Source organism: Zea mays, chromosome 1, assembly GCF_902167145.1.
Source record: "Zea mays cultivar B73 chromosome 1, Zm-B73-REFERENCE-NAM-5.0, whole genome shotgun sequence".
In the NCBI taxonomy this organism is placed as follows: Eukaryota; Viridiplantae; Streptophyta; class Magnoliopsida; order Poales; family Poaceae; genus Zea; species Zea mays.
The window spans coordinates 189010467-189132749 of NC_050096.1; the positions used below are offsets into that span (position 1 = coordinate 189010467).

General features: G+C 43.2%; 7 protein-coding genes and 2 pseudogenes across 11 annotated transcripts; 5 read left to right on the forward strand and 4 right to left on the reverse strand.

Moving 5' to 3' along the window:
• The first annotated feature begins 16375 nt into the window (after positions 1-16375).
• On the forward strand, positions 16376-17759 carry LOC100284152 (jasmonate-induced protein). Its single transcript, NM_001397562.1, has 3 exons — positions 16376-16817; positions 16934-17130; positions 17392-17759. The coding sequence occupies exons 1-3, from the start codon at positions 16453-16455 to the stop codon at positions 17418-17420; spliced, it is 591 nt and encodes a 196-aa protein (NP_001384491.1). The 5' UTR covers positions 16376-16452; the 3' UTR covers positions 17421-17759.
• Positions 17760-20559: 2800 nt separating this feature from the next.
• LOC100278895 (uncharacterized) lies at positions 20560-23343 on the reverse strand. Its single transcript, NM_001152023.2, has 2 exons — positions 23041-23343; positions 20560-20745 (listed from the first exon to the last, which is right to left on the reverse strand). The coding sequence occupies exons 1-2, from the start codon at positions 23173-23175 to the stop codon at positions 20599-20601; spliced, it is 282 nt and encodes a 93-aa protein (NP_001145495.2). The 5' UTR covers positions 23176-23343; the 3' UTR covers positions 20560-20598.
• A 19859-nt stretch (positions 23344-43202) lies between these two features.
• Positions 43203-43716, forward strand: LOC103641586 (60S ribosomal protein L12). The gene has a single exon (XM_008664929.3). It carries the CDS (start codon positions 43211-43213, stop codon positions 43709-43711), a length of 501 nt encoding a protein of 166 aa, XP_008663151.1. The 5' UTR covers positions 43203-43210; the 3' UTR covers positions 43712-43716.
• Positions 43717-45518: 1802 nt separating this feature from the next.
• On the forward strand, positions 45519-58907 carry LOC109943710 (uncharacterized; annotated as a pseudogene). The gene is made up of 5 exons (NR_157118.1): positions 45519-46172; positions 46320-46404; positions 46543-46822; positions 46913-46986; positions 58244-58907. The product of NR_157118.1 is annotated as an uncharacterized protein (transcript).
• Positions 58908-61476: 2569 nt separating this feature from the next.
• On the forward strand, positions 61477-63396 carry LOC100281949 (Serine--glyoxylate aminotransferase). 3 transcript variants are annotated; one of them, XM_008677530.1, is made up of 3 exons: positions 61477-61621; positions 61815-62917; positions 63022-63396. In XM_008677530.1, the coding sequence occupies exons 2-3, from the start codon at positions 61844-61846 to the stop codon at positions 63157-63159; spliced, it is 1212 nt and encodes a 403-aa protein (XP_008675752.1). In that variant the 5' UTR covers positions 61477-61621; positions 61815-61843; the 3' UTR covers positions 63160-63396. The 3 variants fall into 3 exon arrangements, with proteins under 3 accessions (XP_008675752.1, XP_008675758.1, NP_001148339.1); XM_008677536.2 differs by having other exon boundaries at positions 61821-62917; NM_001154867.1 differs by having other exon boundaries at positions 61572-62917; positions 63022-63394.
• Positions 63397-63485: 89 nt separating this feature from the next.
• Positions 63486-64925, reverse strand: LOC103641595 (uncharacterized). Its single transcript, XM_008664937.4, has one exon. The coding sequence runs from the start codon at positions 64072-64074 to the stop codon at positions 63661-63663; it is 414 nt and encodes a 137-aa protein (XP_008663159.1). The 5' UTR covers positions 64075-64925; the 3' UTR covers positions 63486-63660.
• An 84-nt stretch (positions 64926-65009) lies between these two features.
• LOC103641603 (wall-associated receptor kinase 2) lies at positions 65010-69721 on the reverse strand. Of its 2 annotated transcripts, XM_008664952.3 has the most exons (5): positions 68998-69463; positions 68443-68883; positions 67818-68354; positions 66598-66750; positions 65010-66529 (listed from the first exon to the last, which is right to left on the reverse strand). In XM_008664952.3, exons 1-5 carry the CDS (start codon positions 69398-69400, stop codon positions 65283-65285), a joined length of 2781 nt encoding a protein of 926 aa, XP_008663174.1. In that variant the 5' UTR covers positions 69401-69463; the 3' UTR covers positions 65010-65282. The 2 variants fall into 2 exon arrangements, with proteins under 2 accessions (XP_008663174.1, XP_008663167.1); XM_008664945.3 differs by having other exon boundaries at positions 68443-69721.
• An 11097-nt stretch (positions 69722-80818) lies between these two features.
• On the forward strand, positions 80819-81241 carry LOC103641622 (uncharacterized). Its single transcript, XM_008664961.1, has one exon. It carries the CDS (start codon positions 80819-80821, stop codon positions 81239-81241), a length of 423 nt encoding a protein of 140 aa, XP_008663183.1.
• A 20369-nt stretch (positions 81242-101610) lies between these two features.
• Positions 101611-103283, reverse strand: LOC103645120 (uncharacterized; annotated as a pseudogene).
• Positions 103284-122283: the final 19000 nt, after the last annotated feature.

The window sequence follows — 122283 nt, forward strand, 5'->3', positions numbered from 1 at the left end:
TCTTCGCTTGGGAGAACCCCATTTGAGGTATTGTATGGATGTTTCCCTAGGCATCAAGGCCTGGAGATATCAGATGCATCAACTCAGTTGGATCTTCAGACTTGGTTGCAACAACGGGAGTTGATGGTCAAGCTTATCCGGCAGAATATGTTGAGGGCTCAACAACGGATGAAAGCACAAGCCAACAAAGGACGTACAGAAAGAGAATTTAAAGAAGGCGACATGGTATATCTCAAGCTACAACCATATGTGCAATCATTAGTGGCTCGTCATGCTAATCACAAGCTAAGTTTCAAGTTCTTCGATCCATACATGGCGCTTCAGCGTGTCGGCAAAGTAGCTTACAAGCTATAGTTACCATCTACTTCAACTATTCACCCAATGGTTCGTGTCTCCCAACTCAAGCGTTCAGTGGGTGATCGACCTGTCGGTGCAGTTTTACCAAATGATTTGGAACATCTTCAGGTGCCATTGCAGGCAATTGATCACAGGGTGGTGGTCAGGGGAGGTAAATCTGTTCAACAAGTGCTGATCAAATGGTCCAATAATGATGCAGCATTAGCCACATGGGAGGATGAAGAGGCTTTACGGGGCCGATTTCCAGAAGCAGCCGCTTGGGGACAAGCGGCGATTCAAGGGGAGGACAATATCAGGACCTCAACCATGAAGATGCAAGACAAGGACAGTGAGGGGCTGAGTCAAGAAGAAGACGTCGTTCAGAGGCTGGGCCAGCGTGATAGAAGGCCGAATCAGCGTGTGTCTGGAGCTGAATGGGTCCAGTAAGGAATAGCCGTGGGCTGTGGCCATGGGCCGTGTAATGGAAATATAAATACTAGAGTCATTGATAGAGAAGGGGAGAAGAATTTACCAGACTCATTATTCCCCATTTCATGTTCCTCTGTTCTTCTTTTCCGCTGCCTTCTTCCCATGTCCGACGGAAGTCACCGGACGCCCAGTTCACTGACACCTGGGTTCCCAGCAATAAGCAGCACATGGAGGGATGACTCTTTGGACCTTATCTCGAGCAGTTCCGTCGCAAAGCTACAGGGAATTTCCGCAAGCACCTTATAAGCACCCAAATTTAGTAATTCCTTGAAGAACAACCAAATAGGAAGAGGATGGGTGGGAGATGAAAACCTTTATATCGGAGAGGGGGAGATCCGGAGGGTGGTTGGGTCGGGGTGACCAGCAGCATGCATAGAGGTTGTTGGGAGTCCGGCCACACAAGGGTTGCATCTCAGACCAACTGGTGCACAGAGGCATGCACGGAGGTTGTTCAGCGGGGAATGGCGCGAGCGGGTGCGGATCGAGGGGGACGTGCGGATGTCGGGGTCGACGGCGGTTCCGGGGATGCACGCGCGGGTTCGGCGGTGGTTTCCGGGAATGGCGCGCGCGACGGATTGTGCCGCGCCCAGTACCGGCTTGTGCAACGACGGGTGCAGATTTCTATCGCGGTCGTGGTCGAGCTCGGGGATGGGGCGTTGGTGCTCAGGGATGGGGATGGGGATGGCGCGACCGCGAGGTCGAGGCGCGGCGGATTTCTGGGCGCGGCAGATTTCTGGGTGCGGCCGCGAGGTCGAGGCTCGGGGCTCGTCGACGCTCGGGGATGGGGCTTCGACTCTTGGGGACTGAAAGGGAATTAGGCTTACACCTATTTCCTAATTGATTTTGGTGGTTGAATTACCCAACACAAATAATTGGACTAACTAGTTTGCTCCAGTGTATAAGTTATACAGGTGCCAAAGGTTCACAACTTAGCTAATAAAAAGACCAAGAATTGGATTCAACAAAGGAGCAAAGGGATAACCGAAGGCAGCCCTGGTCTGGCACACCGGACTGTCCGGTGTGCCACCGGACAGTGTCCGGTGCACCAGGGGACTTCACGCTGAACTCCTCACCTTCGGGAAAATCCAGAGGCGCTCCGCTATAATTCACCGGACTGTCCGGTGTATACCGGACAGTGTCCGGTGCCCCAAGAAAGAGCGGCTCTGGAACTCGCCAGCCTCGGGAATTCGCTCCGCTATAATTCATCGGACTGTCCGGTGTGCACCGGACTGTCCGGTGAGCCAGCGGAGCAACGGCTACTTCGCGCCAACGGTCACCTGCAGGCGCATTTATTGCGCGCCAGAAGCGCGCAGAAGTCAGGCACGCGCGCGACTGTGCACCGGACAATCTACAGTACTTGTCCGGTGTACACCGGACAGCCAGGCGGGCCCAGAAGTCAGAAGCTCCAACGGTCGAATCCCAACGACCTGGTGACGTGGCTGGCGCACCGGACATGTCCGGTGTGCACCGGACTGTCCGGTGCACCATACGACAGTCAGCCACCACCAAACAGCTAGTTTGGTGGTTGGGGCTATAAATACCCCCAACCACCCCACATTCAAGTCATCCAAGTTTTCCTACTTCAACTACTTACAAGAGCTCTAGCATTCAATTCTAGACACACCCAAGTGATCAAATCCTCTCCAAATTCCACACAAAGCCCTAGTGATTAGTGAGAGAGATTTGCTTGTGTTCTTTCGAGCTCTTGCGCTTGGATTGCTTTCTTCTTTGATTCTTTCTTGCGATCAACTCAATTGTAACCAAGGCAAGAGGCACCAATTGTGTGGTGGCCCTTGCGGGGAAGTTTTGTTCCCGTTTGATTAAGAAGAAGAAGCTCACTCGGTCCGAGGGACCGTTTGAGAGAGGGAAGGGGTTGAAAAAGACCCGGCCTTTGTGGCCTCCTCAACGGGGAGTAGGTTTGCGAGAACCGAACCTCGGTAAAACAAATCCGCGTGTCACACTTCTTATTTGCTTGGATTTGTTTTTCACCCACTCTCGCGGACTCGATTATATTTCTAACGCTAACTCGGCTTGTAGTTGTGATTAACTTTGTAAATTTCAGTTTCGCCCTATTCACCCCCCCCCCTCTAGGCGACTTTCAATTGGTATCAGAACCCGGTGCTTCATTAGAGTCTAACCGCTCGAAGTGATGTCGGGAGAACTCGCCAAGAGGGAGATGGAGACCGGCGAAAAGCCCACTACAAGCAACGAGAAAGCTCTATCGGGAGAGTCCCGCAACAAGGAGAAAAAGAAGGAGAAGAAGAAGGAGAAGAAGACTTCTTCTCATAAATCGCACCGGAGTGGCGACAAAATAAAGAAGATGAGGAAGGTGGTCTACTACGAGACCGACACTTCATCACCTTCTACCTCCGGCTCCGACGCGCCCTCCATAACTTCTAAGCGCCATGAGCGCAAGAAGTTTAGTAAGATCCCCTTACATTATCCTCGTACTTCTAGACATACTCCATTACTTTCGGTTCCATTAGGCAAACCGCCAACCTTTGACGGTGAAGATTATGCTAGGTGGAGTGATTTAATGAAATTTCATCTAACCTCACTCCACAAAAGTATATGGAATGTTGTTGAGTTTGGAGCACAGGTACCATCTGTAGGGGATGAGGATTATGATGAGGACGAGGTGTCCCAAATCGAGCACTTCAACTCCCAAGCCACAACCATACTCCTCGCCTCTCTAAGTAGGGAGGAGTACAACAAGGTGCAAGGAGTAAAAAAGCGCCAAGGAAGTTTGGGACGTGCTCAAAACGGCGCACGAGGGTGATGAACTCACCAAGATCACCAAACGGGAAACGATCGAGGGGGAGCTCGGTCGCTTCTGTCTTCGCCAAGGGGAGGAGCCACAAGATATGTACAACCGGCTCAAGACCTTGGTGAATCAAGTGCGCAACCTCGGGAGCAAAAAGTGGGATGACCACGAGGTGGTTAAGGTTATTCTAAGATCTCTTATTTTCCTTAACCCTACTCAAGTGCAATTAATTCGTGGTAATCCAAGATATACACTAATGACTCCCGAGGAAGTAATCGGGAATTTTGTGAGCTTTGAATTTATGATCAAGGGCTCACGGAAGATCAACGAGCTTGACGGTCCCTCCACGTCCGAAGCTCAACCGGTTGCATTCAAGGCGACAGAGTAGAAGAAGGAGGAATCTACACCAAGTAGACAACCAATCGACGCCTCCAAGCTCGACAATGAGGAAATGGCGCTCGTCATCAAGAGCTTCCGCCAAATCCTTAAGCAAAGGAGGGGGAAAGATTACAAGCCCCGCTCCAAGAAAGTTTGCTACAAATGTGGTAAGCCCGGTCACTTTATAGCTAAATGTCCTATTTCTAGTGACAGTGACAGGGGTGACGACAAGAAGGGGAGAAGAAAGGAGAAGAAGAGGTACTACAAGAAGAAGGGCGGCGATGCCCATGTTTGTCGTGAGTGGGACTCCGACGAAAGCTCTAGCGACTCCTCCGATGACGAGGACGCCGCCAACATTGCCGTCACCAAGGGACTTCTCTTCCCCAACGTCGGCCACAAGTGCCTCATGGCAAAGGACGGCAAAAAGAAGAAGGTTAAATCTAAATCCTCCACTAGATATGAATCCTCTAGTGATGAAAATGCTAGTGATGAGGAAGATAACGTGCACACTCTTTTTGCCAACTTAAACATGCAACAAAAAGAGAAACTAAATGAATTAATTAGTGCCATCCATGAGAAGGATGACCTCTTGGACTCCCAAGAAGACTTCCTAATCAAGGAAAAAAAGAAGCATGTTAAAGTTAAAAATGCTTATTCTCTAGAAGTTGAAAAATGTGAAAAATTATCTAGTGAGCTAAGCACTTGCCATGAGACTATAGACAACCTTAGAAATGCAAATGCTAATTTGTTAGCTAGGGTTGATTCTATTACTTGTAATGATTCAATTCCCAATCTTAGAAATAATAATGATGATTTGCTCGCTAAGATTGAAGAATTGAATATGCCTCTTGCTAGCCTTAGAAATGAAAATGAAAAATTGATTGCTAAGGCTAAAGATTTTGATGTTTGCAATGCTACTATTTCCGACCTTAGAAGTAGAAATGATATATTACATGCTAAGGTTGTAGAATTAAAATCTTGCAAATCCTCTACATCTACCGTTGAGCACACTTCTATTTGTACTAGATGTAGAGATGTTGATATTAATGCTATTCATGATCACATGGCTTTAATTAAACAACAAAATGATCATATAGCAAAATTAGATGCTAAAATTGCCGAGCATGACTTAGAAAATGAAAAATTTAAATTTGCTAGAAGCATTCTCTATAGAGGGAGACGCCCTGGCATTAAGGATGGCATTGGCTTCCAACAGGGAGGCAATGTCAAAATTAATGCCCCTCCTAAGAAGTTATCTAATTTTGTTAAGGGCAAGGCTCCCATGCCTCAGGATAACGAGGGTTACATTTTGTACCCTGCCGGCTACCCTGAGAGCAAAATTAGGAGAATTCATTCTAGGAAGTCTCACTCTGGCCCTAACCATGCTTTTATGTATAAGGGTGAGACATCTAGTTCTAGGCAACCAACCCGTGCTAAGTTGCCTAAGAAGAAAACTCCTAGTGCATAAAATGATCATAACATTTCATTTAAAACTTTTGATGCATCTTATGTTTTGACTAACAAATCCGGCAAAGTAGTTGCCAAATATGTTGGGGGCAAACACAAGGGATCAAAAACTTGTGTTTGGGTACCCAAAGTTCTTGTGTCTAATGCCAAAGGACCCAAAACCATTTGGGTACCTAAAGTCAAGAACTAAACTTGTTTTGTAGGTTTATGCATCCGGGGGCTCAAGTTGGATCATCGACAGCGGGTGCACAAACCACATGACAGGGGAGAAGAAAATGTTCTCCTCCTATGAGAAAAACCAAGATCCCCAAAGAGCTATCACATTCGGGGATGGAAATCAAGGTTTGGTCAAAGGTTTGGGTAAAATTGCTATATCACCTGACCATTCCATTTCCAATGTTTTTCTTGTAGATTCTTTGGATTACAATTTGCTTTCCGTATCTCAATTATGTCAAATGGGCTACAACTGTCTATTTACTGATATAGGTGTCACTGTCTTTAGAAGAAGTGATGATTCAGTAGCATTTAAGGGAGTGTTAGAGGGTCAGCTATACTTAGTAGATTTTGATAGAGCTGAACTCGACACTTGCTTAATTGCTAAGACTAACATGGGTTGGCTCTGGCACCGCCGACTAGCCCATGTTGGGATGAAGAATCTTCATAAACTTCTAAAGGGAGAGCACATTTTAGGATTAACAAATGTTCATTTTGAGAAAGACAGGATTTGTAGCGCATGCCAAGCAGGAAAGCAAGTTGGAACCTATCATCCACACAAGAACAACATGACGACCGACAGGTCACTGGAACTCCTACACATGGATCTATTTGGCCCGATAGCTTACATAAGCATCGACGGGAGTAAGTACTGTCTAGTTATTGTGGATGATTATTCTCGCTTCACTTGGGTATTCTTTTTGCAGGAAAAATCTCATACCCAAGAGACATTAAAGGGATTCTTGAGACGGGCTCAAAACGAGTTCGGCTTAAGGATCAAGAAAATTAGAAGCGACAATGGGACGGAGTTCAAGAACTCTCAAATTGAAGGCTTCCTTGAGGAGGAGGGCATCAAGCATGAGTTCTCTTCTCCCTACACCCACAACAAAATGGTGTAGTGGAGAGGAAGAATAGAACTCTATTGGACATGGCAAGAACCATGCTTGATGAATACAAGACTCCGGATCGGTTTTGGGCCGAAGTGGTCAACACCGCCTGCTACGCCATCAACCGGTTATATCTACACCGAATCCTCAAGAAGACATCATACGAACTCCTAACCGGTAAAAAGCCCAACATTTCATACTTTAGAGTCTTTGGTAGCAAATGCTTTATACTTGTTAAAAGAGGAAGAAAATCTAAATTTGCTCCTAAGACTGTAGAAGGCTTTTTACTAGGATATGATTCAAACACAAGGGCATATAGAGTCTTTAACAAGTCCACTGGACAAGTTGAAGTTTCTTGTGACATTGTGTTTGATGAGACTAATGGCTCTCAAGTAGAGCAAGTTGATCTTGATGAGATAGGTGTTGAAGAGGCTCTGTGCATCGCGCTAAGGAACATGTCCATTGGGGATGTGTGTCCTAAGGAATCCGAAGAGTCTCCAAAAGCACAAGATCAACCATCCTCCTCCACGCAAGCATCTCCACCAACTCAAAATGAGGTTGAGGCTCAAGTTGATGAAGTAGAAGATCAAGCAAATGAGCTACCTCAAGATGACGGCAATGATCAAGGGGGAGATGCAAATGATCAAGACAAGGAGGATGAAGAACAAAGGCCGCCACACCCAAGAGTCCACCAAGCAATCCAACGAGATCACCCCGTCGACACCATCCTCGGCGACATTCATAAGGGGGTAACCACTAGATCTCGTGTTGCACATTTTTGTGAGCATTACTCTTTTGTTTCCTCTATTGAGCCACACAGGGTAGAGGAAGCACTTCAAGATTCGGATTGGGTGGTGGCGATGCAAGAGGAGCTCAACAACTTCACTAGGAATGAGGTATGGCATTTAGTTCCACGTCCTAATCAAAATGTTGTAGGAACCAAATGGGTTTTCCGCAACAAGCAAGACGAGCATGGTGTGGTGACAAGGAACAAAGCTCGACTTGTGGCCAAGGGATACTCCCAAGTCGAAGGTTTGGATTTCGGTGAAACCTATGCACCCGTAGCTAGGCTTGAGTCAATTCGTATATTATTGGCCTATGCTACTTACCATGGCTTTAAGCTTTACCAAATGGACGTGAAAAGTGCCTTCCTCAATGGACCAATCAAGGAAGAGGTCTATGTTGAGCAACCTCCCGGCTTTGAAGATAGTGAGTACCCTAACTATGTGTATAAACTCTCTAAGGCGCTTTATGGGCTTAAGCAAGCCCCAAGAGCATGGTATGAATGCCTTAGAGACTTTCTTATCACTAATGGATTCAAAGTCGGCAAGGCCGATCCTACTTTATTCACTAAAACTCTTGAAAATGACTTGTCTGTATGCCAAATTTATGTTGATGATATTATATTTGGGTCTACTAACGAGTCTACATGTGAAGAGTTTAGTAGGATCATGACACAAAAGTTCGAGATGTCTATGATGGGGGAGTTGAAGTATTTCTTAGGATTTCAAGTGAAGCAACTCCAAGAGGGCACCTTCTTAAGCCAAACGAAGTACACTCAAGATATTCTAAACAAGTTTGGGATGAAGGATGCCAAACCCATCAAGACACCCATGGGAACCAATGGGCATCTCGACCTCGACACGGAAGGTAAGTCCGTGGATCAAAAGGTATACCGGTCGATGATAGGCTCTTTACTCTATTTATGTGCATCTCGACCGGATATTATGCTTTCCGTATGCATGTGTGCAAGATTCCAAGCCGACCCTAAGGAAGCTCACCTTAAGGCCGTAAAACGAATCTTGAGATATCTAGTTTATACTCCTAAGCTTGGGCTTTGGTATCCTAGGGGATCCATATTTGATTTAATTGGTTATTCCGATGCCGATTGGGCGGGGTGTAAAATTAATAGAAAGAGCACATCGGGGACTTGCCAGTTCTTGGGAAGATCCTTGGTGTCTTGGGCTTCAAAGAAGCAAAATTCGGTCGCTCTTTCTACCGCCGAAGCCGAGTACATTGCCGCAGGCCATTGTTGCACGCAACTACTTTGGATGAGGCAAACCCTTAGGGACTACGGTTACAAATTAACCAAAGTTCCTCTTCTATGTGATAATGAGAGTGCAATCCGCATGGCGGACAATCCCGTTGAGCATAGCCGCACTAAACACATAGCCATTCGGTATCACTTTTTAAGGGATCACCAACAAAAGGGAGATATCGAAATTTCTTATATTAACACTAAAGATCAATTAGCCGATATCTTTACCAAGCCACTCGATGAACAAACTTTTAACAAACTTAGGCATGAGCTAAATATTCTTGATTCTAGGAACTTCTTTTGTTGATTTGCACACATAGCTCATTCATATACCTTTGATCATATATCTTTCATGTGCTATGACTAATGTGTTTTCAAGTGAATTTCAAATCAAGTCATAGGTATATTGAAAGGAAATTGGAGTCTTCGGCGAAGACAAAGGCTTCCACTCCGTAACTCATCCTTCGCCGTCACTCCGAGCAACTCTCCATCTTTGGGGGAGAAAAGGACTCCGTCTTTGGTATAATCTTCACTCATTTATTTATGACCAAAGGGGGAGAGAGTATTTCTAAGGGCTCTAATGACTCCGTTTTTGGCGATTCATGCCAAAGGGGGAGAGAGTATTAGCCCAAAGCAAAAGGACCGCACCACCACCTAATTTTTAAAAAAGTTTTTTCAAATGGTATGATTCTCAATTGATATATTTAAAAATTGGTATCTTATTGTGTTCAAAAGGGGGAGAAAAGTAGTATTTCAAAATTGATATATCAAAACCCTCTTGAACACTAAGAGGAGAATTTCATTTAAGGGGGGTTTTGTTTAGTCAAAGGAAAAGCATTTGAAACAGGGGGAGAAAATTTCAAATCTTGAAAATGCTTCGCAAAATCTTATTCATTTACCTTTGACTATTTGCATAAGAACTTTGAAGAGGATTTACAAAAGAATTTGCAAAAACAAAACATGTGGTGCAAGCGTGGTCCAAAATGTTAAAAATGAAGAAACAATCCATACATATCTTATAAGTATGTATATTGGCTCAATTCAAAGAAACTTTTGCACTTACATCTTGCAAGCTAGTTCAATTATGCACTTCTATACTTGCTTTGGTTTGTGTTGGCATCAATCACCAAAAAGGGGGAGATTGAAAGGGAATTAGGCTTACACCTATTTCCTAATTGATTTTGGTGGTTGAATTACCCAACACAAATAATTGGACTAACCCTCTTGAACACTAAGAGGAGAATTTCATTTAGGGGGAGTTTTGTTTAGTCAAAGGAAAAGCATTTGAAACAGGGGGAGAAAATTTCAAATCTTGAAAATGCTTCGCAAAATCTTATTCATTTACCTTTGACTATTTGCATAAGAACTTTGAAGAGGATTTACAAAAGAATTTGCAAAAACACAACATGTGGTGCAAGCGTGGTCCAAAATGTTAAAAATGAAGAAACAATCCATACATATCTTATAAGTATGTATATTGGCTCAATTCAAAGCAACTTTTGCACTTACATCTTGCAAGCTAGTTCAATTATGCACTTCTATACTTGCTTTGGTTTGTGTTGGCATCAATCACCAAAAAGGGGGAGATTGAAAGGGAATTAGGCTTACACCTATTTCCTAATTGATTTTGGTGGTTGAATTACCCAACACAAATAATTGGACTAACTAGTTTGCTCCAGTGTATAAGTTATACAGGTGGCAAAGGTTCACAACTTAGCCAATAAAAAGACCTAGAATTGGATTCAACAAAGGAGCAAAGAGATAACCGAAGGCAGCCCTGGTCTGGCACACCGGACTGTCCGGTGTGCCACCGGACAGTGTCCGGTGCACCAGGGGACTTCACGCTGAACTCCTCACATTCGGGAAAATCCAGAGGCGCTCCGCTATAATTCACCGGACTGTCCGGTGTACACCGGACAGTTTCCGGTGCCCCAAGAAAGAGCGGCTCTGGAACTCGCCAGCCTCGGGAATTCGCTCCGCTATAATTCATCGGACTGTCCGGTGTGCACCGGACTGTCCGGTGAGCCAGCGGAGCAACGGCTACTTCGCGCCAACGGTCACCTGCAGGCGCATTTATTGCGCGCCAGAAGCGCGCAGAAGTCAGGCACGCGCGCGACTGTGCACCGGACAATCTACAGTACTTGTCCGGTGTACACCGGACAGCCAGGCGGGCCCAGAAGTCAGAAGCTCCAACGGTCGAATCCCAACGGTCTGGTGACGTGGCTGGCGCACCGGACATGTCCGGTGTGCACCGGACTGTCCGGTGCACCATACGACAGTCAACCACCACCAAACGACTAGTTTGGTGGTTGGGGCTATAAATACCCCCAACCACCCCACATTCAAGTCATCCAAGTTTTCCTACTTCAACTACTTACAAGAGCTCTAGCATTCAATTCTAGACACACCCAAGTGATCAAATCCTCTCCAAATTCCACACAAAGCCCTAGTGATTAGTGAGAGAGATTTGCTTGTGTTCTTTCGAGCTCTTGCGCTTGGATTGCTTTCTTCTTTGATTCTTTCTTGCGATCAACTCAATTGTAACTAAGGCAAGAGGCACCAATTGTGTGGTGGCCCTTGCGGGGAAGTTTTGTTCCCGTTTGATTGAGAAGAAGAAGCTCACTCGGTCCAAGGGACCGTTTGAGAGAGGGAAGGGGTTGAAAAAGACCCGGCCTTTGTGGCCTCCTCAACGAGGAGTAGGTTTGCGAGAACCGAACCTCGGTAAAACAAATCCGCGTGTCACACTTCTTATTTGCTTGCGATTTGTTTTTCACCTTCTCTCGCGGACTTGATTATATTTCTAACGCTAACCCGGCTTGTAGTTGTGATTAACTTTGTAAATTTCAGTTTCGCCCTATTCACCCCCCCCTCTAGGCGACTTTCAGGGACGGGTGTCGGCGTTCAGGGACGGGGATGGCGGTTGCGGGGTCGGGCTGCGGGGTCGGTGGGGATGGCGGATGCGGGGTCAGGCTGTGGGGTCGGCGGGAATGGCGTGTGGGTTGGCGGGGATGGAGGGGTGTTTTTGTAAAACAGTAATGCAGGCGTGTGAGATGTTCGACGGGTTGATTGTAAGAAGAATAGGGATATTTTTGTAGAAACATGACACAGAACGACCGTTGAAACTGGTGCTTTAAGTATAGTACAGATTAGGACATATGTCTTTTGTTATTAATGTAAAAACTGTCACTTATACACATTATCAGATGTAATAAATCATTATGTGTACGTCAAAATGAACACATTTGTATGATGAGTGGTCTCTTGATAAAGTAATTATTTATTTTTATCATTAGCTATTACATGAAACTATTGTTACATGCAAATTTAATGGGTCACCGCGGGAAATCGAGGCGGAGAATGCTTGTCCATCCCGTTTTCGTTTAACCGTCAAGGGAGAATTTTTCTATTTTGCATCCTCGTGGGAGAAAAAACTTCTCCATCCCTATACCTTAATGAAATAATTCGACAAAGAGATTGGACCCATTGCCATCTCTAGCTCCAAGCAGTGGCGGACCGGCAACCTTGGGCGCCTGCTCTGGCTCCAAAGCCACTATATCCATAGATTTTTATTGTAGAACATACTTCAAATTAGACTTTTTAATTAGCTCAATAAAATTTGCCTAGGCTACAATCAAACACTAGGTCCGTCACTGGCTCCAAGTCATTACATATTTATATATAAGTGACGTTCTCTAAAAAAGTCCGCAGCAGATCGTGTAAATATGGTATTTGTACTGTAGATCACACTGTTTATAGAATGTAGTTTAAAATAAAAGATGTAACAGATGGTACGATATAATAAGATATCCGTTGGAGACTGCCTCATGCAAGAAGAAGACTGCAGTGGCATTCAATCTCTATGATTTTGTCGTACCTAATCTTCCAAGTCAAGGGCATCCCTTATATCAACACCAATCACCGGATTATGGTACCTAATCTTTAGTTGATCACTTTAACCGAACCTTTTTTTTAATCCCTCCACTCCAAAATATAGTTCTTTGTAGCCCGCTTTTTTCTGTCCACATTTATTCAATTATATATATATATATATATATATATATATATATATATATATATATATATATATATATATATATATATATATATATATATATATATATATATAGGGACGAACTAATGGAAGCCCAGGGCTTCCATTAGTATCGGGAAGCCCCAGCCAATTAGACGGAAATATGCAGCCCGCAGGTTTGTTCGGCGGTTTACTGGTCTGGTCGAACCACAACGTAAATCATAATCCAACACAACGTAAACACGTGTGTATTTTAGCGTAAAACGGTATACGCGATAAAATCGCGAACCATAACTGAAGCATCCCGAAAATATCGCATGGCAGGCACGTAAACGGGAGGCGTAAATATGTATATAGAATTGCGTAACTGGGTACATATATTTTTGTAAATACTAAACTGTTTCAACAAAACGAGATAAATTCTCTCAGGTTGTTATCATGTGTCCGACAATATCTCCGGGCATGCAGGGACAAACTTTATAGACCGTAAATGAATGCAAAAAATAGTGTAAACATTGTACACGAGGAGAACCGGGCAGCCCGCAGGTTTGTTCGGCGGTTTACTGGTCTGGTCGAACCACAACGTAAATCATAATCCAACACAACGTAAACGCGTGTGTATTTTAGCGTAAAACGGTATACGCGATAAAATCGCGAACCATAACTGAAGCATCCCGAAAATATCGCATGGCAGGCACGTAAACACGAGGCGTAAATATGTATACAGAATTGCGTAACTCGGTACATATATTTTAGTAAATACTAAACTGTTTCAACAAAACGAGATAAATTCTCTCGGGTTGTTATCACGTGTCCGACAATATCTCCGGGCATGCAGGAACAAACTTTATAGACCGTAAATGAATGCAAAAAATAGCGTAAACATTTACGCTAAATCGCTATTGTGTATAAACGGAAGAATGGAATAGCGTAAATATGTGTTGACTAAGGAAGATATGGTTGACCACGTGGAAAGTGGGCCTAAGCCGCTATTTCTGGAACGAGGGCTCACGACTGTTACTCTGTTTACGCTAAAATGGGTTTCTGTTTACGCTAAATCAGTTCGCTTGCATAAAAAGTGATCGGACGTGGGTTTGCAGATTTGATGACTAGGGCTCTCCACAGTTATATAGAGCGCAGAGCTCTTAATAGATAAACTATATATATATATATATATATATATATATATATATATATATATATATATATATATATATATATATATATATATATATATATATATATATATATATATATATATATATATATGCATAGAAACTATATTCATATGCTATTTAATGAATATATGATTAGTCTAAAACAAATTATATTTTGGAACGGAAAGGGTATATGATCATCATAAAAATCCTGGCATGCAAATTCATATGTTACGTACACTAACGATTAACTCTTTGGTCAGAACGTTGTAAATTCATTTATATATATATATATATATATATATATATATATATATATATATATATATATATATATATATATATATATATATATATATATATATATATATATATATATATATATATATATATATATATATATATCCACAAGTCTGAATGGTAAAACTTTGACTAGTAGAAGAGGATATGCTCAGAGAATTACTATTAACGAATGCTTTCTCTTTTTCCCCCTGTGAATCGATTGATGACCTACGTGCCGCAAGGTTGCTCTTATCTTCTTATTGACTAGAACGGAGCGGCCAATTAAGGCCCGTTTGGGACATGTTTTTATCCCTGAAGGCCTCGTTTGGGAAGCTAGGTAACGCGTCACCCTTGTTAGCCACCACCCCTCAGCCAATACTTGCCATGCCTATCCACGTTTGTTGTAGCCCCGTAGGGCAAAGATTCCTTGTGTCCGTTTGGGTGAACAAAAGCAGAATAAACAGGTTTGAAGCATAACGTTTGGGTGAGGGCGACGGCGGGTGCAGCCCACAGACGACGACGAGAGGGAGGTGCGAGGCACACAAAACCGATCGTATGAGGAGTGGAAGCGAACCCCTGTCGAAACCGGTCCTACACCGGGTCGACAAACCCATACACATGTCCCCCAAACACGCAGACGGAAAGCATGTGTATTTTGTGCCCGTGGGCCGCTCGACTCGTGGAAACCGGCCGGTTGTCGTGTTCCCAAACGAGGCCGAAGTGATTTTCTAAGAACCATATTTCTAGATAATATAACTGTCACGAGAATCTATATATTACGGAGCTTATATATAAAAAAATAAAGAAATTTGCACGATTTAAGATTTAGAATGCGACATACTCCTCTCGTCGTAACGACTCGGCGGATTCTACGTCTATGTTGAATTGATTGATTTTTACATAAACGATTTTCACAGGAACTGACTGAGAGCGAAAATTTTAGCTACCTAAAGTCGATTCTAAGGCTATCTCCAGCAGATCCCTTATCCCATTCCTTATCGCATTCCCTATTTCAAACTACACTATGCAAATAGCAACAAACAGTGTCATCTACAGTTCCGCATCCTCTATTTTATACTACATGTTGGAAAGTCTAACGGCCAAAAACCGAAACAAATAGGTCCTAAGAGTCTATTTGGTTCAGTTGTAGATTCCTAAAAATTTGATCTGGCTATGAGTTGTGAGCTAACGATTATGGAAAAAACTAAATTTTGTTTTGTTGAAGCAGTTATCAACTATAGATTCTATAACATCATGACACTAATATGGATGACAAGAATCTGGAAATTTTAGGGTAGAAGGTGATTCTGAATTGAACTAGAGAAATTTATAGATGATTATTTGCATGAATCTATTCTATTGTACTTGTACATGTTTGGTTGAGATTATAGATCTTTGGAGGTGAATTTGGCTTAGAAAGCTAAACCAAATACACTCTAAATATGGCCACGGAAATTGGCTACTACACAGATCATCTATAGAGAGACGTCAAAAGAAACTCAGAAATCAAGAACCGTACGTGGAAACTGATTTGTAGAGATAGCCTATACATAGTATTGTCTTCATTTTGTTTAAAAAACATTATATACAAATTTAATAAAATAAATAGTAAAAAATGTTTCGTTCAAGTGCTAGGGAGTACAGGACTACACGGCCATTTATCTTGGAAAACGTTATCTCGAAAGAGAAAAATTGTATGAAACGACTTGACTACAATGTGGAAACAAAACATATGGATAGCAGGCAAAGAAGCGTAATATATCATTGGCCCCCTAAACTAATGTGACCATATATTTTATAGTTACAGTCTCGTGGAACGGAACTTATATCCCGAACACTTTCACTATCAGTGTATGCCTGTCTTACATTAAATTACGTAGCAGTTGTCCACGCGGAGTACACCATTAATTAACCGGCACAAATTGGACTAGTCGATCTGCAGAAATTAACCGACCTAACCGAAGTTCTCGATCGAGTTTTGCCCAAAGTTTGTCCACAATAATCCCACGGCTCCACCTCTACCCACTGCACCAAATAAAATCAAGAGATAAACACAGCAAGTTGAGTTTGAAAAACGTTGGGCAAACGACCAGAGATACGAATATACATACATACGATAGGGAGAGAAGAAAAAAAAATTAGCCAAATAACAAAAAAAAACAGAGTTGGTGAAGTGATGTATCGTTCCATGTTTGCAAGAGCAAGACTGGAAAGAAATTGACGAACCTCCCTTCCCTTATCGTCGTGGTCCTTCAACAGTATAAGCAGCACGTCGATCGACGAACCTTATTCCTGGGCCTCTGGCTATAAATACAGCCCATCTTCCCCTCCCCACAGCAGTCACACGAAGACAGCAAGCTAAACACTTGCACTCTGTCGTCTCCTTCCCGAGCCAACAAATCCTTTTGCCAATGGCACATCCTGCTAGCCATGCCCGCCTGACCACCACCATCCTCTTCATGTCGCATCTGCTGGTCTTGGCTACTGCTTCACTGGGATACCCATGCCCATGCCCCTACACCTGCGAGAACGAGCTGAACTGGCGCCTGTATCTGAAGCAAGTTGCCGGTGCTGGACCAGACCACAACCAGGAGGTAATTTTCAGACCCCAGCACGCTAGTCCGTTCGGCGTGACTGCCGTTCAGGACTGGACGTTACTAGACGCGCCTGCTCCAGGCGCAAAGGTGTTAGGGCACGCGCAAGGCGTGCATATCATGTCTGATCTAGCCAGCGTGGGCTGGTTCGTCTCCCTCAACATGGTGTTCCAAGGTGACAGGTAGCATTCTCCCAGCTGCTGTGCCTTCCTTCTGATTCTGTTCATGCATGGCATCCAAGTATGCATGCATGCTATCTAATTAAGAAGCACTGCATGGCTGCTTGTGGCCGGAACAGGTTTAGCGGATCTACACTCCAGGTGATGGGAGTCATTCCACCGGAGGGGGAGTGGGCTGTCGTGGGAGGGACAGGAGAACTGGCTCTGGCACGCGGCACGATCAAGCACAGAATAGTTGGAGGCGCGCCCGAGACCAACTTCCGGCAGCTGGATATCCACGCCTTCTACGCGAACGGCTCAGCCAGCTGCGTCGTAGGTACATCTCTTCACTCCTGTTCCAAACTTCCAGCGGTCTAGGGCTAGGCTTTGCTTGCTGTTGATTTCGTAGTGCAGACTTGAGGATCGGAGTAGTAAACAAAGTCTGTCAAAGCATGAAGAACACAACTTCACTTCACAGTCTTCTCTCTCTCTCTCTCTCTCTCTCTCTCTCTCTCTCTCTCTCTCTCTCTCTCTCTCTTTAAACCTTTAATTAACTGATCTAAGGAACCATTATCTTGGTTTCATTTTCTGTCCACAGGTTCTGCTGCAGTGATAGCCGCCAAGTGATGCCATGCGAAACAGTTGCATGCATCTGTCTCAAGTGCAAACCTACAGGAAAGAAGAAGAAAAAAAACATAAATAATCAGTTGGACGGATGCAAATGAAGTAAATCAAGTGATGGTGCTGCCCTTCATGTCATGAGAAGTAGGCAGAGGATGCACCGTTTGTGTGTGTGTGTTTCCTTACAAATAAATAAGACATGGGTCTCTGGATGGAAGTCATGAAACTACCAATCCAATGTCCATCTATCATGCACACGGTTCGCTGTGGTCGTTGCTGTACGCAACTACTGTTGTCGTTGTAATGTTTGTTGTGTAATATTTTCAGGAAAAAAAAACAGTTAAGTTTGCTTGAGAAAAGGGTTTGTATAGCATCTCTAAGTTTTTGGCTTTTATCCCAGCTTTAAAAATCAACATTACAAGTAGACTACAAATCGATGCGTATTACCGAGATACAGATGCTACTAGAGATGAGTGACCACCTCACTCCTTGAGTACGGACTCTAAATATCAAGGTCAAATCGATGCGTATTGAGGTGGCACAAGAAACAAAATGCGCCACCTCTAAAAATCGAGTGTATGCAGCGTAGATACAGTTCATAAAAACACTCCGCTTCATATGAAAAGTTAGCCAAATGATCTAGATTCACGAAATCCAAATTTACTAGATTTGGAGTTAGCCAAATGATCTAGATTCACGAATTCCAAATTTACTAGATTTGGAGTTAGCCAAATGATCTAGATTCACGAATTCCAGATTTACTATATTTGGAGTTAGCCAAAATGATCTAGATTCACGAATTTCAAATTTACTATATTTGGAGTTAGCCAAAATGATCTAGATTCACGAATTCCAAATTTACTAGATTGATAAATTCAAGGGGACAGATTTAGGCCCCGTTTCAATCTCACGGGATAAACTTTAGCTTCCTGCTAAACTTTAGCTATATGAATTGAAGTGTTAAAGTTTAGCTTCAATTACCACCATTAGCTCTCCTGTTTAGATTACAAATGGCTAAAAGTAGCTAAAAAAGCTGCTAAAGTTTATCTCGCGAGATTGGAACAGGTCTTACTATTTTGATATAGTTGATCAAAATTACCCATCACTGTCACTGACTCAAAAAATTACCCGCTCACATTCAATCGATTTACAACCATATGAACGGTCTTCATTTAGTGAGGTGGACGCATAAAGGTCACTGGTCATATGTTGTGTGCAATCATTACCGATTATCCAATAACTTCTACCAGTTTTTACACGCAAGAGAGATCAAGATAGGTGTAGTTTATTATTTATTGTTTGACTTTTTTTTGACAAGTTTGACCGGCTCGTCTTATTTAAATTTTTGCGAAAAATGAAAAATTCAAAGCCATAGTTGGAGTATATTAAATAGTAGACAATATCACAGTAAAAATTAACAATAAATATGAATTTTTTGAATAAGACGAGTCGGTCAAACTTAGGAAAAAAGTCAAACGAATTATAAATTGAAACGAATGAAGTATACAATTCATTTACATAATCCTTTACCGTTGTAAACTATATAAGTCTCTTTCTCTCCCCCTCCGTCTCGTCTAATAACTGGATAAGCTTCCATGCATGTAATTCAATAAGAACAACAAAAATGAGAGAAATTTCCATGCATATCTCCACTACTCTATAAGAACCTAACGTAGACCGTGGCGCACAGTTCTGCCTCCTCACGGCACATACGATTCACATGTTAGTGTCTCCCTTCTTCCCCGTGCACGCCCTCTCCCTCTACCCCTACATCCGCATGGTCCTCACCGCAATCCCCTCACCGATCAATGCCTCAGCCATGGAAGGAAAAATCCCGTCACTGCCACAGAAGGAAACACATCCCCTCGCCGCTATCCACGCCTCGCAGCAATCCAGCACGCAGGAATCCCATCGCCGACGACTCGCAGGACCACCCCGCCCAATCGTTCTTCCCATGCACCGCAGATGCCCCGCCCATATCCTTCGCGCCCAAATGCAATCCACGCCTCGCCGCCATGGAAGGAATCACAATCCAATCCCCTCGTCGCCATCCAGCGCACAGGACCACCATCGGCCCGCATCCCATCGCAAGTGCAGGACCACCCCCGCCATCTCGTTCTTCCCACTCTATGCGCCAGCCCCGCCCGGATCTTGCGATGCTCGAGTACTTCCCATTCTACGTGCCAGCCCCGCCCAGATCTTGTGATGCTCGAGTATAAGATGGAAGACACCTCTCTGAGCGCTCAAATCTGAACACCACACCTCTCTGAAACACAAACAGACTTGGTTTACAAAATAGAGAACTACTCATGTGGCTGTTCATCTGACAATTTCAGGTTTGTTTTTCTAAGTTTTATATATGTTTCCTTTTCACTAATTGACTGTAGCCTTATTATCCATGCACCCTTTCCGTAAATAAATAGAGTTTTAGTTGTAGTTGAATCAATATTTGTGGGCAATGTGTCCTGCACAACATTTTGTATATTGAGTGTACCACATGAGCTATTTTAGCACTTGTCAGATTTTTTATTTTTTAAAACATCAGTCACTCAAATCTGAACACCACACCTCTCTTCACAGACATTGATATGATATGCAGTATGTTGTCTAGAGTTTTGTCTAAAAATATATCTACCTGAACTCAAAATTCATGGTTTCCCTTTATATGAAACTGTAGTTCCTGTCAGATTATGACATTTATATGAAAATGTATACTTATCCAAAAAATTTGATGGTTCAAACCATGTCCTATATACCAGTTTAATCTGTTCAACGTGTTGCAGTTCTTGTCAGATCACGAAGATTAACATGTTCAAGGTGATCCAATCCCCTTAGCCCTATCCTTTGTCTTATTAATCCATACTTCTATACACTGTGTTGTTTCAGTTCGGTGTCTCTATCCTGAACTTCAGTGTCTATGGTAAAGTACTCCCATCTAATGCCATTCTTAGTCGTGGTAAATTGTTGAATTAGGAAAAAATGTGTTGCGACACAGTTGTCTATCTTCACAATTTTGTGAATTGATTTAAGGGTGTCACTGTTTTTTCCTAATTCATCTATCAGTCTTGTCACACCCAGATTTAAGGGACAAAGTCGGGTGCATCTCATATATGCGCCAAAGAAAACAACACATATAATAACAGAGTGTATAGAGATAAATGTCACAATATAATCAGAGTATTTATTACATAGCGAAAGTCTTACAAAATAAAAGATAAATATAGATCGAACTAAAGTCCATCCTTGGCGCCATAAAGTCAATTGGGAGACGCCATCTAGATCGAATCGAACTCCTCGTTGTGTGGCTCCTCTTGAACCACCTGTTCTTCTCCTGTAGGGGTATGAGACAGCAAGGGTGAGCTCACACATGTTCATCGCTCAACAAGTTGTGGAGAATAATGTGCATGAACTCACAAAAGGTGAAAGTTCATGTGAAGTGTAAGGTTGATCAACAAAATAAAGGTTGAAGCTGAGCATTGCTTTTATAAGTTGGTCAAAATTTTATTAGCAGTTACTAAGTGTAAGTAAATACCAAACCATAATAAATAATATAACAAAATTAATAATAAATCTCATGTAATGCATATGACAAATTGAATTTAAGTTCCATAATTTAATCATGCGAGAGTCCTGAGCTGCTCTTGACCGTGAGCTCGGCTAGTATACCAGTTTTACACTCTGCAGAGGTTGTACCCTGTACCCACAAGTCGTGTATCCCATGTCGCCAGGGTTTGCAAGGCCCTTAGACACTACCGAGGTGAATGGCTAGGGATCCATTACGAGGCATTTACAAAGTTCTACTAGCTTCCGAAAACCCGCTATAGTTTATGGGAAGAGCACTTGCAAGAATCCCCCGTCTGACCGCCATTGCAGCAAAATCAACCCGAGAACCTCCTTGCATGCAACTCCCCTACTGCCCTTGCCCCTTTCAGATAAGGTAGTCTTCCACTTGCTTTCCTAATTAGTCAGCTAAGGGCGTCTCATTCCACCCTTGTGGTGGCACGTGTTTCTCAAGTTAAGCTCCATGTTCCAATTAAAATATAATGATCTTGACATGAACATAAAATAACATAACAGAATAATTGGAACATGAATATAATGAAATATTAACCCAAAACCATATAAAGCAATAGCAAAAACTACTCAAGTGATTCAGGGGTAAACAAGGTAAAAGGATAAACAGACTAGGGTGACCTATTGGGTCCCATCAAAATTTAACGTATGCATTGAATATTGATAATAAATAATATTATTGGGTAACAAAAGTGGATCAAGGGAACAACTTGTCTGGGACTTAAGATTCCAGGTACTAGGATGATCCTCAGGTGACTCAACCTCACGCTAGTCGTAGCAATACAAACAAACAGTGTATAAGAAAAATTAACATCAACCAAACATAAGAACAAACTACATAAGAACATTCTACGTGACGTTACGATATCGTGAGCTCGAGAACTACTAAAATCAGGGTTACGATTGAGAATGTACCACGTTTACGCTAAGTGAGTATTGATTAGAATTCTTAGTTCTCTATAGTCATATTAACATGCATTTATAAAATATAAACTTAAATTATAAATTTGAGTCGATTGAATTGTTATTTTAATAGCTGACAACTAAGTAAGTAATTAATTATCTAACATGAATGATATGGCGAAACAATTTAATATCAGGCTCGGACAGCACGTGATACGTGGGAACGATGCGCGACAACATGCGCGAACAGCGTGATGATGCCGAGCGCAACACACGAGAATCACCAACAGATATCGTGTTTATACTAAATAAGTTTTAACAATAATAATAATAAAAACATTAGAGTAGACATTAACCACATTAACATGTATTTATAAAAGCGCAACTTCAAACTATAACTTAGTTTTAACTAAATCACCATTTTAATAATCATCGGATGAACAATTAATTAATAATTAATCAATCAATCAAAAACGTGTCATGACAAATAATGCTTCTAACACGTAGATGATATTATTACAAACTTAACGCAATTGGAACGGGTTGAAATGGATCTACAACGCAAATATATTGAGTAAATAATATTTCACGGATTATAAGCTACGTGTTGTGATCTCATTGGCTAGCGTCCAGCCACATGATGGGCTACATGACCGCGGGCGTAGAAGAAATGTGGGGGTGAGCGAACCAGGCCATCAGATTCAGATCGACAACCCCCCGATTTAATCATCAGAGGTCGACACAGATCCGCCCGATCTCGATCTCGCGGATAGGGTTGATTTGCGCGAAGAGTTACGAAGTCATCTAATCGGACCCACTGATCTAAACATCAACGGTCTAGATCCAAAAATCGCATAGCACTCGAACTTCTAATCAGATCCGCACATACTCGAACCGACGGCTACCACGACTCCATCATCCTATCGCTGCCCAAACTCGACGGAGCACAGCTCCCATGGCGGCGCGCTGCGCAGACCAGCAGAAGATTCACCGGTACAAGACCCGCGAGCTTTTCCGGACTCCCGACAACGCGACATGGTGACAACGGCCACGACGCTCATCAGCCACAGTGATGCCAGGTGCCCGCCAAAGCACTGGAACCCCACCCGGGATGCTCAGAAGGAACAGAAGCACGGGGAGAGACACTCACCAGCAACGGCAAAAACAAACGCGGCGACCCTGACCCGGCCTTCTCTAGGAACTCCCCGACGACCCCGCGCAGCTTCATGGTGCAGTCAGAGGTGGGATCTAGGTGCAGTCGGGGCACCTCCTCACACATGGCCATGGTGGCGCCCCTCTGCGCTCTCCCCAATGGCTACGCTTGGTGACGACAGCGTGGATCGGGATGGCAAGGGCGGTTTCTGGGCTCCATCTATTTATGGCTGGGCAAGCATCAAGGTGGAGTGGTGGCGGAGTCGGATCTGAGATTCTCGGCGGATGTAACAGTAAGCGTGGAGAAGGGGTAGAGAGGAGGAAGGCAGAAGAAGATAGGAGGCGGCAGGGAATATTATTTAGGTAGGAGTTTGTTCACCAAATTCTTCTTACAAGAACACAGCGACGGCACACTATTTATCTTCCAGGCAGCAACTCACGCTCTCCACTCTGGGCCACACAGGCGAACATTGGGCCTCCGGTTGCGCTTTTCCTTTGTCGGCCCAACCTCAGCTTCCAGCACGGCGTCCTCAATTTCTAGATCAGAAACTCCCTTATCCTTGGTAACATCTTCATCTTGTGTCGATGGTGTGCTTGTGACAATCCCTCGGCGATGAGAGCCTGCTTGCCCCCAAGCAGGTGCCACTGGAAAAACGTTGACGCAGATACAGTTCATCCTCCCAAGTAGCCAACGAAACAGGTAGCCCTGACCACTGAATGAGAAGTTGTTTGGCACCTGCTGCATTCAGACGATGCTGCAACACTTTTCAGGTACCTGAAAACCATCCAGATGGTGAGGCAGCGGGGATACAGGCGTAGAGGACGAAACGACCTTTTTTAAGTTGTGACACATGGAAAATGGGATGAATTTTAGAAGCTGGCGGTAACAACAGCTCATACGCGACCGCCCCAATCTTGGACACCACCTGAAATGGTCCAAAGAAACGGAAAGACAACTTCTGATTGGATCGGGGAGCAAGAGAAGACTGAATGTAAGGTTGGAGGCGAACATAGACCATGTCTCCCACTGCGAATGACCGCTTAGTCCTGTGTTTATCAGCCTGCGATTTCATGCGGAGCTTAGCTCGAGCCAAATGCTGACGAATAAGATTAGTCATCACGATTTTGTCTTGGAGCCAGTCCTCTAACAGAGGCACTGAAGAGTCTGAGACTACCTCCAAACCAAATGGTTTAGGAGTATAGCCGTATAACACCTCAAATGGTGAGAACCCCAGAGCTTCATGCTTACTTGAATTATACCAGAATTCTGCCAGATAGAGCCAATCAAACCATTTGTTAGGACAAGCGTTGACAAAACACCTCAGAAAAGTTTCTAAACACAGATTGACTCGTTCTGTCTGACCATCACTTTGGGGGTGATAAGCTGAACTCATCTGTAATTTCACATTGGCTAGTTTGAAAAGTGTCTTCCATAGTTGACTGGTAAAGACACGATCACGATCAGACACAATGGCGACTGGCATACCATGTAACTTGTACACATTCTGCATAAAGGCTTTGGCCACGGTCATAGCAGTGAACGGGTGCTGAAGTGCAATGAAATGACTAAATTTTGAGAACTTGTCAACCACCACCATGACACAGTTCTTTGCGCCAGACAAGGGCAAACCCTCCACAAAATCCATAGTCACTGTTTGCCACGCGCCGGAAGGAACCAGTAAGGGCTGCAGCAAGCCTGGATACTTGACTCTCTCAGGATTAGCTTGTTGACAGATAGTACACGCTGCTACAAACTGCTTGGTAAATTTTCTCATGCCCGGCCACGCAAATAACTGCTTGAGTTTGTGGTAAGTAACAGGGAAACCAGAATGACCACCCACTGCCGAGCTATGGAGAGCATCCAAAATTGTGTGATGTAATGATGTGTTATTGCCAATCCATATTCTATTGTTAAACTTGATCAAGCCCTCATGCAGAGAAAAACCAGGAACAACAGCCCCCATTCAGCATCAGTTTGGACAGTAACTGCTTAGCCTCCTCATCAAGCATGTACCCATCGATGACCTGCTGACACCACTGTGGAGATGAAGTGGATATGGCAAAAATGTGAGACGGCATATGAGCGCGTCGAGATAGAGCATCAGCCACCCTATTTTCGGTACCTTGCTTATACACAACTTTGTATTGCATTCCCAGAAGTTTGGAAAATACTTTCTGTTGCCAGGGGGTATGTAATCTTTGCTCGTTCAAGTGGATGAGACTCTTCTGGTCAGTGAAGATGATAAATTCAGCATGTAGGAGGTAATGGCGCCATTGTTCAACAGCTACCAAAATTGCTAAATATTCTTTCTCGTAGGTCGATAACCCCTGTGTCTTAATCCCCAACGGCTTGCTAATAAAAGAGAGAGGATGTCCCTCCTGCAACAAGACTGCTCCCACTCCATTCTTACAGGCGTCTGTTTCTATGCAGAAAGGCAGGGAAAAATTAGGGAGAGCAAGAACTGGGGCCGAGCTCAAAGCCTGTTTCAGAGTGCTGAAAGCAGCAGCATGTTCAGACGTCCACACATATAAGACTCCCTTCTTTAATAGCTGATGCAAGGGCTTAGCGATGATGGCAAAATGTTTGACAAATTTCCTATAATAGCCAGCGAGACCGAGGAAACTGTGTAGCTCTTTGACACTAGCAGGGATTGGCCATGAAAGAACTGCTTCCACCTTGGCACTATCAGTAGCAACACCCTTTTCACTGATTATGTGACCCAGGTACTTAATTTCTCGCCGAGCAAAACTGCATTTAGAGAGCTTCACAAACCAAGAATCCTGCTGCAACAGAGATAACACCTGTTGGAGATGAACAAGGTGATCATCCCAAGAAGCACTGTATATTAAAATGTCATCAAAGAAGACAATGACACACTTGCACAATAATGGCGCCAAAGTGGTGTTCATCGCACTTTGAAAAGTTCCTGGAGCTCCACATAATCCAAATGCCATAACCAAGAATTCAAACTGGCCGTGATGAGTCTGAAATGCAGTTTTGTATTCTTCTCCAGTCTTCAGTCTCACTTGGTGATAGCCCGATAGTAAGTCTAAGGTAGAAAACCAAGAAGCACCGGCTAACTCATCCATCGACTGGTCAAAAACTGGTATAGGAAATTTCCACTTCAATGTCAAGGCGTTGAGATATCTGTAATCAACACAGAATCGGAAACTACCATCTTTTTTCCGTACCAATAACACTGGAGAACAAAATTCAGAAGCACTCGGTCTGATAATGCCAGCTTTGAGCATTTCAGTAACCTGTCGCTCAATTTCATCTTTCAATGATGGAGGATAACGATATGGTCGTATGTTAACCAGAGTGGCACCTTGGATCAAAGGAATAGAATGATCACAAGTGCGAACAGGAGGTAGAGTACTGGGAGTGGAAAAGACTGGAGAAAACTGAGATAACAGGTTGGATATAGCAGGGTGCAATATCTCACCCGAGGAACTGGCATCAGAAAGATGGACAGCAGTAATGTGCAGTAAAATATCAGTTGGCTGTCGATCTGAATAACCATATAGAACCACTTGTTTCCCTGAATAAGGAATGCTGATCCACTTGTGCTGCCAATGAATCCTCATAGGGCTAAAATGTTCCAGCCAGTCCATGCCTAGAATGAGATCAAAATTAGGCAGTGTTAACACTTGTAAGTCTTGAAGAAAAGAACAATCCTAAATACTCCAAGAGGCCTGAGGAACCATTGTGGAGCACACCAACATCCCACCATTGGCCACCTGAACCCGAATAGGAACAGAGGCAACTGTGGCTAAACCCAGTTTTAAGACAGTTGTTTGATTGATGAAGGAATTAGTGCTGCCTGAATCCACCAGAATCAGAATATCCTGCTGACACATGTGACCAATAAACTGGATGGATCTCTTAGTAGATGACCCTGACACAGCTTCAGGAGAAAGTGACATAAGAATTGACTCGTTAGTAGAAATTGTGGCACCCGCAGCATCAAACACCGGTGTATCAGACAATAAATCCCACACTTCTTGCAATACGTGCAGCTGTACCGTTGCACTACACGTATGACCACGGTGCCATTTTTCTGCACACTTCTCACACAGTCCACGAGCCCTACGATAGGCCTTGAGAGCCCCCAGTTTACTGTCGGCAGCAGTGGAGTGATCAAAATGCTTCGGAATTGGTTCAGATTTAGGAACTGTTGCTTGAGGTGGAGGAGGTAGTGGTAAGGGATTCGGCGCAGATTGCTTGGACCAGGAGCGAAAGTCCAACTTGCGATGATCTTGACGTCCCACTGGAGGGGCCACCTCTTCCTGCAACAATGCCAAGGAACAAACAGTATCCAAATCCAAAGGCCTTTGAAGCATGACTACAGCACGAATGTCACTACGTAAACCGTCTACAAAACGTGTAGCGAAAAACAGCGGGTCTAGAACTGACTGATATACAGCAAGTTGATCTACCAAAGTCACAAAACGCTCCTGATATTCAGTGACACTATCAGTCTGGTGTATACGGAAGAGATGTCGCAACAATGACTGAAGCTGATCACGCCCAAACCTATCATGCAACATACGACATAGCATAGGCCAGGACATATGTGGATTTTTGAGCTCGACTGCTTGGAACCAGCAAGCCACCTGAGGTGTCATGTACATCGATGCCACACGGATCCACGCCGTAGGTTCAACATCATACATATCAAAGTAGTTTTCACAACGAGAGATCCAAAGCCTTGGGTTAGTGCCATCAAAACTCGGAAACGGCAGTTTCGGCAATTTCCCTAATGAACGACCGAGAGACTCAGAAGGACGCGCACGACTGCCAAACTGATCCAACAATGATCCATGATAGCGTGGGGTGATTGGGGGTGGAGGAGGGATATTGTGCGTACCCTTGACCGGGCCAGGGATAAGGGTCGTGACCGACCCAAAACCCTGCTCCCGGTTGTGTAAATCCTCGCGGTGCCCAACTGGGCCATCAGGGTGGAGCATCGGCGACGACTGATCGGAATGCGGATCAGGACGACGAAGCAGACCCTGATCAGAGCCGGAGTGTTCCAGCAGCGCCTGATCCCACTGCTTGTTCATCTTGCGAAGCTCGAGTTTGACGTCGTTCAGAGCCGCATCCACAGACGACCGCCATTTCTCGACGTCGGAACATGTCTGTTCCAGCACGACGAGACGCTCATCCCTGGAGCGCTTGAAGTCGACGAAGCGCTGATCCCACTTGAGGTCCATCGCCGTCAGCTGCTTCTCGATCTCATCAAGCAAAAGCTTGGAGGACGGATCCATGACACCACGACGCCGCTGGAGCCTGGTGAAGTAGCCGTGGTCGGCTTGCGGTTCCTGATCGGCGTGCCCAAGGAATCGATGACTTCTGATACCAAATGTAACAGTAAGCGTGGAGAAGGGGTAGAGAGGAGGAAGGCAGAAGAAGATAGGAGGCGGCAGGGAATATTATTTAGGTAGGAGTTTGTTCACCAAATTCTTCTTACAAGAACACAGCGACGACACACTATTTATCTTCCAGGCAGCAACTCACGCTCTCCACTCTGGGCCACACAGGCGAACATTGGGCCTCCGGTTGCGCTTTTCCTTTGTCGGCCCAACCTCAACTTCCAGCACGGCGTCCTCAATTTCCAGATCAGAAACTCCCTTATCCTTGGTAACATCTTCATCTTGTGTCGATGGTGTGCTTGTGACAGCGGATTTAGCTGCAACAACCGAGCAGGAAGATGGTTCTGGCGAGAGTCTTGCGTGGGATTTGCTCCTGGTTTGTTGAGCTTTGCCATCGAACGAACGAACTCCAGCGGATGTGGGGAAAGTTGTGGACGCCGCCAGGGGAATACGCTGAGCAGTCTCCGATTGAGAAGGGGGAGAAGAGGAACAGTAGTTCCGGTCCCACCCGCCAGCTTCCTGCGCGTGATCAAGGTCAGGCTGGGCTCCCCATGAATCGCGGTGGAGTTTGTTGTGGCTACAGGGTCGGTTGCATGTGCGTCTGCGGAACGGGCCCACCACGAAGCCACAGCGCGCGTGAGAGCCTCTACCCTAGACATGCATCATATGCTAGCTTTTATAGGCAATAGATAAGTCATGCACACGAATAAATCTCCATGCTCTGTGGTGCGGATAAGTCTCTACGGTGGTGGTACTCGACGCAGTGCACGCGTCTGTTACGCGCGTTTGCGGCCATCTCGGTACAAGATGGTGGATCAAAAACCAGAAAAAGCCGAGATCAGCGGTAGAGACAGTAATGATGGGATTTACCCACGGTGGGTACAACACATCACCTCCAAAAAAATGCCAACGCGTGATGAGCTACTCGCATGTTTTGTTCAATGATATAATTTTGAAGGGAAATAAAATAGATATACTTTCCCTTGGAAACACGTGTTGCATGTTACAAGCTTTCCAACACACGTTTGTTTAATGTGTATATGTAATTGTACAATAATACACGTAGAAGCCTGGGCTTCCATTAGTATGGGAAGCCCCAATCACGTATATCCATGCACGCCTGATCTGGTTCTGGTTCTGGCTCGGGTGGATTCCAGTGTAAAGCGTGAGCTAAAACAACGTAAATGAGTACGAAATTTAGCGTAAATCCTATATCTGTTTTATAACAGCAAACGGAGCCCAAAATTACGGCGTCAAAATCATGTGCAGCTGATCGTGCGTGGGTTCTGGCTCGGGCGGATTCCAGCGTAAAATGTGAGCTAAAACAACGTAAATGAGTATGAAATTTAGCGTAAATCCTATATATGTTTTGTAACAGCAAACAGAGCCCAAAATTACGGCGTGAAAATCACGTGCAGCCGATCGTGCGTGGGTTTTGGCTCGGGCGGATTCTAGCGTAAAACGTGATCTAAAACAACGTAAATGAGTACGAAATTTATCGTAAATTCTATATCTGTTTTGTAACAGCAAACGGGGCCCAAAATTACGGCGTGAAAATCGCGTGCAGCCGATCGTGCACGGTTCTGGCTCGAATGATTTCAGCGTAAAACGTGAGCTAAAACAGCGTAAATAAGTACGAAATTTAGTGTAAAACACGCGCACAATCTCACTTCGCAAGGGATTGTTGTAAAACACATCAAAAAGTGTCATAAATTTGCGTAAAACGCAGTAAGACTGTTTTTTAATGGAAGCATAAAACACAACAAGAAGTGTCGTAAAATTTAATTTGAAATGCATAAATCACGATGGTCTCATAGGGCACTTGTTTTGTTCACAGTATATCAAAATATAAAGTACAACGATATTTTGCCAATATTGTTGCAATCATACACGATTTTTTTGACATGACAAAAAATGAGGAGCTAGCCCTGTCTTCGGTACTTCAGACAATTGGAACTATTAGCCTTTAGCTAGGTCGTGGTCCAAAATGGAAGCATCGCTGCCTGGCTCTTGTTAAAACAGGTCTGTGTAAGCCTGTATAAAGCATAAAGACACGTCAGAACAAGCATAAGCAAATCAAATAGTTTAGACCATGGTGAAACTGAAGTAATTTTCATGACAAAGTGGGAATTCATAACTCAGTAAACCAGGGCATAATCAGTTAACTAGCTGAGAATATTACTTCCACGGTTGATATGCTAGCTTTTTCAACAACTATCATCATCAAGTTTCTGTAATAAACTAGCACAGATTTGCAAGTAGGACATATTTTCAACTGAAAGTTGACATACAGTCTCATCAAATGCAAAATATACAAGGACCAAAAATAGTTGTCGACAACTACACCAAACCCGATGAATATGAAGAAAGGAGGACCTTTCTACCTTGATGTTCATGAGCCTGAAAATGTTCTTCGCATTTATTTAGCGATTGTAATCTATGAAAGTGTATGAAAGACATGGAGTTAACCATGAAAATTCAAAGAAATATGTTATATGAGAAATTATAGTTCCCAAATATTGTGTACCATTGAACCCCTTGCCATGCAACTATAGAAATTCAACCAATCCCACAAAATCGTGCTCACCACCAAACCAATTTTAATCTGGATTTGCCAAATCATACAAGCATAAAAATTGTCCATTTTGCAGCATACACCAAATGCAAATCTACAAAAAAACATTCATATAAACATCTTACAACAAGCGTTACTCATACATTACTTACACCAAGCTAACTCTAGTAAAAGCAACACTACACAAGTAGGGAAAATAAGCATTAGGAGGAAAATCATAATTATCTCCACTAATTAGAAAACTAGTTATTTCGGTGCATTGAGTGCCTGATCATAAATGGGGTTACGATTGTTCCAAAATAAGAAAAACTAGAAATAAAAACTATTCAATAACATATACAAAATGAAGTTGACAAGAGTTATGAGAAGGATAACGGGGTCATCATGAGGGTTGCATCTCACATTAAGCCTCTGTGAGCTCTGCATAAATTGCATTGAAAAAGACTGCATAAATGACTACCGACATATATTAGATTGATATACAAATTTGTGGATGGAATCATAGAAGCCTGATTTTGATAGATGCAAATACAAGGGGATAACAACGTTGACAAACAAGATATTGTTGGATCCAGGATGTCACCGATGTTGTAGCAAATCGTGGTAAATAAGATGAAAACAAAATGTAATCTAAAAACACAAGGCATAAATAGTGACATGGAAAGCATAAATAGTGCAATAGTAGACGTAAATACAATCATAGAAAGGATAACCATTCGGTGCATAAAAGCTCAAAAAGTAAAATGCCAACTCATGAAATCCTTATTGTTTTCTAAGTGGTTTCATGAAAGGGATTTTGGAAACCTAGACTTCTTTTTTTCTTTGGTAATATTTATCATGGGACACAATTGTTCCAAAATAAGAAAACAAAGAAAATAAAGGATGTTCATGGACGTACAAAATGAAGTTTGACAAGAGTTATGAGCATGATAACCAAGATATCATGAGGGTTGCATCTCACATCAAGGCACCCATGGGAACAAATGGGCATCTTGACCTCGACATGGGAGGTAAATCCGTAGATCAAAAGGTAATACCGGTCGATGATAGTATCTTTACTCTATTTATGTGCATCACGACCGGATATTATGCTTTCCGTATCCATGTGTACAAGGTTCCAAGCCGATCCTAAGGAAGTTCACCTTAGGGCCGTGAAGCGAATCATGAGATATTTAGTTTACACTCCTAAGTTTGGGCTTTGGTACCCCAGGGGATCAACCTTTGATTTGATAGGGTATTCCGATGCCGATTGGGCAGGGTGCAAAATTGATAGGAAGAGCACATTAGGGACTTGTCAATTTCTGGGGAGATCCCTGGTGTCTTGGGCTTCAAAGAAACAAAATTCAGTAGCCCTATTGAAAGTCGCCTAGAGGGGGTGGATAGGCAAATTCTGAAAATTATAATTCTAAATCCAAACTAGATCCCTTGATTAGTGGTTAGAACAAGATTCAAAATTATCGGAGTATAAAACTAAGTCCCTTGCTTGCAACGAGTATTGTATTCAAAGGGTGCGGAATTTAATCAATAGCAATACTACTAGAAATGTTGGTGGAGAATAATGCAAGAGGGCTTAGATAAGAAGAAGAGTAACACAAGTTCTTTCTTGCAAGGAGTTGCTTCTCTAAATGAATTTAACTTGAAGCAACACAAAATAATATTAGCAAAGATTAGCGCAAGAGAACTTAGAAAGGAAGACAACAAACAAATCACAAGCAATAAACACAAGAGACACGGGTGATTTGTTTTACCGAGGTTCGGCCCTCGAAGGCCTAGTCCCCATTGAGGAGTCCACTAAGGACGGGTCTCTTTCAACCCTTTCCCTCTCTCCACCGATCACCAAAGACCGACGAGCTCTTCTTCTTCTCAAGGATCACTTATGACCCCGCAAGGATCACCACACTCTTTGGTGTCTCTTGCTAGCTTTACAAGCCTTCAAAACTTTGGAGGAAGTTCAATGGGAGTCAAAACTCCACGCACAAATGGACACAAGATGTAGCACACACTTTCTCTCAATGAATCTCACAAGGCATTAGTGCTAAACTCAACTGAGTAGCTCTCTCTTGCTTGATCTCTCTTTTGTGGCACTTGTGTTGGTTGTAGTGGTCTAAATCTCGTATATAGGATGGATCAATGAATAGAGGTGATTGGGAGGGCTTGAATATGTCAACTATATGACTTGGAATGTTGCTTGGGCTCCCACGCCTTGAAGTGGCTGGTTGGGATGGTATTTATAGCCACCAACCAAATTGTAGCCATTGGAGAAGGCTGCTGGCGATGGGCGCACCGGACAGTCCGGTGCGCCACCGGACAGCGTCCGGTGTGCCGCCACGTCATCCTGCTATTAGGGCTTGGAGCTGGTCGACCGTTGGAGGCTTTGTCCTCATGCGGCACCAGATAGTCCGGTGCTACACCGGATAGTCCAGTGCCCCTCTGACCTTCTGCTCTGACATCTGAATTGCACTGTTCACTTTGCAGAGTTGACCATTGCACACAGATAGTCGTTGCCCCGCTGGCACACCGGACAGTCCGGTGGCACACCTGACAGTCCGGTGAATTATAGCGGAGCTGCGCCTGGGAAACCCAAAGCTGAAAAGTTTGAGGTCGATCCTCCCTGGTGCACTGGACACTGTCCGGTGCGCCAGACCAGGGCACACTTCAGTTTCCTTTGCTCCTTTGTTTTAAACCCTTTCTTTTGACTTTGTATTGGTTTGTTGTGAACCTTTGGCACCTGTGGAACATATAATCTAGAGCAAACTAGTTAGTCCAATTATTTGTGTTCGACAATTCAACCACCAAAATCATATAGGAAAAGGTTTGACCCTATTTCCCTTTTAATCTCCCCCTTTTTGGTGATTGGTGCCAACACAAACCAAAGCAAATATATAAGTGCAGAATTGAACTAGTTTGCATAAGGTAAGTGCAAAGGTTGCTTGGAATGAAACCAATATAATTATTTCTACTAGATATGCATGGATTGTTTGTTTCTTATTAAAATTTTGGACCACGCTTGCACCACTAGTTTTGTTTTTGCAAATTCTTTTGTAAATCCTTTTCAAGGTCTTTTTGCAAATAGTCAAAGGTATATGATTAAGATTGAAAGAAGCATTTTCAAGATTTTAAAATTTTCTCCCCCTGTTTCAAATGCTTTTCCTTTGACTTAAACAAAACTCCCCCTCAATGAAATTCTCCTCTTAGTGTTCAAGAGGGTTTTACAGATTTTTGAAGATACTAGAATTTTCTCCCCCTTTTGAAAATACATTAAGATATACCAATTTGAAAACTTCATTTTTTAAAAAAATTCATTGGTGGTGGTGCGGTCCTTTTGCTTTGGGCTAATACTTTCTCCCCCTTTGGCATGAATCGCCAAAAACGGATACTTGTGAGTGAAATATAGGCCCTTAGTAACTTCTTTCCCACTTTGGCAAACAAAATATGAGTGAAAGATTATACCAATGGAGAGATGGCGGAATATTGGCAAAGAGTAGATAATATCGATGGAGTTGAGTGGAAGCGTCGTCTTTGCCAAATACTCCATTTCCCTTTCAATTCTATGACTAAGCATGAGAATACACTTGAAAACACATTAGTCATAGACATAAAAGAGATATGATCAAAAGATATATCAATTAAGCAAAATCATAGTTATATATAATATAGATTGCTCCCCTTAAATATGTGCATTGAGAGGAACACATATTTTGGCCTTAAATGCCAATTGCACATAATTAGGTTAATGAGAGCATATCTATATCATAGAGAATGTGAAGTGCATTATGTCATAATATAAGTGTGATGCTCATGACCGTTTATGCACTTATGAAAGCATGTTATAAACATCTGAAGCATTTACCCTTAAGGATTTCAAAGAGGCTTAAGGACCATCCACCTTTGGAACAAAGGTAGCTTATCCTCGTTACAAGGTTAAGTTTAAGCTCTTTGACAATAAAATTACTTCACCTAGTTTCAACAAATATGCATTAATGCAGGAATGAAATTTTTGAGAGATTAAACTAGGTATGAAGCAGGGATAATGCATGGACATGCTTTCTCTTCCTTTTATACAAGATATGCAAAGAAAGTATAGAAAAAGAAGATCTAGGTACATGTTTAAATGAAAGGAAGTAGTTTTACCCTTTTGTACCTTCGCATAGAGACACTCTCTTCATTGTGCTTTGTCCTTAGTCTTAGTTGCTTCAGACCTATATTCAAGACAATGTATGGAAATATTTTGCACAAGAGAGAGTTTTACAACTAGTGATCCTTCTCCAAGTCATTGTTAGCATATATCAAATGGATCACAAATTGCATAAATATATCATGAATTCTCCTTTTAACTTAGTGCATATCAAGAAAGATATCGATTGATAGTATATGCGACACTAAGAAACATAAGTGTTAATTGAAGTTATTCAATGATCAAACAAATAACAGATGTGATCAAAAGAACAACATATGCATTAGACAATCTTAAAATAGGAGAATCCAGTAAATATGCTACTTTAGCAGTGAAAGTTACAATCCTTGATTATTCTACCAGGTTGGATTGATTTGAAGTAGCATACTTCATGAGAAACTTATTCTCATGCAAGAGACTATATGAGATTACTAAGATAAAGCGATAGTCTCAACATAGTCAAGATATAGAAATAGACTCCCCCTAAAGATATGCATCAAGAATTTGAATGAGTTGGATAGATGCACCCACTTTTAAAGACAAATAGGGAGAAGCATTATACATCTTGATCAAGGCTTATAACATTTGCAATAAACAACTTAAGCCTGGTATTCTCACAATGAAAAAGATTTAGAATGCTTACAACCACACCATTGATTGTTTTGAAGATCTTACTGTCCAAGTAGGTGTTGTTGTTCTTGATGTCCTTCTCTTTCATGTGAGTATCCTCCCTTTGTAGTTGTCTCTTTTTCCTTTCGAACTTATTGAAAATACTCAAGAAAGATGTTAATAGCACAAGGGAGTATATGATGAAGGATGATTTCTTTAGATAGGAAATAAAAACAATTCGTCATCCATAAGTCACATAGACATGAAGTAAACTCCTTAACATTAGTGCACATCATTAGGAAAAAGGAATATGCACCTTTTAAACATTTTGATCAATCATAGGAAATTTACTTCTTCATATTGAATTTATTAATCATTACTTAGAAGCAAATCAATATGAGAACATATATAGCAAAGGCATGAAATAGATTCTAATGGACTAGTGCATTTATGAGAACGAGATTGAATACACACTTAGCAAAAATCAAGTCCAATAAAGAATCTATTCTTCACATAGGTAGAATAAGATAATTTAGAGTAAATAACTATTGATGGAAAAAGAGTTCCCATACCTTTGCTTTTACCTTTCTTCCTTTGGGTGAAGAGTAACCCTTGAGGCTTGTGGCTTGCACTTACACTCTTGTCAATTTTCATAAGTAAGCTCAAGAGATATGTCATTAGTAGCACAAGCACTAGTTTCCCTTTTAGTAATCATTTTTGAAAGGAATGAAAGATAGAATACTAAAACATGGAAACTTCATAGCATGAACTAGATTATCCATAGATGATGTTATGCTCAATTTAACTCATAAAACAAGCATAAATAATTTCTTAAGATTATGGAACAAATCCAATTCATAACATGGAAAGTGATGAATGTAGAAGAATCATATCCAATTTAAGCAAGAAGCACAACAACATAAGTCATTGGATTGATTTTTCTTTTTATGTTAGATTACGCACTTCCAAAGAGAAACTTATTCTCTACAAGTGAGACTACTTGGGTTACTTAGATAAAAGCATTAGTCTCACTATTCTAGGTATAGAGAGAATTTTCCTTTTAAAAGTGTCCTAAGGATTTGAACTCCTTACATGACACCTTATTCTTTTAAGAACTTGGAATATCTCTCTATATCTAGAATCATGGCAATAATAAGATAATTAGTGTAAAACATGCCATGAGGTACTTACAATAATTTAAAGCATGTAGATTGCCATAGAATAGAAATGATGAATATGCAATCTACCATATGAGAGGAATTTCTTCAAAGAATGGTGACATAATTTGAAAACATTTAAAGTGCTTCCTTTTTCTATGTGACTACACAAGACACATGAGAAATGATAATTTAAGATATTTGCACTTAAAAGCATACATGTTACCATCCTTTGGCTTTCCTCCATGTTGTAGGCCTTGATCTTTCCGCATAGAATAATTCTTAATTTCCTACAACATTAATATCTTCCCCGAGATGATATGAGTTTTAGACACAACAATTTGAAATAACTTTGGGTCAATCTTGGATATATATAGATCATTGAAGATTGATAGCTTGAGTTAATAAGAATTGAATTAACTCTCTCAAGCACCCCAAAGCTTCATATCATCTCCTTCTCCTGCAAAGCTTGTCAAGCATATTTTGGTACCCATCGCTTGATGGGTCCATCAAGGTTAGTTAACAAATATCTAGGAACCCAAAAGTCCTTTGTGTTAGCACTTGGTAAACTCATTACCTTTCTAGCACAAGTTGCAATTTTGGGTTGCCTAGTTACATGAGAAATAATTGACAAGCTAGAGGTGGGGTAGTTACCAATGGGACAATCCTTACATTGATGTCCCTTCTTTCAGCATATTTAGCAAAGGCAATCTTCAAGTCTTGAAGATTTCTTCTTTCCTTGTTTCTTGCTTGCTACATGGTTAGTTAATACTTTCTTTTCCAACACTATCCCTTTTTGTTTCAAATAGGGACAAGACTTAATTAAGTGTCCCTTCTTTGAGCATTTAAAACAAAGTTTATCATCCTTGTTAATAATCAAGTCATTTTTAATATAGGGACATGACCTAATCGAGTGTCCCTTTTCAAAGCATTCACTACACTTCTTACTTCTCTTAGTATGAAGTGTGGCTTGATCATTACCTTGGATGTTACCTTGCATGGAGGCGCGGTTGAGGCTTTTGGTAAAGGTATTGATTTTCTTCTTTTGTTCCTTCCTCTTGGCAATCCTCAAGTCCTTGACATTTTCTTCAAGGGATTTAGTGCATGCCACGGTTGTTCCCGTCTCAAGCTTCTTCACCATGTTATCACGGTTATCTTGAGAAGGTTGAGCAATGCACTTCCTTTTTAGTTGTGTCAAGCTCATCTTTAGCCTCTCATTTTCTTCTTTGAGCTTTTGATATGTATCATCTTTTGTTCCTGCAAATTCTAGCTCAAAGGAAGATTTGCTTGTCGACGGACAACAAGCATTAGCACATGGTAATAAAGTTTCAATTTGAATACATGTGCATGAGTGAGGTTGTTGGGATTTTAAGTTTTCTAACACAACCTCATGAGTAATGTTTAACATGATATGATCATCCATAAGATTTTCATGAGAACATAGAAGCATATCATGTTTTTCTTGAAAAGCTAGATTTTCAATTTTTAGCTTTTCTACTTGGTCCTTAAGCAAGGCATCCTTATTTACTAATTGAGCGATACAATATAAAGAGTTATCTTGCTCAATTGAAATAGTTTCATACCTTTGGACCAAATCAACATGAGAGCACTTTAGCTCCTCATGTTCTTTAGTCAACTCATCAAAGCTTAGCATTTTTATGGAGAGAATATCTTCTAGCCTTTGACGAGCTTCGCTTTGCTCTCTCTCTCTTTTTAGAAGTTTGAGCATGACCGCCTTATCTTCTTGACTTATATGAGCGTAGAGTTGCATGAAGCTTCTTTCATCCTCCTCATCCTCATTTGTACTTCCGCTGTCATTTTCATTAGCCACACAACATATGTGGGAATCGAAATGGGAAGACAAACCTTTTGGAGAGGTGGATTCATCGTTTGGTCTCCATCATTCATTTTCTTCTTCTTCCTTCAAAGGGTTAGTTTCAAAAGGACCAAAGGAAGTAGAATCACAAAATGAACCATCATGTTTGGACTCATCAAATTTATTCTTAATTCTAGTCCAAATATCATGCGCATTACGAATAGATTCATTATAATTCATTATGAAGGCACGATAATCTTCTTTGCTAAGAGAATTACTTAAGATGTCATAAGCTAGGTAGTTTAAGCGTATACATCTTTGATCTTCCTCGGAAATATTTTTCCTATCATAACTAGAGGGTATGATACTCTTGTCTTTAATTTGTTCTAATTGTGGATCTATGGTTCTAAAAGCATTTATCACCCTAGAAGACCATGAATCATAATGAGAACAATCGGAAAGTAATATCTCAAGAGTTACCTCCTTGTTCTCCTTCGGAGTTGTCTTCTTATTCTTTTGGGATCTTCTACGAGCCATTACTTTGAGTTGTTAGACTCAATATGAAGTTCCTAGCTCTGATACCAATTGAAAGTCGCCTAGAGGGGGTGGATAGGCAAATTCTGAAAATTATATTTCTAAATCCAAACTAGATCCCTTGATTAGTGGTTAGAACAAGATTCACAACTATCGGAGTATAAAACTAAGTCCCTTGCTTGCAACGAGTATTGTATTCAAAGGGTGCGGAATTTAATCAATAGCAATACTACTAGAAATGTTGGTGGAGAATAATGCAAGAGGGCTTAGATAAGAAGAAGAGTAACACAAGTTCTTTCTTGCAAGGAGTTGCTTCTCTAAATGAATTTAACTTGAAGCAACACAAAATAATATTAGCAAAGATTAGCGCAAGAGAACTTAGAAAGGAAGAGAACAAACAAATCACAAGCAATAAACACAAGAGACACAGGTGATTTATTTTACCGAGGTTCGGCCCTCGAAGGCCAAGTCCCCGTTGAGGAGTCCACTAAGGACAGGTCTCTTTCAACCCTTTCCCTCTCTCCACCGATCACCAAAGACCAGTGTGCTCTTCTTCTTCTCAAGGATCACTTAAGACCCCGCAAGGATCACCACACTCTTTGGTGTCTCTTGCTAGCTTTACAAGCCTCCAAAACTCTAGAGGAAGTTCAATGGGAGTCAAAACTCCACGCACAAATGGACACAAGATGTAGCACACACTTTCTCTCAATGAATCTCACAAGGCACTAGTGCTAAACTCAACTGAGTAGCTCTCTCTTGCTTGATCTCTCTTTTGTGGCACTTGTGTTGGTTGTAGTGGTCTAAATCTCGTGTATAGGATGGATCAATGAATAAAGGTGGTTGGGAGGGCTTGAATATGTCAACTATATGACTTGGAATGTTGCTTGGGCTCCCACGCCTTGAAGTGGCCGGTTGGGGTGGTATTTATAGCCACCAACCAAATTGTAGCCGTTGGAGAAGGCTGTTGGCGATGGGTGCACCGGACAGTATGGTGCACCACCGGATAGCGTCCGGTGCGCCGCCATGTCATCCTGCTGTTAGGGCTTGGAGCTGGTCGACCGTTGGAGGCTTTGTCCTCATGCGGCACCGGACAGTCCGGTGCTACACCGGACAGTCCGGTGCCCCTCTGACCTTCTGCTCTGACATCTGAAGTGCACTGTTCACTTTGCAGAGTCGACCGTTGCACGCAGATAGCCGTTGCCCCGCTGGCACACCGAACAGTCCGGTGAATTATAGCGGAGCTGCGCCTGGGAAACCCGAAGCTGAAAAGTTTGAGGTTGATCCTCCCTCGTGCACCGGACACTGTCCGATGGCACATCGGACAGTCCGGTGCGCCAGACCAGGGCACAATTCGGTTTCCTTTGCTCCTTTGTTTTGAACCCTTTCTTTTGACTTTGTATTGGTTTGTTGTGAACCTTTGGCACCTGTGGAACATATAATCTAGAGCAAACTAGTTAGTCCAATTATTTATGTTGGACAATTCAACCACCAAAATCATATAGGAAAAGGTTTCACCCTATTTCCCTTTCACCTATCAACCGCTGAAGCCGAGTATATTGCCGCAGGCCATTGTTGTGCGCAATTGCTTTGGATGAGGCAAACCCTCAGGAATTATGGCTACAAATTGAGCAAAGTTCCTCTCCTATGTGACAATGAGAATCCCGTTGAACACAGCCGCACTAAGCACATAGACATTTGGTATCACTTTTTGAGGGATCACCAACAAAGGGGGATATCGAGATAGCCTATATCAACACCAAAGATCAATTATCCGATATCTTCACCAAGCCATTAGATGAGAAGACCTTTTGCAAACTTAGGAATGAGCTAAATATTCTTGATTCTCGGAATTTTGATTGAAACATTGCACACATTGCTCATTTATGTACCTTTGATTGTATCTCTTTCATTTGCTACGACTAATGTGTTTCCATGTATATTTTATGCTAAGTCATAGATTGAAAGGGAAATGGAGTACTCGACGAAGACAAGGCTTCCACTCCACTCTATCGTATTATTTACCCTTCGTCGTAACTCCACCAAACTTCACATTGGTATAGTCTTTCCACTCATATTCACTTGTACCAATGGGGGAGAAAGTAAAGGGCTCACAAAGTCTCCGTTTTTGGCGATTAATGCCAAAAGGGGAGAAATATTAAGCCCAAAGCAAAAGGACCGCACCACCACCTAATTTTTAAATTGTGTTTCGAAATTTTTTTGGTATATTTCAAATTGGTATGTGTTATTTTCAATTGATATCTATCAAAACTCTCTTGAAAACTAAGAGGAGAATTTCTATTCAGGGGGAGTTTTGTTTAGTCAAAGGAAAAGCATTTGAAACAGGGGGAGAAATTTCAAATCTTGAAAATACTTCTTGCAATCTTACTCATATGCCTTTGACTATTTGCAAAAAGACCTTGAAAAGATTTTCCAAAAGAATTTGCAAAAGCAAAACAAGTGGTGCAAAAGTGGTTCGAAATGTTAAATAAAAGAAAGCAATCCATGCATATGTATTGAAATTATAAATTGGTTTAACTCTAAGCAACCTATGCACTTACATTATGAAAACTAGTTCAATTCTGCACTTATACATTTGCTTTGGTTTGTGTTGGCATCAATCACCAAAAAGGGGGAGATTGAAAGGGAAATAGGGTTTAACCTTTTCCTAATTATAATTTTGGTGGTTGAATGCCCAACACAAATATTTGAACTAACTAGTTTGCTCTAGATTATGTGTTCTACAGGTGCTAAAGGTTCAACACAAACCAATAAAAGGTTCAAGTTAGGGTTCAAAAGAATGGAGCAAAAAGAAACGGAAGAGCTCCCTGGTCTAGCGCACCAGACTGATCGGTGTGCCACCGGACAGTGTTCGGTGCACCAGGGGCGAGTGACTCCAAACTCTTCACCTTCGGGTTTCTAAGGCCGCGCTCCGCTATAATTCACCGGACTGTCCGGTGTGTCACCGGACTATCCGGTGTGCCAGCGGAGCAACGACTGGGCAGCGCAACGGTCAACTCCAACGATCGCCTGCAAACGTGAACAGTGCACGGACTGTCCGGTGCACAAAGAAGTCAGAGCTCCAATGGTCGAAACCGTCAGAACCTTAACGATTGGGTAACGTGGCTGGTGCACCGGACAGTGTTCGGTGGCACACCGGACTGTCCGGTGCGCCCATCAACAGCAGCCATCCCCAACGGTTGAATTGGTGGTTGGGGCTATAAATACCCCTCAACCACCTCCACTCCAACCATTCAAGCATTCACTACTCATCATTCAATACAAGAGCAATACACAACACTGCAAGACATAAATCAAAGCCTCCGATCAAATCAAAGTCCACAATTCAACTCTAGTTTTTAGGACTTGTGAGAAGATCGACTTGTGTTCTTTTGTTGCTCTTGTTGCTTGGTTGGCTTTCTTCTTCTCCATTCTTGTTCTCAAGACATTTGTAATCAAAGCAAGAGACAACAAGTTGTGGTGGTCCTTGTAGGGTTCTAAATGACCCGTGTGATTAAGGAGAAAGCTCACTTGGTCTAAGTGACCATTTGAGAGAGGGAAAGGGTTGAAAGAGACCCAGTCTTTGTGACCACCTCAACGGGGAGTAGGTTTTTTAGAACTGAACCTCGGTAAAACAAATCACCGTGTCATCCGCTTCATTTGCTTTTGATTTGTTTTTTTGCCCTCTCTCTCGGACTCGATTTTAATTCTAACGCTAACCATGGCTTGTAGTTTGTCTTTTAAGTTATCAGAGTTATTAAAACTCCACCCCTTTTGGGCGCCCGTCCGCACTCGGCGGCCTCCGCGCCATCCGCCTCTTGACGCGTGGCGGCGCTGCGTCCGCTCCCGAACCTGAAGCTTTTCTTCAATAGAGTTATCTGTTCCGCGTTCCTCTCCCTTCCGAGCTAACCCTCACCCGCTGCAGCAGCCATGTCGCCCAAATTGGACCCCTCTCAGGTGGTGGAGGTCTTCGTCCGCGTGACGGGAGGCGAGGTCAGCGCGGCGTCGTCGCTGGCCCCCAAGATCGGCCCGCTCTGTCTCTCCTCGAGGAAGATTGGTGAGGACATCGCAAAGGAGACCGCCAAGGACTGGAAGGGCCTCCGCGTCACCGTCAAGCTCACCATGCAGAACCGGCAGGCTAAGGTCTCCGTCGTCCCCTCCGCCGCGGCGCTCGTCATCAAGGCGCCCAAGGAACCCGAGAGGGACAGGAAGAAGGTCAAGAACATCAAGCACAACGGCAGCATCAGCCTTGACGACGTCATTGAGATCACCAAGACCATGCGGCATAGGTCCATGGCCAAGGAGTTGGCCGGGACCGTCAAGGAGATCCTGGGGACCTACGTCAGCGTCGGGTGCACCGTCGATGGGAAGGACCCCAAGGACTTGCAGCAGGAGATCGATGATGGTGAGGTCGAGATCCCCTCAGCTTAAAGGTACACACCAGATCTTTCTTCGCACTTTGTTATTTCATTGATTGCTCTGCGGGATTACTAAAGTTTAGATGACCTTAATGCTTGTATTACTGTGTCCTTTTTTCGCTAGATTTGTTTCAGTGACCTGCGTGGATATACCAAATGAAATTTTGAATTCTGTTTATTCTAGGTTCGCGATGAGTATATATAGGTAGCAGCAAAAGTGGTACTTGGATTTATAGCTAGAAGCAAAAGTGGAAATGGCTTTTAAATTACACTTAAAATAAATATATGTAGAGAGAATATACACATCTTAATTATTAATCTTAGTTATCAACTAACAAGTTGCCCTTAGAAAAAAATATTTCATAAATATAAATTTAGATTGATATGCCTAACTAAATGATATTATTAAATATGACTACATAATTTGTTGAACTTCCTTTATTTATTTAGTAGACCCCACCGGTGTATTTGTGGGAGCCTTCGGCACAGGGTCTACTTTTAATTTGTTACTCTAATTTTCAAATGGTTTAGGTTTTAGTGTTTCGGGTTTAGGGTCTTAGGACTAATCTAATAGGTAGGAAAGATGAACATATATGAATAATATGATAAAGAGAAAATGTCTTTGATCATTATATACATTTATGAGATATTTTGTTTTTTTATCCTTGATAATTTAAGGATAAATAGTTCATTAAGGAGAAGATAGAATCATAGCAAATCAAATTCTAATTCAAGTGTTATACTATGATTCTGAATACCCTAAAAAGGAAGGATGCAGGGAGTCGGGAGGTTGGAGTGAGAAAAACTTTTGGATATATCCATTCCGATTGAATTGCAAATATATCAATGACAATATCAATTCAATTCTTTATTTCAATGAGCTCATCGTTTGGGAGGTCTAAATGTTGATTGCTACCTCTCCCAAGGGCGGTTGCGGCAAGGACCGCTGCGCCTTCGGCCACGCCGCCTGGCCGCTCCACCACTTCCACCACGAGGGCGTCTTCCTCCTCCTCTGGTCCTCCTCTACAGTGCCGGCACTGGGAGCCTCCTCCTCCACGCGTGTCCCTTGTGGCATCCTCCCCAAAGCTCAGGGCGCTGGCACCGCAGCGCGCTCCAGTTCTAGCCCCTCCTTCACGGCTCGGCTCGCGGGTGTGTAAGCCCATCTCTCTTAACGTAGGTTGAGAGAGGAGGCTCGCTTCCTTCTCTGGCAAGGCCAATTTGGATGCAGTGTCGTCACCAACACAAAGCAACTCTAGATGAAGTTGAAATGCAGTTGGATCAGTACCGACGAGATGGCATCCTTGACGAGAAAAGATTCAGTTGAAAGAAAGGTTCATTTCTAACCTCAACATGTTGTTTGTGTCTCACTTCTTAGAGTGGTCTGAATGCGCTTTGAGATTCTTCTCTTTTCGTTTTTCCCTTCCTGTCTGTTACATTAGTGAGTCTGGCTTAAACAGGTAGATTAATGAAGTGCTATAGAAGAAAAATGGTCCCCATGTGTAGTAAAGTCAGCATCGTATATCAGTTTCGTATTTGTCGTATCATCAAAACATGTTTATACCAGAGTATTTCTTAAAGCCATCCTATAACAAGACATATGATTAATTGAAAAAACGAAGCTCGAAACTATCCCTAAAAGCTCAAAACTGATCACGTCGCTGAAGATAGCTTTATAGATGATTTGAAGATAGCTGAGATGAATAAGAAAATGTACTTAAGAAGATTATTTTTTGTCTTTTGAGAACTAGGATCCTTTGTTCTTTGGACATCTCTAAATTCTTCCACACATGCTTAGGTACCTAATAAAGTCTAACTTTGTTCCTTCACATTTATGTTTCGACATTTCAAATTGTACAGTGTGTGCCGAGTCATAAATCCATAGTTATTTCTTAAAATAGTTGATTGTTGCTTTTCTTTTGCTCTTTTGTAAATATCGACCACATGATGTTTAGGCCTTTTGTCTTTAAGCTAAGCGGCTGCAGACTGTGTTCTTTAGGTACTTGTGTAACCAGTGCCTTTTGGCGACCTAGAAATGTGTTATATTCCATAACTGACTTCTGACCTAGCACAATGCATATTTCATAGCGATGGATTCTGGCACCGGCATACGTTTGTCATTCTTTTGGTAACAGCGGCTTAATCTATGATCATACTGTCTTTGTTTAGATAAACCTGGTGCTACATCCAAGAAATTGGTCTATTCGCTACCAAATGTGAATTTCATGTTATTTGTGATGTCTAGGCCGACATAGCGTCTGATAGGGCCTAAGGATTTGCTAGACAAGGGAATATACTGGCCCCAGAACTTGCTGACGAAGTTGCAGTCTTTTACAGAGGCTTCTGATTCTAATGGTCGCTAGTTCAGCATGGGAGAGTGCGATTTATTTTTGGAGGAAAAAATAGAATGCTTTAGGGTCTTGAAGTATGACATTGAAGCAGCATGTTTATTAAAGCAAGGTCAAGGACCTGAAAAGGTCTGGACTCTGACATGCTCATCCAGTATTTTTATTTTATCTTATTACCACTTTACCAAAGTTGCGCTGTTTTTCAGTATTTGTAGCTATATTACTTGCTATGATACTTCAACATGTAATTAGACTTCTTTGTTTTCGATGCCACAGTAGAACCGCAGAATTGAATTCTCAGGACGTGCTGGAGCAATTGATAGCACATCAGCAATTGTTATATCGACTTATTGGATGTCGAGTAATTCTCTCTTATCCTTGTAGCAGATAAGCTGGTTTAGTGAAAGAAACTGATTTCTATAAACATATTTAGTTTTTTGGTCCGTATTTTTCTATTTTAACTAAGCCAACATGGCACCTGTTTTCCTTTTGTGTTCAGACAGAAGGGGCTGCAAATAACAATTATCTGGTGCAATATGCTCTAGCCCAGGTAAGCTCTATTTTTCCTGTCGTTTTGTTTGCTTCAACTGGTCATTTGTGAATCTGTCTGGCTATGTCTTGCACTTTATGACCTATTCAATGTTTAATAGAGCAGTTCAATTCCTTCTTTGTAATAGTTTACGCAAATTTGAGCCCATCCTGCTACTGTACATGTTCTTACAGGAAGCTTCAAACTTTATTGTGCAATAAATGATGGGATTATCAACCTTATTGACAGGGTATGTTAATCTTCAGAGAAGTAGGCATTTGTCTATTTTGCACTAATCTATTTCTATTATGTTTACTGTTTCCTGATGTCTATGAAACAGTTGTGCAGTTCTTTGCGATGCCAAAGCATGCAGCACTAAAAGCCCTTGACGCTTACAAGAGGGCTATTCTGCAGGTAACTGCCCTACACGATAGTAATGTGCAATCTGCAATGTATTTTAACTTGAAGAAGATCAAGACATAACAATTATGTGTGCTTAGACGCTTAGCTGCTACTTTTACCCATCAACATCTTTGATGCTTCAGGCTGGGAACCTATCTCACTTCTATGAAAGTTGTCAGGGTTTAGAGCTAGCAAGAAATTTCCAGTTTCCCACTTTGAGGGAGGTGAGGTCATTTGTGCAGAGTTCTCCATGTATTTTTTTACTATGTAAGAGTATGACCAGATACTCAGATTTGATTTATCTTATTATCAGCCCACACAAACATTCCTTTCAATCATGGAGGAATATGTGAATGAGGCTCCTCATATGATGCCAGTTATAGAGCCACTGGTTTTGTATATTTGAAAAATAGTCGAGTAGCCTCAAGGGCTTGCCATGCCAAAAATGTTGATCTCAGTCTGTTGTGCTTGTACTGACATGAGCATTTGATCACTAGGTGTAATACCCAAAGTTGTAAACTATAGAGAGGGGGGATAACGCTCTCATGTACTTTGTCTCCATTTAGTATCACATGTGAATAACCACACGTAAAAGTGACTAATTAACAAATGAAACAAGAACAACTTGTGTATCATGCTGGAGTTTATATATTTGTGTATTCACTTCTAAAGATAGTGATAATAGAAATGTGCAAATGGTGAAATGGACAATTATTTAATTTGGAAAATTAAGAATTGGAGAAAAGGAAGGAAGAGTACTAAACAAAAAAATATAATAAGTGAAAATAAAATTATAAAATAAAAAATATAAAGACATATATATAAATATATTATTTTTACCATAAGATTTTAATTTGTACATTGATATATGTACAAGTCACAACCAAATTTAAATTCAAAATTTGAAATCAAAAAAAATGAGAAAAGAAAAACAGAAAAGATAAAAGCAAAGGGGAACCAGCATCTGGGCCCATTCTTACCTGTCTCGACCCAGTTCAACACTCCACGTTGCACGGTCACTCTCCCACCTTGGGCGCGCTTCTCTGCCACTGCACCGTTGGGCCCACATCTCAGCCTCACACGACCAGTCCATTCGCGCTTGTGCTGTGTCGTTGGCAAGTGGGACCAATCGTCGGATGCCGCGCGTGCGCCTGATGGATGCCTGGCCTCGCTGACTGGTGGGCCATTGGCTACTGTTTATCTGCTCGCGAGTCCACCGAAGCCGTCAAACTGCGCGCACGGATCGGAGCCTGTTACAACGAACTGAGCGCCGCGCGCGGACTGCCACCTCGCCCAGCGATTTAAGTATCGCCTTGTCGCCGCCTCTGTTAGTCCTGCTACCTCGAGAAGAATTACCCTAATCGCCATTGGCGCTCGACGCTGGGGAGAGAGGAAGAAGCGTGCTCCGGTCGCCACCATGATCGCGCAGAGAGAGTGCGCCGGGAGTCACCACTTCGGAGCCGAGCGAGGTGGAGAGGATAGCCCGTGGCTGGGGTGCCCGTGGTGTGTGCCATCAGGCAGACATTGCCGGGCGAGGTCACCACCCAGTGCTTCCTGGCGCACGCACCAGTGCCGGTGATTGACGCCGCGCCGCAGGAACAAACCCGTCAACATCCCCCTTGTTGGTAAGCTCATGACCTCGGTTTGTTTTGACCCTCGCAGAGCGGATCTAGAGAGGCTTAGTGGGTAGAAACCATTACACCTTTGGGCTATGTGCTGCAAATGGCGCCGCCCTGGTGTAGACCGATTGGAGTGGAGGAGAGAGGGTGTCGTGGGATTGAAGACGATCCAGGGACCGTTGGATTCGGAAAGGGCGAGTGAGATTAGATCCAAACAAAATACTCGCGGTTTGATCCCCTGCCGTTGAGCTTGTAACTGATGGCCGGAATCGGTCCTAAATACCGCTTCGGCTGGGGTAGGTTGGCCGTCGATTTTGTAGGTAACGGCTCAGATTAGAAGACAATACCCCCTCGCGCGATCTAGATCAGGACCGTTGAATTTTGATCTGATGGGTTGGATCAGATCATGCCTAAATAAAACCCACGCCGTTGGATCTTTATCCAACGGTGACTACTGCGTACCCGTTCAGTGGAGTCCTGGTCTAATCTGAGCCATCCATTTAAGATCAAACGACCCATGTTAGATCATAACCCTTCGGCCGGGTGATCTTGCAATTGAACCCCTGTGGTCTCCATGAATTAACCCGTTGTCCACGCAGGGGGGCGCTCTGTGTCTTAGGGAATTTTGCTCCAGAGACCCTGCAGTTTCCTGTATTTGAGGCACAGTCCAGTTAATAAGAAAAACAGAGAAATTGAATTAGAAATTGAATTTTTAATATAAAAACAATTCCAGAATTTTGTTAAATCCATAGAAAATTCATATTAAGTCCAAATGAGATCATTCCAATTTCTATAATTCTATAATATTATTGTTCATCACATAGTACCTCTGTTTTGACATGAATATCACATTAAAATTAATATCCTAAGTAATCTTTTATCCAACACTTAAAACTTAATAAATTCATAACTTCTTCATTTTAATTCCGTTTTGATCCATTCAAGTTGTGTTAGTCTCGTAGCAACGTGTAGATTATTATTACACAGTTTTATTCTTATGTTTGGTGTAATGTTAATTTTATCTATACCATGTCTGTTTGTATTGCTACGACTAGCGCGAGGACACGTGTCATATGAACGCAAGTTGGTACCTGGAATCTCAAGTGTCAGGCAAGTTGTGCCCTTGATTCACTTTTGTTACCCAATAATGTTCTTTATAATCATTTACCATGCATAGGTTTAATTTTGATGGGACCCGATAGGTCACCCTAGATTGTTTATCTCATTACCTTGTTTACCCCTGAATCACTTGGGTAGTTTGCTATTGCTTTATATGGTTTTGGGATAATCATTTATTATATCCATGTTCCAATTATTATGTTATTTTATTTATGTTCATGTCAAGATCATTATATTATTGTTAATTGGAACATGGAGCTTAACTTGAGAAACACGTGCCACCACAAGGGAGGAATGGGACCCCTTGGCTGACTAATTAGGAAAGCTAGTGGAAGACTACCTTACCCGAAAGGGGCAAGGGCAGTAGGGGAGTTGCATGCAAGGAGGTTCTCGGGTTGATTTGCTGCGATGGCGGTCAGACGGGGGATTCTTGCAAGTGCTCTTCCCATAAACTGTAGCGGGTTTTCGGAAGCTAGTGGAACTTTGTAAAGGCCTCGTAGTGGATCCCTAGCCATTCACCTTGGTAGTGTCTAAGGGCCTAGCTAACCCTGGTGACATGGGAAACACGACTTGTGGGTAAAGGGTACAACCTCTGCAGAGTGTAAAACTGGTATACTAGCCGAGCTCACGGTCATGAGCGGCTCAGGACTCTCCGATGATTAAATTATGGAACCTAAACTCAATTTGTCATTTGCATTTGCATGGGATTATTATTAATTTTGTTCTATTACTTTATTTAAGGTTTGGTATTTACTTACATGTAGTAACTGCTAATAAAATTTTGACCAACTACTTAAAAGCAATGCTCAGCTTTAACCCCTATTGTTGACAAGACTTACACTTCATGAACTCCCCACCTTTGGTGAGTTCATGTCACATTATTCCCCACAACTTGTTGAGCGATGAACATGTGTGAGCTCACCCTTGCTGTCTCACACCCCCCACAGGTCAAGAGCAGGTACCACTGGAGGAGGCACATGGTGGATGTTGCGCTGTGTTCGTGAGATGTCCAGGGCGTCGTCTCCCAGTTGACTTATGCGCCAAGGACGATCCTTAGTTCGTGTTATATTTATCTTTTATTTTGTAAGTCTTCCGCTATGTAATAAATACTCTGATTATTGTGACATTTATCTCTATACACTCTGTTATTATATATGTTGTCTTCTTTGGCGCATGTATGAGATGCACCTGGCTTTGTCCCTTAAAGCCGGGTGTGACAGAAGTGGTATCAGAGGAAATGTTGACTGTAGGACGAAACCTAGATAGAAATGGACAACTCTACCTACTTACCTTACTCTAACCCATTCTATACTTACCTTATCTTGATCATGTCTCACCTTTTGCTGTCATACTCTGATTTCTCTTATCTTTTCTATTCTAAGACAAGATGGATTTCACACTTTGGAATCCTACATTTATGACCTTTTTAGGAGATAGGAGACGTAAGACAAAATTTAAAACTATTTTCTCTATTAAAAAAATGTTGGTTGATTGTTCTGATGATAAATGCCTGATTTGCTTCTTTGATTGATTGAAATAGTATAGACGGGCATCTTAGCATGTACCACCATAAGGTAATGTATTAGCTTTAGTAGGTGACACACTAATCTACTTAGCTAATAAATCCCCCGCAGTAACATTTCTCGTAATTACTCGCCTTGTCTACAATTCTTCCTTTCTTATCCTGTGTTTCTAACCCAGATGGACTACCCCTATAGTGTTAGAAGAGAGCACTATAGACGTGATCCTTGGTATGTCAAGGTTGAGAAAGGCAAAGGCAGTTTATACGCTATGCTAAAGGAACCAAAGAACTCACCAGTTCCAAAGGAGAAAGATTTGAAGTTGCAGTAACTACCACCATCAGACTAGCGGCATTCTTAGTAGATGAGAAGTTTGTGGGTGACAACATCCGTGCAGTTAGGGATTTTCCGGATGTCTTTATAGAGGAGTTATTAGGGATGCCACCAAATAGGGAAGTTGAGTTCGTAATTGATCTTCTACCTGGAACTGCCCTATTTCTAAACGGCCATATAGGATGTCCTTAGATGAACTAAAGGAACTTAAGAAGCAGTTAACAGAGTTACAAGAGGCTGGGTACATTCATTCGGATTCTTCACCTTGTGGAGCGCCGGTTCTATTTGTACAGAAGAAAGATGGATCACAAGGGATGTGCGTGGATTAAAGGTCCCTTAATGGTGTCACTATGAAGAACAAATATCCGTTACCCCGCATTGAGGATTTATTGATCGGATGAAAGATGCTAGGGTATTCTTGAAGATCGATCTCTGATCGGGTTATCACCAAACGAAGATTAGGCCATCGGATATTCCCAAGATGGATTTCTCGACCCGATATGGTTTATATGAGTTCACCGTTATGTCATTTGGACTAACCAATACACCAGCCTATTTTATGGATCTGAAGAATGAGGTGTTCATGATTTGGACAGATTTGTCGTGGTTTTCATCGACGATACTCTTATTTATTCCAAGAGTGATAGTGATCATGAGAAATATCTGAGATTGGTGCTACAGAAGCTACGAGTAAATGCGAGTTTTGGATTGGTGAGGTGCCATTTCTTGGACATATCATTTCTAATGGAGGAATATCAGTGGATCCTGCTAAGGGTAAGAGATAGTGGCGTGGAGCATACCCACTATAGTTACAGAGATTCGGAGTTCTTGGGACTTGCAGGATAATATTGGAGATTTATTGAAGGATTTTCTAAGATTGCTGAGCCTATGACCTCGCTTCTGGAGAAGGGAAGAGAGTTTAAGTGGGACGAGAAGTGCCAAGATAGCTTCGGTCAATTAAAGAAGAGATTGATGTCACCACCCGTGTTTGTTATGCCAGATCAGTAGAAAGGATTTGACATTTATTGTGATGCATGTGGCCAAGGCTTGGGATGTGTACCTATGTGAGAAGGACATGTGATCGCCTATGCGTCTCGTCAGTTGCGGAAACACGAGTTGAACTACCCCACGCATGTCTTGGAACTGGCATCCGTTGTGCATGCGCTTAAGATTTGGAGACATTATATTATGGGAAACAAGTGTCAAGTATGCACGGATCATAAGAGTTTGAAGTGTATATTCACTCAAAAGGATCTTAACCTTAGGCAACGCCGTTGGTTGGAGCTTATTAAGGATTATGATTTGGATATTCACTATCACCCGGGCAAGGCAATTTGGTTGCAGATGCCTTGAGTCAAAAGGAGCATGTTCATTCGGCTGTTGTTGCCCAGCTACTCGATGAGATTGTTGAGGATTTCAGGAGACTTAACCTGGGGATAATTGCTCACACTGAAGAAGATACTATTGATGTGGAATCTACTTTGGAGCGAGAAATCCGCAAAGGTCAACTTGATGATGCTAAAATAAAAGAGATTAAGGATCTGATTACTGAAGGTCGAGTTCTGGAATTTACAGAAGATGAGAAAGGCACCATATGGTTCAAGGACAGGATATGTGTCCCTAAGATTGAAAGCCTTCGTGAGACTATTTTAAAGGAAGCCCATGACTCGGATTATTCTAGTCATCCTGGTAGTACCAAGATGTATTAGGATTTGAAGCAGAAATACTGGTGGTATGGATTGAAGATAGATGTGGCTGCACATGTGGCTATGTGCGATGTGTGTCAAAGAGTTAAGGCAGAACACCAAAGACCAACTGGACTATTATACCCATTAAAGATACCCGAATGGAAGTGGGAAGAGATTGGTATGGATTTCATTACTGGATTGCCTCGCACCTCGAAAGGATAGGATTCTATATGGGTTATTGTGGATAGACTAACCAAAGTGGCTCATTTCATTCCGATCAAGACTACTTATAAGGTATCTCAATTGGCAGAGTTATATATCGCTCGGATTGTGTCTCTACACGGTGTACCAAAGAAGATCGTTTTGGATAGAGGATCACAATTTACCTCTAGATTTTGGAAAAGTTTTCAAGAGAATGTGGATACAAAGTTGAATTCTAGTTCGGCCTACCATTCTCAGACTGATGGACAGACTGAAAGGACTAATCAAGTATTGGAAGATATGTTGAGAGCTTGTGCCCTTCAGCATGGTAGTAGTTGGGACAAGAGTCTACCTTGTGCTGAGTTCTCATATAATAATAGTTACCAGGCCAGTCTGAAGATGGCATCGTTCGAGGCTCTGTATGGCAGGAAATGCAGGACTCCTCTATTTTGGACCAGACTAGAGAAAAACATATCTTTGGACCTAAACTTATTCGAGGTAGAAGAACAAGTCTGTATAATCAGGGAGAATTTGAGGGTAGCTCAGACTAGGCAAAAGAGCTATGCTGATAATAGAGGGAGACCACTGTAATTTGAGGATGGAGGTTATGTGTACCTCAAGGTGTCACCACTTCGTGGAATGAGGAGATTCAATGTTAAGGGCAAATTGTCCCCTCGCTTCATTGGACTATTCTGAGTTTTTTTAGGCAAGTTGGAGAGATGGCCTATCAACTCGAGCTACCTGATAATCTATCTGATGTGCATAATGTATTTCATGTGTCTCAACTTAAGAAGTGTCTTTGTGTCCCTGAGGAACAGTTACCAATGGAAGAGCTCGGTGTTCAGGGAGATTTGACTTACACGGAGTATCCTATCAAGATTCTTGACATCTTGACTCGAGTTACAAGAAATAAAGTTATAAAGATGTGCAGAGTGCAATAGAGTTACCATGGCGAAGATGAAACAACATGGGAAAGAGAAGAAGAGCTTCGCATAGATTTTCCCCACCTTTTCCCTCGTTCCTCCTAAATCTCGGGGACGAGATTCTTATTAAGGGGGTAGGATTTGTAATACCCAAAGTTGTAAACTATAGAGAGGGGGGATAACGCTCTCATGTACTTTGTCTCCATTTAGTATCACATGTGAATAACCACACGTAAAAGTGACTAATTAACAAATGAAACAAGAACAACTTGTGTATCATGCTGGAGTTTATATATTTGTGTATTCACTTCTAAAGATAGTGATAATAGAAATGTGCAAATGGTGAAATGGACAATTATTTAATTTGGAAAATTAAGAATTGGAGAAAAAGAAGGAAGAGTACTAAACAAAAAAATATAATAAGTGAAAATAAAAATATAAAATAAAAATATAAAGACATATATATAAATATATTATTTTTATCATAAGATTTTAATTTGTACATTGATATATGTACAAGTCACAACCAAATTTAAATTCAAAATTTGAAATCAAAAAAAAATGAGAAAAGAAAAACAGAAAAGATAAAAGCAAAGGGGAACCAGCATCTGGGCCCATTCTTACCTGTCTCGACCCAGTTCCACACTCCACGTTGCACGGTCACTCTCCCACCTTGGGCGCGCTTCTCTGCCACTGCACCGTTGGGCCCACATCTCAGCCTCACACGACCAGTCCATTCGCGCTTGTGCTGTGTCGTTGGCAAGTGGGACCAATCGTCGGATGCCGCGCGTGCGCCTGATGGATGCCTGGCCTCGCTGACTGGTGGGCCATTGGCTACTGTTTATCTGCTCACGAGTCCACCGAAGCCGTCAAACTGCGCGCACGGATCGGAGCCCGTTACAACGAACTGAGCGCCGCGCGCGGACTGCCACCTCGCCCAGCGATTTAAGTATCGCCTTGTCGCCGCCTCTGTTAGTCCTGCTACCTCGAGAAGAATTACCCTAATCGCCATTGGCGCTCGACGCTGGGGAGAGAGGAAGAAGCGTGCTCCGGTCGCCACCATGATCGCGCAGAGAGAGTGCGCCGGGAGTCACCACTTCGGAGCCGAGCGAGGTGGAGAGGATAGCCCGTGGCTGGGGTGCCCGTGGTGTGTGCCATCAGGCAGACATTGCCGGGCGAGGTCACCACCCAGTGCTTCCTAGCGCACGCACCAGTGCCGGTGATTGACGCCGCGCCGCAGGAACGGACCCGTCAACATCCCCCTTGCTGGTAAGCTCATGACCTCGGTTTGTTTTGACCCTCGCAGAGCGGATCTAGAGAGGCTTAGTGGGTAGAAACCATTACACCTTTGGGCTATGTGCTGCAAATGGCGCCGCCCTGGTGTAGACCGATTGGAGTGGAGGAGAGAGGGTGTCGTGGGATTGAAGACGATCCAGGGACCGTTGGATTCGGAAAGGGCGAGTGAGATTAGATCCAAACAAAATATTCGCGGTTTGATCCCCTGCTGTTGAGCTTGTAACTGATGGCCGGAATCGGTCCTGAATACCGCTTCGGCTGGGGTAGGTTGGCCGTCGATTTTGTAGGTAACGGCTCAGATTAGAAGACAATACCCCCTCGCGCGATCTAGATCAAGACCGTTGAATTTTGATCTGATGGGTTGGATCGGATCATGCCTAAATAAAACCCACGCCGTTGGATCTTTATCCAACGGTGACTACTGCGTACCCGTTCAGTGGAGTCCTGGTCTAATCTGAGCCATCCATTTAAGATCAAACGACCCATGTTAGATCATAACCCTTCGGCCGGGTGATCTTGCAATTGAACCACTGTGGTCTCCATGAATTAACCCGCTGTCCGCGCAGGGGGGCGCTCTGTGTCTTAGGGAATTTTGCTCCAGAGACCCTGCAGTTTCCTGTATTTGAGGCACAGTCCAGTTAATAAGAAAAACAGAGAAATTGAATTAGAAATTGAATTTTTAATATAAAAACAATTCCAGAATTTTGTTAAATCCATAGAAAATTCATATTAAGTCCAAATGAGATCATTCCAATTTCTATAATTCTATAATATTATTGTTCATCACATAGTACCTCTGTTTTGACATGAATATCACATTAAAATTAATATCCTAAGTAATCTTTTATCCAACACTTAAAACTTAATAAATTCATAACTTCTTCATTTTAATTCCGTTTTGATCCGTTCAAGTTGTGTTAGTCTCGTAGCAACGTGTAGATTATTATTACACAGTTTTATTCTTATGTTTGGTGTAATGTTAATTTTATCTATATCATGTCTGTTTGTATTGCTACGACTAGCGCGAGGACACGTGTCATATGAACGCAAGTTGGTACCTGGAATCTCAAGTGCCAGGCAAGTTGTGCCCTTGATTCACTTTTGTTACCCAATAATGTTCTTTATAATCATTTACCATGCATAGGTTTAATTTTGATGGGACCCGATAGGTCACCCTAGATTGTTTATCTCATTACCTTGTTTACCCCTGAATCACTTGGGTAGTTTGCTATTGCTTTATATGGTTTTGGGATAATCATTTATTATATCCATGTTCCAATTATTATGTTATTTTATTTATGTTCATGTCAAGATCATTATATTATTGTTAATTGGAACATGGAGCTTAACTTGAGAAACACGTGCCACCACAAGGGAGGAATGGGACCCCTTGGCTGACTAATTAGGAAAGCTAGTGGAAGACTACCTTACCCGAAAGGGGCAAGGGTAGTAGGGGAGTTGCATGCAAGGAGGTTCTCGGGTTGATTTGCTGTGATGGCGGTCAGACGGGGGATTCTTGCAAGTGCTCTTCCCATAAACTGTAGCGGGTTTTCGGAAGCTAGTGGAACTTTGTAAAGGCCTCGTAGTGGATCCCTAGCCATTCACCTTGGTAGTGTCTAAGGGCCTAGCTAACCCTGGCGACATGGGAAACACGACTTGTGGGTAAAGGGTACAACCTCTGCAGAGTGTAAAACTGGTATACTAGCTGAGCTCACGGTCATGAGCGGCTCAGGACTCTCCGATGATTAAATTATGGAACCTAAACTCAATTTGTCATTTGCATTTGCATGGGATTATTATTAATTTTGTTCTATTATTTTATTTAAGGTTTGGTATTTACTTACATGTAGTAACTGCTAATAAAATTTTGACCAACTACTTAAAAGCAATGCTCAGCTTTAACCCCTATTGTTGACAAGACTTACACTTCATGAACTCCCCACCTTTGGTGAGTTCATGTCACATTATTCTCCACAACTTGTTGAGCGATGAACATGTGTGAGCTCACCCTTGCTGTCTCACACCCCCCACAGGTCAAGAGCAGGTACCACTGGAGGAGGCACATGGTGGATGTTGCGCTGTGTTCGTGAGATGTCTAGGGCGTCGTCTCCCAGTTGACTTATGCGCCAAGGACGATCCTTAGTTCGTGTTATATTTATCTTTTATTTTGTAAGTCTTCCGCTATGTAATAAATACTCTGATTATTGTGACATTTATCTCTATACACTCTGTTATTATATATGTTGTCTTCTTTGGCGCATGTATGAGATGCACCTAGCTTTGTCCCTTAAAGCCGGGTGTGACACTAGGACTGCGCAGTCAATAATTTTCGTGAATGTATACAGTAAACACCGATGTGATGATAGGAACATTGTTGTTCATCAGTTATAATCTTGTGCCTTGTTTTTGTGGGTTGAACATTCACTGAGATCTTTACACATAAACTTGATAGGCCACATTTTGCAATTAACCATGAAGATCTGACACTGTTATTTCCAAATATGTACTATGGTCAATAATTTTTTCTACTTCTTTAGAACTGAGTATTCTGTCTTGTGGATTTATTTCAGGGTTATTGTATATTAACAGCCAACAGTAGTGTCCATTTCATGCACAAGATGAGGTGTGAACATAGTAGAACTGTCATTTATGGTAAGATAATTTCCTGAAGCTAATAATGTAATGGCCTGATGCTATTTGGATGGTTCTTATGCACTAAGCATGACTTATTGCTATTATTATTTTAATTGAACACATAGAAGAACCATAAATTTAACCATTTGCTTCAAGAACTAATACACCTTTACAGAGAGACGATTGGTAGGCAATCGAGTAATTTAGACGTGATATGCTTTCATTATGGCACAAATTCTTGAGTCCAAATAAACTACACTTGTTCTCCAATCGGCATGACTTCTATTTGCATTGAATTGAATAACTGAATGTCCAAATAAACTACACTTGTTCTTGAGTCCAAATAAACTGCACGTGTTCTCATCTTGTGTTGCTGCATTTGCTGATACCTTTACTGGATACCCGTTGATATCCTTGCAACATATCTTTTCCAGTGCCACTGCATTTTTATTTCAGTACTCCTTTTTATTATTAGGTACTCAGTTTACACCTTGTGCGACATTGTTATTAGTATTTGGTGAATTTGTATCTGAATAAAGGGTACGAATCTTCGTACATATTGAAATAGGTGGTAGTTTTTTGGCCCTCTATTTGTGCATGGTACACCCGGTCAGCTATTTATCTTTACAGTCGTTTGTTCCCTACGAACTTCTATTCATTTTAAACCAACATACCCAAATATTGTCGATTTTCAGATCTAGAAGTGGCAGAATGTGCGAAAGGCTGACAACTGAGATTGTAAGTGTGCATTTTGAAGCAAGCTCATTATCATGAATGGATCTATGTGATTATTTGTAACGATAATTTGTTCAGGCCACGGGCTGTTCCCAAACAAATGATTGTTGTTAGTACTAATCTTAAGGTACTTCTGGACTTTCTGATTTTGTGTCCGCATCAAAATGTTTGTCTTATACACTATGATATATAGTTTAATTTGTTCCCCTACTTGCGTGAGCTGTCTAGCGCCCGATAGGGCGCTTCCTTTTCTAGTAAATTTTAGATTCCGCCTATTCACCCCCTCTAGGCGACTTTCAAAACTCAATACACTGGTTTTGGATTTTTGAATTTGGATTTGTTTTGTAAATTTTTAAAACATTTGATGCCACTTTTTGTATAAATACTATGAATTATTGAAATCAAAATTAAAAATATGCAACATATTTCAAACTAAAAATCATGGAAGTTTCAGAAAAATATAAAAATAAAAAGCTGATACATCGGCTAGGATTGCTGATTAGCCGCTCCCAGAGCCGATAAATCAATGTGTAGGACTTATTAGCTGGCATCCATGTAGGAGCTAGGGTTTGGGTTTTTTTTCTCCTTTTCACTAGAAATATTTTCAAATTATCATTGCTACATGCAATATATGCTAACATGTAATAATACATCATGTTATTGCTATTTTCAAGAATGTCAGATCGAATCAGTTTAAATCGGACAACGTATATCCATGATTTAGGTGCAAATATTGCAAGAGACACTGGACGATAAATATAGAAAATCATAGATGTGGTGACAGAAATAGGTCCAAAGCATGTGGTTCAGATTGTCACTGATAATGGAGCGAACTACAAAAAGACATGTCGTATGGTAGTCACGTAGCATCCTTCTATTGTGTGGCAGTCATGTGTGGCTCATATGCGGGGGTGGTAATGGGCTCTAAATTTTACTCATTTATGGATTAGATCGGATTAGGACCGGGCTCTATTTCTATTCATTTTTAACTAAAATAAGTTAAATGCTCAAACAAATTGTGAAGAAATATTTGAATTGTGGTCCATTACCACCTCTACTCATACCATAAATTTGAAAACACAATCATAACAAGTTACATTCCATGATGAAGGAGGCAATCAATGGGGAGTTGGTTCGGTGGAATGCCACCAGATTTGGAACAAATTACGCATTCTTAGAGAGTTTTCTTCACCAGAAGGAAAACTTCATGGAATGGATGGGTTCTCGGGGATTCTTACAAAGCAAGTTTAGCAGCATGCCAGATGAAAAGTACACATATGAAACCCTTACGAGCTTGTCATGGTGGGACCAAATGAAGTATGTGGTTGATGTAATAGAGTCATTATTTGGTTTTCTTCATTTCGTTGACCAAGACAGAAAGGGAACACTTAGAACGGTTTTTAATGTTCATGTCATGAATCACTACTGACTACATCTTCGGGTGCTTTGAACCTTCGTACACACTATGCATATGGTTTTCCATGCATTTGAACTGTTAAATGTTGCTATTTGACTTGTGATAAAATTTGTACTATCTTTTGTTCAAAATTTGGGACCTCAATGTGCGTTATTTGCAAAAAAAAAAACAATTGGTTTGGTTTCTGCACCTGTGCTGCCGGTTTATCAGGTCTTATCAGTCGATTAATCGATGTCGAGCCGTTTTAATTCGAAAGATGGTTTGGATTTGAATAGCGGTTTCTCCTAATTTATCGCGATTAATCAGATATGGACCCTGACCATTTTTTTTTTGTTAAGTAACCGGTTTGGTGAACCTTGCTCGTCCTATACTCTTCTCAGTTCTCACAGATGTCAGCGCCAACCTTGCCGTCGATCGCGGCCCAGAGCGAGCAGTAACAGACCCGTCGAATAATTAGTGTGTCGTCACACCAACATAGAAGGAGACGCAGAAGAAGAAAAAATCGTCCTGTAGTTCCACGGACAGCGGAGAGCCAAGCGGAAGGGATAACACACATCTTCCCCGGGCGGGGGCGTGACGTGGCCGCGTCGGCGCCCCAGGCCTGCAGATTGGCACCCACTGGACTGGAGCCGAGTTGCTGCTGCTCTGTCACTTTATCCGGCGTCGCCGGCTGCATTCCTCCCATTCTGGAGATGACACACATCCGACGAGTCTGAACTGAATCTTTCTTCATGCGAGAACCGCCACTAAAAACAGGATCGATCTGAATTGAAGGACACTGAGCTCTGTCGATAGTATCTCTGTGCACCTGTAGGCGTCAGTCAGTGTTGTTTGGATGTGCAGTGCAGCAGCGCCGTCGTCCACACAAGCTGGAGGAGCGCTGCAAAGCCAGCCAGCCACTCCAGGACAGGCCGGACGGCTTATCTGCCACGCCGGACGACGGCTGGGCCCGCGAAAGGATCGCCCTTTGGAGTTTGGACGCCATGGCTCCTATCCTATCCTATATAGCCGTCGTCATCCTATGCCTATCCTATCGCCCCCGCCAGGCGCCAGCCTCCCGTATTTGATGTTTCACAAACGCGTGAGCGGCTCGCCCTCCTCTCCAGTCCCTCCTCCCTCCGGTCCGCACAGGGGAGCAGCCGGCAGCAGCTAGCTACCACAGGTACGCCTGTCTCCGGTCCAGTGCAATCTTGTCTTCTTTTTGGATTTGTGATCGACGATGATGTAGTATGTAGCAAAGTGTTTGCTTGGCATGTGGGCTCAAGGCGTAAGTAAGGATCAGTCTAGAGGTTTGGTTGCCAAGTTCAGTGCACTACGCTGACACTCCCTCCTCTCCCTGCGTGCACTGCTGCTAGTACCAGCAGCAATAAGCTAATCAGCTACGATGGCGGACTACGTGTATGGCCCCGGGCGGACCCACCTGTTCGTGCCGGGCCCCGTGAACATCCCGGACCCCGTGATCCGCGCCATGAACCGGCAGAACGAGGACTACCGCTCGCCGGCGGTGCCGGCGCTGACCAAGGTCCTGCTGGAGGACGTTAAGAAGATCTTCAAGACCACGACGGGCACGCCCTTCATGATCCCGACGACGGGGACGGGCGCGTGGGAGAGCGCGCTGACCAACACGCTGTCCCCGGGCGACAGGGTCGTGTCCTTCCTCATCGGGCAGTTCAGCCTGCTGTGGATCGACCAGCAGCGGCGCCTGGGCTTCGACGTGGACGCGGTGGAGAGCGAGTGGGGCCAGGGCGCCGACCTGGCCGCGCTGGAGCGCAGGCTCCGCGAGGACGCGCCGCGGCACGCCATCAAGGCCGTGGCCATCGTGCACAACGAGACGGCCACGGGCGTCACCAACGACCTGGCCGCCGTGCGCGCGCTGCTGGACAAGCACGCGCACCCGGCGCTGCTGCTGGTGGACGGCGTGTCGTCCATCTGCGCGCTGGACTTCCGCATGGACGAGTGGGGCGTGGACGTGGCGCTCACGGGCTCGCAGAAGGCGCTGTCGATGCCGACGGGGATGGGCATCGTGTGCGCCAGCCCCAGGGCGCTGGAGGCCAGCAAGACGGCCAGGTCCGTGCGCGTCTTCTTCGACTGGAAGGACTACCTCAGGTTCTACGACATGGGCACGTACTGGCCCTACACGCCCTCCATCCAGCTCCTCTACGGCCTCCGCACCGCGCTCGACCTCATCTTCGAGGAAGGGCTGGACAACGTCGTGAGGAGGCACAACCGCCTTGGGACAGCCACCAGGCTCGCCGTCGAGGCGTGGGGGCTCAGCAACTGCTGCCAGAAGGAGGAGTGGTTCAGCGACACCGTCACCGCCGCCGTCGTGCCGCCCAACATCGACAGCGCCGAGGTCGTCAGGCACGCGTGGAAGCGGTACAACCTCAGTCTCGGCCTCGGCCTCAACAAGGTCGCCGGGAAGGTCTTCAGGATCGGCCATCTCGGCAACCTCAACGAGGTAGCGCACTGCAGAGTTTGGCAATTCGTTTAATTAATTAATCAGTGCAACGTACTATATCTTGATGCTCCCAAACATTATTTTTTTTTCTTCTTCTTTGTCAGCTGCAACTTCTGGGATGTCTGAGCGGTGTGGAGATGGTGCTCAAGGATGTGGGGTACCCAGTGAAACTAGGTAGCGGCGTGGCAGCCGCGGCGGCGTACCTGTCAAACTCCACGCCGCTCATCCCATCTAGGATCTGAGAACAATGTAAGGGGAGGATATCGCAAACAAGGCCAGCGACAACGAGTGGGCAGACGAACGAACAAAGCGTTGCTACATAGTACTCTCTCAGAATGTAAAGTTAAATTTCACACCCAGCTGTTGCTACATAGTAGTATAGTTTTATGAATTACAGGTTTGATTAAACTTCAAATTAATCTACATGTATAGCCCTGCCCAGATTTAACTATATTGGGACCGTATTACTTACCGATCAACTCTGCTTTACAGTAGTAGTCTTTTTGTTTCTGAAATCAGATCATAAGACATGCCATTCTCACAAACAGAAAAAAAACACTCTCACAAGTCACAAATCACCAGTATGTATTGCTGGTATCAAGTCAAGTCTTTGCGCGATCATAGAATAAAACTGTTTCGAAAAACGAAGTACATATACTGTAACTCAATGTAAAAACGGCGAAAAATTCAGTAACAAAACCGAAAAACTTCAAGCGAAGTACTGGCTGTTGCGCTGAAGAACATCAGGCAGCTTTGGCAAGCTCCCTGTCGACGGCGACCTTGAGGAAGCTGCCTTCGTCTAGGACCATCTGCACGGGGAGGAAGCCGAGGCCGTTGGCCACGGCGAGCATCACCTCCTTCATCTCCGCGCGGAACTCGTGCCGGTCCACCATGCCGCTGCCGTCCCTGTCGAACCGCGCAAACAGGCCGCGGTACAGCGCCCCGAGGTCCTCCGGCGCCACCGCGGCCTCGTCCACGCCGAAGTGCCTCTCCAGCACCCGCAGGCTCATGAGCTCCCCGGCCATCTCGGCGTAGGTGAGCAGGCCGTCGTGGTCGGCGTCCAGCGCGGCGAAGCGGCCGTCCACCGAGGAGTTGAAGGCGCGCTCGTCCTCCACGAAGCTCCGCACCGTTCTCCCGTCCATGATCTCCACGCTCATCGTCGGATTCCTCTCGCTGTTCGTGTTCCTTGGATGTGTTGGTGTGTGAGTTTGCTCTGGGCTCTCTGCTCTGCCTTTTTTTATAGAGTCGCGACTGGACGTACCTGGAAAGGGCGCCTGGGCCGACGGTTTCTGCAGACAGGTTGTGCTGTGGGCCGGTGGGTTTTGACGCCGGTCAGATGCCGTGGGCGCGAGTTGTGTGGCGGGTGCTTCGGAACTACGCGAAGTGGCCCGTTCAGCTGTCGTTTCATCGTACCATTACTGGGTCTATTCTACGGAGAAAACGTGTGCCAGGTCGGTTGTTAGTTGACGGCCAGTAGTAAACTGGCGGCGTGACAATAAATAGAACTGACGTGGTTCAAAAAGTGATACGATCATCGCAAACTAATTTTCTACATTAATTGTCAGGTACGTATATTCCGAGCAATGGAAACGATACATAAACTACATCTACATAACAAAAAAAACTAAGCGAAGCCATTTTAAAAGTTAAATTTAGAAAGAAAAAAATAAGATTAAAGGGCATCTCTTCAACGAGCCATTAAAATAAAATAACAGGTTTTACACCTCGGTGGCGACATAAACTTGTTCCTGAGGTTCTACGATGATACTAATGTTAATAATGTAGGTCGTTAATAATGAAGTTTCTCTTTTGCCATTGTGTTTACGCCAAAACTTTCCTTGAAGGACAGAATGAACTCCAGATGTGTGCTTGGACCATAGCGAATGAATACATGTCACCAAAACAAAGAATCAGCATCGAGTTCTTAAAAAAGAGCATGAATTAGTGTAATCCCATGCTTGTAATATTCATATTTACCTAATATAGAATTTCTTTTGATTTTTTAAGTGATAAAAATATAAAAATTCTACTTTTCAATGCTATTACATTGTCCAAATCTCAAGTTTATTTCAATACTAATACAAATTCCAAATCTCAAGTGTATTATAACTATATATTATGATTGGTTTTAGAAACTATTACAATTAGAGTACCAAATTTGTAATCAAAACAAAACTAAAACGCATTACAGTTTGAAATACGGAAATTACATTATATGTAAACATAGCAATGTCATATATATTATATACATATACACACCATATATACCATAGTCTTATGCGAAAGGAACAAAATATACCATATAGTTCCTCTCTAAAAATAGATGGTTACTATAGATGTGTCCAACATCCAAGCAAATACCAAGTTAGCGAATCATACTAGATGCTGCCGCAAGTTCTTGCTCCAAACTGTAACACCCAGACATCATTGGAATTGTTAAACGTTCCTCATTATAAATTGGATTGATACGTTCATGTGGGTGCTGAGCTTCTGCGCATAACAAAGGTTCCATTTCTCCACCCTTTTCAATCAAAAGATGTGTTTTATTCCGTAGCCTCTTTGTTCTTAGACATTGCAATCTCATATCTACTTCTTTCATGCTTGGTCTATGTCCTCCTTTGGATCTTAAGCACGCTTCTATAAGTGAGGAGATTTCATTAATCTCTTCTTGGTCTGCCTCTTCCACAACTTGAGAATCTATTATTTCCATGAGAGTCCCTTCCTGTAGTCCTTCAATGAAGTAATGAGATAAGTTTTGTTTGGCACCCGATTCATTGATAAAAATTGGTTTCTTTCTTGTCAAAAGTTCCACAAGTATCACTCCAAAACTATACACATCACTCTTCTCAGTTAGAGAACCAGTATGATAATACTCTGGATCTAAATAACCGAATGTTCCTTGGACAATTGTCACCACATGTGTTTCATCAAGGGATAGAGATCTTGAAGCACCAAAATCTGAAACCTTTACAGTGAAGTTGTCGTCCAAGAGTATATTAGAAGACTTCACATCTCTATGGAAAATTGGTATTGCAGCAGCTGAGTGTAAATAAGCAAGTGCTCCTGATGCTTCCGTTGCAATCCTAATTCGATCATCCCATGACAACAAGCATTTTGTTGCAATATTTTCATGAAGAATGTCATACAAAGTGCCATTCGATATGAACTCATAGACTAGCAAGGGTACCTCATCTTCTAGGCAACAACCAAAAAGTTTCACCACATTGCGGTGAATGATTTGAGATAAAATAGCAACCTCATTGATGAACTGATCTATCTCTATTTGCTCCACTATTTTAGATTTTTTTATAGCCACGACACGCTGATCACACAAAATCCCTTTGTAAACAGTGCCATGCCCACCATGACCTAGAACACGAGTAGCATCAAACTTGTTGGTTGCTTCCTCTAGTTCATCCAAAGTGAATATCTTTGTTTTGTTTGTGGCATTTTCATTTGATATTAGTTGCTCCAAGAGTAGACCTTGATTTTTCTTGAAGTACTCTCTTCGAATTCTCCTTTGGATACCTTTTTTCCACTTACCGGTGAGTACAATTGCACCAAGTGCAAAACTTATGGATCCAAGACCACAAACAAGCCCAATTACAATCCCTACATCCATTAAATGAGACCATGAATATTTCATGTCTTTTAATTTGTTGCATAAAGACATGACTCACCAAAAATTAGAATACGCTGCTTAGCTGACATGACACATTTATGATTTTTTGGATCATACTCTTTCCCGTGAGGGCAACTTGTACAATTGAAGCCTCCATCAAAATTGTGGCATATTCCATTGCATTTATTTGGAATAAGGCACTCATCAATATCTGTAGCAATAAGATGGTTGTAAGGGTTGGTGGGGCAACAAGTAAAGCATGCATGCATTTATTGTCGTTTCGAAAAAAGTAATACAATATGTGATCATGTAGAACCATTGGTGATACCAGTAGTTGTCTGACCCTCTATTTATCGACAACAATAGTTATTGGATCCATTAATTCTATTTGTAAACAAAATAAGTCCTCCTTTATTATGTAGGCCCCGTTTGGTTCCTTTAGTCTACGGACTAAAGTTTAGTCAGGAGACTAAAGTTTAGTCCCTACCTTGTTTGGTTCTAAGGACTAAAACTATTGAAAACACATTAAATAAATCATAAGAAGACTAAAATACTCAACATTCTCCCGCCATTAGTGCATCTGAAATAAAAGAGGGCAAATAGTGGAATTTATATGATTTAGTCTCTTTTAGTCACCTCTTGAGGGTCTAGAGACTAAAACAGTTTGGTCCCTGTTTTAGTCCCACCGTTTGGCAATTTAGTGACTAAATGAGACTAAAATAGATGAACTAATCTTTAGTCCATCAAACCAAACGGGACTGTAATTAGTAAATAGTCAACAACCCTACAAATCTATATCTAAGCTACTCGCTTTTACCCAAAATATAGTATAAAAGTAAATCCTTAATTTTATTACTATTTTATCACCTCTACCATTTTCTAAGATATCATAAATTAGCCCTCCACAAATATGCATCTTATTACCTATATGTGTTATTACATAGAACAAACTAAAACAATCCCTTAAATCTGTATATACATTATCTAAATATGTTTTATGGAAAAGATACTATAACTCCTAATACTCTTATAAATACCCATTCCTACTGCTATTGGTGTCCGTGCGTGCCTGTGTGTGCTCTAAATATGCATGCATCAACATATATATATAGACATGCATGTATCTTGATCAGGATAGAGAATATAATGCGAATCATATAGTATGGCTAAAATCAAATTTTAGCATCATGTTTATTAATACCCTCACCAGATAGATTATTGTTAGAGAAACAAGAAACCTAGCGGAAATAAGTTTACATAAAGAGAGAGCAATATAACCTGTACAATTATTTTGAAGGTATGGGTTTCCTTGGAAGCCATCAGAACACTTGCAGCGGTACCCGTCACGTATATTCCCTTGCATGACATCTTTGCATATACTGTTGTCACTTACGCACGCATATGTAGCATTATTTTGCATTGCTTTCTGACAAGTTATGTTTGCTATAACCCATTTTATTGTTGTATCCTCCTGAGAGAAATCATAATTACCATCCACAACCGCCATGTAAGTTGGTTGGAAGTTGTTGTGATAGTAACCGTCATAGTTAGTGATGACTACCCTCTCCATATTGTTGAAGCTTGTGGCATTCAGCATGTTTGTAACCATCAAAAGCCCATCATCAAGTGACAAATTGGTCACATGATATTGTGCGTACCCTCGATCAAGAATAAGAGTGCCGTTGCTTGTGCAGTTGAGTCGTAGGTTATCATTTGCGTAGCAGCCTTCTTCAATCCCAAAAGGAAATGGAACGCTTATGTTTCCACATAATCTCATACAGTTCCTAATACTCGGTGCCTCTGGGTTATAATATGCTTCATATATGGTAGACAAAGCGAGGAGTTAGGATTGATCCAAAGCATGGAAAAACGAGCAAAAAGGAAGCAGCAGAGAGGCACCAACCTATGCAGCCATCTTCAATATAGGGGTTGACGCCCTCTATTTGACGACCAGGGCAGAAGCAATTGTAGCCTCCTTGAGATACTACTGGTGGTAGATCGTCGTCGCAGATGCTTTCACTACTGCATGCGTAGGTATTCTTGTTCTCTTGGGACTGGGCACTCGCGCAGCTCGGTTGGTCCATGATTGCAATGTAAAATAGCATGTCATCAACGTTGCTTGTATTCACCCAACTTGTGTAAACATCATCAGCAACGAATTCATAGTATTGTGAAACGATAATCTTGACACGGGAGAGCGCTTCACCGAAGTGTGGAATGGTACTATTGAGGCGACCTAGTTTGAGAGTGATGCCTTGGCCGCCACGTATTGGAATCATGCAGCAGCCTAACCCTGTACAGGCACTATAAGGCGTGTTTGCCCTCTCCATGATCTCTCTGTTATCTGTGCAAATACTCGTGCAATAACCAATGATATCTGTCATATTATCACCGAACACGTAGACGTAGACACCACATCCAACAGTGAACAGATAATTACTTCCATAAGAAATGACACCTGGAGGGGCCTTCCAGGACTGGGTGTAGGTGTCCACGCCTGCGCTCATGGTGACGTTGAACCCAACAGCTGAAACCCGAACCCTACTGATGCCGATATGTACAGAAGTCACCTGGATCGAGCTGTTCCCCGACACGAAGAAGAGCCTGGGAGAAGGAGCTGTGTGATCGCAGGTGAGCTCGAAGCCTTGACGGAAGCAGCCCGGCCCTATCCCGAACGGGTAGGAGATTTGGACATCCCCGCACCAAGAGGGGCAGTGCGACAGGGAGGCGTTGGTAGGGATAGCAAGGAGCCCATCCCCGGTGCCGGCGGCAGCATGGACCTTGCTCGGCGCTCGCGCCAAGGCGGCCAAACACACAAGCACAACGCCTGTGCGAACTAGCAGCACTGCAGTGGAGCACATCGCGCTGCAGGTAGCTTGTTTATGTAGACAGAAGATGGTGTGCTTTCCTGTGTGCTGTGTGTGTCTACATATACTAGTTTAATTAATTTATATGCTGTAACAGCTAGCGCGCGCCAGAAGAAAACAAAAAACAATAAAAAAAATCTCACTTGCAGTTGCGTGGGGCAAGCTAGCATTCTGCTAGCTAGTGGAAGGAGAAGGACGGCCTGGACTTGGACTTTCAGGGCAACAGTAGCATCTGATGTTACGGTCGTCGCTGCGGCCAACAAGACTTGCCAAATCAGACGTATTCTCCTCCTGTTTTTTCTTCGATGCATGGAAACAACGAGTGGAGAGTGGAGACTGGAGAATTTATATCACGGGGAGGCTGGAGAGACCACCGCCATGCATGCTCAAAACTAGTGGAGCTTGACCGGTGTTAAGTCTTCTCACGAGTTACCATCCGAGATGCTTGCCAAAGCGAATTTTGAAGTGTGCTCGGTGTTTTTTTTTTCCCTTGAAAGCGATATCTGAGAATTTTTTTTTCACTATAACTGTGATCTCTCAATGCTTCCTATCTCAAATCAGTTGGACAAAGTCTACTCCGATCCTAGTAACTATCATCAACCAATTCTTCTATCATGTAAATGCCACTTGATGTGACCACTCCTATCATGGAGTAAGGTTGTTTAATTTTTGCCGAGGCCAGATTCAGGTAGCCTTTAATTCGTTGAGGAGTTTGATAAAGCTAGTGTCCAGATCTCTCGTAAAATTTCTTATCCTTTGTCTTGATAGGCTCCAATCCCGTCTAACCCGTCTATGTTCTTATACCAAGAACAGCAACTGATGATATGTTAACTGATATTTGGCCTTGGAGAGACATAAAGAGCCATTTGAATCAAGTTTTCTACCGTCAATAAAGCTGGTCGGAAAATATTTCTAGCTCATGAGTTGCACAACCTACCCGTGCATCATTACGAAACGGCTCAAAAACAAACTCTGATTTTTCCCCTTTTGTAGTGAGTTGCGACCATCCCAGGACAGCACAGTTGAAACTAGATTAGAAAAACCTCGCGATAACTGAAATCAACGACCGTTTGGCTAACACCCCCACCGTAGTATTAATAAACGGGGAGAGAGACTGAAAGAGAGAGAGAGAGAGTGTGTGTGGAGGCGTTATCGTAGTGAGGATGACCTCGAGCTTGCGGTAGCGCAGGCCATGGGCGGAGATAAAGGGGTTGGCGCCTTGGCGGCGAGGCGCTAGCGCTGTAGGAGGGCGGCGGCCATGCCGACAGCATGCAGAACACACCACCAGGGGTCGCTAGCTCCCATGGACGTCGCTGCGCAGTCACCACTCACCACGGCTCGTCGTTGCGGATCCAACGGTAGCCCAACCAAAGTCACGTGACAGACCATTTTGGGTGGCCCATTCCAGCCCACATCGGAGCGCCCAAAAACTGCGGCATCCATTCATGCATGATGCATCTATGAGTATACGCGTTTTGTACGTGATTCACTACATGGTACATGCACGTCTTTGCATCCAAACATCTAGCCATCGAGGGCTGTGTTTACTCGAGGTCAAATCTTTAATAACTTTTTTTATTATATGTGTTAGTACTTGTTTGGAGTTTCTTGGTTTGGACAAATCTTATGAGTTGTTTGGATCTATGAACTAAAATAGTTGTTTTCACTTCATTATTAGACTAGTTCAGTGCCCGTGCGTTGCCACGGAAGTGAAAAAATAGTATAATACATATATACGGACGACAAATATTATTATAACAGGTATGTGCTTGTATGTTGCTACGGAAGTTAAATTAATATAAAATATAGATACGAAACGACAAACATCATTATGCTATGTAAAATCTAGGTCGTTGTGTTGTTTTCCATATGACATAACAATATAGTTACATGGCAAAATGAGTTTTCGATCAATCCTCTAAAATAAAATGAAGTTATATTCCAAAAAGACACTACAATGGCTAATGTACTGAACATATAATCGGGTTAAGTGTACAAAACCTCGAACCGGACACCACTCTCCCAGAGATCAATCGAAGTTCTCAATCTTGATTGGAGTAATATCGTCTGCCACCTCAAATTACCAAACTAATATTGTAAAGAACATATGTTGCTCCAATGTGAATTTGATGTTCTTGGCCTGTTCAAAATCAAGGGAGAAGTCACAAATCCATGCAGGTTGACAGTAGGAATAGCAACAGATTATATTACAATCGAGTATGTTTCATACCCACCCACAACCATACTCATTCATACCCGCTCATGGCTGTACCCATGGGTAAAAATTTATATCCGTGCCCGTACCCGTCAGATATCGGATACCCACGGGTACATATATCAAAAAGCTTAACAGCAATCGTAATCATGTAATACAAGCAACTAAGTTCACAAAGCAGCAATTGTAATACATACGATACAAAAGGAGTAGTTCTACTCATCGCTGAAAACTGAAATGGACGTGAGGAAATGACTTGAACGTGTGCAGCAATCATAACAAGCAACTTTAGTTCACAAAAATTCCAGAAACTGCAACTGAGTTGACACCTCACAGTAATAGTCTAATTAAGAATACAGACATACAACCAAGCGCCCAAGCCAACATGACAATAGTACCCATGACTTCACTTGCGAACAGGAACAGGCAACACCCCTGACTAATACAGAGCCAACAGGTTAAGGCGGCACCAGACAACAAGGCCCTAGCAACACTTGCACAAGCGCCAGCAACGCTTCACTTGCACAACAGCTTCACACTTAAATACTTGATCTTGGTCACTTGATAGACAACACCACACACCACTTGGCCACCAGACAACAGAGCAAAGAAATTAAGAAAATATAAGTATTTAGTAGTTAATCAAAGTAAAGAAAATGATACTAAAAATCATTATTACCTTGGTTCGACATCAAGCCATCAACTTCAAAATCTATCAACTTATCAACAATCTGGTTCATCCTAAAAAATAGTGAAATATCAGTATTCAGTCAAAGGAAAGGAAATGAATGCTAAAAAAATTCACTATTACCATTTGTTCCTCCTCATCCTCCAAACAAATTGTTAGTGCATTTACAAAACAAAATTGATCACCTAACATATCTGCACGAGACCAAGCTTGCATACACATCAAGCATAGGTATGGTAACAACCTTGTGAAACACCGGTGGCCGCATGCACGACCAGAGCCATCAGAGAAGGCAACGCCGATAGTTGAGGCACCGATAGGGACGACGCGGCGATGCAGCAGCGCTCGACCATCCTGAGCGCCATCTTGATCCGCTGCACAACTAGAGCCGTCGAGGCGTCGATGGAGGAGGCAGCGCCAGCGGCTGAGGCGTGAGAATGTCTTCTTAATATAATACCTGGCACTGTCATACCCATCGCATGTTGAGGCTCATTGGAGCATGGACTTGATGTCATGTGCCTTTTCTTTATGGCTGTCCATCTGGGTACGGGATCCTATAATAAGAACACCAGATGAAAGCGATTGAAATTTTCTCTAGTGAACAACCTGGTTTGTATATATGTTAATACACATGTATCTAAAATCACACCAGGAGAAGCATAAATAGCTAAAATGAGAGAAAATGAAGGTATATGTTTATCCATGTGATAAGTTTCACAGTCAAAGGCACAACAAACAGTTGCATTTCTTTTTACACTGAAAAATCCATCTTTCTATGTAGGAAGCCATGTTCCTTCGAAATTGATTATGGTTTGTGTATTTCATATGGATATATCCCAATCCTTTTGATTCCAAAAGAAGTCCATGTAGGCACCTTTTCTGTTAAGGTTTCTTGTTTTACTCATACCTAAAGTGCACCATAAACAATCTAGTAAGGTACTGCAAATAGAACATCTACCTCAGTTTGTGTGCACAATTCCAAACGGGCAAACTTGCTAATTGCACCGACTCTTACAACTGCTAATTTAGATATTATTCTACACATTACATGTTTACTCTATTAGGTTTGTGGCATATTACGTCTTGGTTTTCATCATGAGTCAAGCATGGAGGCTGCAAAAGAATTGGTGGAGCAGCAGCTCATTCTAAACAGTCTACGGTGGAAAGGAAAAGATCTAGCTAAGAGTGCTTTAGACTGAAGCGAGCCTCAAATAGATTCACTTAATGGTAAATTGTTATTGAAATTTCTAAGTTAATATGTCATAGAAATGCCTACCATGCTCATGATCTAATCGAGCTCCTGGTGTCTAAGAATGTTTAAAGGGCGAGTGACAAATGATCTGAAGAAACCTGATGACCTAATATTTTACAAACCAAAATTCAAACATATTTTTTGTGATATGGATGATATATCCTTTGCTCTCTGCACATCTTCGATGTTGTGTTACAAACCACACCAAATGTGGCTAAGGATACTCATGATCTACCACATCTAGAGGTGCAATGCTAACACTAATACGAGCTTTGTGGAATGTGATAGGCAAAAAAATAATAAAACAAACAAGGATTCAGATGTGCAATGCTAACACTAATACGAGCTTTGTGGAATGTGATGGGCAAAAAAATAATAAAACAAACAAGGATTCTCTCAATTCTAACTGCCAGTCGAACCTAGAAACTTGCCAATCCTTTGAACTAACTAACAATACTTTAAACTAACTGAATATCTAGATTAGTTCTCAAGTAGTGTTCCTGGCTTTGGCGACAACCAGCACAGGTGCCTTTGGCAAGAAAAAAGAATTCTCTATTAGTATCTACTTTCATAGTTCTCTCTCAAACAACAAATTTTGTTAGTATCCATATGTGTTGTCACGTTGGCAAAGAATTGAAAATCGTCCTGAACTAAAACAACACAAGAACAGGAACACATATAAGTTATTGGGAGGAGTCAAAATATTTCGAAGCCAGAAAACCTATGTAACTAACACATTACATAAGAATAAATATATATGATTCACTTCTGAGAACCTCCCCTTGGCCACAAATACGTGTTCCAAACGAAATACCTCGAGATCGAGATTTAGATACACATCTAAATAAGAAAGCAGCGGGATTTGGATAGTGACACTAATGCATGCATCTATGGCAAAATATTAGCAATAGGTAGTAAGTCAAACAACATGGTTTGATAAACCTAGGATTCTATTTTAAGACATCTTAACTGCAAAAGCAAAAGCTAGACAAGGAGAAAAAAATATAGAGAAATCAAGAAACATTAAGCCGATGGATGGATTAGAAATGATAAGCAGTATAGATAAGAAGACGGGGCAAGAATTGTACCATGTCTGGCCTAAGGAAGTCAGTCTTGCCAAGCACGATGATGGATCCAGACTTGTAGAGCGCGCGCGACGGAGGGGCCCGTGTCCTGGTCGGCAGCGTCGCAACAGAGGTGCAGGATGTCGGCGTCATCATCATCTGCTCCACGAGGTTCCACCAGACCAGCTTTGACGTGGCCATAGTCGTGGGCTCACCATTAGTCGCGACAAAACTCACCATAACCTCCTCCTCTATCACTCCCTTGCCGATGATCGGTACAAGAGGCACTGGAAGCTGGTTCCCTATAGAAGATCGGTACAGGTAACATGAGCGCATCAAGTGAAGAGTGAAGTTGATGATGTTGTGACATAGATATAGAGATTAACCTGCTACAACTAATCAAGACATCAACGAATGCATCTGATGTTAGTAAACATGTACTGAAGCCTCATGCTCTCGGTCTCACTACACTGCTAATAAAAACTGAGCCAGGTACTCAACATTCATGATTTCTAATCAAACTCACCGGGACTGGGAGTAGATCTCTGCACTACATAACTGCTGGCCTGGTTCTTATTTGTTGAATCACTGTCGCTAGGGAAGTCTAGTTTGACTTATGACCATTCCAAATATTACTGAAAGGGTTAAGATAAAAAAATCAGAGAACTGGATAAACAAATTGAAGGCAAGAAATGTACATCACTGCATATAGAATGTCACATTAGGATTCAATAAAGTCAAACTTCATAAATCCTGACCAACAATTATCTGCAAAATATGGGCATGCTTTGTAAGTAAAATCTGTATCGCTAGATTCACATCATCAACATCTTATAAATACAGATTGTTTTTGTAACAATTACTGATTATTGTCAGATGGTCAAAGTACACTTCTAAGGACTTCTCCAAATTGTAATGAACCTTATAAAAATAGAGGGAGTAGTGTATAATTGAAAAGAACACATACTTTATCTTCACTACAGATTGAGAAGCAATGGAACGGTATTGGTTATTGGTTAAGCGTCATCTATGTCTAAGCGAAGGATGTCCTCAGAATGAAAAAAAAGTTGAACTAATAGAGGAAGAAGTTTACCTTGATGTTTGGCCTCAAATGGTTGTGCCATCTTTCTCTGCATCGCTTCCCCACTCTTGCTGGCAGCAGTTGTGCTATGTAAGACCACTTCCTCGGTCCAAATTGTTCCACTAATTTTACCAGTGTCCTATCATTTTTTCATTAATAGATGGTGGAGAACAAGTCACGACTAACAGTAAACAATAGAAAAAAGAAGCAAGTATGGATGGATTTTAACTTTTACCTCAAGAGCTATGTAAGATGGAGGGAGGGAGATTTGAGTAGCAAGTTTGTTATATGTCTGCATGTCGTAGACAGGAGAACTGACCTCACGACTGAATATATTGCTAATGGTACAATGTACTCCTACTTCCAGTCGCGGTGGGGAGGCCTGCATCAAGGATGGGCACTCGCTCCACCTCTGGTAGCGATAGCATGCCCTGGATAGGGAGAGAGCGCAGGTCTGAACTTGCCATTGATTGACAACTTACTAATTTCTCCTCAACACTGAATTATTGCAGCTGCAATTTCTACTACTTGCTCAATAAAACCGATTGTAAAAATTCCTTCCTCCTAGTTCCTAGCAGGTGATCCACGCTAGTAAAAAATGTGCAAAAGCCCCTTTGCTCATGAGTAAAAGACAATAGCTCATCACCTTTGGAGTCGTCGACAAACCCCATGGCGACAGTAGATGCCCTATCCTTTTCGATCCCAAGTGACAGCCCACCTGCACAGCCCAACAGCCAGACATCAAAAAGGGGTCACCCACAAATCAATCACGATCTGCGCTGAGGTCAGTCCATGGCAGCGCATATTCGGCCACGATGTAGGCGTGTCTTCTGCCCTGACACAGGCGCAACCTCAACAACCTCAGCGTGTGGGGATAACTATAAGGAATGCTAAGTTTAATGAGTTTGATCAAGAAATCAGTACCAAGTATCTGAATATAGAAAATAGTAGCATTTGTCACTGAATTGAAACGTTGAATAAATCCATAAGTTTGGTCAATTCCGACCCCAAAATTTTATTACACATAATAGTAGCATCAAGGTTCAGCACAATATCTGTATAACCTTAGCTATTGCTAGAATCTAGATTCGTTTCAAATACTTAGATGCACTTCATTATCAGGATGAGCACATTGTACATCATTAATAATAATTGGTTAGAGTTTTTGAGTACTGAAGAAGTTATTTACATATAAAGGTCCATTGTCTTACTTTAGAGCAATCAGTGCTGACTAATCATTTTTAAGCCCAAGTTTGTCATACCTCATTTTAACAGCAAATTGCACATGATCCCAAAAGAATTGGCTGTTAAAACTTGTGTTAGAAATTAACTACACAAAACAGCCCCAAGAGCGGTCATAGGTAGAGCATGGAATATCCCTTGTGTTACTTACCTGAACAAGGGAAATAATGCATCAACTGTGTAACATTATCACTGTAGCACATACAATAAATAAAGTAGTATCGAAGCCATCACGTGGAACCTATTAAACTTTAGTAACTGTTTACAACAGACTAATTCTGGTTCAAGGAAAGAGCATACTAATTCCTTTCACAACAAAATCATGTTGCACCTTAACTATATAGGATTTTTATTTATTTAATTAACATCGAGATTAACCTGGTAAATTTTCCTTCATCGGCTGAGAAGTTGATGTGCTCCAGAGTAAAAAGACCACATAAGATGTAGCTATATTTAATTGTACAAAATAGGTGTTCATGCCATCTAAGTGAAAGCTTCAGTTATGAGCTCATACCTTCAATCTGTAAAATTTGAGCCAGAAAATACCTGCCACAATGGATCCTAAGCAACTGAGAAATAATTAAACATAGAGTAAATCATCTGCCAATTGCTTAGATATCTTACGAGTCACAAGTAAAAGTGCATTACATTATTTTAAGAGACCAACGAGAACCAGCTAGATAATAAATATTTCAACTTGCCAGAATACCATATACCAATAAAGTAAAATAGTGTCATTTTTCTTTTACAAACTAACCAACCAGAACCATCTAAATAATAAATATTTCAACTCACTAGAATACCATATGCCAATAAAGTAAGATAGTGCCATTTTGCTTTCTCAAACTATCTCAAATGTTTGGTGGTACTGCTATCCATGTACATCATTATTAATTAAGAGACGGCTTAGATTATAGAACAGTAGAACGGGTGGCTGAGATTGTCTAACGGCAGAACGGCAGGCTACCCCTTACAGCCTTAATAGGTAGTAGAGATATTGGCGACTAAGGAAATGAACCACGAGTTGTGCATATAGAACGACAGAACGTTCAGATTATGGATACAACAGCAAGAACACAACATTGGAGACAACTTACCTGATTGGCTGCGACTGCTTTCAGAAACCTCTCTCTCATGCTGAATGCAGGTAATTGCTCCCTAAAAGATTGCATTGATCTAGCACTTGCTGTCGTCTGAAATAAAAAATGGATGGTGGGATCCCTGAAGAATGCTTATCGATACTTTTTAAGGAGGGAAATGGAGGGGGCATGGTCACTGACATTACCTTCCTTGAATTCTACAACTCCCTAAGCTGGGAACTGAGCTTTTCTTTATCAATTGGTGCTGCTGGTTCAACTACAGACGAGGATGCGCCAGGGAAAATTTGTCTCGTTGAGACAGAAGATGTGCTTGCAGAATTATTGTTCCACTTTGACCTGGACAAAAGGTCTTCGACTCGCGCCTCTGTCTGATTAGACATCTTAATCTACCCCAGTAAAAATATAAGCATTGATCAAGAAGAGGACCCATATAATGATGTTATTACAAACTATCAATCAGACACACAATACCTCCTTTTGTGTTGATCCATGCCTGTCATCCAGATCTGCTCGATAATCAGGTAAGGGTACCTTGCTGAAAACAAGTGTCTTCCCTTTGTTGTATGCATTACTATCTTCCCCACGTTAAAAATGCAAACCAGGTAAAGTAGAATTTGTCAGCTTTGAAGTGTCAAGTATGGTTCATAGGCAAAACAGTAGGTATCAAATGGTGAAAAAATAGATAGAACAACCAACCTCACGATCACTAACAATGTCTTCCTCCCGAAACTTGCTTATTATCTTATTCCAAACAAGTGCAAACCGCCGTGCCTAGTAAGGGCGTGACGACGCGCACGAGGAAGGTGTTCTCGCCGTGCACGGCGGGGTTGGCGGGGCGGCCCGTGGCGGTGTCGATGAAGCCCTCAAGGATGCGGTGCAGCTCGGTCGCCATGTGGTGGTAGATGTAGCAGAGGCACTCAGGCATGAAACGCAGGTTGGCAGCCTCGCCCCAGACGAGCAGGTGCAGGCCCATGTAGAGCAGATCGGCGCGCGGGTCGAGCTCGGGGACGTAGACGGAGGGGCGACGGCCGAGGAAGCCGCAGGAGCAGCTTCTTCCGGATTTGGCGCGCGATGCGGGGCTCGAGCGTGTCGGAGAAGTCAGTGGAGGAGAGGCGCATCTGCGCGTTGGCGAGGAGGAGCACGAGGTGCTCCCGGTGGTTCCTGGCGTTGTCGCGCTGGAAGCAGAAGAAGGCGCCGAGCCAGTCCATGAGGTCCTGATCTGCGCGCCACAGCGAGAAGGGCGGCGGGCGGAGGCCGCCCACTGCTCGGAGCGCCGCCGCGGCAGCCCGCACCTCGGCGTTATGGGCAAGGAGAGGGTTTCGGGGGAGGAGATGGGAGGTCGGGGGCGACGGTTTCCAGACGAGAGGGTTTCAGGGCGCGATAGGAGCGAGATCGATGTGCGCCTGTGCGGGATCGGGGAGCTAGACTGAAACGTAGGATCGGACGGCTGGGATTATAGAATTGTAGAACGGATGGTTGAGATCGTAGAATGGCAGAACGAGAAAAGGCAGGCTACCTTTAGAGCCTTAATAAGTAGTACTAGATTACCTTTTAATCCCTCCTAATTTATTAAAAAATAGAGTCTTTTTCCCCATCCTATACATCTACTTGGATTTACATACCTAGTTACTAGTCGGGTCTAAAAATTGGTCTAAATTAGTTGCGGTTGGCTAGCTATAGTTGATTGAGCCTTGTATAAAAATATTGAAGTGGATAAGTGAAAGAGAACCATCTGATCTAAGATCATTATTTGTCTAAAATTAACTGATCTACATCGTTATTAAGCTCAAATGCAGGGACGGGTCCATGTAGAAGCAAGGGTATTCAGTTGAATACCTATTATTTTTAAGCAACAAATTTTATGTACATGTATACATATTATATTTATGCACTGAAATATTGTAAAAATATAAAATAACACTGTTTTACAGCTATTTGGTTCAAACTTCGCTTTTTGCTGGCTTTTTTTATTTTCCTACCGTGCAACTAGGGATATCAATTGTGCGGTTAGGACACGAGTATATGGTTCATAAATCCATAACTATAAGACAAAATTCAATCCATACCTATATCCATATACATTCGTAGGTATAGATTTGTACTCATGTCACATACCCATCGGGGTAACCGCTATGGATACAATATATCCATACCCATGAAAAAATTATCAATGGATACCTTATTATATTCATACTCATATCTGTGAATAACAATTTATACCATATGTGTACCGATGAATAATTAGTCGTTCCTCGTGAATAACAAATTTAGGCTGTTAAAAAATTATAACCACTAAAATTTCGAATAGTCATACTCTAAATCCTAGACCCACCCCTGCTCAAATGCAGGGCCCAGGGCCGTGTCTGCTAGATAGGCTACTTCTGGCACGAGCTCACTAGCTAATGCACCTCAAGTTTCGGTGTCGAACTGGCAAGCCAACAACCATTAGACCTGGCACAGGTTTTCTTCTCCATTGGTGGCACGATGAAACGACGGCTGAACGAGCCGAAAGAAATGAAACTTCGGGCAGTTCCCTCCCAAGCACCCGCCACACAACTCGCGCCCAGGCCACGACATCTGACCGGCGTCAAAACCCACCGGCCCAGCCCAACCCGTCTGCAGAAACCGTTGGCCCAGGCGCGCCTTTCAGGTACGTCCAGTCGCGACCCTATAAAAAAAGGCAGAGCAGAGAGCGCAGAGCAAACTCACACACACCAACACACAAGACACAACACATCCCCGGAACACGAACACCAAGAGGAACCCGAAGATGAGCGTGGAGATCCTGGACGGGAGCACGGTGCGGAGCTTCGTGGAGGACGAGCGCGCCTTCAACTCCTCGGTGGATGGCCGCTTCGCCGCGCTGGACGCCGACCACGACGGCCTGCTCACCTACGCCGAGATGGCCGAGGAACTCATGAGCCTGCGCGTGCTGGAGAGGCACTTCGGCGTGGACGAGGCCACGGTGGCGCCGGAGGAGCTCGGGGCGCTGTACCGCGGCCTGTTCGCGCGGTTCGACAGGGACGGCAGCGGCAAGGTGGACCGGCACGAGTTCCGCGCGGAGATGAAGGAGGTGATGCTCGTCGTGGCCAACGGGCTCGGCTTCCTCCCCGTGCAGATGGTCGTCGAGGAAGGCAGCTTCCTCAAGGTCGCCGTCGACAGGGAGTTCGGCCAGCTCGCCAAAGCTGCGTAAATGAAGCTCACTCACGCGCGCGGAATACTACCGAGAGAGAGCGAGGAAATTTCGAACATAATATATGGAGAATAAATTATACAATATAAAATTTCTTGTATCGGTGAGTAAATTGGAATATATTCATAGGGATCACATCTTTGTAGTTCGTATACAATGACTTTTGTATTCCTCAACTATTCTATAGATTACAATAATTTATTTGCATAAGGGTAAAAGTAGTTATTATTTATTTTTGTTAGGATAGTAGGTATGAAAAAGGAGACACATAGTTTAGGGTTGGTTCGAGAACCCCATTTTTTCACGGGATTTTCATTTTATCAAGAAAAATTAGTTCATTTTGGAAATCAATTGGAAAAAAATAGTTCCCATGGGAACACCATTTTTCCAAGGGATTTCTATTTTTTCTGGAAAAATATACTAATTTTTCTTAGGAAAATGGAAATTCTTTGGAAAAATAGGGTTCTCAAACTAGGCTAGTTTGACAACCTTATTTTTAATGGATTTCCAATTTTCCAATAAAAATGAACTAATTCCCTTAGGAAAATGAAAAACCCTTGAAAAATTGGGGTTCCCAAACTAGCTCTTAACGTGGAAAAAACTCCCTCGGTGTGGAGGAGAAAAAAACACGGGAAAACAGATTTATTATGTGGTATATTATATAGGGTACAAGGGAGAATATTTATATAGACAAAGGAAATAGAGATTGTGCCATATCTTTTTATCCAACAAATCTCCCCTTGACGCTAAATCTATAAAACTGTTTCCCCAAACACCACTAGGGTGCTAAGCTCCACAAACATCTACCAAGTTGAGACAATACTTGAACTTGGTATTAAATAATGACTTTGTAATCATGTTTGCAGAATTTTCATCGGTATATATCTTGTCCACTTTAATCTTGCCTTCAGCAACAATATCACGAATGAAGTGGTACTTGATATCAATATGTTTGGTCTTGAATTGATACATGTCATTCTTGGTCAGACAAATATCACTATGATTATCACAATAAACCTTAATGACATCCCTAGGAACACCATGTTTAGAAATAAGACCTTGCATCCAAATAGCTTCTCTACCCCTTCAGTAGCTGAGACATATTCTGCTTCAGTAATGGAAAGAGCAGTAACAGACTGAAGTGAAGCCCTCCAACTCACTGCAGAACCGCATAATGAAAATACATAGCCAGACATGGAGCGTCTATTATCAAGATCACCAGCAAAGTCAGAACCAACAAATCCCTCAACATATCCCATAACACCAATTTACTTCATTGAATTCTTGTCAAACAATAATCCAAAATGAGAAGTATCTTTCAAGTAGCGAAGAATCCACTTTACTGCATTCCAATGTTCTTTACCAGGATGGTGCATAAATCTGCTAACTACACTAACAACATGAGCCAAATCGGGTCTTGTACAGATCATATCATACATGAGATTCCCAACGACATTAGAATAAATTATGTGAGACATGTGTTCTTTTCCATCTTCAGTAACAGGACATTGCCTCAATGACAATTTAAAATGTGAAGCAAATGGTGTAGCAACAGATTTGCAATTATTGAGATTATACTTTTTAAAAACTTTCTCAATATAACTTTTCTGAGATAGAAAAAGGGTACCACCACGACGATCACGTTGAATTTCCATCCCTAGAATTTTCTTTGCTGGTCCAAGAACTTTCATATCAAATTCATGACTAAGTTGAGCCTTCAATTCAACAATTAGTGACTTGGCATGAGAGGCAATCAACATATCATCAACATAAAGCAGTAGATACACAAAGATCCATTTGGAAACTACTTGAAATAAATACAATGATCATAATTGCTTCGAGAATAATCATATGCAAGCATGAATGAGTCAAACCTCTTATACCACTGCATAGGAGCTTGTTTCAAACTAAAAGGGAAATAGGGTTAAACCTTTTCCTACAAATAATTTTGGTGGTTGAATGCCCAACACAAATATTGGACTAACTAGTTTGCTCTAGATTATATGTTCTACATGTGCATTAAGGTTTAACACAAACTAATAGAAGATAAAAGATAGGGTTCAAATTCAATGGAGCAAGGAACCCGAGTGTGCCCTGGTCTATGCCACTGGACTATCCGGTGTGCCACCGGACAGTGTTCGGTGCACCAGGACCATACAACTCCGAACTCAGCGGTCTCGGGTTTTTCCAGCGCCACTCCACTATAATTCACCGGACTGTCCGGTGTGCCACCGGATTGTCCGGTGCACCAGCAGAGCAACGACTCTCTAGCGCAACGGTCGACTGCACAGTGCCCCTAACAGCACTACAGTACGCGACAGAAGTTAGAACAGAAGTCAAAGGCGCACCGGACAGTGAACAGTGCATGTCCAGTGCGGCACCGGACTGTCCGGTGCCACTAGAAGACAAAGGCTCCAACGGTCGACAGCGCCCAAACCCTAACGGTTGGGTGACGTGGCTGGCGCACCGGACGGTGTCCGGTGGCGCACCGAACTGTGCGGTGCACTCATCGACAGCAACCTCCCCAACGGCTACTTTGGTGGTTGAGGGCTATAAATACCCCCCCAACCACCACCACTCCAAGCATCCAATTTTCTATCACTCCACATTCAATACAAGAGCTAGTGTATTCAATACTAGACACAATTGAAAAGAATCAAAGCCTCTCCAAGTCCCAAATTCACTCCAAACACCTAGTGACTAGAGAGAGTGTTTTGCTCGTGTTCTTTGAGCTCTTGTTCTTGGATCGCTTTGTTCTTCCTCATTCTTGTTCTCTAAGTGACTTGTAACCAAAGCAAGAGACACTAAGTTTGTAGTGGTCCTTGCGGGGTCTAAGTGACCCGTTTGATTAAGGAGAAAGCTCACTCGGTCTAGGTGACCGTTTGAGAGAGGGAAAGGGTTGAAAGAGACCCGGTCTTTGTGACCACCTCAACGGGGAGTAGGTTCTCAAGAACCGAACCTCGGTAAAACAAATCACTGTGTCATCCGCTTTATTTCTTGGTTGATTTGTTTTCGCCCTCTCTTTCAAACTCGATTTTAATTCTAACACTAACCCCGACTTGTAGTGTGTGCTTAAGTTTGTAAATTTCAGATTCCGCCTATTCACCCCCCCTCTAGGTGACTTTCAATTGGTATCAAAGCCCGATACTTCATTAGAGTCTAACAACTCGAAGTGATGTTGGGAGATCATGCCAAAAAGGAGATCGTGACCGGCGGTGACAAGCCCACAAGCCATAGGAAGGCTCCATCAAGGGAGTCCGGCAACAAAGTGAAGGAGGGATCCCCTTCACACGTCAAGTCGCATCAGAGTGGCAACAAGAAAAAGAAAATGAAGAAGGTGGTCTACTACGAGACCGATTCATCATCGCCTTCTACATCCGGCTCTGACGCGCCGTCCGTCACTTCTAAGCGCCATGAGCGCAAGAAGTATAGTAAGATGCCCCTTCACTATCCCCGTATCTCTAAACGCGCTCCTTTACTTTCCGTTTCATTAGGCAAACCACCAGTTTTTTATGGTGAAGATTATTGTAGGTGGAGTGATAAAATGAGGCATCACCTAACCTCACTCCACGCGAGCATATGGGACATTGTTGAATTTGGAGCGCAGGTACCACGATGGGAGACGAGGGCTATGACTCGGATGAGGTCGCCCAAATCCGACACTTCAACTCCCAAGCGACTACTATACTCCTTGCCTCTCTATGTTGAGAGGAGTATAATAAAGTGCAAGGGTTGAAGAGCGCCAAGGAGATTTGGGATGTGCTCAAGACCACGCACGAAGGAGATGAGGTGACCAAGATCACCAAACGGGAGACGATCGAGGGGGAGCTCGGTCGGTTCGTCCTCATCCAAGGAGAGGAGCCACAAGCTATGTACAACCGGCTCAAGACCTTAGTGAATCAAGTGCGCAACCTCGGGAGCACAAAATGGGATGACCATGAAATGGTCAAGGTTATTCTAAGATCACTCGTTTTTCATAATCCTACGCAAGTTCAATTAATACGTGGTGATCCTAGATATAAGCTAATGTCTCCCGAGGAAGTGATAGGAAAGTTTGTGAGCTTTGAGCTAATGGTCAAAGGCTCCAAACACATCGTAAGCTTGGAGCAAGGCGCTGCCTCCACACCTGAGGTGCAACCCGTCGCATTCAAAGCGACGGAGGAGAAGAAAGATGAATCTACATCAAGTAGGCTCCCCATCGACGCCTCTAAGCTCGATAATGAGGAGATGGCGCTCACCATCAAGAGCTTTCGTCAAATCCTCAAACAAAGGAAGGGGAAGGACTACAAGCCTCGTTCCAAAAGGGTGTGCTATAAATGTGGTAAGCCCGGTCATTTTATCGCTAAATGTCCTATGTCTAGTGATAGTGACAGGGGCGACGACAAGAAGGGAAAGAGGAAGGAAAAGAAGAAGTACTACAAGAGGAAGTGCGGTGATGCCCACGTGTGTCAGGAATGGGACTCCGACAAGAGCTCCACCGACTCCTTCTTCGACGAGGATGCCGCCAACATCGCCGTCAACAAGGGCCTCCTCTTCCCCAACATCGGCCACAAGTGCCTCATGGCAAAGGACGACAAAAAGAAGAAGGTAAAATCAAGAGCTTCCACCAAATATACAACATCTAGTGATGAGGCTAGCTCTAGTGAAGATGATGATGATTTGCTTACACTTTTTGCCAAACTTAACATGCAACAGAAAGAAAAATTGAATGAATTGATAGGTGCTATTCATGAGAAGGATGAACTCTTGGATAGCCAAGAGGAATTCCTTATTAAGGAAAACAAAAGGCATGTTAAAGTTAAAAATGCTTATGCTTAGGAGATAGAAAAATGTGAAAACTTGACTAAAAAGCTTAGCATTTGCCATGACACTATTTCCAACCTTAGAACTGAGAATGCTAGCTTAATTGCTAAGGTTGAAAAGTTAAATGTTTGTGATGATTCATTTGCCAATCTTAAAAATGATAATGCTAGTTTAATTGCTAAGATTGATAAATTGAATGAATCAATTTCTAGCCTTAAAACTGAAAATGCTAGTTTAATTTCTAAGGCTAAAGATTTAAATGTTTCCAATGTTTCTATTTCCAGTCTTAGAAATGAGAATGCTATTTTACATGCTAAGATTGATGAATTAAAAACTTGCAAACCCTCTACATCCACTGTTGATCATGTCAATATTTGTACTAAATGTAGAGATATTAATGTTGATGCTATCCATGATCACCTTGCTTTAATTAAACAACAAAATGATCACATAGCTCAACTTACTGCTAAAATTAATGAGCATGAAATAGAAAATGAGAAATTTAAATTTGCTAGGAGCATGCTCTATAGTGGTGGACGCCCTGGCATTAAGGATGGCATTGGTTTCTAACAGGGAAGCAATGTCAAAATTAATGCCCCCAAAAGATTGTCTAATTTTGTTAAGGGCAAGGCTCCCATGGCTTAGGATAACGAGGGTTACATTTTATACCCTGCTGGTTATCCTGAGCACAAGATTAGGAGAATTTATGCTAGGAAGTCTCATTCTGTTTCTTACCATGCTTTTATGTATATGAATGGGGCTTCTAGCTCTAGGCAATCAACCCATGCTAAATTGCCTAAAAGGAAAACTCCTACTGCATCAAATGAATCTAACATTTCATTTAAGACTTTTGATGCTTCATATGTTTTAACTAACAAATCAGGCAAAGTAGTTGCCAAATATGTTGGGGGGCAAACACAAGGGCTCCAAGACTTGTGTTTGGGTACCCAAGGTGCTTGTTTCTAATGTAAAAGGACCCAAGACTGTTTGGGTACCTAAGAACAAGGCCTAAAACTATTTTGTAGGTTTATGCATCTGGGGGCTCAAGGTGGATAATTGATAGCAGGTGCACAAACCATATGACAGGGGAGAAAAGGATGTTCTCCTCCTATGAGAAAAATGAAGATCCCCAAAGAGCTATCACATTCGGGGATGGAAATCAAGGTTTGGTCAAAGGACTTGGTAAAATTGCTATATCTCCCGACCATTCTATTTCCAATATTTTTCTTATAGATTCTTTAGATTACAATTTGCTTTCTGTATCTCAATTGTGTAAAATGGGCTATAACTGTCTTTTTAGTGATACTGGTGTTACTGTCTTTAGAAGAAGTGATGATTCAGTAGCATTTAAGGGAGTGTTAGAGGGTCAGCTATACTTAGTTGATTTTAATAGAGCTAAACTTGACACTTGCTTAATTGCTAAGACTAATATGGGTTGGCTCTGGCATCACTGACTAGCCCATGTTGGAATGAAGAATCTCCACAAGCTTCTAAAGGGAGAGCACATTTTAGGACTAACCAATGTTCATTTTGAGAAAGACAGGGTTTGTAGCGCATGTCAAGCAGGGAAGCAAGTTGGTGTCCATCATCCACACAAGAACATCATGACAACAAACAGGCCACTAGAGCTACTCCACATGGATCTATTCGACCTGATAGCTTACATAAGCATCGGTGGGAGTAAGTACTGTCTTGTAATTGTGGATGATTATTCTCGCTTCACTTGGGTATTCTTTTTGCAGGATAAATCACAAACCCAATAGACTTTAAAGGGATTCTTGAGACAAGCTCAAAATGAGTTCGGATTGAGGATCAAGAAAATAAGAAGCGATAATGGGACAGAGTTCAAGAACTCTCAAATTGAAGGCTTCCTTGAGGAGGAGGGCATCAAGCATGAGTTCTCTTCTCCCTACACACCTCAACAAAATGGTGTAGTGGATAGGAAGAATAGAACTCTACTGGACATGGCGAGGACCATGCTTGATGAGTACAAGACTCCGGACCGGTTTTGAACCGAGGCGATTAATACCGCCTGCTACTCCATCAACCGGCTCTACCTTCACCGAATCCTCAAGAAGACATCATATGAACTCCTCACCGGTAAAAAGCCCAATGTTTCATATTTTAGAGTCTTTGGTGGCGCACCGGACAATGTCCGGTGGTGCACCGGATTGTCTGGTGCGCCCATCGACAACAGCCTCCCCAACGACTACTTTGGTGGTTGAGGGCTATAAATACCCCCAACCACCACCACTCCAAGCATCCAAGTTTCCAGCACTCCACATTCAATACAAGAGCTAGTGCATTCAATACTAGACACAATTCAAAAGAATCAAAGCCTCTCCAAGTCCCAAATTCACTCCAAACACCTAGTGACTAGAGAGAGTGTTTTGCTCGTGTTCTTTGAGCTCTTGTTCTTGCATCGCTTTGTTCTTCCTCATTATTGTTCTCTAAGTGACTTGTAATCAAAGGAAGAGACACTAAGTTTGTAGTGGTCCTTGTGGGGTCTAAGTGGCCCGTTTGATTAAGGAGAAAGCTCACTCGGTCTAGATGACCGTTTGAGAGAGGGAAAGGGTTGAAATAGACCCGATCTTTGTGACCACCTCAACGGGAACTAGGTTCTCAAGAACCGAACCTCGGTAAAACAAATCACTGTGTCATCCACTTTATTTCTTGGTTGATTTGTTTTCGTCCTCTCTTTCGGACTCGATTTTAATTCTAACGCTAACCCCGACTTGTAGTGTGTGCTTAAGTTTGTAAATTTCAGATTCCGCCTATTCACCCCCCTCTAGGCGACTTTCACAAACCATAAAGAGATTTCTGCAAATGACAAACTAAGTGCTCTTGACCAGGAGCAGAAAAACTCTGAGGTTATGTCATATAAATCTCCATGAAGAAATACAGTTTTAACTTCAAGTTGCTCTAACTCCAAATCAAATAAAGCAACAATACCAATCATAACTCGAATAAAAGTGTGACGGACAATAGGAGAGAACACCTCATTAAAATCAATACCTTCTCTTTGTTCGAAACCTTTCACAACTAAACGAGCTTTAAATCTTATAGGTTCAACTTCAGATATACCTTCCTTCTTCTTATAAATCCACTTGCACTTTAATGGTTTTTACCTTCAGGAAGCTCAACCAATTTTCATGTAGAAACCTTTTGAAGACTCTCAAATTCATCATTCATAGCAACTAACCACTTGGATGAATTATCACATGAGATAGCTTCCGAATAAGAAGAAGATTCAAATGCAACATTAGTTTTTTGAGCAGCATGAGAGCATAATGAGCCATATTATCAGTGTCATGATATCGATGTGGCAAAACAATATTCCTTCTAGGTCTATCTTGAGCAATAGAGTGATTGTTGCTAATAGGAGATACAGAAGCTGAAACTGGCTGTGTAATAGGAGTAACAGAATCAATATGAATAGGTGTTGAGCACCAAAATGAGCGGCCGGACGGTCCACATGCGCAGAGCCAATTAGGGTTCCAAGTTTCTTGCACTACAAAATAACACCCCCTATAGCAACACATATATGCATTGCTAAATGTCATTATAAGCGTTGCTAGGGCCTATACCAACACATAATTATGTGTTGCCTATGTTGCCGTTGCTAGGGTGTATTACAACACATATATATGTGTTGGTAGCTACTATTAATAACCGTTGCTAAATAACAACGAATAGTTATGGCTACTACAACGGTTATATGTGTTTCTGCCACAACTAGTCCAGTTCTCCTCTAGAGTTATCACAACGTTTAGAATGTATTATGCCAACGCTTATATATGTTGTAAGGAACTTTTGATTTTTATTTATTTTTATTGATTTATTTATTTTATTATGGGTTATATATATTGCAAGTAATGAACCATAATCAAATATTTATAATTATTTTTTATTTGGATCAAAACAAATATGCAGAGCATGTGCATTGCACACGATCAATTTTCAAACTGTTATAGGCTGACACATGACAAATAATCTGAAATCATTCACAACTTAATTCATTACATAATGTGTGAATTGCCATTTTCTCTATGACAGTATGAAACGAACAACATCTCGTGGTCGATGACTTGTTTCCCCAATAGGCTCCTCTGCCAAATACTCTTCCTGGCTTTGAATGATGCGCTTTCTCGTACCCCTTGCCATGTGCGCTGGACAGACCAAAAATTTATCAACATAGAAAGAGACATAGATTGACCAACATAGGGAAAAAAATTATCAACAGCTCATGAAACATCTTTTCAGCAGTATTGTGCTTACTTCAGTAATGGATGTACAGAGGCTACTATTTTGTAGAAAGGCCACATACACTAGCAGTTAATATATCCACAAATACACTAGCGGTTGAGTGATTCTTACATAAACAATTTGACAATTATGTTGGCATTTTCACAAGCACCTAACGTGCACAGATCAGGCTACATATGGAGACTTGGCATCCAATGAGAGATTAAAAAAGATTTGTAATGAATAGAAACACGCAGCTAGAGGGAATCACGAATCGGTCAAAAAATTCAATCATGAAGAGCACAATATCACGCAGGGTAGAGGGAATCACGAACTTGGTTCCTCCGATCTGTTGTCGCACCCCTAATCTAGGAAAGAAAAAACGAAGCTGGAGGTGGGAGAAGTTGCACGAGGAATGGGGGCGGCGATCATGGAAGTTTCAGTGCACAAACAGTTCTGTAATCAGTTTGTGTGGTGTCGAACTAAAAATTCAGTTTCAGTGCACAAAATGACTGTGTCGAAGTGATAATTCCATTTCTGTGGCATCGATTGTGTGTGTCAGAGATGCAATGTCTTAGTGTCGTAGTGTGCATAGAGGAAGGTGGATATTGTTTACCTGCGAGAGAAACTTCTACCCTGTTTTGTTAATCGCCTTCTGTGGCGATCAAAATGGTCTCTTAACACTTCTTTTATCTCACCCTCAGCCACTGAAACAACAAGGTGAATTCTCATTCCATGCCCCATAACATCATTAATCTGAAGCAAACTGAGGACCATATTTACTTTACACGAAGTACAACACCACCACCATACAAAAAGAGCTATAGATTCACTACTTCACTATCACTGGTACCTTTCTCATATGATGCTTCTAAGTTCGAATGTTGCCAGCTGTAACATCGTGATTAGAGCACTCGGAAGAAACCTGAATAGCAAATAGTTTTACCTTAGATGCAAAGAGATGCACCACATATTGCTGCGTCGCGAGGGGCAGCCTACGCTCCGTGGATTTCGTCTTCATCCTCTTCTACCTGACCACCGCTGCCTTCAGCTTCTTCACCTTGTTGGACCAGACAACAACCGCCTCCTCCATCGCCCTGGTGATGGCTGCGGTGATGTCCCCGTCGTCTCGAACGGAGAAGGAGGCGAAGCCAAGAAGTTGGGGGCCCCGCGCGAAGGTCTAGACCGGCGGCGGCTCATCAGGGGCAGCGTAGTGTCCTAGATCTGCAAGCACCGTGGGAATCGGGAGGCGGTTGGAGAAAGGCATGAGAGCGCTCGGCAATCGGCATCGGGAACAGAGGAAGATGTCCAAGGTAGACACGAACGATGGGAACAGAAGTAGCGTTCCCCTAGAACCAGAGGGAGATACGTGAATAGGACTCATAGGAGTATCCACGTTTGGCCAATTAGGGCTTGATGTTTAATATACATAACGCTAGAGTATGTTATGATGATTTTAATAATGAATATTAAATTTTTATCACCAGTCTTCTGAAAATTGTCATAAACAAGGGAATCTAATGACGAATTATTATATTATCATTGACTATTTGTCGAAGAAGACCATAACTGTTGTAGTGAATATTAAATGTTACTAGCAACACATATTAACTATTATTGTCACATCCTAGTTCATCAATACATTCCGCTAGCAATGCATATTAGGTGTCGATGCATCCTATTTAAACAACGAATGGTGCTAGCAACGCATATTAAGTGTTGCCCGCTAATTTCTTACAACGCATAAAATCATGTGTTGCTGCGGATGTGTTGCTATAGGGGGGTTTGTGTTGTAGTGTTGCTACGGTTGTGAAAGTTGCCTAGAGGGGGATGAATAGGCAAGTTAAAACTTTTCAACAAAAACTAGAAACAAACTAGGTAAAATCGTCCGGTGTCAAAACCGGTGCAACCGGTTTGAACGAGCTCAATTAAAGAATGAGATATAAAACTGAATTGATCTCGAAATTCACCTAGTTAACTTTGGAAATGATATGTTCTAGGATCCATAGGGATCAAAGTAGTAGATCTGAGAAGGGCACTTCTCAAAGTCCACACACCAAAAAGATATGAACAAATCTTCCATGGAAGGGTAAGAGAACGAAGAACACAAACAAACACAATGAGCAAGAACGCAAGAGACACAAGATTTACTCCGAGGTTCGGTCACACCACCAAGGTGCCCTACTTCCTCGTTGAGGCACCCACAAAGAGCCGGGTCTCTTTCAACCCTAATCCTCCCTTTGTCGACCACAAAGCTCAAGCTCACACACTAATCTTTGCTCAAACGAGCGGGTAATACAAACTTTCTTGTGGTCTTCCACAAGATTTGGAGACTCACAAGAGACACCTAGTCGTCTAGGAGCTAGAAGCTCCAAGAGTAATGAATCCACAAAGAACTCAATGTAGTACCAAAGCTCGAATGAAGAAGAGCAAGAGAGATTTGGAGATGAAGCACAAAAATCGCAGCTCTCAAACTCACTCAAAGATTTCTCTCCAAAGATTTGAAATGGTAGAGGCAAGAGATGTGAGAGAGAGTGGGAGGTGTTTCTTGGGTTAGAAATGGAGTTCAAATCATGCTCCTTCCTATGTGGAGATAGGTAGGAGTGAGTATATATAGGTGGGGCTTCAAAACTAGCCGTTGGGCTGATTTTTCTACCTGAGATCGGTTGAACCGCCCCTGGCATGTTAGGTAGACTGTCTGCCAGTCTGACTGTCAGATTGACCTGCAGTCTGACCTACAGTCTGACCAGGTTGACCAAGACTGGTTGAACCGCCCCTAACAGCTCTAGCGACCTGTTTGCCAGTCTGACTGGCAGACTGTTGGTCAGAGGTCAGAGGGGTCAGAGACCAGCTGAACTGCCCCTCATGACCAGTTCAACTGGTCTTGACCAGAGAGTTTAGGAGAGAAAACCCCAGCTCAACTGCCTAAAGGCAAGTTCAGCTGGTGTATGGTCAAAGAGGTTCACAGCTGAAGTTGAGTTCAGCTGGAGTTGAGAAAGCTCAACTCGGCTGAAGTTCAGCTCAGCTGCAGCTGAAGAAGCTCAACTAAGCTGAAGTTCAGCTCAGCTGAAAAGCTCAGCTGCAGTTGAAGAAGTTCAGCTGCTTTTCAACAAGAACTCTCTAGGTTTCTCAAACCTAACCACGGTCAACCATAGAACGCTAAAGAGATTTTTTTTGTTTTCAAAAATAGCTTTTGAATATAGAGGCTTGAGCTTTGGTAAACACCAACCTTCTTTTTGGATCCTCCTTTATAGTATGACGATTCCTATACTCAAGTTAAATAAAATATAATTAAGTAAACTCCTTGAGTAATTGGCGTCTCATGTGTGATTTCTCCATGGCGTTGCTTCATAAGGATCACAAACATCTTTGTCTCACCTTTTGAAGCAAACACAACTCAAACCCTGTGACTTGTACAATATCACCATATATGAGTTCAAATCATGGCTTCAAGTCACCGTACTGATGCATCAACATGTTATAACTCTTCATAGTTGATTAGTTCATCGACTTAATGCAAGTACTCTTTTCTTCACCTTAGCCATGGCACCTCGGTCTACAAGCCATCGCTTTGCCTTCACCTTCGCTTAGTTCCTCGAAGCCCTTTCCTTGCTATCTTCACCCTATCAAGCCATTCTTGAGTCACATCCTATTGAGCATCCATTGAGAGAATCATTTCTTCAATATTGTGAACCTTCTACTTGAATGTGTTCTAGATATACTTGTTAAGATCAATCAAGCTCTAATTTGATTCTCATAGAAGCATATATGGACTGATAGTAATATGGTCAAGCCAATTCACGATTCCTTATTCACTTTGGCTTGACCAATCCTCTTAATCACTTCATCCTCTATTCTGATCAAATGTATGTAGTGATTTCTCAGGTCTTGTCCATATATTCAAACCAATATAGAGATCATATTATATCCATTTATATTGTCTCACTGGTTATTTAACCTTGTGTTGAACCTTTGTTCACTAGCATTATACATTATTCAAGTATGTTCATCATATTGAATTTCCTGTTCAACACTTAGCAAACTTGTTAGACCTTTAAATGTGTTGTTATCCAAATCACCAAAACTCACAAAAGGGATGAATGCACTTTCAGGTTGTTGGCTAGATTCGCGGAATTAGCTCGGGGAATTTGTTTGTAACGGGTCCAACCCCCCTCCTCTATAAAAACGGAGGAATAGTATCGATTGATCATCAACAATCGAACCTAAAATCAATACAATTCACATTTTATCTTGTACATTTAGGAGTAGTTCTAGTCTAGTTCTAGTTTAGTCTTCCAATCCCCAAATTCTCTGCTTCTCCTCGACTCTACGTCGATCAGAGGAGTCTAGGTCGGCCTGCCGAGCCTAGACAACACCTAGGATCTCTCCTCCATGACGGGGTCCCTCCCGGGAGCGAGATCTAGGCGCCGCCGGTGAACTCCGCCGCCCCTGCGCACGCGCGGACCGTCCGGCCCCAGGGCGCAGACCGTCTGACACGTCAGGCAGGGAACCCGAGCCCTGTGCCAGGTCACGGACCGTCAGGCCCCTGGCCGTGGACTGTCCGTGTCTGTGCAGAGAGCACCGCCACCGATTCTCATTATAGTGATTGGTGCCCAAAAAGGTGTCAACACACTTTTTGGTGACTCCACTGGGGACAACACATATAGACCCATTAGATCGGCCCTCAATGGCCGGTTGAAGGGATAGCTCTAAAGTCTGCCCTAGCAATATCATAGAGCCAACTTGGGAGACGTTACCGGCTGACGAACAACTCCAGTTCGAGGAGCACAAAGAGCAGCTGATCCAAGAAGCAAAGGCGAAGTTCCTGGCCAACTTCAAGGTTGATAGGAATAACAAGGTCGTTCGGCAATGAGCGATAGATCTGGCTGCACTCCGGCCTACCACAAATACCTCCAAGGTAAGCAACACGAACGAGCTCCAATCTCTTAAAAATTATATAGATGAGCAGTGAGACCAAATGCAAAATATCATAGGGGGTATGCAAAAGATTATAGGAGGCTAGTACGTGCATTCGATAAATATACCGTCGCAAATTTTCCTTCGCACGAGGTTGAATTGGGGGAAAACACGCATAATTCATCGGCTACAAGTTGTCACGACCAGTCACAACCCCTTTATGGGATGCCGCTAGACACATACCCTGAGCAACCACAACCTCCTACGCACATCAGCAATAAATTAGCCGATCTGCACATATCCGGACCGTCTGCACGTGAGCGCGGATCATCCGAGCCAACAACGGCTGGGCCCATTTTTACTGAGTTACCAAGACATGCGCCTGAGCAACCACGTACCACACAAACCCTAAATTACCTAGTCGGACCGTCCGCATACACCGACGGATGGTCCACATACAACAATGGACGGTATGACCACGTGGTCGGACAATCCGCGCATACCGCCAGACGATCCGCGTATCCAACCGGATGGGCAGAATTTTTTGAGCAGGATTGTTACCTGAATCCTCATCCGTCCCAGCAAAACTTCCCATCATATCCTATGGCACCCCAGCACCATAATACAACATTCCAGACACATGGGGGTGAACACTTTCCGGCCCATAGAAGGCTGGAAAGAGATGGCTGGTCCTATGAACCACATAGGGCAGATGTTAATACGCCACAAAACTCAAACCAATGGGGGGAAGACAATATGCCAGTATCCAAACAACCTCACCAATGTAGGACCAAACTCAAATGGAGGATTATTTGATCTATCGTCGATCTTTGGCCACATGTTTAGGCTTTACAACCAACTTATTATTAGGCTTTCTCCCTTTCGTTTCAAATAGTATTACTGAAGGGGTAAAGATGGTCATGTATCTAAATTATCTCATAGGGTCTCTTTTTTAGAATGTCAAATTCTTACATATATTCTATTTAAACAAGGTTATGTGATATATAAAAACTGTAGCAACGCACGGGCACCAAACTATGTTTGTTTTATGCATGCACCAAGTGTAGATGTTATTTGCTGTCTAGTCGTTGCACCATTTCCGGTCAAACCGATGTGATCAAATACATGTTGCAAAACCCGATTATGAGTGGTAGATTTGGTAAATGGGATTATGCACTCATAGAATATGACTTGGCCTATGAACCATTCAGATCTATGAAAGGCCAGGTCGTAGCAGATTTTATTGTAGAGCATCGGATTGATGATACTCATAAATTAGACATATCATACCTCATTGTTACTCCCTGGACTTTATATTTTGATGGATCGGTTTGAAATGAAGGACAATGAATTGGCATTGTGCTTGTTTCACCAATTAATGTCTCCTTCGACTTCTCTAGCCGATTGAAAACTTACTGCACTAACAATCAAGCCGAATATGAGGCCATTTTGTTCAGCTTGGAGCTTTTAAGTGGTATGGGGGTAAAACATGTGAAGGCACTCGGTGATTCTCAACTGGTTGTCCAACAGGTGTTGGGAGAATATCAATGTTTTGATGGTACTCTGAATGGTTACCTTGAAAAATGTTGGGACATAATTCATTTCTTTGATGAATTCAGCATTCGGCACATTTCTAGAGTTGAGAACCATAGAGCTAACGATTTGGCACAAGATGCATCAGGTTATCAGATAAAAGCAAGGGAAATTCCACATTACCAAAAATCTGATAACCAGTGCAGGCCCAATTATCTAGGTCGCGGACCGTCCAGGTGTAGGCTCTGAACCGTCCAGGGTAACTAGAGGAGTCCTCCTGATAGAGTCGGTTGATAACAAAGCCGATGAAGCTGACTGGAGGACACCCATAATTGACTACCTACGAAATCCCACTGTTAGGACATGTAAGAATGTGCGACGTATAGCTTTCAAGTATGTTTTAATGAGTAATGAACTCTATCGCCGAACGGTTGATGACATCTTGCTTAAATGCTTGGGCCCTAGTGTTGCTATATTAGCTGTGGCCGAAGTACATGAGGGGATTTGTGGCACCATCAGTCGGCTCCAAAGAAGAAATGGTTATTGCGAAGATCTGGATTCTATTGGCTCAACATGATTGCTAATTGTTTCAAGTACTATAAAGGATGCTAGGTATGTCATAGATTCGACAACCTATAATTGGTCCCCACAGCCGAGTTACATCCTGTCATTAAACCTTGGCCTTTCAGAGGATAGGGATTGGACTTTATAGGAGAGATTCATCCTTCATCATCAAAAGGGCATCGGTTCGTGTTAGTTGCCATTGACTACTTTACCAAATGGACTGAAGCCGTTGCTCTGAAGAACATGACTCATAGGGAGGTAATTGAGTTCATAACTGAACATATTATTCATAGATTCGGCTCCCCAGACTTTGACTATAGATCAAGGGGATTCTTTTATGTCAAAGGAGGAAACAGTTTTACCCGTGGAGATAAGTTTAAATGCTGTCAGGATCGCCAGGCAAAATGACTTAACTGTCGGTGATTATTATAATTTGATGATGGACAATATTGATGAGGTGACCGATAAAAGAGTGGCAGCCTTAAAAGAAATACAAAAGGACAAGATCATGGTAGCCAAGGCCTACAACAAGAAGGTCAAAGCTAAATCATTTCAAGTAGGGGACCTGGTATGGAAGACCATCTTGCCTCTAAGAAACAAAGATCAAAAGTTTGGGAAGTGGTCGCCAAGCTGGGAGGGTCCATACAAAGTAACACAGGTAATATCTGGTAACACCTATTTATTGCAAACATTACAAGGCAAAGATTTGCCCAAAGCTTTGAATGGGCATTTCCTCAAGCAGTACCATCCTAGTATGTGGCAAGATGCTTAAGAAAACCGATGAGATCACATCAAGTTAGTTGCTTTTGGTTCGCTCAGCTCCACCAAAAGGTAGGGGGCATATGTTGAGCACCAAAATGAGTTGTCAGATGGTCTGACCCTGGGGCCGGACGGTCCGCACCGGTGGTCCAGACGGTCCGCGCGCGCAGAGTCAATTAGGGTTCCGAGTTTCTTGCTATGGTTGTTGGTTAGATTCACGGAATTAGCTCGGAGAATTTGTTTGTAACGGGTCCAGCCCCCCTCCTCTATAAACACAGAGGAATACGACCGATTAATCATCAACAATCGAACCTACAATCAATACAATTCACATTTTATCTTGTACATTTAGGAGTAGTTCTAGTCTAGTTCTAGTTTAGTCTTTCAATCCCCAAATTCTCCGCTTCTCCTCGACTCTACATCGATCAGAGGAGTCTAGGTCCGCCTGTAGAGCCTAGACAACACCTAGGATCTCTCCTTCCCGATGGGGTCCCTCCCAGGAGCGAGATCCAGGTGCCGCTGGTGAACTCCGCCGCCCCTGCGCACGCGTGGACTGTCCGACCCTAGGGAGCGGATCGTCCAGCACGTTAGGCAGGGAACCCGAGCCCTGCGCCAGGTCACGGGTCATCGGCCCCTGGCCGTGGGCCGTCTGCACCTGTGCAGAGAGCACCACCGCCAGTTCTCATTATAGTGATTGGTGCCCGAAAAGGTGTCAATAATAGGTACATCTACCTCAAGATTCTCATCAGTAGTTTCAGGATAGATGTGGATGAGGAACCACTATCAGAAACACCTCTAGAGAAACAAAATGTACTTTCATCAAAAGTAACATCACAACTAACAATCATCTTCTTAGAATCACCACACAATAAACAATATCCTTTGACACCAGAACCATAGCCAATAAAAGTGCATTTTGAGCTCTAGGCACTAGCTTCCCATTGTTAACATGAGCATAAGCAGGGCAACCAAAGATTCTGAGATTAGAATAATCAACTGGTTTACTTGTCCATAACTCTTATGTAATTTTATAATCAATAGCTGAATTGGGAGAGCGATTAATCAAATAGCAGGCGACAGAAGCAGCTTCCGCCCACAAACCATATTTATCCCACAAACCAGCATTAGAAAGCATGCAACGAACACGCTACAGAATAGTATGATTCATTCTTTCAGCAACACCATTCTGCGGGGGGGGGGGGGGGCGTACCTAGAATAGTCTTATGTCTAGCAATACCATGATCAACACAAAGAGAATTAAACTCACTATAGCAAAATTCCATTCTATTGTCGGTTCTCAATTTCTTGATTTTTCTGCCAGCCTGATTTCCCACTAAAGCTTTCCATTGCTTGAATGCAGTAAGAGCATCATTTTTATGCTTTAGAAAATAAACCTAGACTTTCTGAGTGAAATCATCAATAAAAGTGATCATATAATCACAACCTCCAATAGAAGAATGAGGAGCCTGACCCCAAAAATCAGAATGAATATAATCAAAAATGTCTTTGGTGCAATGAGTAGATAAAGAGAACCTCTCTCTTCTGTTTGCCAAATACACAATGTTCACAAAATTCCAATTTGCCAATATCATTTAAATAACCTCTCTTGTGCAAGAGATCATACCTTTTCACTCATATGTCCCAAGCGCATATGCCAAAGCTTGGTATTTGAAGTGTTGGATGCAAAAGAAACAACTGCAGTACTTCTTGTAACTGTGGAACCTTTCAAATAATAGAGATTATTTATACGTTCAGCCTTTAAAACAACACAGTTGCCTTGAGAAACCTTAAGAACACCATTATCAGCAGAAAATTTGAATCCCATTGCTTCTATGGTGCCCAAAGAAATAAGGTTCCTCTTTATTTTAGTAACATAGCGAACATTAGTGAGGGTCTTGAATGTGTCGTCATGTACTTTAATTTGAACAGAACCAATTCCAGAAATTTCAATTGGAGATACATCACCAATAATAACATCACCATCATGAACATGAGAATAATCAGAAAACCACTCTCGATGTGAGCAAATGTGAAAAGAGCAAGCTGAATCAAGAACCCAAGCTATACGATTTTCATCATTAGAAGTGATAATAAGAGTTTCTCCACCATCACTATTTTCAACAATACTAGCCTCATCAGCTGATTTATCAGCTTTCTTTTTCTTTTGCCTTTCTTCATTATTTTTCAAATTAGGACACTAGGAGATCACATGGTTATCAGCTTTGCAATAACGACAAAAATTGTTGGGTTTACGATCTCTTTACTTAGACCTTGATTTTGGTTTATTAAAATTGCACGCTTGTTGAGTTCTACCTCGAACAATAAAACCTTCACCCTTAGACTCAGAACAAGAATCAACATCAAATTTTTCTTGGATAATAAATTTGACTTAACATTCTCAAATGTTAGTGAAGTATGATGTTTTCATAAAGCATAATTTCCTTAAAATGCTTAAAAGAGGGGGCAACGAGACTACCAACAAAATTGTCTTATCTTCATCATCTATCTTCACATCCAGACTCTCAAGGTCGACACAAATAGAATTAAATTCATTAAGATGTGATTGAATAAATGTACCTTCCGCCATACGAATAGTATAAAGACGTTCTTTAAGACGGAGCTTATTAGCAAGAATCTTGGTCATATATAGCTCCTCGAATTTCTTCCATAGTTCTGCTGCAGATTTTGCACTCATTACTTCACGCAGAACATCAGGAGATAAATTGAGTTGTAAGGCAGATAAAGCTTTTTCATCAAGATCCTCCCATTTATCATCAATCATATCAGTAGGTCGCGGTTGCAATGCCTTTCGTATATATAACTGAGTAAGAACAATCTTTATCTGAAGTTGCCAAATAACAAAACTGATTTTGCCATCAAACTTCAGAATATCAATTTTAGTCGACATTATAATCCAAAATAAAAAGAATTCCAGATGAAATAGAAATCCGTGTGCAATTTACTGAGTGCACATAGCGAAAGAATAAAAAATCAATTTATCCTTTGATCCTTGCATGAGGAGATGCAACATAGTGTTTGGTTTACCATGGGTAATGGTATCGCAATGGAAGTTAAAAAGCGGTGGATTCCAAATCAATGAATACCATTACATGCTTTGTTTGGTTGAGTTTTGTAATACTTTTTGATTCCAATACACAGTTTGTTTTGGAAACCAATGTAACGTAATGAAATTAAGAATGTGAGTTTTGTAACATTTTTTTATTCCAATACACTTTAATATAACAAATCATTCAACATTATTTGTAAACATAAAAATTCAGTATTTACCATCATTCCCTTCGCAAACATTCAACAACATTCAAAACTCATAAAAATCAGTTTTTACCACATTGAGTGCTAACATTCAACAAACCACATTGAAAGTTGCCGACAGATACAATGCCACATTCAATACCATTCGTGAAGATTCAACAACATTCAACATCATAAAGTTTCAGTTTTTACCATCATTCAATAGCAACATATGAAGAACACTAAAGCTAAAAAGTTTAAGACCAACTAAACCAACAGCAACTTCCAAAGCTCCATCATTCAACAGCAAGACTAGCACCTTCACTTTGACCTCTCTCTCTCTCTCTCCTTGCTGTTTCATCTAGCAAAAATTAAACAATTAGCGAATTAAACCAATATCAAAACTAGCCATGTACATTTCTACAAACAAAATTCTAGTTACCACGTAGCATGTCGACAATGTATTCCCTCCTCAGTGGTTCTGGAAGTGCAAACAACATCCCCATTTGATCTGGCATCCTGACAAACACAGTAGCTGCTTTGATAACTTCTGAGCCAGTAAATTCAAGTCTTCGGGCCTCATTGATCACCTTCTCTCTTAGCTTTTGTTGTGGATCCTCATCCCTTGCCTTCTCTTGGTTGGATGCCTCACGATCCATAGCTTGCGCCATTTTTCCAATTGACATGGTGGCAACCTTTAGATCACCACTCACTTCATTGAACATGTCAAGAAGCGGGTCAATTGATGTGGTCTTCATTCCTTTCCACTCTTTCTTCCGTTTCTTGGAGCTAGATGATGTTGAGTCAACAGAACGCCTCGGTGTCTCTACAGATGTCATATCCTCTCCAACCTCTTCATTATTAGCATTTACACAAACTAACTCTTCTTCCAAGTTATTAACAACATCTGTCATGTCTTCCGCACCTTCACCTGTAGCCATGTCCTTGGAATATACCATTGAGAGTTCATCATAGTAAGGAAAGGAGACTCCATACAACCCTTTTACATCTAGATTATTCTGTGAAAAAACAAAGACACATCATCACCAGCAGATACAAGACTGACATAAATGTACAATTTAACCTCAGTATCATATTTTTTATGCTGCTAGTAGCTAGTTTCTGTCTGCGTCAATAGCCACCATAAAATTATGTTGTCGACCACGTACACACCCTTCTGAATGATGTCCCATGCATATTAGGATATGTGTTACCTGAACCATATATACGGAGAGGGGAGACAAACAGGATTCGTAAATCTCTTTTACATACGGTGTGCGCTCATGGTGGAAATGGAGCAGATGAGCGAGGTATTTTTCATTTTTTGATACATATAAGAAATACGTACAACTCCTATTATTATAAAAAATCATGAACTATGTAATCCCAGGTACGTATATATGTCGTCCGGATTATAATCTTATATCACTTTAAAGACCGTGCCGAAAATTTATATATCTTATATCATAGGATAGATAGAGTATTATTTATCTAAAATGGTTGGCATTACATAGAGACATGTTCCAGCAAAGGACGACACTAAAAAATAGTGTTATGCAAGTTGGTAGGTTGAGAACAAGAAAAGTTATACCACTAAGTCAGCAACAGAAAAGTACCTTGCAATGTGTCTCATATTGTTGTTTCTCGCACTGAATCATATTCTTGGTCGGATCCCATGTGAACCCACTCTTGTTCAACATCTGCTCCAAAGCAGAATACTTTGTCTTGAAGTATCTTAATCTTGAATCGATATGAGGAGTTGCAGAAATTCTTGAATCAGGTAGCTTTTCAGCGAGGCGAGCTTCAAGTACTGAAGTGTAACCATTCTTGAAACTCCCATCACTCCTCCACCTCGAATCCAAAGAAACATCAACCAATGCTTTGATCAGTTCATCATCTTCAACAGGGATCCACTTCCTTTTGTTTTCCCCCTACCACGAACAGCAATAGAGCCCTCTGAAATGTCCATTCTTTATACCATTGGTGACAAGTTAGAAACACATATATAGTCAAAAATAGTAATACAACCATGAAAAGTACTTAAGCATCAAAAGTACCATGAAAAATAATCAATGAGAAGCCCTATAAGCATTATACATCCCCTGTGCAAGAGTGTCTCGAAAAGTACTCCACGCATTTGTTGTGGAGAAACCCATAATGAATTCTAGTTCTCCAACTTCTCCCTCGGGCATTTTAGAATCTACCACCAATTGTTCCTCACTGTCCATAGGGTCTCTAGACATTTTTTGCAAAATTAGATTGTGCAAAAGGGCACATGCCATTATTATACGACATTGCGTCTTTATAGGAAAATATGAAGGGGATCTAAGAATCGCCCATCGCCCTTTAAGCCTTCCAAAAGCCCTCTCTATGATATTTCTTGCTCGAGCATGACACATATTGAAATACTCCTCGGCACTATGTGGTGGATTTTTGTCACACCCATTTTTAGAAGGCAAACCAAATGCGAACCATGTACGTGCCAGGATCAGCAATTCACATACATAGCAGTTACATAACTGGACATCATCACACAGTGCTCAAATAATAACATAAAAGGGTAATAATAGTCGATTACATCATGATGTCCAAGACATCCACATAGTCTTTAACAATTATCAAAGTGCGAAAAAGAAACGTAGATACACACGGCCTACACAGGCAGCTGACTGGGGGTTTGCCGCTAACCCACGCCTAGAACTCATCGTAATCTTGGAACTCCTGGAAGTCCTCCTCCACGGCTTCATCTTCACCTGAGCAGTGGTTGCAACGCGGACAACCTGGGGGGTTTGGTGTGTAAAGAAAGGGTGAGTACACATCAACATACTCAGCAAAATGTCCCGTTTGGCTGTAGTAGACTAGCTTTATGTGGAGTTAAGTCAAGCAGTTGCTTTTAGTTGGTCGGGTTATTATTTACTAGTAGAAAGCCATGTTTTAGAATTAACCCAAGTTATTAACCCGATGGACCCTTTCCAAACGGAAAGAATACCACTTACCAGTACCTTGGTCATAACCAAAATCATCATCTTCATCACCACCTGTAAACCATACATCTTTGATCAAGTATCTCTAATCAATGGAGCTCCCTTGGCCGCTCATAACCGCGAGCACGATTGATATATTAGTTATTAACACTCTACAGAGGTTGCACACTTTACCCACAAGCCGTGATTCCCTCTTACCTCGGGCCGATCAAACCCTTAAACACTACCAAGGTAAATAGGCAGGGTTTCACTACGTAGCCTTTACAAAGATTCCCTGAGGTTGTAGCCGCCCGTTAGGTTTCCTAAATGTACCGCACTCCTCCCCAAGGGGGCAAACCAACCTTGGCAGAGCGAGCCGCATACACCGAGCCCCATTGACGGCACGACGCCGAAGCGAATTACACCTCAGTTCCTCTAATTATTCAACTAAGGGCGTCTCATTTCACCCTCATGGTTGCACTGTTTTCCCGGGCGGTCATCCAACGAACCAGTCCTTACGGAGAGACACTCGAGAAATAGCTCGAGTTCCCTTAAATGTCAGAGTACCATCATCATAATCAAAAGGGAAAACAACGTATCATAGATAATCTCATCATGTTCATTGATTAAGTTGAAGCACTAGCATAAAGCTAAACCATAATAACCCAACCAGAATAGGTAAATAAGGATAAGATAGACAAAAGCTAGTCAATCCTAAGGTATAAATGTGTAAATGCGGGAAGTGAATTATACGAATGAGTAGGACATAGATGGGTCAAGGGACACTTGTCTTCACCAACCAGCTGCTGCTCAGGATCTTCACCTGCAACCCCTTAGGACTCCGCCAACTGACCGTTATCTATACGAGTTCAAACATACATTCCACATATTTAATACAAAAGAATAGTACACCATACAATAGAATGCAATAAATAAACAGACGTTCGACGCAGGGCTCGCACTTACGACTAAGCGAGAAAGAGAAAGTAACAGTCGAGGCTACGGTCAAAGAGCGATCATGTTATATAATTATAAATTAAAATACTCGTCTAAACAGAATGGTATTAATTTGGCCATCGCGTTTAGCATAAGGTAAAGTCATGTTCTGTTTAATCATTATAAGTAGATAAAGGTGAATAAAGGGAATTGTCACGCGGCGAGACGCGCGACATAGCATTTAAATTGAATTAAGAAATAAACGGCTCGTCGCGCGACGGGGCGCGCAGCGAGACTCTTGCATTAATTATAAATAAACATTAAGCGTCGTGCGACGAAACGCACGACGGCATACGTCATCCAAACTGAATTTAAAATGGAATGTCGCACGACTAGGCACGCAGCGTCATACATTAAACAACCTAAAATTAAAATGGATCGTCGCGTGACGAAGCGTGCGACGCAGCACATTAATAGAATCTGAAATTAAACAAATTCGTCGCGCGACGAAGCGCGCGACGCAGCACACAAACTAAACAGAGTTTAAAATTATTTAAAACCAAGAATCGATCACCGCGCGCGTGGGGCTGCGCACGCGGGAACGTGTTGGGTGAACGGGGGGTGCGAGGCCGCGCAGGCCGCGCCGGGACGCGCGTAGGGACCGCGCTGGGGGTCCACGCTGCCGAAGGCAGGGGTCACGCACCGGGGCTGGGACGGCCGCGCGCAGGGGGCCGAGGGGCTGCGCACAGGGGGCCGGGGAGCCGCGCCACCGGGGCCGCGCGCAGGGGACTAGAGGCCACGCGAAGGGGGCCAGGAGCCATGCGTGAGGGGGCCAGGGAGCCGCGCCTAGGGGGCTGGGGGCCACGCGCAGGGGGCTGGGGGCCGCGCCGAGGGGGCGTGCCGCTGGGGGCCAGAGGCCGCACATAGGCAAGGGAGAAGAAGGGGGCGCACACAGGGAAGGGAAGGGGACGAGGAGGAAGAGGGATAGAGAGGAGAAGGAAGGGGAGGGGAGCTCACCTCGGGGATCCAAATTCTGGCGATCACTGTCTCCAAAACCTAGGGCACCACGGGAGAGAGAGAGAAAGGTGGGAGAGGAAGTTGCTGCGCGGGAAAAACCAAATGAGAGAAAGAGACCAGGGGAGCGGGGCGCATGGGGAGGGCACGGGCACCAGGGGCGCGCATGCCGAGCTGGGCTGGGCCGGGTCGAGCTGGACTAGGCTGGGTCGGGCTGGACTGAGCCGCACCGCGGGTCAAAATCCCGTGGCACGCACAACCACAGATTGGAACTCAATTCGCGAAGCAAAATCCGAAACGAGACTAAGCAACACACGCGACTAAACATGACGTCAGACAAAAGAAAAATGATTCAGCATGATGCAACACCCATGTCAACTTAGGTTTTGTTTACACACGATATGGACACCAGTCGCTATATTGCTTTGAAATTGGGAAGAAGGAGCGAAACTGGAAGAGAAAAGAGAGTAATGCCTGAATTTGGTGAGTAAAAAGAAGAAAAAATTCTACCCCCAAATTCAGGGCGTTGCAAACCTATCCCCCTTAAAAGAATCTCGCCCTCGAGATTCAATGTTGGCTAGCAAAGAGTTCAGGGTACTTGGCCATCAGATCATCTTCACACTCCCATGTTGCTTCTTCCTCAGAGTGGTGACTCCATCTGACCTTGCACATTCTGATAGTTTTCCTCCGGGTGACTCTGTCTGCAGTCTCAAGAATCTACGCTAGCTTCTCTATATAGGTCAAGTCCTCCTGGACTTCCAGACCTTCCACTGGCAACTGCTCTTCTGGCACATGCAGGCACTTCTTCAACTGAGACACATGAAAGACATCATGCACTGCAGACAAGCCTTCTGGCAGACTGAGCTGATAGGCCACTTCTCCACGCCTTGCGAGAATCTGATACGGACCAACATAGCGGGGTGCTAGCTTGCCTTTGACTCTGAATCTTCTGACTCCTCTAATAGGTTATACCTTCAGGTAGACAAAATCTCCGACTTCGAAACTCAGCTCTCTCCTTCTTGTGTCTGCATAGCTTCGCTGCCTTGACTACGCTATCTTCAGGTTCTCCCGAACCATCTTGATGTTCTTTTCAACTTCGAGCAGAATGTCTGGCCCGAACACTTGCTTTTCTCTAGGCTGATCCCATTGCAACAGAGTTCTACAACTCCTCCCATAAAGCGCCTAAAATGGTGACATCTTCAAGCTGGCCTGGTAACTGTTGTTATAGGAGAACTCTGCATAAGGTAACCTCTTGTCCCATCCGGACTGATCTTGCAACGCACAAGCTCTCAACATATCTTCGAGTATTTGATTAGTTCTTTCAGTCTGACCATTTGTCTGTGGATGATAAGCTGAACTAAAATTCAGATGTGTGCCCAAGGCTTCATGCAACTGCTGCTAGAAATGAGAGGTGATCTGTGTTCCTCTGTCTGACACTATCTTCTTTGGCACACCATGAAGACAAACGATCCAGGACATGTACAATTCTACCAATACCGCACTGCTGTAGTTAGTCTTAACAGGTATGAAGTGGGATGACTTGGTCAAGCGGTCTACTACTACCCAAATGGAATCGTAGCCGGCTCGAGTGCGAGACAATCCGACTAGGAAGTCCATTCCGATTTCATCCCATTTCCACTGAGGAATTCGCAACGGTTGCAACAATCCAGCTGGCCTCTGATGCTCTACCTTGATCCTTTGACAACTGTCACATATAGCCACATGCCTTGCGATCTCCCTTTTCATTCCGTACCACCAGAATTTCTTCTTCAGATCCTGATACATCTTCTCACTTCTAGGGTGTATAGAATAAGCTCACTCATGAGCTTCCTTGAGGATCAACTCCCAAATGGACTAGACATTGGGAACACACAAGCGGTCTTTGAACCATATCACACCTTCTGCATCTTCCTGAAAATCTTTGCCTCTGCCTTCTAAAATCAGCTGCCGGATTTCACTGATCTTCTCATCATTCTTCTTTGCTTCTTTGATTTCCCGCTCTAAGGTGGGTTCTAACTCAACTGTCACTCCACGCATATTGTTCAGAAATCCAAGGCTCAACTTGTCAAATTCTTTGGCCAACTCATAAGACATTGGATGCGCGACCATCAGGTTGACTTGACTCTTCCTGCTCAATGCATCTGCCACTACGTTCGCTTTGCCTGGATGGTAATGAATCTCCAATTCATAGTCTTTGATCAATTCTAACCATCTTCGTTGCCTCATATTCAGCTCCAACTGAGTGAATATGTACTTCAGACTCTTGTGGTCTGTGTAAACATCACATTTCTGCCCATACAGATAGTGCCTCCATGTCTACAGTGCATGAACCACTGCTGCCAACTCTAGGTCATGGATTGGGTAATTCTTCTCATGAACCTTCAGCTGTCAGGACAAGTAAGCCACAACTCTTCCCTCTTGCATCAACACACATCCCAAACCAGTGTAACAAGCATCGCAATACACCGAGAAGGGCTTGTGCACATTAGGCAAGACTAAGACAGGTGTTGTAGTCAACTTCTCTTTCAGCGCTTCGAAAGCTTCTCGACATTTCTGGGTCCACTTGAACTCAACCTTGTTGCCTAGCAAAGCTGTCATTGGTTTCGCAATCTTCGAAAACCCTTCAATGAATCACCGATAATATCTGGCCATTCCAATGAAGCTCTTGATTCCTCGGGCATCTGTTGGCGCTTTCTAGTTTAGAATGTCTGCCACTTTCTTCGGATCCACAACCAATCCTTCTTTGTTGATTATGTGACCCAAGAACAGGACTTCATCAATCTAGAACTCACACTTGCTCAACTTTGCATACAGCTGGTGCTCTCGCAATCTCTGCAATACCATCTTCAAATGATCTGCATGCTCTTCCTCACTTTGGGAATATATAAGAATATCATCAATAAATACCACCACAAACTTGTCAAGATAATCCATGAATACACTGTTCATCAGACTCATGAAGAAGGCTGGTGCATTCGTTAGACCAAAGGACATAACAGTGAACTCATACAACCCATACTTGGTAATGAATGTCGTCTTCGGAATGTCTGAAGGTCGAATCCTGAGCTGATGATAACCCGACCTCAGATCTATCTTTGAGAACACACTGGCTCCTCTCAACTGGTCGAACAGATCTTCTATTCTGGGCAAGGGGTACTTGTTCTTGATCGTGACCTTGTTCAGAGCTCGATAATCGATACACATCCTTCTGGTGCCATCTTTCTTCTCCACGAACAGGACAGGGGTGGCCCAAGGAGAGGTGCTTGGCCTTATATAACCTTTCTCTGATAGCTCATCGATCTACTTCTTAAGCTCAACCAACTCTGGTCCAGATACTCTGTAGGCTCTTTTAGAGATAGGGGGTGTTCCAGGAAGAAGCTCTATAGCAAACTCAACTTTTCGCTCAGGCGACATGCCTGGTAAGTCTTCCGGAAACACATCTGGGAACTCGAACACAACTTTAATAATCTCGATTGGATCTACTTCACTGCTATCAACAGCCATCTGATAACAACTTCCTTTCTTTGGCTCAGGCGGGACTAACTTGGTCGCCACTTCCTCTCCTAGTGGGGACATCAACTTGATTGTCCTCTTATCACAACTGATAACTGCCTGATACTTATCTAGCCAGTTCATCCCTAGGATGACATCTATTCCCTGAGTACCCATTACTATGAGATTAGCGGGAAACGCTATCCCCCTTATTTTCACACTTACATTTAAGCAAATGCTATTGGCTCGAATTCTACCACCGGCTGAGTCAATTTGGATGGGGTTTGACATGGTAGTGATTGGAAGATTATGTGCTTCTACCCATGATGCAGTAATAAATGAATGCGTTGCTCCAGTATCGAATAACATTTCTGCAATATGGGAGTCAGCTGGAAACATACCTACTGTCATGCTGGGGGTTTCCTGAACTGCTTCAGCCTCCAAGTGATTCAGTCTCCCATGGTTCTAGCACGACTGAGAGCGGTTGCCTGCTCCAGGCTGGGGCACATTCTGCTTTGCTGGGGCACTGGGGCCTGACTGCTGCTGGGCTGCCTTCTTCGAACATTGCATCACCCAATAGCCTTGCTCTCCACAATGGAAACATGCTCTGTTTCCACCCTGAGCTGGTGCTGCTTGACTATTCTGGTTGGTTGCTAGGGCGGAGAGACGAGGTGCCTGCTGATTTTGCCTTTGGAACTGACCTCCTCCTGATTGATTGTTCTGACGATTCTGCTGCTGGTGCTGAGGGTGCTGCCTTTGAAACTGCTGCTGAGGGGGACACTGACTCTGCTTGAACTGCTGAGGTGGGTTTCCTGAGAAACGAGGGCAATTGCTACTTCCATGCTGAGGTCCACTGATCTTACGCTTGTGATCCTCCATCTCTTTGCGCTTCCTTAATGTCATGATCGCTCTGTCGATCAGGTGCTGAAGGTATGATTCATCAGCTGATAGTGCAGAGGGTCAACTAAGCCTCTCAAGAAGCGGTACTGTCTCTTGGCATCCGTGTTGACATCCTTAGGAACATAGCAGGACAACTGGAGAAACTTGTCTCGATACTCACTGACAGACATAGGCCCTTGCTTAAGCGCCAAGAACTCCTCCTTCTTTACTGTCATCAGACCTGCAGGAACATGGTACTGACGGAAATTGTTTCTGAATTCCTCCCAGATGATGGTATCGGGGTTGGCATGGGTGGCGAGGTAAGACTCCCACCAAGACTGGGTTGCTCCTCTCAACAGACGTTGACCATATAGAACTTTCTCCCTGTCATCACACTGAGCAGTGTGCAACTCCCGCTCCATAGTGCGCAACCAATCTTTAGCATCCATGGGGTCAGAAGAATGAGCGAACACTGGGGGATGACCTCTCATGAATTCAGCACGCTTGACTCTGGGCATCTGAGGCATCTGAGGCTGAGGTGGTGGCTGCTACTGCTGTTGCTGAATGGCGGCCAGAGTCTGACCAATGGCTTAAACTGCCTGAGTCTACATAAAGAACATCTGCTCTATGGTCATCGGGGGCAGTGGTGGCAGCTGCTGTTGCTGGGGTGCCTCATCCTGCGAGGCTGCCTGCTCCTACTGAGCACGCCTTCCTCCTCTACGCCAATTTTCTGACATCTGCAGAATGCAACCACACATCAGAATTGATCTTGCAACTTGCAGCATAAGAAAAGAGTATAGAATTCTTCCACCATACTGAACAGATAAACATCTTCACTGATCTCCAACACAAACCAACACAGCTTCTCAGATAAAGAGGAAAGTACAACAAAAGGGCTTCCCAACTAAGTAACTAATTTTATTAACACTTAACAGGTAAACCAAAGTGTAGGGGATACCTACATCCTGGTGACAGTCATTACAAAGATCCAAATCCAACATAGTTCATCATGACAAATATAAAGGCACAGGATAAGCAAACTACCCTGTCTAACTAAGACTAATCAAGAGTAAGACTGATGCTAAGACTATAGCTTCTATATATATATATATTTTGCATTAATTACAAGATCTGACGCTGATGATTTATGGTTCTAAATTTATCTTGGTCCTACAGTCGGGGCTACCATAAGCAAGGTGTCCACGCTGAGGTGAGCGATACGGGTGTTGAGTCCCGACGGGAGCGGGGGAGCCATCCTCCAGGTGACGATGCTCCACGCGCTCAGCCCGCAGCTGGGTGATCTCAGCACGAGCCCTACTCAGCTCATCTAATGCATGGTCCAGCTCCGTGTTTAGCACGGCGGCTAGGTTGACTGTGCTGCTCAACCTAGGATTGTCCTCACCGACAGGTGAGACAACCACGCCTCCTGTGCTGCCAGATGAGCGGCGGTGGTAATACTTCAGGTTGAGACCATCGGCTACCCCGCCGAGCACTGAGCAGTAGTGCGAAAGCGCACACCGTGCGGCATCTTGCATGGCCGCCTCAGCTGAGTCCCGCTCAGAGATAGAATAGTGCTCTAAGCAGATCTCCGCACCCTGGAGACTGTTCTCCGGATGGCGCACCAAGCAGGTCGCCTCCCAACGGTCCGGGTAAATCCCGCGACTATGCTGAAAGACAACATAGCGATACTCGATAGACCAAGTGCGCCGGTCGAGTGCCTGGCATAGCAAGGTGTCGAGCGCATCGTGGAAGTGACACCCACGAGCGGCGTCATGAGTGATGGGTCGAGCAACCCATCCTTCTGGCTCCTGGTCCTCTGAAGGGTCGGTGCTGTGGCTTGAGCTGCTATCGCCACCTCTGTCGTCTGGGTCTCCTCCAGCAGCTACTCTAGCGGCTGGGGCGCTCAGTGGTGGTGCAGGGGGCGCCTCCAGCGGGAGCACAGGGAGCAGCTCCTCACAGACTCTATCTCCTGCTGAAGCGAGAAAGAAGAGTCCTGCTGCTCTAGCTCCTGTCGTCGATGCTCCTGCTCCTCGTGCAGGCAGTGGTGCAGCCTCTCCAAATGGCTAGACTGACCAGCCACCGGACGGCGAAGCGAACGCTCCGCGAGACGAGAAGGCAAGAAAGGAATGACTGAATTTCGTGCAGTGTGTCTAAGACGAGCCATCTACAAAAGACACCGTAAGCGTAAGAGTGAGAACAGAACTAATAGGACCAGCAAGTAGACCAAAAATAAATAAGGAATTAGAATAAAACAAATTTTTCAGCAAGGTATAATATATATAGTAGAACATAGGTTTGGTCGATACGACCAACTTTTGAAGGGATACCAAAGTCAAGGTGATGATAGGGGTCTATAATCCTTAGAACGACCATTCTATTCTAGGTTAGCGGTCCTATAGTCAACACGGCTTTGATACCACCTATGTCACACCCGGTTTTAGAAGGCAAACCAAATGCGAACCATGTACGTGCCAGGATCAGCAATTCACGTACACAATAGTTACATAACTGGACATCATCACACAGTGCTCAAATAATAACATAAAAGGGTAATAATAGTCGATTACATCATGATGTCCAAGACATCCACATAGTCTTTAACAATTATCAAAGTGTAGAAAAGAAACGTAGATACACACGACCTACACAGGCAGCCGATTCGGGGTTTGTCGCTAACCCACGCCTAGAACTCATCGTAATCTTGGAACTCCTGGAAGTCCTCCTCCATGGCTTCATCTTCACCTGAGCAGTGGTTGCAACGCGGACAACCTGGGGGGGGATTTGGTGTGTAAAGCAAGGGTGAGTACACATCAACATACTCAGCAAAATGTCCAATTTGGTTGTAGTGGACTAGCTTTATGTGGAGTTAAGTCAAGCAATTGCTTTTAGTTGGTCAAGTTATTATTTACTAGTAGAAAGCCATGTTTTAGAATTAACCCAAGTTATTAACCCGATGTACCCTTTCCAAACTGAAAGAATACCACTTACCAGTACCATGGTCATAACCAAAATCATCATCCTCATCACCACCTGTAAACCATACATCTTTGATCAAGTATCTCTAATCAATGGAGCTCCCTTGGCTGCTCATAACCGTGAGCACGGCTGATATATCAGTTTCATAACACTCTGTAGAGGTTACGCACTTTACCCACAAGCCATGATTCCCTCTTGCCTCGGGCCGATCAAACCCTTAAACACTACCAAGGTGAATAGGCAGGGTTTCACTATATAGCCTTTACAAAGATTCCCTGAGGCTGCAGCCGCCCGTTAGGTTTCCTAAATGTACCACACTTCTCCCCAAAGGGGCAAACCAACCTTGGCAGAGCGAGCCGCATACACCGAGCCCCATTGACGGCATGACGGTGAAGCGAACTACACCTCAGTTCCTCTAATTATTTAGCTAAGGGCATCCCATTCCACCCTCATGATTGCACTGTTTTCTCGGGCGGTCATCCAACGAACCAGTCCTTACGGAGAGACACTCAAGAAACAGCTCGAGTTCACTTAAATGTCACAGTACCATCATTACAATCAAAAGGGAAAACAACGTATCATAGATAATCTCATCATGTTCATTGATTAAGGTGAAGCACAAGCATAAAGCTAAACCATAATAACCCAACCAGAATAGGTAAACAAGGACAAGATAGACAAAAGCTAGTCAATCCTTAGGTATAAATGTGTAAATGCAGGAAGTGAATTATAAGAATGAGTAGGACATAGATGGGTCAAGGGACACTTGCCTTCACCAACCGGCTGCTGCTCAGGGTCTTCACCTGCAACCCCTTCGGACTCCGCCAACTGACCGTTATCTATACGAGTTCAAACATACATTCCACACATTTAATACAAAAGAACAGTACACCATACAATAGAATGCAATAAATAAACAGACATTCGACGCAGGGCTCGCACTTACGACTAAGCGAGAAAGAGAAAGTAACGGTCGAGGCTACAGTCGAAGAGCGATCATGTTACATGATTATAAATTAAAATACTTGTCTAAACAGAATGGTATTAATTTGGCCATCACGTTTAGCATAAGATAAATTCATGTTCCATATTTAATCATTATAAGCAGATAAAGGTGAATTAAAGGGAATTGTCGCACGGCGAGACGCGCGACACAACATTTAAATTGAATTAAGAAATAAACGACTCGTCGCGCGACGGGGCGCGCAGCGAGACTCTTGCATTAATTATAAATAAACGTTAAGCGTCGCGCGACGAAACACACGACGGCATATGTCAACCAAACTGAATTTAAAATGGAACGTCGCGCGACTGGGCGCGCAGCGTCATACATTAAACAACCTGAAATTAAAATGGATCGTCGCGCGACGAAGCGCGCGACGCAGCACATTAATAGAATCTGAAATTAAATAAATTCGTCGCGCGACGAAGCGCACGACGCAGCACGCTAACTAAAGTACTAAAAAAAGTTTAAAATTATTTAAAACCAAGAATCGATCACCGCGCGTGTGGGGCTACGCACGTGGGAACGTGTTGGGTGAACAGGGGCGCGAGGCCACGCAGGCCGCGTCGGGGCCACGCCAGCCGTGCCGGGACGACCACGCATAGGGGGCCAGGGGCCGTGCGCAGGGGGCCGGGAGCCGCGCGCAAGGGGGCCAGGGAGCCACGCCGCTGGGGGACAGAATGGCCGCGCCGGGGGGGGCCAGGGGCAGCCGCGCGCGAGGGCGCCAGGGGCCACACGCGAGGGGGCCAGGGGCCGCGCGCGAGGGGGCTAGAGGCCGCACGCAGGCAGGGGAGAAGAAGGGGGCACGCGCAGGGAAGGGAAGGGGAGGAGGAGGAAGAGGGAGAGAGAGGAGGAGAAGGAAGGGGAGGGGAGCTCACCTCGGGGATCCAAATTCCGGCGATCACTGTCTCCAAAACCTAGGGCACCACGGGGGAGAGAGAGAAAGGTGGGAGAGGAAGTTGCTGCGCGGGAAAACCAAATGAGAGAAAGAGACCAGGGGAGGGGGCGCATGGGGAGGGCACGGGCGCCAGTGGCGCGCATGCCGAGCTAGGCCGGGCCGGGTCGGGCTGGACTGGGCTGGGTCAGGCTGGACTGGGCCGCACAGCAGGTCAAAATCCCGTGGCACGCACAACCACAGATTGGAACTCAATTCGTGAAGCAAAATCCAAAACGAGACTAAGCAACACACGCGACTAAACACGACGTCAGACAAAAGAAAAATGATTCGGCATGATGCAACACCCATGTTAACTTAGGTTTTGTTTACACACGATATGGACACCAGTCGCTATATTGCTTTGAAATTGGGAAGAAAGAGCGAAACTGGAAGAGAAAAGAGAGTAACGCCTGAATTTGGTGAGTAAAAAGAAGAAAAAATTCTACCCCCAAATTCAGGGCGTTACAATTTTGCACTGTCCAACCACCTAAATGGTACTGATGACCTCGATAAGGTGCTAGAAATCCATTAGCGTTTGTGTAACCCGCGTCAACAAGATAATAACAACCTAAAAGTATATTTTCAAGTTAATATCCACACTTAAAACACTATACTAACAAACCAAATAGAATTTATTAAAATAAAACTCGCCTTGAGGGACACGCAATCCGTTTGGCCTCGAGATAGCATCATGCAGCACATGACCGTCATGCGCTGAACCCTCCCAACCAGGCAGCATATAGATGAATTGCATATCGGGTGCACAAACACCCAATACATTTGTCACAATGTCCGCTTTCCTCGACCTATATCTTCCTTTTAAATGTGTTGTCACAGTTACCTTGATAGCGGTTCTGTCTAATGCACCCAAATAATTCTACAAATATGTCATAAAAAAATATCACTTCAATGCGTCTATTTATAGTTGAAGAAAAACCTTAAAGTTTTATGTATTTACCTTAAAGTTTTTCCAAGTATTATCTGTGCTATTCTCTGGAATTGGGTCAGGAGTCTTAAGAAGCAAATGTTGCAACTTTAGAACAACTAGAAGGCATAAGTTGAACTGCCTACTAACCGTCTCGTCGCTTCGAAAGAAAAACCTTCCAATTGTTCGGTTCTTCAAATGATGAGCCAATGTATACAAAAAATGAGCCACTATCTCCCCTAGGGTCATATTGTGTGTGGCCTTTAGCCCACCAACATCTCTAAGCATCTCACACAAAATAAAGGAAGTTCTTCTATCCATACGAAGCTCACTAATACATTTTCTATCACTCTCACGAATGAGTTCATTTAAATTCTCCATCCTACGCTCTCTATTTCTTAACCTTTTTTCTATTCTCAGACATTTTCTTCTATATGCTAATCCCATGAGCAACCAAACATAATAGTATGTGACAAGGAGAGAACTCAAGATACCCCTAAATGTCATATTCCTTCGTCGAGTTCTTGAGGATAAATCTGGAGGTCAACGAATTATAATTTAGTATAGAAAGATATTATTCTGCACCATAGACACAAAAGTAAAGTTTGAATATGAAGATAAATAAACTGTCGAGGTTCCATCCTACGATTCACTTCTCCCCTTCTCCTCTCACATCAAACATTATCAGCATCGAGCATCGGGTATCATCATTGGCTATTTTGAGGAACACGCGTGGCTACTCGAGGCTTATTACAATGCCTTACGACCGATGGCGCAGGAAGACATGACGACAACAGCGACGGAGGGTGTCATCTTGCCCTCGGTGGTGGAGGAGATGGTGAAAAAGGCGGCGGAGGCCGAGGCGCGGCTGTGGGAGGAGGAGGAGAACGCAGTGCTGAAGCGGCAGATCGAGAGCTACCATGTCAGGTGGCTGGAGCATGAGATCAGGGCCAAGGCCCTGACGGTCGCCTGTCTCACGCCGGTGGCGGCAGAAGCGGCAGATCAAGAGCTACCATTCTTGGCGAGGGAGCCTGCTCGGATGCGGTATGTGGTTGGCAAGGGGAGCACAGGCGAGTCACCCTTGCCACTGGATCTAGAACTCCCACGAACTGGATCTAGAACTCCGACGAGCAGTCTATCGCACAGTCCACTAGTTCGAGATTTGGAGATTTCGAGATTTGGGAGATTTGTTACCTGGACGGCGGTGAAGACTTGGCGCCCGCTGCTGGCATCCGAGGAGGAGGAGGAGGAGAGCTTTCAGCTGAATCGCACGACCCGGACGATTGATTTCGGCTAGGGTTGGAGGGTTTGAGTTTTCTATACGGCGGTATCCGATTCCAATGTATGTGATTTCAATAGAACCCATAACAAACACATGTAACGTTATCAGATATCCGAAGAAATCCTATACCCTTACATTACATCGAACCAAACACGTCGTTGGTCCTTCACGCAGGATTGCTCCCTGACGCAACACCACCGGCCACCGTCTTATCACTTGACAAATCAGAGCGATGAAAACAGAGCAGCAACCAGCGGGAGCGAGATCACGGTGAAGGCCGTCGATATGAGGTACAAGCACGTGGACCCAGTAGCAGATCACACCGAATGACCGAACCGATGGAAAAATCTGGCGGCTGCGCTACGGCAGCAGCGTGGTAGCGAGTCGCACCACGTTTGCGTGGCCGCAATCGGCGGACAGAGCATGCACCGTGTAGCGACATCATCTGACATGATGAAGAACCGGCGGTGCCGTCTTCTGCAGGTGAAGAGATCTGTTGGGACAACGAATCACCGGTAGCGGCAGAGAATAATACGTGTCTAACCCTAACTCTAGATATCAATTGTTGGGATCGTAGGTGGGAAAAAGAAGACACATATTTTAACGTGAAAAAACTCTCCTAATGTAGAGGAGAAAAAAACAACGAAAAAACAGATCTATTATATGATATATTGTACAGGGTATAAGAGGGACTATTTATATAGGCAAAGGAGAGAGATATGGTCATATCTTCTTTATCCAACAATTTTCTTCAGCCATCTCGTTTAATCAATCCTAATAGATGGTTAATTTTTGCATCTAGCAAAGATTCTTTTCTTCGCTTAGGTCTAGTTTGGGTACTCTAGTATTAACTCCAGTTTACATATATTAAGGTTGATGGAGGTGTAACTTGAACTAATTTACACTCTAATGCACACCTCAATATATGTGGATTGGAGTCACCCAAACAAAGCCTTAAGAATTTGGAGTAGTTCTTTTGGTTGAGGCTTAGTATCTTTATAGACGAGGCATCATCAGGGGCACAGCTAGAGGTGTTTGTTGTGTCATTTAACACCAATGGATTTTGTAAAACCACAAAAAAACTATAATCTACCGTTTTACAGTGTAGATGATTCTATGCTCTAGTGGTGATGATATTGATGACATTTTTGGCTGGCTTCGCCCTTGTGCTTCACGTAGATTTCGTAGGTTAGGCTTAGCTTGTCCTTCCTTCACTGCAGGAGCTTTCGGGTGGTGGTCGAAGTAGTCTTCGTGTTTGAGGGTTTGTTTGTCTTTCTCATTTGGATTGCTTCAACTAACAGTGTCCTAACTCAATTTGTCTATGCAAAACTCATAATAATCATAATAATCTAATATTTTTATTAATCACCAAAACTCAATTAGAAGCCTATTTGTTTTCAATCTTTTGGTTCGGTGATCGATGACAACACAACCTCGAGCATGCGAAAAACAGTTTTAAGAATTTCAAGGTACTTAATTTATATGGACTTATGGCACTAAATTAATATGAATATTAGTGCGAGTGAAATTAAAAGTAAGTTGTAACTACATAGTTAAGCAAGCTCGTTTAGACTATGGGGGTCAAAGAGTACTTTGTGTGGTTGCTCCTATAAGGACTATGGGGGCATAATATCAACTCTCTGATACATCGCATTTTTTTCGATGTTTCTAACCCTTCTTTTTTATATTTATAAAATCTGCATTCATGTCTTTACACTCCTAGTACAATTGTCACTACAGAATAGAGTGGGAACGTAGGGTGTGAGACTTTGTGCATGTGATATAAAATACTTTAGACACAATGAGTGAATTGAGTTGCTTATCTTGGATGCGAGAAAAATCTCCTCGTTGCTAGGCCCTCCTTTATCTCTCCTCACCGGCTGGGACAAGAAAACGTAGAGAGAGCAGCAGATCTGAGCAGTAGATCGTCAGTAACCACCGCTAATGCCAAAAAGCCTTCGCTGCTAGCAACACCCTGCACCACCGCTAACGCCACCGGTGCTCAGCAACTTCCGGCCTTCCGCCCATGGTGCTCAGCAACATCAAGAACAGTAGGCGAGAATAGGAGAGGGAAAGAAAAAGAGGGCAGTGTGCTGGTGAGAAGGTGGCGGGGAGGGTCGTCGTCGAGGCTACATGCCACCACCACGCCATCACTTCGCGCCGCCGTCTCTTCGCCTCCTGCGTCGCCAGCGCCTCGCCTCGCCTTTCGCGTGGCCAGATTCAATCCGGAGGAGATGAGACAATGGTACCAACGAGGCTATGGGGATGGAGGGAGGGAAAAGCCCAAACCGTGCAAATTTTATTCTAGTTTGGATCAAAACGAATAACTCCTAGGTCTCATTGAATTCTAAACTAGACCAATTTGTTCCATCTGAAGGGCCGAAAATAGGCCGACCCGTTCGAAACGAATGAGGCCTAAGCTTGACACAACTGGCCAATTGAATCTCTCCCCGTATGTTGTGTTATATTGGTCTATTCTTATAAAATGCCTTAGTTTTTGTTTGGATACTTTAGTATTGACCTTAATCCACATGTGTTGAGGTGGAATGTGGTGTAAATTAGTTTAATTGCATCTCAATCTATTCTCTACAACTATTAAGAGTCATCTGTAGACTGCCCCCGCTCTCCCCTGCCTCCTGCGGATCCCGTCGCCCGCACGCACCCAGCCGGGATTCCCCGCCCAACGCTCGCGCCCGCAACCACCCAGCCGCGATTCCAGGCCGCCCGGCAAACAACCGCCGACGACGATCCCGCGCGCGCCCGCACGGCCCCACCTAGCCATGATTCACCGCACAACGCGTGTGACCCGCAAATGCCGCTCCTTACGGCCGCCGCATCCCCCCGCCGCGACGCTCCTTACGGCCGCCGCATCCCCCCGCCGCGAAACCTCCGCCGCGAAACCCCCGCCGCCCACACGCACGCCGGGCGTCGCGATGCATGCCCGCGCCAAGTACTCCCCCGCCGTACACGCACGCGGTTGGATCGCCGCAACGCGGTGAAGCGCGTCGACTACGAGGCGGGCGCGGGGGCGTCCGTGTCGGTGGCCGCGTCGTGGTCGTTCTCGTCCTCCGCGGACCAGCAGCGTTCGCCGGGCCCGGGGCTCCAGCCTTCGCGTTCCCTAGACCTTGCCCCGGAGCGGACCTCCGGATCAGCGGGAGCGTAGAGGGGGAGGTCGACGAACTCTGCCGCAGCCTGGGGCTCTCGGGGCCCGAGGATTTCGCCATCCCCGTCGCGGCCTGGGAGGCGCGCAAGTCGCGCTCTAACTCCGACCTATCGGGTTGGTTTTGTAGTGATGCTCAGCTATAGAAATATGGCTAGGATAAGGGTATGTTGTTGTGACTCTACATATATTATCATAGCTTCCCTTTTCTTTACCATTTTCGTTGGTCACTAGAAGGGTCCCAATCTCTGATTGCTTCCCAGGAGGCCACACCGCAGAAGCAGCAGCCGGTCCACCAAGGCAGGGTGAGTCCGCGGCCACGACGGAGAAGAAGACGGCACCGCCGTCCAAGAAGTGTAGAGTCCTCATGGTCGAGCGCTTATCTAGGAAGAGGAAGACAGTTGGAAGGTACAAGGAGCTCGCGGCGTGGCTTTCGCTTATCCATCCGCCACCCTCGCCAAGAAGTCCCCCGTTTGGGACTTGAAGGTTTATTCAGACATCTCAAAGCACACACTGAACGTCTAAACCATTGATCCATTGGTACAGGTGCAGCTCGCCCTCGCCAAGGCTGAGATCCTCTGCATCCAGGTGCAGCACGGCGAGTTAGCTTCACATGCTATCGCGCCAGCGCCGACAAATCAACAACAACTCCATCACCAGCATTAGCAACAACAGATGGAATGCAAGGCTTACGACACATTAAGCAGCCCTGCTGGTGTGGATAGAAGAAACTAAAGGTCATTCAAAGGCTGTAGAAGTCTAAGAGGTTCACCATTTGGTAGAGCCGGGATGAGTCAAGAATCAGCTATTTGGATTCACATGGTGTACAGATTAGTAGGATTGTTTTGTTCGTGGACATCTAATTGATCCAACACTATTTGAATAAATGTATTTTAGAGGCTACAAATCCGCTTCTCGGTCACAATTCTGGGTACCCTGAGATTGTTTTGCTAGGTAAATTTCAATAACAGTGATGAAGATATGATAAAGTTGTTTACTATTTTTGCTTTTAGGATAAAAAAGAAACTCATTTTTGAAGTACTTTACTGAGTTGAAACACATCAAACTCTGCACTATCTATTTTAAGAACAAAAAATCCAGCATAAAATGTGTAACCTTCATATTTATTTCAAGAATGCTCTTTGTTAATTGTCATCCTTATGCAACCTCTATTAACTTCAGTTTCTAATATGTGCGTTGCTCACTAGAAGGGTCCTGGTCTGCCGATTGCTTCCCAGCATGACGACGCTGTCGAGTGCGACATCGACGATGCAACTACCTCCGCTGGTGTATACCATTTTCGGTATACCTTATAAGCGATATCCCTTATAACTAAGATTATCGGGTTGGTTTTGTATAGCTGAGCATCACTACAACTGACAGTGAATTATTTTTGTGGTAC

Coding starts and splice junctions, on each gene's coding strand:
- LOC100284152 (NM_001397562.1), top strand. CDS start 16,453: ATGGCACATCCTGCTAGCCATGCCCGCCTGACCACCACCATCCTCTTC. Junction 16,818..16,933: donor ATGGTGTTCCAAGGTGACAG/GTAGCATTCTCC, acceptor TGGCCGGAACAG/GTTTAGCGGATCTACACTCC. Junction 17,131..17,391: donor CTCAGCCAGCTGCGTCGTAG/GTACATCTCTTC, acceptor TTCTGTCCACAG/GTTCTGCTGCAGTGATAGCC.
- LOC100278895 (NM_001152023.2), bottom strand. CDS start 23,175: ATGGCCATGTGTGAGGAGGTGCCCCGACTGCACCTAGATCCCACCTCT. Junction 20,746..23,040: donor GTTTGTTTTTGCCGTTGCTG/GTGAGTGTCTCT, acceptor ATACCCCTACAG/GAGAAGAACAGGTGGTTCAA.
- LOC103641586 (XM_008664929.3), top strand. CDS start 43,211: ATGTCGCCCAAATTGGACCCCTCTCAGGTGGTGGAGGTCTTCGTCCGC.
- LOC100281949 (XM_008677530.1), top strand. CDS start 61,844: ATGGCGGACTACGTGTATGGCCCCGGGCGGACCCACCTGTTCGTGCCG. Junction 62,918..63,021: donor ATCTCGGCAACCTCAACGAG/GTAGCGCACTGC, acceptor CTTCTTTGTCAG/CTGCAACTTCTGGGATGTCT.
- LOC103641595 (XM_008664937.4), bottom strand. CDS start 64,074: ATGAGCGTGGAGATCATGGACGGGAGAACGGTGCGGAGCTTCGTGGAG.
- LOC103641603 (XM_008664945.3), bottom strand. CDS start 69,400: ATGTGCTCCACTGCAGTGCTGCTAGTTCGCACAGGCGTTGTGCTTGTG. Junction 66,751..67,817: donor CCTTCAAAATAATTGTACAG/GTTATATTGCTC, acceptor TTATTGCTACAG/ATATTGATGAGTGCCTTATT. Junction 66,530..66,597: donor GCAGCGTATTCTAATTTTTG/GTGAGTCATGTC, acceptor TAATGGATGTAG/GGATTGTAATTGGGCTTGTT.
- LOC103641622 (XM_008664961.1), top strand. CDS start 80,819: ATGAGCGTGGAGATCCTGGACGGGAGCACGGTGCGGAGCTTCGTGGAG.